Consider the following 144179-nt stretch of genomic DNA (forward strand, 5'->3'; position numbering starts at 1 on the left):
CATCTCTACTGCCATATTTAACAAGTCTGCCCTTGTGGTAACATTAAGGTCCATGGTTGGATCATTTCCAAGCCTCTGGGGAATTGCTCCCCCCTTCCTAGACCTCATCCCCTACCTGGATTAGCCCTTCTAGGTATCTTAGGTTCATGGATTGGTCCAGTTGTGGTATCCTGGTGGAATTCCTCGTTAGTCACCTCTGTGCGTCTTTGTGTAATTAAGAGCTCCATGTTGTGTAAGAATGTAGGGTGATTGATCATTAGCTCAATATCCTTCTTGGTATAGAGTTGGTCCTCTACTTCTACAGCCAAGTTAGCTATGTCACACGCTTCTTCTCTGGTTGTAAACCCTTCCTCCATTCTGGACTCCTCGTTGATGGGTTCCAAGTTTGGAATTTCTCCATCACTTCTACCTGTAACAATTTCAGGTTCTTTTCCTCGTGATTGGAGTGGTTTAACGTTTCCCGTCTCCTTTTAGCTCTTTTCCTACAAGTATCAAGCTCTTGTTTCCTTAAGCTCAATTCTCGGAGTTGTCGTTCTACCTCACTTCGTTGCAAGTCCAATTCCATTTCCTTGGTGGTGGGAAAGAATATTTGACCCGTCCTAGTAGCTGCACTTTTCATATCTCATCTGATTCAAGGGGTGCTAGTATTTGACAGCCTAGAATTCAATGCTTGGAATGGCACTTCTTGTCTTGGACTGAGTCTAGCACTAGTTGACGGACCCATGCCCATAGATTGCACTTCTTCATCATGACTAGTTTAGAGACCAAAAAATCCCCGAGCGATATCAATGATCCCACTGGACTTGGTTGGGGAGTGTGGTTTATCTTCTTCCCCAAACCCAGTGTATCTCAGTCCTTCTTCCATGGATTCTTCACTACTGGTTTTCGTAGTGGTCAGGTTTCTCAAAACACTCAAGTGTGTGCTTGCGGAATGTCATCTTGATCCCAAACTTCTTTGGTAGGAAGTTCTTGGATGATTTGATGGACTATCGTCAGGCGCAGCGTAAGATCGTCTCCGATGAGTTTTCCAAATCTTAAGTGCATATATGTATGATTTGATAAGCTATTAATGAACCCAAATTGTGAAGGGTTACACCATGTCAGAGGTGTCAAGATAAGGGTTTCTATTTTTGGAATGTAATCTCGTGATTTCTGGCGAAAATCTTGGCACTGATTTCGTGAGCGATTCGTGGCATGAAACTACAGGAAAAAGGTTCACATCGTGAACAACTTTCTTGCACTTTCACGTGCAGTTTTCTACATCGGCAATTTGTGGTTTTGGGTGCATAATACTTATCCAAATGATGAAAATAAAATTATGCTAATGCTAAGGAGTGAAATGCAAGTTCTTGGCTCAATCAATGGTCCCTTATGTTCTTTATTTTTATGAAAACAACACCAAACCTGCTTTTTCATGTTGGTGTTTTTTGTGATGCTAACTTCAAAATTAACAAGAGTAACCAATGAATCCTTTCCTAAACTACGCTCCATAACATTCACAGCTTCAAAAGCTATAAACTATAAAAAAAAATTCGACCACACACACCTTATCTCTTCATTTCCACACAATGCACTACCAGAATGCAAAGGCAATAATGAATACTATGCAATGGGAGGAGCTGAAACTCAAAGAGTATGGAAGAAACAACGGTGTTTCCCCGGCAGCGGCGCGCCAAAAATGTTATGGGCTACCTCACCTCCAAGAGGGAATTCTACACATTCACCTAATGGATGAGCAATAGAACACAACCGTCATGCGGTACTTCCCAATGCTTCGATCTTGAGTCCCTTGAGGCCTCCAAGCTCGCTTGTAAAGCTCTGCCTCCACTCTGTCACCGTGGATACGCTCACACCATCACATAGACCAATCACACTCTCTCTCACTCTCTCATACAAGCATAAACACACAAGCATGAATAAAGCACAATGCTAGAATGCTCTCACTCCTCACTCTCTCATACAAGCATAAACACACAAGCATGAATAAAGCACAATGCTAGAATGCTCTCACTCCTCACTCTCTCACAAAGCATAAGGGGAGAACTCTCAATAACACAAAGGGGATTGTGTCCTTTTCATTATAAGAAAATGCCTTATATACAATTGGCCCTTATTCACACTTGGGCGCCCATAACTTACTAACTAGGCCTTGGGTGGCCAATATCTCATAATGCACAACCTTTATAGTGCCTTTGCATGACACTTATTAATGTCCTCAATTGAGGATCATGTTGTTAATCCAAATGGGATTAACAATGAACAAGGGCGATATGGTCCTCCTCTTTAGCACAAAAACCCATGAAAAGAAACTCAAGCTTAAAGGCTTACGACCTTTTCTAGTCACTACTAAGATAACCTCGTGCAAGGCACAGTGCGCATAGAGACACTCAATGACGTCAAGATGGCGGGATATTTCAATGGTAGCAAATTGAAACATTACTATGGCCCACTAACAAAAACCACCCTCAGGGCCATTCATGACAAAAAACAACAAAAAAACAAACACAAAGAAATGAAACAAGTAGCCCAACAAGAGGCTAAAGAGCAGCAAGCCGCAAACTTCGGGGGAAAAACATTGTGGTCAACATGGTCCAAGTTGTAGACCTTGAAGAAGAGGATTGGGAGGTGAACCTGCTCAGTTATGGTTAGGAATGCCTACCCCAACAAGCTTCACCCAAAAATAGGCTCTTGTAGATACAAGGGCTAATTACAATTTAATGTCTTATGACACATGGATTTCCCTCGGCAGACCCCCATTAAAGAGACTCCTTCCACGATCACAACAGTGGCCTCTCAAGAAGTTCACTATTTAGGCACAATCACAATCTTATTCCACATTGGAAATAATCCCTTAGAAGGGAAAGTTTAAATGATGCCTGCACGAACTATGCGTGAGGAGATTCTTCTTGGATGAGGTTGGATGGGACACAAGAATGATGCAAGATTGACTGGGATGCAAGGACTGCCTGGCCTCCGATCAAGTTATAGTCCTAATAACAGACGACGAACCCGTGCCCTCTGCTCCCTCATGCCAAGATGATACTCCTCCCCTCACCACTATTATTCCACCCTCCGTTTAACATCGATCCTCCATACCACTCAAAAAGAGGCCGCTCCCCACTCTGAATACCACACTGCCTTGCGTATCCTCTCCACTACCCAACATGGCAGCAGCCCAATCCAAACTCTCCAATGCCACCCCCGCTCTGCTGACCCCCCCAAAACTAACAACACTAACCCTACTAATAACAACTCTAATCGACGAACGCAAGGCAAGCGTTCTTGACAATGGGTACCCATTAGGACATTTTGGAGGTCATTTAGAGGGCCTTTTAGAAGAGAGAGAAAATAGAAGCCCACCAATCAGCAGCAGCAAGAGGCCAATGTAACATTGGAAAATAGCTAAATAAATATAAAATTCTATTAAAAAAGTTTATAGTATATTCAAGAACCACCGTTTTCATCCTAAAAGTAGTACCTTTTTGAAGAAAATGATTGCCAATGGCATTAAAGAGGCCTGACAAAGTACAAAGGAGGGAAAAATATTATAGAGGAGGGAAAATTTTGAATGCTTCTTCACGTAATTGAATGCAATATTAGGGGAGAAGTGCAAGAAGCCTTGTGGAGGCAAGTATTCTTCTAAAACTGACCACTTCTACACTCTGTTGGTCATTGGAAGGGAGTATACCCACACAGGTATTCTTTCTTATGACCACTTCTACTCTTTGAGGTATACCCACACAAGTAGTGATGACAATTGTCTAGTACATGCCAATACCAATTTCTGTGGAGCTATTCAATGTTTTTCAGGTGGAAAGTGCAAAGTAAACATTTCTTTGCAGAAATTTAGAGGGTACTTTCTTAAACTACTTGATGATTGTTGGGACAGGAAAGTACATGCAGGAAAGTATATATGAATATATAGCAACAAAGACATTTTGATTTTGTTATATATGGTATAAATTTCATTTTGGAGCACACATCTTGCTAAAAGGCATTTCACTCTTTATCTATAATAACCTTGTTCCAAAATTAATCCCTATCTAACTATAATAACCTTTTGCAAAACAGGCACTTATTGGAACAAATTTATTATGTACTCCCTTATATTTTTGTAACAAAACAATTATATACTCTAGCTTTGATGTAGAAGAATCAATAGTGTTATGTACATATATGACGAGTTCTATACATATGGCACTGACTAAAGCTTCCAAACAAGGCTAAAGGCTTTGTTCCAAATGAACATCACCTTCATCTCACTCAAAAGACCAAGTCACCCAAATTCTCTTCCTAAAGAATTGCTCTATGTGAATTATCTTCCTAAATTCTCTTGTGACATGCTCTTTAACCTTGGCAAAATCCAAGAAATTGCTAAGGTTAGAAGATTGCAAACATTGCAAACTTCCTCAAACTTAAAACATTAAAAAATTAATACATTACAAACTTCCTCATACTTAAAATTATACAAGAAGGCAAGAAAATCACTTTATCCACCAACATATAGTATGATAGCCAATTGGCGCAAAAGCACCCCTCCAAGTGAATTGAAATACCATATGCGCACCAAATGGCTATCATCCCAAATAGCATAAAAATTCTTACTAGAAAGAGAGAGGGGGAGAGAGAGAGGGGGGGGAGAGAGAGAGAGAGGGGGGAGAGAGAGAGAGAGAGAGAGAGAGAGAGAGAGAGAGAGAGAGAGAGAGAGAGAGAGAGAGAGAGAGAGAGAGAGAGAGAGATGTTCTTAATCTCTCTTTGTAGATATAATAGAGATGTTCTTAGTCTCTCTTTGTAGATATAATAGAGATGTTAGAGATGTTCATAATCTCTCTTTGTAGATATAATAGAGATGTTCTTAATCTCTATTTATCTACAAAGATAGATTAAGAACATCTCTATTATATCTAAAAAGAGAGATTAAGAACATCTCTCTCTCTCTCTCTCTCTCTCTCTCTCTCTCTCTCTCTCTCAACATAAATGCTAGCTCTATCTCTCCCTCTCTCTATGAACATGAATGCTAACCTTAACCCTAACCCCCTAACCCTAAATATGAATGCTAACCCTAACCCTAACCCTAACCTTAACCCTAAACTCTAACTCTCTCTCTCTCTCTATGAACATGATGCCAACCCTGACCCGAAAAATACTAGCTTCTCTGCCCTAACCCTATCTCTAACCCTAAAACCTACCCCTAACCTTAACTCAAGCCCTAACAATATCAACTTCCCTTGCCCTCCCTCAATATCATGAAGATATCATCATGATGACATCAACAAATTGTACTTACAATCATCATGATGACATCAGTAAATAGTACTTACAATCATCCCCTAGTTGTATTTATCATAAATTAACACAGGTGGGAGAACAGGGAGGTTACAGAAGCCAACAAGCAGGCCCTGCAAAAAATTGTTGAGGTAAAATTTGAGTGTGACCAGAGGATAGCCCAAGCTGAAGAGTGACTAAAGAATGAGGTCAGAGATGCAAAACTGGTGTATCATAGAATATATAGAAAGGAGGGACTTGAGTATAATGGCTGCTTCAACAAAGATGCTGAAATCTCTACTCAACTTAGGAAAGTAGTAGCTTTGAAAGACTCTTTTTAAGCGATAGTCTCCCACTTTTGACATCTAGGTTTTGTGGATGCTCACTTTTGACAAGTTAGTCTTCTTTTTGAAAAGCCATTCTATAATATATCTCTCATTTAGGACCTCGGGATGCTCACTTTTGACAAGTTGAGCTCGATATCTCAACACTTACCCTCTCCACTCTCAGCTACTCCCTCCTTAAAAGCCTCTAGACTCCCTAGGGAGATACCAACCTCGCCATCACCCAATTGGCACCGTCTTCTCCATTTGGCAAATTGGGCACGAAATTAGTACAAAACCCACAATGAGGTGCTGGCTACATAGCCTGAGGGTACAAAAATTCTTTGCAGGGTAGCCCAAAAAAAAAGAACCCACCATGACCATTTCAAACTTTGCCCACGATCATCCCAAACTTTGCCATAGCCATACCATTCTACATCTCAACTACCACGGGCGTACCAAACAGAAGACACGGCCATACCAACTTCATGCCAAATCCGTACCAAAAGAAGCCATGGCCGTACCAACTAGAAGCCATGGTCATCCCAAACTTTGCCACACCCGTACCAATTCAGAAACGTATGCTCGTACCCTGGAGTTTCCATGCCTGTACCAATTCAGAAACATACCCCCGTACCCTAGAGTTGCCACAATAGTGTTCTTCCTAAAAACCTATAAATATGGGCCCACCACTCATTTTCCTCACTTTTAGCTCTCTCGCTAGCCAAACTCTTGCAAATTTTCTTCTTGAGCTTGCACTTCATGTCCCCTATCCTCCTCCACTCCATGGTAGAGCACTTAGACTCCTCCCTCGAGGTCCTTCCCCACACTCCACACAGAAGAAGAAGCGCCCAGTTGAGGAATGCTTTGAGGAGTACGGCCGGCATCCCACACAATTTTCCCACCTCAGGGAGAATTTGATGAAGTAGGTCAATGGTCACATTGTCCACAATCTGATGAAGAACAATCATATGGTGGAGCACAAGCTCCTTTATTACAGAGGGCCCTATTATCAACCTGTTATTGATCCTGCCATAGTCGCCTGCCTCGAGCAAATTGGGCTCGGCGGGCTGCCAACCTTGGAACCCTCGGGCCTAGACCTCTTCAATTACCTTTATTTCACAGACACATACGACACCAATGATGCAACTAGACATGTCTTGGATGCCACAGTACAGACCCAGACCATCCACCTAATTCTTGATGCAATGAGAGATTCCCTACACCTCCCCGAGATGGAACAGCCTTATGTGAGACTCACAAACGCCACATGTCTAACTCACGGCATCTTCCAAGGTTCCACCACCAAGGATGGGGTGTAACGGGCCAACATCACACAAGAGGAGCTTGTAATGCCGGCCAGGGCCCTATCATTTTTTCTCACAACCCAATGGGACAGAGTGCTTCAGCAAATGCAACCTCTCCACACTGGTAAGGGTCTACAAGGCACACCCATTACCTAGGCACACCCGTTAACTGGGCATAATATTTGCATAGGGAGTTGCATTCCATCTATGCCAACCCCCAAGGAAAGCTCGCATCTACATCCCTACTAACCAAGGTGATGTACCACGTGGCCGGGTGGGAACAACTCCCCCAGGCAATCCAGTTTGCAGGGGCACGATGCAGTGCCAGTATCTCTCCATCCCCCCCAATCCTCTCCCACCTCTCTACCCCCAATCCTCTCCCACCTCTCTACCCCCAAAGCGCCATCACCAAGTCCTAAAGCTGCAAGAGCAAATTCCACCCCAATCCAGCCATGGCCCAAACACAAAGGAGATTACTGAAGCCCAACATAAAGCTACTAAGGAGGAAGCACAACGGAAGGCATTTTTTTATGAGAAATTATACAAAACCCCACCATCCGCCGCCGCAGGCTCCTCTCCTTTCCCTCCTCATTAATCAAAAGCCAGCCCCTCTTCTTCATCCTCCTCTGAGAGAAATAGCTTGGAACCCCTGTGCTAGGTGTGCACTAGGAGCTTAGCGCAATAACAAATGTTACTTGCACATAAACAACAAAGCCAGGAGGCTCTCTATACTGCCACCCTCAACAATATCAACCTCGAACAGGCCCTGGAGGACAGAGAGCAGGTATTGGAAAGAACCCTATCCTTCCTTTCAAAGCTTTAAAGCTAGCTACAGGCAGCATAGGAAGCAAAGCAGCAAGCCCTCAATGAACACCCTTGCCCAGGCCACAGCATGAGACCTTCGCCAAAGGGTAGCCAAGGCCAAAGAAATCTTCAGGGGGGCAACTCTCTTTCACCCACCCCTCCATCTTTTTTGACCTCCCAGCCCATCCTCTCCAAGCAAACCTTCTAAACTGGGCCCATCTCCTTTGCTAGCTACGGCTAGCCAATTGAACACACAAAATTCATAGACTGCACCGTACCAAATGGGCTCTACCCTTACCCTTATTCCTCCCCCAAAATTGTAGAAGGCCTTCGATTCCTACACCACACAGAGTGGGAAGTTGTATATGTGGCTTACAAATCCCTCAGGCGCTATGAGCTCCTGCCATACTCTACAGAGGGCCTCCTCATCCTATACTAGCACTGCCATTTGTAGATGGAGGTTACCCAGGCCATAAGTATCATGCAGTTTGATGACTCGCATGTGGCTTTCCAAATGGAGTACACCCCGAAGAAGCGGTAGCTGCCAAAGCTTTTTTCCACTCCAAAATCCCTAATGACACAGACTCAAATGAAGACAACACATGACAGACATGTAATAGGTTCTTCCATGACATGGCTCTCTTCACTATTGCCTTGGCATAGACTTGATTGATTCACTGCTCTTACAACCTCTCAAGAGTATGTAGATTTACAAAGCTTCTCAGAGAAAACAAATTAGGATTGGTCCCAATGCCAGCACCTTCTATTTCATTTTCAAGGTGAATGGCACCTAGTGAGTGACTAAAACCTCCAAGTTCTTCACTAGAAGTTGGTCTATCGAGAAGGTTCTCCTGAAAGCTACTACCTTGTTTGATTGTTTAATGGCAACTAAATCAGCTATTTCCTAACACACTTAATTTGTTGTTAGCACTTCATGATTTGGTGTGAATTTCTTTGATTTTGCCAAGATCCATCAAGACTACTCACTAGTCATAAGATTAGTGCTAATTAATTATTGTTAATGACTTTCTTGATCAAGAACTATCCCAACTATCTTAGATCATATCAAATCATCAAATTATTGTGTATTTTTTCAAACAAGATGCACTAATCTTGCTTCTCTTACACCAATTTCAACACTATCATGGTTTCTTGAATTTGGTGCAATTTCTCTTAAAGAAACGTAACTTCTTGCAACAAGAAATGATAAAGATGAGGAAATTTTTAATCAAGGATTGCTCACTATTCAAGTTTGTATCAAGATTTGTGGATTTCTACACATAATTGTGCTGCACTTTGCACATCACATTCTGCACAACCTCTAACAGATTTGTAAACTGCACCGTAACTGTAACAACAGAACTATACTTAAAACACCTTCTTAATGAGCTCTGCACCAAGATTTGTGCAACAACTAATAGTTTTCTCCAAACTGCCAAGATTCCCCAAAAACTAGGCAAACGTGGAAGAAAACTAGGGTTTATAGAAGATTTATAAAAAAGAAACACTAATCCAAGTAAATCTTGCATTAAAGAGATTAGAGTTTTAAAATCTATTGTAAATCTATACTCAAGATTTAAGTTTTTAAATCAAGATTATTAAGTAAATGTTAGTCAAGAAAATTAACCTCAAAATCTGACTATTGTAAATTATTAATAAAGAAAATTAACATAAACTCAAAATCAAACTATTTTAAATTGCTGTCAACCCTAATCCAATAATGATTAACCTGTTCAACTCTATTAGAGATTAAAGATAAAAAACACTTAAAGAAATGACTGTTCAAAATCTATAAAAATCCTAATATGAGAACGATCAACCTAATCAACTCTAATCAAGGATCAAAGATCAAGAACACTCAAAGAAATGACTAATCAAAATTTGTAGAAACCCTAATCTAAGAATGATTAAGTGCTCTAATCACTCCCTAATCAAAATACCAAGATAAAAGCCAAGATCTCTACTACCAATGTAATGAAGGGATCTAACCAAGCTCAGATTTACGAATGAATCCAAGGTATAACCATGAAAATCCATGTGTTAATCCACATGAGGGATCATGAGCTAGCTCCCATGAAAGCCAAGGTCCACTCATTGGAGTAGTATGGAAAGACTGCCATGATTCAGCCATAAAAGCATGAGCTCCAAGAAAGTACATGTGAAATGATCAAAAAGATATCAAGAGGGTAATCAAAAGGTACCAAGTACATAGGGTTGCTGCCATTTATAGTTCCAAGGCCCACATGCCCCTAACACTACATGTGTAAATGCCCCTAAGCCCCATGTGCCTAGGCCCACTTCCCCATGTGCACGTGCATCCCATCCTAAAATCCCCTTTATTATAAGTATGACGCTCGTGCAAGGACTTGGCAACACCATTTGGCCCAAAGCCCAACTGTGAGTAGTGATCTGTCCCAAAAACCTCATTGTCCACACAAACTTGAAAGCCAAAAAGACCCAAGCAATGACCGTAGTACCCAATACCACCTTAGATTTTGACAAAGTTGTTAGAAGCACAAAGATTCTACAAAGGGAACCCCCACATTTTCCTCTAGCTTTACTGGTGCTACGCTTGATCGAGCTTTGTCTTTCCAACTAGTGAGTTGGTTTGCAGCATAGCGCGTAGAGGTGTTTTGGGTCGTGTTGATCTTCTTTAATCTTGGGGTTGCCTGATGATGCCAATAGAAGTGTGTGCATGTTTCTTTTTGGGGTTTGACACCATAGGCAGCTCTTCTTTATGGGAATAGGGAGGGGTAGGGCCATTGTACATGGGCAAGGTGATGCTTCTTTACTGCTTAGAGTCCACACGCTGAAGGTGGTGTTGGCACATGAGTTGGGGTGGAAGCCACTATTCTTCATTCTTACTTAAGCTTTGGAGTTGGTGTTAGAGGTATGGCTTTGGGTCTTCACACCCATGTGGATTTGACGTTTGAGGGTGAGATGTTTTGAGGCATGGGTTTTCTTAACTTCGGAACCCCAAGGGGTTTATATCCCATGCCTAAAAAGGGGTAGGCCTAAGGGTCCAAAGAGGCCCAATGTCAAGGCTTTCATCATGGATGGGTAAGGACTCTCTGCCTTCACTCAGTGAGGCCATAGCATAAGTCAAAACTTTACAGCCATGATACATATATAATGTAGTGCTTCCTATTAATTTTATATACCCATATACTCGAGAATAGTAAAGTACTTGAAACCCAAAATGAAACTAAAAAATGATTAAATATTTACAGCCACCCATGCACTTTCCACATGTGCACGTTGTGCACGTGCATATCACTTGCATGTGCACCCACACCCATATGCACTTAATTGAACATGCACATGCACCTCACCTTGACACATCGCATTCTCACGAACATGCACACCTTACATTCACACATGTTTATCTACCCCTTTAGATTTGCACTCACATGTGCACCCCACACACTTACATCCACATATACACATTCACTCGCATGCACACTCACCTGCACACACATGTGTGTGGATGCACTTACATTTATACATTTGCAAATGTACCCCACCTTCGCACATTCATGCATGTGCACCCTCCCCACACATTTTCACACACACACACACACACACATTCACACGTGTGCTCTCCATACACTTGCATGTGCATGTGCACACACATTTTCCCCTTGACATCTTGCATACATGTGTCCCTTGTACATTCACATCTGTAAGTGCACACACCATTGCACTATGTGTTTGCATATGCACCCATCTTCACATGTTTACATATGCATGCACATACACTTGTATGTGCACCCCATACACTTATGCCTCGCTTGTATGTGTACTCACACATGTACACACAATTTTACATTTACACACGCATGACGCATGACCACCTTGCCCATACGTAATATTTGCGTATTCACACTGGCATGTATTCTCTTTCGCGCACGCACACTTGCCGCACCCGTACATGTGCATCGCACCCAAACACACTTGTATACACATTCTCCGATGCGTGTGCACCATACTTCTATTGGTATGCCCTGGGTGTGCACACACCATCTGCCAACAATGTGAATGCACATGCACCCATACACACATGTCCTCGAATGCATAACGTCCACATTTTATATAATACAAAAAAAACAACACATGAAAAATCCCCTTTTTTCTTTATTTTTCAAAAAAATAAAAGAGAAATAATGCAGCCCAACACTCCCCTCTTACAAACCCCCAACCCCCTTTTCTTTTTTCTTTTTCCTCTTTTTTTCCTTTTCTTTTCCTTTTCTTTTTCTTATATTTTTCTCTTCTTTATTTCTTTATATATGTATATATAATTGTTATTATTATTTTTAAATAGACCATCTATTTTCTCTTTTCTTTATTCTTTTATTTATAAATATTAAAAAATAAAAAACCCCTTTTAGCCTTATTTTACCACTTTTGATAAATATAACAACCCCCCATTTGAAAAACAAAAAAAAAAAACAAACGCACAAAACAAAAACCCCTCTTTTTCTTTTTTGTTATTATTATATTTCTTCTTTTTTATTTTTATTTTTTAATTTACAAATTTAGAACTTAAAAAATTAATCTATGCCCCGTTACCCCGCAGCCCCACTCTCTCGCTGCCTGCATCTTCTCACACTACCTTGTCCCCTCTAGCTATAACACTAGAACAAGTAAGGCAGCCTTACCATGCACTTAATGTCAAATAAGGAAAGTCTATGAACTTAGTGTATATAGTTGCTTGCTTAATGTTAAATAGGAAAAGTCTATGGACTTAGTGTATATAGTTGCTTGCTTAATGTTAAATAGGAAAAGTCTATGGACTTAGTGTATATCGTTGCTTAAGACTAGTGATAAAGACTGTACTATTTTTTATTTTGGCCTAGCTAGTATGAAAACTAATCACTTGTATTGAAGTAAGAAGTAATGGACAATCATTCCCTTAAAATAGTTTACTTGTGAACTCTCCTTCTTCCCTCTTCTTGCTTGCTTCTTTTGAATCTTGCAGATGCATGGTAGATAGCTTTGGTTATAGGTTTTCTTATTACAATAGCATCTTCTTCTTCCCTCGCCTTTGTGGGAGAGAACCACCATGAAGACGGATATCTTCTTGCCTCCATCTAGGCATCGAGAGCTCTCCCTTCACCCCTTTGGCAAGGAACATTCGGATGTGACAATGAAGTCAGGATGCGACGACGGACGAGCTAACGCACCCACATGGGAAGTTGCATTTGTGGCTGGAAGGTAAGACCCGAATGACACATGCTTTGGCAAAGCTAACGCACCCACATGGGAAGTTGCATTTGTGGCTCGAAGGTAAGACCCAAATGACACATGCTTTGGCAAAGCTAAGGTAAGTTCTTGACTTCACCAAGTGTGTTAGAAAATTAGCCTAGATCAAGCTGTACAAAGTGAGCATAAGTGTTTGTTTGAGAAGCTGCCAATATCAACTTCATCTTTTGTGTGCGGCAATGCATGCATCTTTAGTGTGTCAACAATCAGGACACGAGCAAGTCAGAGTAGAGTTACCAATACCCCCCCCCCCCACTTCTTGTTGCAAGTGTAGGAACAAAACACTAGGAAGGAAGTGCGTTGGAGTGTGAGTGAAGCACAACCAATCAACATCTGAGATGTTGATGAAGAGAGTTGAGGTCGAAGTTGAGGGCAAAGTGGTCGTTTGCATAAAAAGCCAATGTTCAAGAAATACTAGAGTGGAGATGGCTACAAGTCAATGAAGGAACTATAAGAAGGGACTCCATAGTCAATTTTATCCACCACTCATGATAGGGTGCCTTCACATGTGTCACATATGGAAGCCATCGAACTCCACTATCGTCGATGCATTTGTGACCTCGTTACCATGTTCTTTAAATTCTCATTGTTGACTTGTGATCACGTAGAGCGTCCTAGCCCATGAGGTTGGGGCTTTGGTTACTTTTGCCAAAGCCTAACCAAAACCCAAATTGGGTTCATGTCTCAAAGATTTGGTGGCTAGTTTTGACTTCCATCAATAGGTAAAAAAAAAAGGGATGGTTATGCATGAGAAGCCACCAAACCTTGGTGAGATTGGGCTTTTCTTTTTTTGAGATGAAGCATGAGGTTGGGCTTATTGAAGCATGAGGTTGGGCTTATTGAACCCTACTTTGTCTTGTGTAGTCTATCATTGTTGCCCGGCACCAATGAACCGGACACTCCGGAATCTCCCCGCCCAAAACTAGCCTCAAACAAAAAAGTTTGAAGGTCCCCCCCTCGAAGCAAAGAGACGCAATCATCAAAATAGAAAAATTCACGATTCGATCAAGAGCACTGCTGTCGCTGCGCGGGCTCGGTCGAGCTCTCCTTTATCGATCCATCAGCTTTTCTCAGGAAGGAAAAAAACAGGCAAACTTAATTCTCCTTAGAGCACCCAGCAGCACAGATTATTAATCTCCCTCCCTAGGGCTCTCATTCTTGTTACTGCACAGTTGATGTAAGGCGGTGGCTGCTGTATGGTGGTGGGCAGCTTGCCATAGGCCATGAGGGCACGAGTGCCCTCTTTTTATGGCCCTTCATTCCTACAAGCAGGGGGAGTTCAACGATACCCTCTTTAAAATGCAGAGAAATGGCTTTTTGGCGTTAGACACGCGGTGGGCTGGTGTGGGCGCCCCCATGGGGGACCATGAGCTCGAAGAGGGGGAAGCTTGTGATGATCCGGACTCCGGTTGCGATCCAGACACTGCATTTGCCTATCTCGTAATTCTTCAATTTCTCTGGATTGATTTTCTTTTGTGCATGACCGACCATTCATGTAATACTAAAACCCCTCTATAAACCAGGCACGTCGTTACGACGGCACACGTGGGGTTTTGTGACTTAACCCCTACCTCCCTTCCTGCCTCTCCCTGTCTCCCTTCCTCTTAACTTTTTGTTTGATTTACAGGACAAAAAACTCATCATGGTCTTGGGTGATGTTCAAAAAGCGTTTGAAGGTGGAGTTTCCGCTGAGAAATTAGGTATGCTTGTGTGTGTGTGTGTGTGAGAGAGAGAGAGAGAGAGAGAGAGAGAGAGAGAAAGTTTACTAAAGACCCAATTGGCCTATGAGATCAAAGTGATACAATAATGTCCATGGCAAATGACACAAAAATGTCCATTGAAATTTCATCATGGAATACAAGGAACATGAAACATGAAACATGATGCTCCCATTGAAATTTCATCATGGAATACAAGGAACATGAAACATGAGAGGAGCATCAACCCCCAATAGATGGTATACCACTCTCCAATATATCAGGCATGGGACTAATGAGTATGGTTGAGAGGTCTTCCTCAGTTACGTCATGTGGAAAGGTAGATCGATCATGTCGCTTATGAGTGGATTGTGGCTGTCGTCCGAGCTCCGATGAGTATAGAAAATGACATTGACATCCTTGCCTATGAGAGTCGCTCAAACCTCCTGGATCCGACCACATGGTGCCATTGCAGTTTCATACTGCCAACCTCAGGTGTTTGGTCTCATAGACCTAGTGCCCCTATTAGGGGCGATGCTTAGCGATAATGATCCGACCATCTTTGTACACCAGCCACTTGCCTGCTTTGTGGGCCTCATGAACTGTCACCATCGCTTCCTGCCCATCTATGCCGAGCATTTGGCAGAGTGCCAAGGCCCAAAGCATCTATCTTGGGGGAAATTCCCCCTTGTAGCCCGTGTACCCACACATGAAGGGACCGTGCTTTCTCATGTTTTTCCTCCTGTAGGGTCTCATGTATAATGCTTTATGGGGTTTTGTGTCTCTTCACTACATACACCCAATCTTTTTTAGAAGTATGTAGCAGCTTCTCATTTGTAGCCTTGAGTTGCTCCATATCCATCCTCAGGCCCTCACGTGAATTCAGCTCCCCTTCTTCCGTGGCATGTTTTTATTTTTGGCCTTCAGTGCCTCCATCTCTGCCCTAAGTTTCCCTATGAGTGGGGTATGTTCCGGGGTTGCCTAGGTCTCCCTCAATGATTTCCTCTGCTGGCGACCCAACTTTGCTTCTAGCTCTGTAATTTGGTTAGTTTTGCCTTGGATTTCCTTGCATCGTGGACCTTCTAGTTGTTTTTCATTTAGAACCCTATCCAACACCTTCTTTCGCTCAGACAGAGCCTTCATAGCATTCTCCTCCATTGTTTTAATGTAAGCCTCTAGTTCTTGAAGATTCATCTTGGTAGGAGAGAGAGAGAGAGAGAGAGAGAGAGAGAGAGAGAGAGAGAGAGAGATTCTAAAAAGGCAAATCAGCCCGGAATGGTCCCAAACTGTTAGTGTTGTCCCACAACAAACTTTTGTTCTTGTCACATGTGCGGAAGTTGTGTCTTCTTTCTGTCGTAGACACCTTTCCAGGAACATGCTTGATGCATAACGCAAACAGAAGATGGAGAGAAGAGTGTCGCATACGTGGAAGCCTTGATGTATCGATCCATAGCCCTAAGCTTGATTAAGAACATGATGCTGAAATAAACATGATTAAGATAGAGGAGAGAGATTGGTGTCAAGGTTTTCGGTATTTTAATATGGTACAAAAGGTTGCATAAATGCTTGTACATGATGCTGGCCCTTGGTCAGTCCCGAGGGGGAGAGTGTCGCATATGCGGAAGCCTTGATGTATTGATCCACAGCCCTAATCCTGATTAAGAACATGATGCTGAAATAAACATGATTAAGATAGAGGAGAGAGAAGAAGAGAGAGACTGATATCAGGGTTTTCTCTATTTTAATATGGTACAAAAAGGTTGCATAAATGCTTGTACATGATGCAGGCCCTTGGTCGGTCCCGAGGGAGTGACCTCTGGCCTCTAGATAACTTCTATTGACTTATGAGATTGATGACTAAATGAATAAATGGATGATTGCTGAATCATGGATTGAATGCTTATATATAATATTGGGGATACAGATCGGCCACCTGCTAATGTTGTCGGCCTGTTGTGTGGACAACAAATCACATAAGATGTTGTAAATGGTGTGCTTTTGCCTTGTTGCCTTGCCACACCTACTTCCCATGGTATGAACACCTCGTTGCTTGCTGTATAAGGACTTGTTGCTAGCCGACAGGGTATTATTGGTTGCTAGCCGATAGGCCTCTATACCTTTCCATGATGTTGTTGTTGATGTTGATGTTAATGATGATGAAGATAATGATGCTGCTGTAGATAATGCTGATGATGCTTATGTTGTTATTGATGACTTAAATATTGACTTTATATGATGATTAGTCAAGGATTAAGAATGTCCATGTAGAGGATTAGCCATGGCACGTGCGTGCACTTGACATTCTCTTCTGCCAAACTTGATGACGGGGTGGACACTCTGACTGCTACTAACTTTGAATTGCTACGGACTTTGACTTCTACTTAATTGACTTTAACTGATCTTTTTGTCTGAACACCTTCACTCCTGATTTCCACTTCCAAGTCTTGTTAAAGAATTGAGCATCTGTTCAATTGCTGTTGCCATGCATGCTTTCCCTTACCCTTAACACAACGGTGGGTCACCTGTCGGAACTAATCATGCCTGTTGCTAGGCCTTTGGAACTGATCTAAGAGCTTAATGATGTATTGGTTCTGAGTACATACCCTCAGAGAATGCTTTCCTCTAGCTTCGCATGTTGCAGACCACTTCATTTGCTACCTTGTTGCATGCTTCTACTGGAATTATGCACCTTCCTTGGGACTATGCTTAGTGGGCTGAGCCAGAATGCTATGATACCAATGTTGCATGCGCGCAAACCTTGCTGTACTGATCCGTAGCCCTAAGCCTGATTAAGAACATGATGCTGAAATAAACATGATTAAGACAGAGGAGAGAGAAGAAGAGAGATTTGTGTCAGGGTTTTCCATATTTTAATATGGTACAAAAAGGTTGCATAAATGCTTGTACATGATGCAAGCCCTTGGTTAGTCTCGGAGGGGGTGACCTCTGGTCCCTAGATAACTTCTATTGACTTTTGAGACTGATGACTGAATGAATGAATGGATGATTTGTCAAAATACGCGGTGGGAATGATAACCAAACTTGAGACCACAAGAGCAAGTAGAGTGCAGAAAATAGACAGCACAAGAAAGACAGAGAGAGATAGGCGTGTAAACTCTTCTCTATACACAAGATCCCGGGAAAACTGAATGAATACATAGTGGGGATCATGGGGCCTATTTATATGGCCCCATGGATGCAGTCGGCCAGCGCATGAAGTGCCACCAGCCCTCCACGACTGGGCAAAGCCAGTTGGCCAGCAGAAAAACACCACGACCTCCTCTGATCAAGTCGGCGAGTCTTCAGGAACATATGAGTGCAGTCGGCCAGCATCAGAGGCTCCTGCCAGCCTGTGGCATCCACCCACACCATGGAAAAAAAGGGAAAAATTGGGGAAAATACGGGGAGTGAGGAAAAATGATAAAACACCTATACGGGGCGGGCACACCCACATTAGAGGCCCTGGTGTCTGATTAAGACAGGAGATGACTTCTAACACCCCCTCTCAGCTCCTGGCTGTGAAATCAACCCAAGGGAGCTGGAGTGCCGCCTGAGCGTAGCCTGAGGTAGAGACTTCGTGAAGAGGTCCGCCGCATTGTCCTCCGTCGAACAATAAAGGAGCAAGATGTCACTAGCCAAGATCTTCTCACGTACAAAGTGATACTGTATCTCTATGTGCTTGGTCCGGGCATGGAAGACCGGGTTCCGAGTAATAGCTATACAACTTTGGTTATCGCACTGGATGACTGTGGGCTCCTTCTGTGGAAACCCAATCTTGCCTAGCAGCCTCCGCAACCATGCAACCTCGCAAGCAGCACCACAAGCAGCCCGGTACTCTGCCTCTGTCGAAGATAGGGCAATAGTTGGCTGCCGCTTACTGCTCCAAGAAACTGCTCCTGAGCCAAGGGTAAAACTGTATCCTGAAGTAGATCTCCTCGTGTCTGGATCTCCTCCCCAATCTGAGTCACTCCAACCTTGGAGTCTGACTCCATCCCCTCCTGTGTAAAAGTGCCCTAGATCCTTCGTACTCTGCAGATACCGCAAGATCCGCAATCCTGCGTCCCAATGAGACTTCAGTGGCGTCTGCATAAAAGAGCTCAACAGCCCCACGGAGAAGCTCAAGTCCAATCTGGTGTTCAGCAACCAGATCAATGAACCAACCAACTTCCGGTACTGCGAGGCATCGACTGGCTCACAAGGATCATTAACGGTTAACTTTGTGTTTGGGTCCATCGACGAAGTAATAGGCTTGCAGTTCTCCATCCCAAAGGCCTTAAGCAACTCATGAACATACCACTGCTGAGAGACAAAAAACCCCCTCTGGGTCTGCCAGATCTCCAATCCCGAAAAGAAGTGGAGTAAGCCTAAGTCAGTCATCTCAAACTCCTTTGACAAGGCAGCCTTCGTCACACCAATGTGCTCCACATGACTGCTGGTGAGAATGAGATCATCCACATAAAGGATGATAATCGTAACCATGCCGCGTTCCCGAAAGAGAGACAGGTTAGGATCTGCAACCGATCTCTGAAATCCAGTCTGAACAAAGAAGGAATCAATCTTCTGATTTTAAGCCCTGGGAGCCTGCTTAAGACCATACAAGGCCTTACGTAACTTGTAAACCATCCCTTCTGATCCTGGAACAATAAAGCCTGGAGGCTGCTCAACATACACCTCCTCTTGCAGGTCACCATTAAGGAACGTAGATTTTACATCCATTTGATAGACGGGCCACCTCTGAGAAGAAGCAAGGGCAAGAACGGTCCGAATCGTGGACATCTGTGCTGTCGGTGCAAAGGTATCCTCGTAGTCGATGCCTGGCCGCCGTTGAGCATAACCTTTAGCCACAAGTCTGGCTTTGTGTTTGTCCACCGACCCATCTGACGCATATTTGGTCTTAAAGACCCATTTGACACCAATGACTGACCGTTTCGACGGCCTCGGTACCAACTCCCATGTGTTGTTCTTCTCGATGGCATCAAGTTCCACCTGCATGGCTTTCCTCCAAGTATCCTGTGTGAGAGGGCTTCCTTGACGGAAGTGGGCTCCTTGTCCCGCATAATACGAGACATCAGAGCATAGTTTACCCTGAAGAAGCTCCGCTGTATTGCTTTTGTCTCGGACTCTATGTGATCTTCGAGGGCTGTCCTCTGTGGTCCATTCGGAGGGTAACTCCTCCGTAACACCTGACTCCCGAAGGGTGTCCAACAACCACCTAGGTACTCGAACAGATCGTGGAGCCTCCTGCTCTGTTGCGGGGGCTCTACTCCAGCGGCGGCGGGATCAACCTCCTGTGTTGACTGAGGGTGATCAATTGGAGCAATGGTCTGGGAATCATCATCAGACTCTTCTGGATCTCCAAGAAGTGGGAGCTCCTCGATAGTGGATACTGGAACATGCTCATCAAAGACCACATCCCGGCTGACAACAATCTCATTCCTGTCTGGATCATACAATCTGTATCCCTTGGAAAGAGAATTATACCCCACAAATATAAGCTTGCGGGACTTGGAGTCAAGCTTCCCCCTCTGCTTCTTCGGAATATGTACATACGCATCACTCCCAAAAACACAGAAGTGCGAGACATTAGGTTTCCTGCCAAAGTATGCCTCAAACGGAGTCATATTAGGTACTGAAGTCGTTGGAGACCGGTTGAGGGTATGGACAGTCGTTGCCACAGCCTCTCCCCAAAGTGGACAAGGAAGATCACGATGCTCCAGCATGGTCCGCGCCATCTCCACCACAGTCCTGTTTTTGCGTTCTACAACCCCATTCTCTGAAGGCGATCCGGTATTGGCCAGTTCCCTCTTGATGCCATGGTCTGCACAAAATCTGAGAAATACAGTCGAGGAGAATTCACCTCCTTTGTCAGCCCTGAGAGTCTTTACCTGCAACCCAGACTCTTTCTCCACCATCACGTGCCAATCCTTGAACCGTGCAAAAGCTTGGTCCTTTTGTGAAAGAAAGTAGACCCACGTGAATCTGGTACAGTCATCAACAAGCAACATGAAATAGAGAGGTTCTCCCAATGATGGTATCTGCTGAGGTCCACACAAGCCAGTGTGAATCAACGGTTTCGAAGCCCGCTTGGAAGCCTGCTTCGGAAAGGATTCCCTGTGCTGCTTACCACGTATGCAAGAGCTGCAACGTCCTTGCCTACTGCCAACATCTGGCAAGCCAACCACCATCTGGTCTCGGAAAGCTCGCCGCAATGCATCCACATTTAAGTGGCCAAAACGAAAGTGCCACAAATCTTCGACCTGAGAACCTGTCAGTGCAGAGAGCTTATAGATACCATTCTCCACCGCCTTCCCAAACAACCTTGCCAGTCTCACGATCCTGTAGAGCAGCGGCACTTATCACTATAGAAGTGATGCCTTGGGTTATTATTGAGTAGTCTATTGTGCGGTGCACTTGTGATGGGTCTCTGCCTTAGCTAGAGTTGCTACTCTTGCTGTGGACATGGTAGATCAGATCACAGATAGTCTTGCCGAGGGTCCTTGTGGGCAGGCATTGGTGGTATGGGAGGCCAGTGCTGACTGGCATGTATTTGTGGAGTGGAAACTTAGCCCCTGGCTCGGGGGTGGATCGAAGTAGTGATCCTATCGTTGGGCGGTGAGCTTGCCTACACTCGTTTTATTTGGTTTCCTCTAATCTTGTTTGGATTGTGCACCAATAGGTCCAATGTGTTATCTGAGACCTCATAAAGACTTTCAGCTTCCAACCGCTGGTGTTGGAGCACTCTCGTGTATAGGTCTTTTGGATTCTGGAGTTGTCATGCAGATGATTGTGCTGGCCGACTGACTATTTGTCAGTCGTGGACATCTTGGCAGCCTGTCGACTGATTTAGGGCTGGCCGATTGGTGCTGTAGGGTGGTATAAATACCACCCTTGCCCCCACTTCCCACATTGTACCGGATCTTGTATATAGTGCAGAGTTCACACAGCCTCACTCTCTCTCTTTTGCGCTTTCTCTTCCACACACAGTTCAGTGTTTTTCTTGCTGGTGGTTCTCTTGCGTTTGCTCATCTTCATGTTGGTGTCTTGCTACGTTGTGCTCTCAGCAATTTGTCTCATATCCGCTGCGTGTTCCGACAGAACTATCTCTAGCATAGTCAGTATGCGTTGCTTGGTCTGTTTGGTGACTTGGGGTGTCATGACCCCAAAGGTTATAATGTGGTTGGAGGCTAGGCTTCTACCTAGGGCGTTCCAACATAGGATGCATAGAGAAATAAGAGAAATATGGGTGCTTATTGACAATGATTAATGTGAAAAGCTATATTTAGTTATATTTACTAACAAGTGTGCTTTCTTGCTTTATTATTAGCCCAAGCCTATATGAGTTATTGGCCCATAAGTGCACATCCCCATGTGGGAGGACTACGTGGGATCAAGACCCAAGCGAGAGGCCTTGGCCATGGCTCTAGCCATTCTTGGGCTACGGTGGTATGGGACGCTGGGGTTTGGGTGTAGAGCATGATTGCAGTGTTGGTATAGCCTCATAACTTAGGGGTGCTCAGGATGAAGCTATGGTTGGGTGGTAAGCCACCGACACTATATCTATGTTGCTTTGTGTGTGTGTGTTGTTTAACTTGTAGGAGTTGCTTGAGAGATAAGTGGATGCTTTAGTTGGTATCAGAGCTACTCGAGCGCTCCATGTATGTGATCTTTAGAAGTTGCTTTTAGGTTGCCTAAGGGCGTTGTTCAAGATCTCCTAATCAAGCCCATTTTTGCACATGGACTTCCCACTTTGATTTTTGTCCATTCTTTGCCTCCCAAATCTGACCTTTGGCTTCTTGTTTGTTTGTAGTCTGCTCATTCAAGGCATCTTTCTCCCATCATAGGTGTGTACCCTAGTTCTTGATGTAGTGAATGTTGGAAAGTTCGTGTTTATGTGACACACCTACGAGTATGTAGGGTACAACCGGACATCAGATAGCAATCGACAAGTAGAGTTGGACATACATCCACAAATTCTTGGCAACCAATACATGTTTCATCATGTATGCCCACATAGAATAGATGGTGCCATCCAACTTATCCTCAACTGTAAGCATGCCAAATACATCATTGCCTGCCATTTCTGTCATGTGCACACCGTGTATCTACCGTGTGCTACACGCACACAAGACCAGCTTCGAGGTTTGGGGAAGCTTGGAGCTAGGCAAGCTGATTGGCGAGCTGAGTTAGGGATAGACTAACGGGCGGGCACCCAAGTATGGACGGGCGGGCGGTCAAGTGTGGACGCCCGGTGACCGGCCAAGAGCCTATAAAATAGTCATTAGTATATAGAGTCTCGCGTGTCTTTGTGAGAGCTCTATGGTCAAGAGCCTGGATCTAGTGCAGACGTGCACTTTATGCAGCCGAGGCTGGCAGCAGTCTCGAGGCCCGTGAGGGTAGCTTCGTGGCGGTATGGGACGTCACAAGGTAGAGATTGGTCGGTACGTCCATCTAGTTAGCTCAACTCGTGGCTCGGTGGGGACAGCCAAGACTTGTGGGCTTGCCCACGGCTGTCAAGGTTGGGAGGTGAGTCAGGCGTGCACCCCCTTCACGTTTGTTTGGTTTGTTTGCAGGTTTCGAGTCTTGTACAAGGAGCGTTCTACGAGGAGATCCTATGGGGATTTGACAATTTCAACATGCAAAAGATACTGTGTCCCACACCAAATGCAAATATCCACTACACTGCAAGTGTCTTACTATTGATTGTACCCAATAGGCACAGATAGCTCGCTGATTTGTAGACCTGCAAATGTATAAAAATGACTTTATACATGACAAGTGTAGGGATAGATGATTTACAGGTGAGTTTACTACTGAATCCGATGCAGAAAAACCCCCAAATGTCAAATCCGGAAGGTAGAATTCACCAATGGTCCAATTCCGAGCCCAATGTCCAAGAAATCGGAGTAGATCTGAGATTTCGAGAAGAGGAAAATTTGTAAAAATGCCCAATTTCAGAGAAAGGGAAAATGTGCTCAGAGTGAAGAGGTATGGTGAAGTAGGTGGGCGCTTGGGTACAGCAGGTATAATAGGTGGACAACTGAACGATAGGCGGCGCTGTACGGACAGGTACGGACCCACGAAATCAACTGAGAGTTGTATGGACAGATGCAGCAGAGTGAGGCGATCACACGGCTGATGTCAAATCTGATTTTAGGGTTTGGTCATACAACTGTACAGACTGGTCGTATAGCTGAAAACTAGGTTTTTCTGAAAACGTCTCCAGAATCATATTCGCAATGGTCTAATGAGTCCCCTGTATGAAGGGTTTGGTTAGATTCAAAGAAAAAATCCTAAAACGGGCTGAAAAACCCTAAACTGTTGAAACCCTAAAATGAGCAAATTTAGAGGTGCAGCTGTAGGGACAGAGGTGAAATCCCTAATTGCAAAGATGCAAGTCCCAATGGAGGGGGTGACACTGCTCTGATACCAATGTTGGGTCGGGGAGGAACTTGCAGCACAACCGTAATGCACACATACTGAGGTAGAAACGCAGGGGGGAGAGAGAGAGAGTGTGAGGTGTTGGAAAGTGTGTACTTGATAATAATAATAAGATGTGCAAGTACAAGTACAATATATAACCTAGGGCTAAGTGCCTAACACACATAAGTGTGTTCACACAGGAAAAAAACCTATGTCCAATCATAGGGAAAAAAAGCCCGTGAGTAGGTCTGTTCACACTAGAACTTCTCGGAGGACCAGATGGTCAACATGGACTTTGTCACGAATCTGCCTCCTAGTCCGGGTAAGCGTAATAGTCGGTGCTTGACGATTGTTGATAGATTTACCAAATTTGTTATACTTATCCTATGCAAGGTCAATGTGACCGCTGAAGATGTTGCCCATTTGTTCATTTGGCATTGGTACCCGATTGGCGGGATCCCTAGGACCATAGTGTCAGATCGAGATGCCAAGTTTACTAGTCATTTTTGGAGGGCATTGTTTGGTATTAAATTGAATTTTTTTAGTTCATTTCACCCACAGACTGATGTCGAGACAGAAATCTACAATCAGTTGACCTTTGATGGGCTGAAGTGTTATGTCCAGGATCAGCAAGGTAAGTGGGAATCGTATTTGCCTTTAGTTCAAGTTGTTTTGAATGATTCCTTTTCTTCAGCTATTGGCAAGATTCCATATGAAGCAGCGTTTTAAAGACCATTCCAGTCGCTATTGACCAAGATCTCGTCTTTAGTACTTGAAGTGAACATAATGACAGAGTCTTATCAGGAGTTTTTGGAGTTAGTGAAAGACAGGCTGGCTAAAGTGCAAGAGGCCTACACTTGACAGGCCAACAAAGATCGAAGGGATGTGAAGTTCTCGGAAGGAGATTGGGTTTATCTTTGGATCATGAAGCAAAGACTGAAACAAGTGGGCAAGTGATACCCAAAGCTATCATTTCGGAGCTTCGGACCTTTTTCCGTCCAGAGAAAGATTAATGAGGTTTCAATGAAGTTGAAGCTACCTTTGAGCTGAACTATGCATGATGTGTTCCATGTCAGTTGGCTAAAACCATATGCAGGTCTGATCCCTTCAGAAGTGAAAGATGAAGCGGAACCAAATATAGTTGATGAAGCTGAAGTAATGGTTCCAAAAGAGATCCTTTTGCACCGCTTCAAGCATGGCCCCGGTCAAAGACAAAGACAGTTCCTCACGAAGTTTCAAGACCGAGGGACCCATGAAGCGGTATGGCTTGACAAAGAGTTCGTTGACGACTATCTGACTTTATTCACGGACTATTTGGAGGCTATGCAGGCTGCAGCTTCCGTCAAGTTAAGGAGAAGGGGATGTCACATGCATCCCGCACTTGGATGCCACGTAGACATATCTGAACAAGAAGGTGGAGGATGTGGAGTGGAAAACTGGTCCCATGTGAGCCCAGTCTAGGACGAGTCAGCTAGGGTTCCACTCTATGCATCCGAGGTCAGGTGTGCATTGTCCTACACATGTAGCAGTGCGAGTTCATTACTGTGAGTCTCCCTTTGGAATGATGTTAGGTGATCTGAGTATCTGGTAGTATCTGCGATGGGGTGTCGGACATCTGTAGATGCATGTAGAGAAGGGGCCAGCCCATAGGGCTACCCCAAAGCAAAACCTAAGGTTGTTGCCATGCTCTCTCTCTCTCTCTGTCTCTCTCTGTCTCTCTCTCTCTGTCTCTCTATTTTCTGCACATCTACTTCAGTCTTGTGGGTTATATTCGGTGTGAAGATTGTTGAATTCTGAGCATTGAATTCTGCTCTCTCTCTCTCTCTCTCTCTCTCTCTCTCTCTCTCTCTCTCTCTCTTTTCTGCACATCTACTTTAGTCTTGTGGGTTATATTCGGTGTGAAAGATTGTTGAATTCTGAGCATTGAATTCTGCTCTCTCTCTCTCTCTCGACACCGGCGGAGACTACAACAGAGGATCAGGACCATACTAGCACGGCATGGGAGACGTCCAATCAAAGTACTCACCATGGAGGACATTGAGGATATCTGCCATCGACCGATGAGAGACATCTTTGGATAGTGATGTGTATGATGCTTACCTTTGTTGCTGGAGTTTTCCTCCCAGATGTTATCCATTAGGAGCTCCTAGTACCATACTTTTCCTCATAGTTGTTTCAGTTTCAGTTAGTTGTTTAGTTGTTTTTAGCTTTTCTTACACAGACATTGTATCAGATCCACCAATTGTAGTAACCTTTTTGGTCTCATAGGTCATTTTGGCCTTCTGAAGATGTTAATATATCATTTCATTTCATTTCATTTCTCTCTCTCTCTCTCTCTCTCTCTCTCTCTATTTTCTGCACATCTACTTTAGTCTTGTGGGTTATATTCAGTGTGAAAGATTGTTGAATTTTGAGCATTGAAGTTACCAATTCGACCATGAAGCTTCCGCATGTTACATTAACATAATCCATGATGTTAGCAATATCGGCAATCTTCATGTTGGAGAGCTGATTCTCCAAGGCTACCTTTTGTGCAGAGTTCTTATGGTGATACCTCCTCTGGATGGTATCCCACAGTTCTTCCGTAGTTTCCTCATCATTGTCATCAAATTGACGAGCAATAGAGGGTTTTATGTTGAAGAAGATAAAGGCATGAGCCCTTGCATCTTTGTGAGCCCAGTCATCAATCTTAGCCTGAGAAGCTTAGCGTGAGAAGAAGTTGCATTGGGAGAGGCATCATCACCAGAAACAATAACCCATAGCTGATGATATCGAAGGAGAGTCTTCATCTGTAGTGCCCAATTGGTTCCATCTAAGATGGATTCCTTGGGAAGTTGAGGAATGGATGGAGAGATGACAGTCGGTATGGAATCCTCCTCTTGAATTTGCAGTGGAAAGGTTGCAAGTAGGTACCAAGGGGTTGCTCACTCCTCCCTGGACACTAGGTGAGGTGAAAGAAAGATGTAGAATTGTACTCCTACTGGAGATCAAGGCACATGGGTGAAGTTGGGAGCCGACCTGATGCGTGATGAGGTAAGGGAGGGAGAGGCTAATGAAGCAAGTGCATGGTGCTACCACTAGTCCGGTGTAGCAATAGAATACAAATTTAGGGGCGGAGAGGAAGGGCTGGCTGGGGAAAAAAAAAATGCAGCGAAAAAAAAAATGCAGCAACAGTGCTACCACTAGTCCGGTGTAGGGACTTAATACAAATTTAGGGGAGGAGAGGGAGGGCTAGGAAAAAAAATAATGCAACAAGGTATTGCTGTAGGAGAAACGCAGCAAAGAAGTATTGTCTTGGAGGCAAAAAACAGCGGCTGGGGAAAAAAAACACAGCAAGGTACTGCTGTATGAGAAACGCAGCAAAGAACTGTTGTCCAGGAGGCAAAAAATAGCCGCTATGGACTGAAACGCTTCTTCCTTGGGCTGATGATGATGATGCGTTTTTTGCTGCTGAATGCCTTTATGCTTCAATGGTTGAATGCTGAATCGATGATGGCTGAATGATGGAATGATGCAAAACGATGGTTATTTATATGAAGGTGGGTGGCTGGTATAATATGCTAATAAGCTGGCCGACTTAGCAATAAATGCTACCAACTAGATGATAAATATGAATAAATGGTGGAATAATATTCTAAGGCTTATGCAAGGGTTTACATGCCCATGGGATGAATGCTATGCAATGCAGAATGCTTTCTAATGCAAACCCTAAAGCTTCTATTGACTTCTACATGCATGAATGATTCTCTTCAAGTGGGTTAAGGGACATGATTGACTAACGCCTGTTGACTAACGCCTGACATATCCCGGACTGGGGATTACAACGGGGCCACGGCATACGACAATATCATATCCTAAAGGGTCCTACTACTGTACAATGATGCATTGATGATGAGCCATCTTGTCACTGTGCACTACAGTGCAAAGTGCATGTGACACGTGTGCTGCACCTCTATTCGCTCGGTGCTCCGCGCTCCGTGTTCTTTCATAAAGATGAGCATGGGAAGCATGTGGAGACGGCCTTGCGATTGATTGATAACTATAATTTGCGGCTTCACCCTTCAAAGACAGAGTTTTTCATGGTTAAAATTTCTTTTTTGGGACATGTCATCTCTGAGGATGGAATCTCGATGGATCGGAGAATATTGAGGCCATTGTTTGTAGCCCATACTAGAAAATGTTCATGAGCTTCGTAGATTTTTCAGCCTTGTAGTCTTTTATTGGCGTTTTATGGAGCATTATGCTAGGGAGACCAATCCTCTGACAGATGCCACAAAGGAGGATTGAGTATTTTGTTGGATTCCGATTGAACAGGCTTGTTTTGAGAATCTCAAAGTTATTACGTCATCTGCTCCCACTCTTTGGTTACTGGATTTGGAGGAGGCCATGGTTTTTTGTGACCCTAGTGGAGGAGGGCTTGGAGCAGTGTTACAGCAGCATGGGCTATGAGAGCCGAAAGCTCCGTGGTGCTGAGTTGTGGTATTCCATAGACGACCAGGAGCTACTTGTAGTGGTGCACGCCCTTTGCAAATAGCGCCACTATTTGATTGGTTCGGTGTTCTAGATCCATACAGATCACTAGTCTCTCAGATATTTGCCGACATAGTCTATAGCTAGACTTGTCTCCCCGTTAGCTACAGCGGTGGCATTTTCTCTCTCAGTTTACCTTTCAAATTGATTATTTGCCTGGTAAGGAGAATGTGGTAACCGACGCATCGAGTTGGAGGCCACATCCGGTGCACACCGTAGAGAGTTGCCGTAGTGATTATTTCATGTCAATGAAGGCGATGTATGCTGAGGACGGTGATTTCAAGGAACCTTGGAGCAAATGTGTGCAAGGCGTTGCTTTAGAATACGCCATTTGGGATGGGTGGTTGTACTACAAGGATCGACTTTGTGTTGTCAAGGGTAGTGATTCCGCCAAGTGCTTCTACACGAGGCACATGATGTTCCGGTTTCAAGACACCGTGGTGAGGACCCGACATTGGAGAAGCTATCCCATCTTTTCTTTTGGCCTCTTGCATGAAGCAAGATGTTCATAAGTATGTGTGGTTCTGCTAGGTCTGTCAGAAGTCCAAGCCAGACACCAAGAAAGGTGCCGGTAAGCTTCACCCATTGCCAGTTCTAGAGTTGCCATGGGAGAAGACATTTCTGTGGACTTGGTGATTGGATTGCTGAAGAGCCGGAGGTTCCAGGATGATTGTATTCTTACAATTGTTGATCGGTTGAGTAAGTAGACCCACCTTATTCCTTGCAAGTCAGATGGAGGTACTGAGGAGGTGGCTAGATTTTTCATCCGGGAGGTGTTTCGCTTACATGGACGAGCATGCCATCAATGATACAATGTAGGCATCAATCAAGAAGACTCCCTTTGAGGTGGTATATGGTCGTTTAATTACTAGCCTGATGACCCAAGCTCTCGAAACTTCCACAAGGAACTGTGGTGCAGACTAGGTGGTCAAGGTTTGGACCAGCTATTGCAACAAGTTCGGGAAGAAATACAGAAGGCGTAGACAAAACAAGTCCGCGAGGCTGACAAACATCGTTGGGATAGTACCTTCAAAGAAGGAGATTGGGTTTATTTGAAGATGATGAAGCTGAGGCTCAAACTATTCGGGGAAACTGCTTCCAAACTACCTAATGCCATTCAAGGTTATCAAGAAGCTCAATGATGTAGTCTTCAAGATGGAGTTACCGAGCGAGGATGCATCCTGTGTTTCATCGGAGCAACCTTGTAGAGTATCATGGGCTTGTGCTGAGCACTCCGCCGGGCATAGTCACATGAAAACGCGTTTTTGGAGTGAGAAACCCCGAAACCTCGAAACACAAGAAACGTTTCAGAAACTCCTAATTTTTTTGGTTTCTCAAATTAAAAAAATTGTTTCTCAAAATGTTAAAAGTTCCTATTGTTTGGAACTTTAGCAATGCAAAATTATATAGAAAAAAAACCGAAACCTTGGTGTTTCTTAGCCGAAGGCCGAAACGTTTTGCCCTGAAAAAACCCTGAAACGTCAAAAACCCCGAAATGTTTCTGGTGACTATGCCGCCGGGTGAGGTTGGTGGATGATGGAGGATTATAGGAGCAGGGTTCTTGTGTCAAAAGTAGCTCCAGCTCTAATATCCCCTCAAGTTCAAGGTCTACCCAATCCAACAAGCAGAGTGGTTTGATGAGTAGTAGTTCACGGACGAGTCTCGCCTTATGTTGAGAGCTTATCAAGAGGCCATGCAATTGAAGACAGGTTAGATACAAGTAGGCACACCTACGAGTATGCAAGGCACAATCAGACATCAGATAGCAACCGATAGGCAAAGTTAGACAATGCATGTGTGACAGGTGGCATTGCCACATGGCAATGATGACATGGCAGTCAGGTATAGGTGGCCGACATACTACTGGCCGACTAGGAGCATTGGTGCATATATACACGTGGGTAGCCAAATCGTCATATTCAGTGTTGGACCTCACAAAGCATTTCTTTGCATGCGAAGTGCTAGTGAGGAGTGTATAGTAGGTCACAGGGCTGTGATTTGACGTCTTCATTCTTAGCCACATCTTGTACTTGAATTTCAGTTGTATTACTTCTTTCTTGTACATAATACAGAGCAATAGTTTAGGACTCTTGTGTGTGAGGTATGTGTGATTCCTCCGCACTCGTCTTTAAACCCTAGCACATTGGCGCAAGTGTTATGCAGTTTACCTACCGTCAAAGATGATGCAGTATGCCATTTAACTGTGCGAAGATAATTGCTTCTGAAAGACTATCTGACAACAGCATAATTCTGGCATTCTGAAAGCTAGAATTTTTTGAATTGCAAAGGCCATATATGAGGAGGAACATGATGCAGAGGCTTGTCTAGTTTTTGTGATTGAAGATCCGTTTGATGCTCCTTATGTTTTCCTTCTTTTCATAACTTTTTTTCTGTGATTCAGGCTCAAAGTTTGGGGGCTATGGATCCTTTCTACCCACTCATGAGCGCGGCCCCTCTATGCTTCATCAAGAGAAGCCATTAAGCATGGTAGCTAGTGATGCCTATGGCCGACAAAAGAAATCACCAAATGAGGGGATTGTGGAGGTAATTTATTTTCATGCTGTATGAGGTGTAGTGTGTTTCATGGCGAGTCTTGCCTGCGGGAGGGAGAGAGGAATCATCATTTTTTTCGATTGCTATGGCAGAAGATGAAGCATACTGCTGCAGGCTCATCCATTGCAGTGAGCAACTCTAAAGCATGTTCCGGCTCTGCTCTTCTAGTGAATGAGAATGGAGGCAGAGATACTGGACCTACGAATGAGAAGACGAGTAATGCAGCTAGCTCATTTCCATCACTGAAGGTAGAAGAGAATGCTGGCCCTCTAAAAAAGGTTACTTTGAGGATCAAAATGGCGTCAGATACTAATGAAAGGAAAAAGAATGCTGCAATATACAGCGAACTTGGTTTGAGTTACTCTTCATCTGCTTCGGATGATTATGGTGATGAGGATCAAAGGTCTGATTCTGATCTGGATTCAAGCCCTGATAGAACACCTTTAACAATGATCAGAGTGAGTGTAAACCATCTTTTTAAATTAAACTTGGTTTTTTCAGATCAAATTGCTGATGTACATAATGAAGGTTCTGCTTGATGTTGTGCTGCTTTTGGGACAGATCATGACGTCCCACCATATTCCGGATGGAATGTTGCTTTCGCCGCTACCAGATCTCATTGTGGATCCTTTCGTACAAAAGGAGATGTTGTGGTCAACAAATCGAGAGGGTCTGGGTGGGAAAACAAGGTCTCCCTGTCCAATTAAGGCAGATATTGGATATGAATTGGGCCTGGCCAAAGATGATGAAGATCCTTTTGAGAAGGTGGAGAATTTAAGGGACAATACTGTAAGTTTTGACCATGTGTGGAAGAAAAGTAAAGCTGAGAAAGATAAAGGAGAATCAAAAGAAAGTGGTAAGCATGTTTTGAAGCCTCCTTTGAAAGACTTTGGAAGAGACTTGTCAAAGCTTAATGAGAATGCAGATGAAAGACAAGAAAAAGATGCAGCGAGTGAGTCTGGGACGGGAGTGAGGTTTTTTGAGTTACACAGAGAATCAAAGGGGTCTTTCTTCGACAAAGCTTCATCAGATTATCCCTTGGGTGAGGCAGAACATGTTCCGAAAGACTTTAGCTCTTCCTTCGAACCCCTAAAGGCAGTTGAGTCCAGCAGAGAACCACCATCAAGGGGCCATAAGGTCGAGAAAGCAGCAGCTTCTTCCTCCCACGATAGCATGAAGGAACAATGGGATACGGGTCATCAAGTGAGAGATATGGGCAAAGAAGTCTCCTCATTGGAGATGGGGATGCATGGGAAGAGGCAACTTGAAGTTAATATGGAGCTAGTAGATGGTAAAAAGAGGAATGCAGAAAAAGAGAGCGTTGTGCCATATGAAGGGAAAGTGAACATAAGTCAAGATGCTAAGAAGGCAGCATTGAAGAGCAGCATAGGAGGGAAATTTGTGCTGCCGACTGCCGATGTTTCTGCTTCCAGTAGAGAACTTGGAAAGGAGGCGACAGAAGCAAGGAAAAGATCCAAGGAGTCTGTAAAAGAAGCCCGTGCATCTAGGGGCTCTTCTAAAGAGAAAGGAAAAGGGGCCTTTAAGGAAGCCCGTGAAAGTTTGGGAAAGGATAAACATGCTAAAGAAACTTCATCTAGGGATGTGATGATGAATGCAACAGTGAAAGAAGAACCCTATCATTCTTTCAAAACAGTTATTAACAAGGATCTCCATCAGAGAGATCCGGCTAAAACACACAAGAAAGAAAGCACAGAGCCCCTGAGGAAGGAGAAACTGAAGGAACGAATCAAATCTGATTTACCCAGCAAAGATCCCTCCAGATTATCTGAGAAGGATAGACAAAGAGATTCGGCCTTGCGAGACGTGCCCATGAAATCAACACATTCAAGCTTGCAAGCTTCGAGTTTTCCTGAAGCAGTTGGCTCTGATAAGCCATCCGAGTTTGGACTTTTACCACCTCCGTCGGTAGGGAACACTGTACCTGGCCCTTTTACTGTCATCACCCAACACTGGGTAGCATGCGATAAGTGTGAGCAATGGCGTCTTCTGCCTCCTGGAGTAGAGGCTGAACATTTGCCAAAGAAGTGGCAATGCAAGATGCTTTATTGGCTGTAAGTTTGACAGCACCAAGTCCACTCTGTGCAGTTTTGTTTAGTGTGATCTACATAGGGACTCTTTTGCTAAACTTTTATTTTGAATTCTCATCAGAAATGGCATGAATAATTGCAACGTCCTGGAGGAAGTGACCACTCAAGCTACGGAAGCACTCTATAATAACATAGCACCTCCGCTGCCTCCTATTCAAGCAGACCTCCCTGCAGCAGAGCAGATTCAGCCTCCTGCCAATGTCGTAGCTGTCTTACACCCCACATGTACAAATGTTGGTATTTCTAGTCAAGAAATCAGGGTTTCTGATAAGAATAAAGCGGCAGTCAGCAAGAAGCGGAAGGTCCCTCCAATTGCATCGAATGAACCTGTTACCGGCAAGAGCAAGGGTTTGGCTGATGCCTCACAGATGATCCAAGAGGGTAGCCAAGCAAAGCTGGACAGCGGAGAGTCACAGATGGCCCAGGAAGGAAACCAAGCAAAGTTGGGAAGTGTGGACTCAGGCCATGTTCAGGCTGGAGAAGAAAAACGAAAGGTGAAGGAGAGAGAAAAGACAAAGTGTTACCCTCCCAATGATGGTATGTTGTGTGCCAGTCTTGCGATGGTCTTTATGCTCCTTATTTGAATCATATTGTATTCCTTTATTCGATTATTTCCAGAAGACATTCCTAATGAAGTTTGAAATCATGATAGGTGCAAGTCCCCTTGGGAAGGAACATGGCCTGTCATCGGCAACCCTTGCAATGCGGGAGGCAAGAAACTTGAAGCGTCGTGCAGATCGCATAAAGGTGAAACCATACAGACTGGATAGAGGATCTGTATATGGTTCTTTCTGTGTAATGATTTACTGGGGTTTTAATACTGGAGCATATCCCAAAAAAAACAGGCTAAAGCTGGGATGGAGCGTGAACGCACAGGCGTTTACCTACAGGCTGCTTTGAAGTTTCTTCAAGCAGCATCTATGCAGGAATCTGAAGGTGCAGAACACGGAGAAAACATACACCCTTTGAAAATTTACTCGGACACTGCAAAGCTTTGCGAGTAAGACTGGTCCTTATATGTTCCCTTTTTAGCAAGGTGTGGGGTTTAGTTGCTTTTAACTGCTATATTATGATTGTTGATTCTGGCAACCCACAATGTGTACATGCAACAGAAAAGAGTGCTAGGCTCAAAATTTTCACTTACCATATATACACACACAAGGAACAAGCCCATGTGTATATACATAGATTGACAAAACTGTGAAAGAGAAAATGTAAAACTATGTTTTTGGGCTCTTTCTGGCATTGAGGTTGCGTGTTGCTGTGTGATAGAGAGATGGAGAAAAAGTGCTGTTTTTATGTGTGTTTGGGCTTAGGGCGAGTACCCAAGGAATGGCTTGAAGGAGGCAGTGTTGACTATGATCCCACCAATGTCTTTGACATGATAAGAAGACTTTTTTGCCTGTTGGGGCAGCCCTTAATGAATTAAACAAATCCCCTTGGAGGAGCTCACGAACAGGTACTGGTATCCGATTAGTGCCGGATCACAACACATTCATTTGGTACTGTAGATATAGGATGATATTCAGCAGGTACTTGCAGGTAAAGTTAGGGTTTCAGCATGTACGTGCAAGTACAGTTAGGGTTTCATTGCAGGTACAGTAGGCAGCTACAGCAGGTACAACAGGTAGCATTGTACGACAACAAAGAGAAGCACATTGGAGCTAGTCAACTTGCAGATAGAGAGGTAGGGAGAGATGCGCCAGATGCCAATTGTGAGATAGGAGGAGAGAGAGCAATTTTGGGAGAGGTTGGAGGAAGAGATGGGAAGGGGTCCATTCACCTTGTGCCAAGCCATATGGCATAGCCCACCAAATTTTAATGGTGGGTGTGAGGGAAAAAGGACGAAAGGACCAGATGTACGAGAGATCAGAGCAAAAACAACACAGCATGAAATAAGTGAGTGAGTCTATATATAATGGTGAGTGAACATATGTACAAGAGCCCTCTGATGTGAGGCGACTTTGAGTAGAAGAAGACCAATGCAGAAGCAAAGACGGTGTTAGAGCTGAAGCACGGTTGGTGCCGAAGGCTTGCGTTGATGTGAGGCAAAGGTACTCCGAGAGTGGTCGGTGTCGAAGGCTCGCGTCGGTGGATGCAGAGGCACTCCGAGGTGGTAGTGGCAGCGGAAGATGAGGTGATGCAGGCTCTGGTGACAAGGGTGCTGCGGTACCTGAGGTGGTAGATGAAGAGCAGGGAGGGTTGCTGTCCCGAGTAGTGTAGTGGTGTGACAAGGGTGCTACAAGACCTGAAGGGGGCAGGCTTTGGTGACAAGGGTGCTGCGTACCTGCAGGGTGCAGGCTCTGGTGATAAGGGTGCTGCGTACCTGAAGGGTGTGGTGAAGAGCAGAGAGGGCTGCTGTCTCGAGTGGCGTCGATGGTGAAGATAAGCAGAGAGAGGGCTGCGTCCTGATGGTGTGATGTAGCAGAGAGTGGGCTGCTGTCCCAAAGAGTATTGATGATAAAACGATGATGTCTTGTACTGTAGCAGAGAGTGGGCTACTGTCCCAATGGTGTGAGTTGAGGAAAAACGCTGAAGTGCTCTATGTAGCAGAGAGGGCTGCTGTCCCATGAGCTGAAGATAAAACGCTGATATGCTCTACTGTAGCAGAGAGGGCTGCTGTCCCATGAACAGATATGTAATGCTGATGTACTGAATGTAGCAGAGAGGGCTGCTGTCCCACAGTGTGGCCTGTAGTAGAGAGTGGGCTGCTGTCCCAAGGTGTGGCCAGTAGTAAACGCTCAGGTGCTGTACTGTCAGGCGATGATGATGAAGCAATGTGGTGTAGGGCGTGGCAGCAGTAGCGACAGCAACAGCAACAGAGGGTACCTGATGTGCTATTATGTGGTGCAAGATGATGAATGACGAGGCTAACCTATATATAGTATGAGGGAGTGCTGGTCGGCCAGCAGCCAAGTCTAGAGAGGTTGGGGCCAAGGGTCCTGTCCCTTGAGTGCTAGTATCGACTTCTCCCATGCAGAGTACTCCGCGCTTGAGAGTCTGGCTGTGCCTCCTTCGAGTGTGTCCTCTGCTTTCTCAATCATGTTAAAGTGTCCACCCAAGCACCAAAAGTCAGCTTGAGGAAGGGCCTGCTGGACTGAGCTCCATACGATGGCTCTACGTGCTGTGGTGTTCGGGGCATAAACATTGAGGAAGCACACAAAATCATCTCCAATCATAATGGTAACCCATTGTGCACACCTAGAGACTATGACTCCTGAGCTTGTCACTGCCGGTAAAAGCTGCTCACTGACAAAAATGCACTCCTTCTTGCGTCCCTGAGGGGCCAAAGGAGGGAGACCAAAAAGTGTGACTCCGGTCTGGTAGAATCTTCCCGTAGCAGCGGGTGCGCCCCTTTGAAAGGTGCCCCTTTGAAAGTGGTGCTCCTGGAGGAAAAGAATGTTGATGGGTCCCCCAACAGTAGCTTTGTGAATCTCTCCTTTGAAGATGCCTCGTCTCTGAAAACACCGAGCCCCCCCTAACCCTTAATGATCCATGAGGCTATTTGCATATCAATCTCTGTGGGAGGCGGAACTATCAGAACTACCCTCCACTCGAAGAGTCTTGGGCGGGGGTTTAGATGGGGAATAATCACAATCCATCGTGGGATGAAGGCGCACCAAGTGGACGCATATCTTGTCCTCCATGTGACGCCACTCTGTCCGAGCGCAAGAGTATGCATACTCCGAACTCCATCGATCACAATGGAGGTATTTGTAAGAAGGGGGAAAGGTATTGCGACTGAGATATGTAGGAACAGTAAAAGCACCACCTCCAGGTTGGAGGCCACCATCTCCCCGTCCTGGTTTCTTTGGGTTGAGCCTCCAAGCTCCATCCTAGCCAAGGACCATAGGTGGGTGAGTATGTCGGTGATGCGACGGTTGTGAAGATGGTGGGAAAGCTCAACTACCTGTCCTTGGATGGCGGTAGCCACCGACTCTGAGTCCCACTCCGTCCCCAGGGCTGCACTCAAAGGAAAAGAGGTGGTCATCGCACCACTCTCTAGCGTAGAGGGTTTGGAGAGATGGAAAGCCACACATATCCGAATATGGGCTACTGTCTCCTCGACATATCCGTCCCTTCCATCGGAAGACATCGGAAGGAACTATAATACACAGGCAATCCCAAGATCTTGGGGGGCCCACCTAGGGACTTTGGCGGGAGAGCCCTCACTGGGGAAGCAACAATGGTCATCTCTACCGGCTCAAAAAAACGATGAATCAAGTGGCGAACGGAACTCGCCAGCTGTCTTCGCTCCAGGTCAGGGGTTGCTGGAGGTTGATGGGACTGCTCTGGAGTGGCGGACGGAGGTTGGGGCATAAAGACTGATGACCAGCAGATCTTTCTCTTCTTTCTTTACATACAAAGTGGCTTCTGATGGACTGTTCACAAATCCTTGAGTGAGTAGGAAAGCATCTATCTTTGCATACCAAGCTCGTGGAGCTTGTTTCAAACCATACAAGGCCTTTTTCAGCCTGCATACTTTCCCTTCATGACCATGTTCTGCAAAACCTATGGGCTGATGTACATAAACTTCCTCCTTGAGGTCCCCATGTAGGAAAGTAGTCTTAATGTCCAACTGGTGAACAACCCAACCACGATGTGCAGCCAATGCAATGACACACGTAAGTGTCGACATATGGGATGCAGGAGCAAATGTCTCCTCATAATCAATGCCCTTCTTCTGTGCATAGCCCTTTGCAACTAGACGGGCTTTGTACCTGTCAATGGATCCATCTACATGTCTTTTCAACTTATAGACCCACTTAGTACCAATTGCTTTCTTGCCTTTGGGCAGATCAACCAAATCCCATGTTTGATTCCTTTTAATAGAATCAAGCTCATCCTGCATGGCTTTGTTCCAATGCACATTGTCTCGTGCATCCACAAATGAACCAGGCTCATCATCATCCTGTAAACTGGCTGCCATAACCATATTCAAATCCATGATGTGTGCATGTTCATTGGTCCGTGTCTCCCTACGAGTACGACCAGCAAGAGGACCCTCTAGATGGCTGTCCTGTAATGTCCTCAAATAGCATCTAGGTATGTGTCTGACCTGTGGTGCCTGCTGCCCCATATTTGGTTCAGCTTCTGGCTCAATTTGCTGCTGAATTTCTGCACCACCTTCATGATTTGCTGGCTGTCCTGAGTTGGATCACCAACTGTGGAATGAAACTCCATAGGTAGTAGACCTTCAAACACATCATTTTCAGCCTGATTTGCATCATAACCAGCCATGGATATTTCTGATTTTTCATCAAAAATCACATCCCGACTAGTGAATATCTTCCTGGATAGTGGGTCATATAACCGGTAGCCCTTGCTCTCACGGCTATACCCAACAAAAATGCATTTTGTGGCTTTATCATCCAACTTCCTCCTCAACTCTTTGGGTATGTGTGCATATGCAAGACACCCAAAAGTACGAAAATGTGATACCGAAGGCTTGCGGCCATGCCAAGCCTCAAAAGGAGTAATGGAAACCAATGCCTTTGTGGGACATCGATTCAAAATATGACAAGCACACATGACAGCTTCGACCCAAAAGATATGTGGTAGCTTCTTTGCCTTTAGCATACATCTGGCCATCTCCATGAGTGACCGATTCTTCCTTTCTGCAACCCCATTCTGCTGTGGAGTATAAGGAGTAGTATACTGATGTTTGATACCTCTACTCTCAAGAAAGGAATTCAACATGTGTGACATATATTCCCCCCCTCGGTCAGAACGGAGAGTCTTAACCTTGCATCTTGACTCTGTTTCAGCAAGTGCTACAAAGGCCAAAAATGCATCATATACCTGTGATTTCTGTGTCAAAGGATAGACCCAGCATATACGAGAGAAGTCATCAATAAATGTAGCAAAATATAAGCAACCTCCTAATGACTTCGTCTGCATGGGACCACAAAGATCACTGTGTATAAGCTGCAACTTTGTAGTTGCTCGTAGAGCCTGATCACGTGGGAAGGAAAACCGATGCATTTTTCCCAAAATACATCCTTCACAAATGTGATCTGGAGGCTTCTCCATAAGAGGTAGGTCTGTGAACATGTTATGTCGCTGCATAAGCATAAGACTACCAAAATTTACATGCCCCATGCGAGCATGCCATAACTCCGCATCAACCATAGCTGGAGTAAGAGTGAATGCATTATAAGTAGACTGATCCACCGGCTGAAATGCATCCAACTGATAAAGTCCATGACATAATGTACCAGTAAGCATCAATGTCAAAGCATTAGCTTTGTCTCTGACCATGCACTTGTCATCATCAAAGTGGACTTGCATACCACAGTGTGCTAAAGAAGAAATGGACAACAAATTCTTCTTTATCCCTGGTACATATAAGGCATCTGTAAGGCGAAGAATAGAGCCATCAATGGTTGTGAGCTGAATCTCCCCAATGCCACGAACTGGATATGAAGCATTATTGGCACACTGAATAGTTTTGCCAATAGGGGCAGGGCCTACATGACAAAACAAATCCCTGCGAGATGTGATATGCTTTGAAGCACCACTATCAAAATACCAAGTACATGCATGCTCTGTCCTACTGAGTGCCTGTGAAGACCAAGAGGCATCATAGCTGCATGTATAGAAACAGTAATCCTTGTCCTCAACAAAAGAAGCAGTCTCTGGAGGAGCTTTAGAGGCATCATTTACAGACATGCCAGATTCCTTTGCCTTCTCTTTGGCAATCCTCTTTCTACACTCTGTGATGTAGTGACCTGGCTTCTTACAGTAATGGCATTTGCCCTTCTTCTTGGGCTGTCCATCACCTTTCTTGGTATCCTGAGATGAACCACCATCTCCTGAATTCTGATTTGAACTCTCTGGCTGAGATTTGCCTTTCCCCTTTTGACCTGTAGTAAATGCTTGTTCAGCACTTGTGTTCATATTCATATTCTTCCTGATTTGCTCTTCTTGTAGCAAGAGAGCAACAAGTTCCTGATACTTAAGGGGTTCAACAGCATTCCTCATGCTGAGGTTCAAAGAGGTATGAAAAGCCAAGTAAGATCTTGGCAAAGAGTTCAAGATGGTGGACACAAGCTGTGTCTCAGGAATAATCTCATCCACATTGATGAGTTGCTCTCTCAAATCCTGTAGCTTGTTTAACTGGCTAGACATATCATCTTCTTCATGCATTTTCTGATTTTCCAACTCTCTTTTCAAAAACGAGATCCGAGCCTCATTACGAGCAGCATACATCTGCTCCAAAGTCACCCATGCATTTCGTGAAGAGCCAGCTGAACGAATATGAGGTATAATAGACCTCTGTACTGACAATGCAATGAGTGACAAGGCTTGTGCATCTCTGGCATCCCATGTCTTCTGAGCATTTGTTCTTTGAACAGGCAATGGCTGTCCTGGTGCCTGTACCTGTTGTCCTCGTCCACAAGCACCCCCTTGGGGAGGAGTCTCTGGAGCCAATGGACCTGGACGTGGTTCATCACCACTAACAAAATCCCAAAGACCTTTTGCCCACGAGCACATTTCTCAGCATAAAACTCCACAAGGAGTAGTTCGTGCCGTCCAATTTGTCTTCCTTAGACAAATACGTGAATACATCACTCTGCTGTTGATTTGCCATTATGCCAATGCACAATGTTGTACCTGTGTATCAAAAAACCCAAGCAATAACCCTGAAAGCAACTGTATTCCACTGAATACAGCTAACCCAAATATGCCTGCACTCTGAATGTGCAATACAATGCACCGCTGACTGAGTAGAGCAGCACAAATGGCTTACACAGTGCCAAAATGCCCAAAAATGCCCAAAATTACTGCACCCAAAACCTTGCAAAAAACCTGTAGAGATTTCTTTGCAAGAAAATATGTCTGCCAGAAAATTTTCATAGAGAAAAAATGCCCAAATTCTAAAACTTGTAAAGCTTACCACAACTGTGATTTTTGCAGGTACAAGTTGACTGTAGGTGTGCAGGTACGGAGGACTGTACGGAGCAGATTGCAGGTACGATGACTGTACGACGGATGTACAGAGCTGCAGTCGTGGTACTGTACGGAGCAGGGCGAGCAGGTACAGTACGAAAGCAGGTACAGATTCAGTCGATGAATGTACGACTGAAGGCGGCGCTATTCAGTCGACTGGCACTGAACTGTGCAAGGCGAGTAGGTACACAGCAGGTCGCCTGTACGGAATGATGTAGGTCGCCTGTACGGACAGCTGTACGGCTGTCTGCGCAGGACAGTACTGCTGTCTGCGCTGTAGAAGCTGCAGCTGTAGGCGTGGACCAGCACGTTCAGAGCAGGCACAGTGTACGGAACAGGTACAGTAGCCTGTAGGGTGCTGTGTAGCTGTCGGCGAACTTGTACGGAAAGCTGCAGGGTATGGGTAGTTGCAGGTGAAGCTGATGGCGATGGCCTGTACGAATGGTGGTGTGGAACAGTACGGGCAGGGCAGGCCAACCTGGTAGCTCTGATACCAAAATGAAGGCTTTCAGCAGTTAGGGTTAGGGTTTGGAGGTACTGCAAAATAGAAACGTAGAGAGCAGAGAGAGAGAACATGACTCTTGTTGTATTCAATATAATAAAGTGAAGTACAATAGCCACATAATGAAGTGATCTAAAAGATGTGTTCACATGTCCGGCCATAAAGTGTGCCGGGTGGACCAAAACACTTATAAATTTTTATAAGTGAAACTAAGCTAAACTGGGGGAAAAAACCTCCACTAACTGAAGTAAAAAGTGCCCCAGTAATCTACTGATGATCACTAGCACTCCTCTGGGTGCATACACAGCATAAAACCCAACAACAATTGGACTTAAGGGTATTCAGATTGATGTGGCTAGAGATTTTTTAGCACATATGCGGGATATGCTAGTCAGTGCACGAGAGGCTTTGAGATCGTGCAGGGTTTTATGTTGATAGGAAGCGTTCACCGAGGGTGGTTACCGAGGGAATGCTAGTTTATTTGAGAGTGCCCAAGAGTTTTGAGACGTTACGTACGGGAAAGGTTGGGAAGTTATCCCTAGGTAGTGTGGACCTGTTTTATGTGCGGTAGCTTTGTGTGTCTTCTTTTAGCCCTAAGTAACTGAATAAGAACCTTGATGCAAATCACCAACAAAGACAAGGGGGTAGCTGTATTTTCGGTATATTATAGAGTACAAAAGTTATACAAATCTATGGCCTTTGGCCTTCCAAAAAGGGAAACTTAAAGACCCTATTTGTGACCTTTGACCTCCCCCAAAAGGGGGGAGATGAATGAAAGAATGCTTGGCCTACCCTTATATAGGTCCCATTGTTATGTACCTAGTACTAACCCTTGGGGTTAGGGACTAATCGAACATGGTTATGGGAGCCTTGGGATTAGGGAAAGGAGGAGGAGTCAGGTGGCTAGGGTTCCAATTTAAGAAAACCAAGGTTATTGGCTATTTATGACTGGACTGCTATTTATAGCAGTAATAAGCACTATAAAAGTGACTCTTGGGTTATAATTAATTCAGTGTGGTCTGGACTTGGACCAAGAGGCTTACTCCTGCCATGGACATGGCAGATTGCGGTGGGTAGTCTTGCCGACCGCCCTCCTGGGCAGGCTCTGGTGATATGGGACGCTAGGGCTGACTAGCATTGTAACATGCAGTGGCAGTATTTGTATTGGAGGATCCTGTCACACAAATGCTCACACCGTCTTCTGTATCTTGAGTTTCGCGAGTTTAGCAATCCATTTTAATACTTCAAACTTTAGAGAGATATGAGAGAGAGAGATGAGAACTGTACACCGTATGGGTTCCCGAATTACCCAATGAAGGGCCCCCTATCCCGTTACGGAGATAGTATTTGCTTTATTATCTTTAAAGAGACTGATGGTGTGACTGACAATAAGCCAAACGCAAGACCTTTGAAGACCAAGTGTTGGGCTGAACTGTACATTGCTATAGAAGCACCAAAGATGTCCAATCTCGAGCCTATGCACTCTTCCCAATGGAATGAGGGAGGGATGCAAAGCTAGGGCTGAGAGAGGGGCTGTTTGGGACTGTTCTAGACTGAGTATGAATGATGTAAATGAATATGAATGCTGCATTTTACCTTCACCAAGTGGCTAGAGCAAAACAATGACTGGATGAATGCTGAAAACTGTATGGATTCAGAAAACGCAAGGCTGAATGCTGAAACTGCTGTGTTTTGCTGATGCAAAGGGCTGAATACTCATGCATTGATGTGCGTAGGGCTGTAGGAGAAAAACGCTGAGATAATAGGGCTGAAACTGCAATCGCTTATGCTCCTAGTGCTGAGGATGACAAGTGCCTGAATGCTCCTTTGCTGAATATGATGGATGAGGGAATGATTATGCAAGTGATCTATTTATATGGGCACATGGAGCCAGTCGGTTGGCTACTGAGCTGGCCGACTGCTCATGTCCAATCATAAATGCATAAATGTGTATAAAATGCTGAAAATGATGGTAAAAATCCTGATAAATATTGGATGATATCTGGGGTTCCTGCAATGGTCTAGATGCTATGCATGAATGATGTGCAATATGCAGGATGCTTTCTGATGCAAACCCTAAGGTTTCTATGGACTCTATATGCATGAATGCGTCTCTTTAAGTGGGTTAAGGGACTAAGACTGACTAACTGACTTGCTATGGTTGAGAATGACCTACGTAGCTCGTGCCTGACTTATCCTGGACTGAGGATATACAATGGGGTCACGGCGTACGACAAATATCATCCTAAATGGTACTAATACTGTTACAATGTTGCACTGATGATAATGAGCCAGTTTGTCACCATGCACTAGTGCAGAGTGCATGTGACATTCGCTCCTGCTTAGCTTGGTGGTAGGTTCATGGCTTCCAAGTAGTCTGCCAACAGCTGGGGGTACTCTTGAAAAAACTCCTCGTATAGCCATACGGCTTCGTGGGTACCTCGATCTCGGAATTTTGTATAGATCTCACGTATCCGTCGACCGGAACCATGCTTCCAACGATGAAGAAGGATCTGCTCGGGCTCGATGACCTCTACTTGGTCTACCACGTCTGGCTGCTGTTCATCTGAAACATCAAACACTTCTGGTCCAACATATGGTTTTAGCCAAGAAACATGGAAAACATCATGCATCGTCCAACGGGTAGGCAACTTTAACTTCATGGTCACATCACTTAACTTCTTAACTATTCGAAAAGGTCCAAAACTACGGAATGAAAGCTTGGGACAACGTTTGTCCACTTGTTTTAATCTTTGTTTCATGATACATAGATAGACCCAATCCCCTTCCTTGAAGTGGACATCTCGTCTAGACTTATTCACCTGTCTGCTATATGCTTCCTGTGCTTTGGTCAAGCGGTCCTTGACTGACTCAATGATCTCGGAAAATGCTTCCGTAGTTTTATTAGCCTCTAGAGATGGAGACAGCAATCCTGTCAAAAGAGAAGAGAAACAGCGACCAAAGGCTGCTTCATATGGAGTCCGTCCGACACTGGATGAATGAGTGTCGTTCAAGATAGCTTGGACCAATGGAAGATAATGTTCCCATTTGGTCTGCTGGTCATGACAATATGACTTGAGAACATCAAAGGCCAACTGGTTATAAATTTCTGTTTGGCCGTCTGTCTGTAGATGGAATGCACTAGACAATTGCAACTTAGTTCCGAAGTTTTCAAATAATGCCCTCTAGAAATGCGAGGTAAACTTGGAATCTCTATCTGATGTAATGGTGCTAGGCAAACCACAAACTGGGTACCAATGCTTGAGAAACAGACGGGATACGTCCTCGGCTGTGGCCGTATGCTTGCATGAGATGAGCATGCAGAATTTACTGAAGCGATCCACAATGGTGAAACACTGAGTGTTCCGGGATCGGGTGGATGTTGGTAGAGACCCTACAAAGTCCATAGATATGTCGGTGAAAGGTCTGTCGGGGATAGGCAAAGGTTGAAGTAAACTAGCCTTCTTTGTATGTGGAACCTTTACTTTTTAACAAATCTTATAGGCTTGAATATGTGAATGGACATCATGCCTCATCTTTGGCCAATAAAAGGACAGTTCTAATTTCTCGAGGATACTGTTGATACCCCTATGTCCCCCAACTAAGGAGTCACGGGCATCATGGAGAAGAGCGGAACGCTTTTTCCGAATGACACAGAGGCAATTCTTGAAGAACAACCAACCATTTTGTACTGAATAATGGCCAGGCTTAGAATCGAGGGCCGAACTGTACTTAGTACCAAACTCAGGGGAGTCGACATATTGGTCTTTCATGCTATCTAAGTCCTTCCCCGTGATTTTGAGAATGGTATATTCTTGGATTGCCTGGATGCTGGCCTTTTGACTAAGAGCATCTGCTACTGGGTTATGCTTACCAGGGATGTATTCAATCATTCCTCCAAACTGTTGGAAGAATTGACTCCACCTGGCCTGTCGATCACTCCACTGGGCATGGTTTGAAGCCACTTAAGTGCTTGGTGGTCTGTTTTTACTGTGAAGACCAATGTTTGAGTGTTGTGATACTGAATAATTCTTTTCGGTGATATCCAACTTTCTACTGTAGTATGCCACGGGTCTATTGTCCTGCTGGAGAACTGTACCTATGGCTACATTGCTTGCATTGGTAATGACCTCGAAAGGTTCATCTCAAGATGCTAACTTTAATACAGGGGCTTCTGAGGCAGCTTTCTGGAGTGCACGGAATGCATCAAGCGCCGTGCCTGTAAAACTGAGACTTTCTGCTTGCGAGTCTTCACCCCCTTGAGCAAGTCGGTAAGAGGTGTTGCAAGGTTGGAAAACTGATGGACATGGGTACTAAAGGCCTGACAAAGACCTACGAATGAGCGGGTTTCTTGGGCGGTCTTAGGAATGTCCCAATCTAAGATTTCCTGAACCTTTGATGGATCCAGTCTAATCCCATCGGAACCTATGATATATAGCCCAAATACTGAACTTCTTTAACACCAAAGACAGACTTTTTGTCATTTATGTAGAGCTCATTATCTCGCAAGAGCTGCAAGACTTTCTCCACATCTTTCTCATGCTGCTCCGGAGTGGCTGAGAAGACTAATATGTCATCAAGGAATATGAAAACACACTTTCCAATGTGGATTGTGAAAATCTTGGACATCATCTTATTGAAGGTTGTGAGTGCATTTGTAAGCCCAAAAGGCATGACTACGAACTCGTAGTGACCACGCTCTGTCCGGAAAGCTGTTTTTGGAATGTCAGCTTAAAAAATGCAGACCTGATGGTAACCACTCTTGAGGTTGATCTTAGTGAAAAATTTAGCACCGTCTAAAGGCTCCAAAATGTGCTCTATCCTTGGCATAGGAAACTTATTCTCAATGGTGAGTTTATTTAATGCCATGTAGTCTACACAAAGGCGTGCAGACTTGTCCTTCTTTTGGACAAATAGGATGGGTGCAACAAATGGTGAGGAAGAAGGCCGAATGAATCCGCGGTTCGGAGGAGCTCAGATAACTGTTTTTCTAACTCGCCCTCTAAAGTCTTGGAAAGACGATAGGGAAACGTACTAGGAGGATCCGATCCAGGAACCAAATCAATGTGATGGTCCTCAGGACGAGAGGGTGGGAGACTGGGCGGGAGATCGTCCCTAAGCATAATGTCCTGATGTCTAGAAAGGAGGTTTGCTAACTGAGGGACTGAAGATGAGATGGATGCTACCGATGAGGTAGAGGCTGTCTCAGCACGAACATAAAGTAGTGCTCCTTCTGCTCCCTTGCGGATAGCTCGTCGGGCCTGGAGATGCGAAATCAATGGGATAACAAGAATGCTTCTATCCCCACGAATCATGATAGGCTTAGGAAAACCTTTACAGATAGTAAAAGTGTCTTGCTCCCAATCGGGAATAGGCTCATACTGACGGAACCACTAAATTCCTAAGATCATGTCACACCCCAATAGAGGCGAGACAATGAAATCTCGTTGGAATGAGGCCTTCTGAACATCAAAGGCAACCTGCTGTGCCTTCTGAGAAATGTGGGTGTGGAGACCAGGTGTAAACCTGTCCACATCCAGATGATATGGAACTAATGTGCAGCTCATTTTGTTAGCCAATTGGGGAGAGATGCGTCTTTAGAACTGCCCATATCGAAAAGGACTACAAACTGTTGGCGCTGGGCAGAGCCATAAGCTCGGATTAGGCTTTTTTTGTGCAGCATCGCTCTCACCCTCTTGCTTAGCATCAAATACCACGGATGGCATAGGATGCATAGAAGGTAAAAGTTGAACCGCATTGGTGGTCGTAGGCGGGGCTGGGGAGGCTGTGGCGATTGTGGCAGAAGGAGCTTTGGCGGCTTATTCCGCTTGCCATTTGTGGCAATCCTTCTTACCATGCCCTATGATGTGAGAGAAAAAACATCTGTTTTTTGATTGATACTTCTTTTGCTCCTCTAGAGAAAGATAACCTCCAGTAATGCCTGCTTTAACCTTTTCATTGGGGGTTTTCTTAGGCTTAGATTCTTTATCTTTCTTACCCCCTGAACTGGAGCTATTACTGCCGTCCTTCTTAGCATCTTTAGAAGATGCATTATCTTTCCCCGGCTGTGCAGTGGATTGTTGTTGCTGGGGTTTGGTACTGGACTGAGATGATTGCTTGGGCTTGCCTCCGTTCATCTTCATTTCTTCATTCTGAGCGAGAGTCAATGCCTGGTCATATGTACTAGGTTCAAAGTTACGAACTGTGAACCAAATGTTAGGATCCAATCCACGAATGAATTGCTCCATCTTGGCCTGCGCAGATAGCCCTATCTGTTGTGCTAAAGTAATAACCTTGCTGGAAAACTGAAGCACTGGGGATCCGTCTGTCTGAGTCCATAGAACTCATCTGCCAGACCGATCATGTACTGGGGCGGGAGGAATCTGGTCTTCAGGTCATGGACAAATGTATCCCAGCTAAAAGTGTGACACTTGTGGTTTGGTTTGTATAAAGATTAGACCAATGTTGCCACCAAGTGACTGCCTCACCAGTGAGATGGGGAGCCGCTACATGGACTCTATCATGAGGATCTGTGATCCTAGCTAATGGAAAATGAGCAGTAAATTGATGAATAAACTGATTAACTGCTAAATGATCACACTTACCATCATACTTACTGAAATTTGGTTGATTGCGAATGACGGTAGTTGATGCTGCGGATTGCTGGCTAGTGGCGCCTGAGGCTGGGGATACTGAAGAGAGGTGCTGGTATCTAAGATGAATGCCCCCCTTTTCCCTTTGGTGCTTGAGTAACATACGTTCTCGATCGAGCTCTCGTTGTTAGCCTGATGCTGGTCTTTGTCGATCCTATGTTGGGCTTCCTCATAGTTCCGTCTTTTTGCTTTTTCTTGTTGTTTTCTTGCTTCTTCTTCTGCTTTTTCTTCTCTCCTTCTGGCCTCGTCTTCTCTCCTTTGTTGTTCCATATGAAAGAAGAGGGAGATATAGTCGGGGGCTGCTAGAGGCGGAGGAGGACGTGCTACTGTTGCCTCCAAGAGTTGGAGACGCTCCATGAGCAGTTGGTTCTGAGCTCTAAGAAGAGCTATGGTGTCTGCTGTAGTCGGAAGAGCAAGGTCTCCTTCGGGGGGGGGGGGAGACTTCTTCCGGCTGATGGGTACTCTTCTCTGTAGACATGATGCTGAAGTCGGTGGTCGTGCGGCGTGCCGGAACGCAATCTGACCATCCAAGGATGCCCTCACGCTAGGATACGGTGTGTGTGGACAAGCTGAATCTGATACCAATGTAACATGCAGTGGAAGTATTCGTATTGGAAGATCCTGTCACACAAATGCTCACACCGTCTTCTGTATCCTGAGTTTCGCAAGTTTAGCAATCCACTTTAATACTTCAAACTTTAGAGAGATATGAGAGAGAGAGATGAGAACTGTACACCGTATGGAGCAATTATAAAATTTGTTGTGAGATCTTACACTTGGAGAAAAGGTCTTGTAACAGTAGTATCAAAGCTACATGCCAAGTACAAAATCTTTTCACATGCTAAGTACAAAATCAAAGGTGTGGGTTATGGACTAACCTATTAATATTTGAACTATAGTTCTTTTGCTATTTTGTAAAAACATATTGAAGCGGTTACGATTTTAAAATTTCCCTCCTTTTCTACTCTTTTAACTACACACTAGACGACAGTTGGTTTCTTAGGAGGAAGGAGGCACTGATCTGGTGTGTTTGATCATCCTCTGGGGTCATTGGGAACGTCCATGGCTTAGAGATAACTAGACTTGAGTATAGGTTAGTACTCATGATTGCTGTCGAGTGTTAAAAGTTGTGAGCTTTTAGAGTTTATTTTGGTGAGCCCAGGCTTCTAATATTCCCCACACTCTTAAGGCTTGGGTGGATACCTCCTTTGTGCTCTCTGAAGGGCCCTCTATCCCGTTACCGAGATAGTATTTGCTTTATTATCTTTAAAGAGACTGACGGTGTGACTGACAATAAGCCAAACGCAAGACCTCTGAAGACCAAGTGTTGGGCTGAACTGTACACTACTGTAGAAGCACCAAAGATGTCCAATCTTGAGCCTATGCACTCTTCCCAATGGAATGAGGGAGGGATGCAGAGCTAGGGCTTAGAGAGGGGTTGTTTGGGACTGTTCTAGACTGAGTATGAATGTTGTAAATGAATATGAATGCTGTGTTTTACCTTCACCAAGTGGCTGGAGCAAAACGATGAATGGATGAATTCTGAAAACTGTATGGATACAGAAAATGCAAGGCTGAATGCTGAAACTGTTGCGTTTTGCTGATGCAGAGTGTCACGTGCATCCCGCACTTGGATGCCACGTAGACATTTCTGTACAGAAGGTGCAGGACCTGGGATGGTGAACTGGTCCCATGTGAGCCCAGTCCGGGACGAGTCAGCCAGGGATCCATCTCAGTCGTCCAAGGTCAGGTGTGCATCGTCCTGCACATGAGTCCAAGGTCAGGTGTGCATTGTCCTGCACATGAAGCAGTGCCAGTCCGCGCTGTGAGTCTCCCTCTGGAATGATGTCAGATGTGCTGAGTATCTGGTTTGCAACTGGATGCCAGGCCTCTGTAGGCATGTAGTTTGCATGTAGAGATGGGGCCAGCCCATAGGGCTACCCCAGGGCAAGGATTTGCATTTGCATACTTAGTCTGGGCATGGGGGAGGTGTAGAACCACCCCCAAGGGGCCAGGAGGGCCCAAGATATTGCCCACCAGCCAAGGCAAGGGCTGGAGGGGCTGTCGGCCAGCTCCAGAGCTTCTGGACAGGCAGCCGAGAGAGATTAAAACCCTAAACAGCAGGCGGCCAGGTGTGGGGGGCAATCCCACACCCATGCGCAGCATGCCCAGCAGCCAGGGTGCTGTCCAGGAGCATGCGCAGGCTGGACAGCAGGGATTACAAGTGTGAAAACACTTTATTAAAGTGTGTGAGTATTTTATTAAAAATACTCAGTCGTGGGCTGTCCTGAAGCCAGCCGACTGCATGAAGGGAGTAGTATAAAAGCCCAGCCCATAATTCATTGTAGCCATCTCATAATTCACCAAGAGCATCAAGCATTCAAGGGCCAGGACAGCCAAGGGTTTGCTAAAGCTAAGGGGTGAAGGACTGAAGGTCAAGGGCAGGTTTTCCAGCCAAGAAAAGGTCAAGTACTTTGTATTTGTTTTCAGATTTACATCATTCTAATAAAGCAAATACACCATCCGTGGTGGGGGCCCTACAGAGGGTAATTGGGACCCAATACTGTGTCCTTCTCCATCCCCCCCTTCTCTCTCTATTTTCTGCACATCGTCTTTCAGTTTTGTGCGTTAATTCCGTCGCGAAAAGAGTGCTGTTTTCTGAGTTTTGAAGTACCGATCCTTCTCCGAAGCTTCCGCATATTACAGTGGTATCAGAGCCTACTTCAAGGACAAAGATTCAGCAAAGAAAACCAGAAATTTTTTCGCTCGTGTGGTTGGTTTTTAGACGCCGGTGGACTGCCCCTTTCGGAGTGACTCCTGTCCTGCGAAGGACGGTTGGTTTTTAGCCTCCGGAAGCCTCCGGAAATCTCCCACACAGATAGTGGATGGTCAGATTGCGTTCCGGAAAGGAATTGCATATTCCCGCTATGGCGAGCTTTGGCGACGAGAGAGAACCAGAACCATGGGACCAGAGTGCACCAGGCAGCCCAGCTAGGGCACCCGGCTTGAGTGTACAAGACATGTTCCAGCAGATGATGCGAGCAATCGCAGACCAGACAACCAAGTTGGACGAGCAGAAGGCGCGGATTTTGGCTCTGGAGGAGCGTTCTCGCTCTCCAGCGTCGCGTTTTTCATCTCCTCCTCCCTCTCCTTCCGTACCCCAGATACCAGATCCTCGTCACAGGGACCCTCTCGAGGGGTCACAGCCGCAGCCAAGCTCCTTGCTTGAGATGCAGATGCGTGCATTGGAGATTCGACAACGAGAAGACGAAGCCATGTGATGAGTGGAACACGAGCGTTACCTCCGAGCTTTGGACGCCAGATTGACACCGGCGGCGCCCTCGAATCATTTTCCCGAGAAAATGAACTTCAGTAAGTATAATGGTAAACTCGATCCCACTACTCTGTATTCATGGTTACATCAATTTGAAGCTTACTTTGCCGCAATTAGGAAATCAGATATTGACAAAGTGATCTTAGCCAGTTGGTATTTGGAAGGTGAGGCCATTCCTTGGTGGACTCAGTGGGCTCATGCCCACACCAGATTAGGTATGGCAGCTTATGGGTGGGACGAGTTCGTCCGTGACCTTAAGCAGCGGTTTTTACCGCCCCACTACCTTGAGCGACTCGAAGACGAGTTCAGGGGAGCGCGTCAGAACGCGCAACCAGTCCTTCAGTTTGCCAATAGAATTTCGACCTTGTGTCTACAATTAGGCTTATCTGATGCGGACAAGAAAGGGCAGTTTTTGTATGGCCTGGACACGCACATCCAATGGGAGGTGCGTATGTTTAGACCAGCCACCTTTGAGGACGCACTCTCGCTTGCGCAGAGTGCAGAAATGAAACACAATGGTGGCAAGCCCAAGACTTCCCAGCCGGCTTCTCCTAAGGCTAACGCCTCAGGGGGCAAAAGCCAGAACCAGACGGGGTCTTCCCCAGGACAGAGCCCGGGAGCCTCTGGCTCCAAGAACTCGAACAATGCGTCTAAGCTTACTCCAGACTAGAAAGCGGAGGCAGGCAAGACAGGTGGCAAGTTGAGTGCTGAGGAGCTTTCTCAGTACAGGAAGGAGGGTAGATGTTACTTTTGTCACACAAAAGGACATACTTCTCGGGATTGTCCGAAGAAGCCTCCAAAGGCCGCCGCCGTCTCCACAGCTTCCGTGGTGAGCACAGCTCCCACACAGACCCCAGTGGCTACCCCTAGTTCTTCAACCCCCGGTGCTTCAGTTGGAGCAATTATTAGCCGGGAGCTCGAAGATAAGCAGAAGGGCGCCCATGACCAGGAGTATGAGCGCAACGAATTGCTCAAGTCCTTTGGCTACATAGGTGGCCAGAGAGTCGTTGTCTTGTTTGACAGCGGCAGCACGGAGGATGTGATCATGGAAGAGGCCGCTAGGCGTGCCCGTTTCGAGCTGACTCCGGTGGACAAACAAGTTGAGGGATTTAGCACAGGTATGACAACGAGCGTCAAGTATGAAGCTCTAGGTGCTAAGTTAGTAATTCAGGGCATAGAGTTTGTGCGTGACTTTATGGTTGCCCCTCTTGTAGGAGCAGACATAATTTTGGGTATCCAGTGGTTTCACAAGTTTCTTCCTGATGTCAAGTGGGACAAGCACACGTTCCAGATTGATCGGAATGTGTCAAACACCCCGGTGACCATTAAGTGTGAGCCAGGTATTCCAAACTTTCCGCTCATAAGCCACTTGCAGGCTAAGCGAGCAGTCAGGAAAGGCGCACAGTGTGCGATGATTTACATCCAGACAGCCCAGACGGTGGCCAGTGCTTCCGAGAAGTACTCGGTTCTCCATGAAAAGTTCCAGAAGATTTTTCTTCGGGACAGTCTCCCTCCCCAGCTTCCCCCGTCCAGACCGGAGGATCACAAGATTGACCTCCTCCCAGGCTCGGAACCCCCGAGCAAGTTTCCGTATCGCCTTTCTAAGGCAATGGAGTCGGAGTTGGACCGCCAACTCCAAGAATTGTTGCAAGCTGGCTTCATCCGCCCCAGCGTGTCGCCATTTGCAGCACCGATCTTATTTGTCAAGAAGAAAGATGGGTCTTCTCGGTTGTGTGTCGATTATCGTGCACTCAACAAGCTGACTATCAAGAGCAGATTCCCGATGCCTCGAATTGACTATATTCTCGAGAGGCTGAATGGAGCTAAGGTGTTCTCTAAATTGGATTTAAAGAGTGGGTACTACCAGGTTCGGATTGTTGAGGGGGACATCCCCAAGACAGCTTTCCGTACAGAACGGGCCCACTATGAATTTGTGGTCATGCCATTTGGTTTGACGAACGTCCCAGCTACATTTAACCGCATGATGATGCGTATTTTCCGGGAGTTGATTGGAGTGTGTGTGTTCATATTTCTGGACGATATACTCATATTTTCAGCTACAGTTGAGCAGCATGACATTGATGTGGAGAAAGTCCTTGAGTTGCTGGAAAGCAACGAGCTCTATGTCAATGAAAAGAAGTCAGAATTTTATCTGTTCCAGGTACATTACTTGGGATATATAATCAGTGCCGAAGGCATTCGACTTGATCCGGCTAAAGTGGCCGAGATTGTTAACTGGGAAGTACCTCAGACTGCTTATGACATTAGATCATTTGTGGGTATATGCCAGGCATATTCCACCCACATTGACAAGTTTTCTGATCTCTCGGCAGACCTCACCGATCTGCTAAAGGGAGTGAAAACAAGGAGGCAAAAGATTCGAATGACTCCACGAGCGTTGGAGGCATTCCAGAACCTCAAGGTGGCTTTGTCAGAAGCACCTTGTCTAGCCCTTGCCTCGTGGGACGAACCATTTCAGGTGATCACCGATGCGAGTAACATCGCAATTGGAGGTGTATTGCAACAGAATGGTCATCCGGTAGCTTACATGTCTCGTAAGTTACTGCACGCCGAAAAGAATTACTCAGTCTATGATCGTGAACTCCTAGCAGTCATTCAGGCCTTGAAACATTGGAAACATTTCCTGTATGGCCGTGACTTCGAGGTCCGCACTGACCATCAGGCATTGCGCTGGATTCAGACGATGCCAAGTGCACAATGGAGTGATCGACAGCACCGCTGGAGTCAGATATTCCAGCAGTTTGGTGGCATGATTGAGTACCTTCCAGGAAAGGCCAATCCAGTGGCCGATGCTTTGAGCAGGAAGGGACAAGTATCTACGATTCAGACCACTAGACTTGACCTTGTTGGTACAGGACTAGAAGACATGAAGCACACGTACGCGGATTCAGAGGAATTCGGTACGCAGTGGGAACAGGCATTGGATGCCACAGGACCATGCCATTTTTTGATACGCGATGGTTGGCTTTACTACAAAGGCGGATTGTGTGTCATGAAATCATTCCGGGCAGCTCTTCTCCATGATGCCCATGACGCCATTACAGGTGGTCATAGGGGCATGAATTCGACTCTGGAGAAATTAGAACGGCAATACTATTGGCCAAAGATGAGGCGTGATGTGTTTACATATGTACAACGCTGTGACATTTGTCAAAAGGTGAAAGCTCCTCGTGGAAAGAAGATAGGGTTGTTACAGCCTTTGCCAATTCCGGAGGGTCCTTTCCAAGACATTTCGATGGACTTTGTCACAAATCTGCCTCCCAGTCCGAGTAAGCGTAATACACAGTGTTTGACGATTGTTGACAGGTTCAGCAAATTTGTGATGCTTATTCCTTGCAGGGCCAATGTGACCGCTGAGGATGTTGCCCAGCTATTCATTCGGCATTGGTACCCGATTGGTGGGATTCCTAGGACCATAGTGTCAGACCGAGATGCCAAGTTTACCAGTCATTTTTGGAGGGCATTGTTTGATAATTTTGGTACTAAGTTGAATTTTTCCAGTGCATTCCACCCACAGACAGATGGCCAGACAGAGATATACAACCAGTTGGCCTTTGATGTGCTGAAGTGTTATGTCCACGATCAGCAAGGTAAGTGGGAATCGTTTTTGCCTTTAGTTCAAGCTGTTTTGAATGACTCTTTTTCTTCAGCTATTGGCAGGACTCCATATGAGGCAGCGTTTGGAAGGCCTTTCCAGTCGTTGTTAACCAGGACTTCGTCTTCAGTACCGGAGGCGAACAGAGTGACGGAGTCTTACCAGGAGATACTAGAGTCCGTCAAAGACAGATTGGCTAAAGCGCAAGAGGCCTACACTCGACAGGCCAATAAAGACCGAAGGGACATGAAGTTTTCGGAAGGAGATTGGGTATATCTTCGGATTATGAAGCAAAGATTAAAGCAGGTGGGCAATCGATGCCCAAAGTTGTCTTTCAGGAGCTTCGGACCATTCCCCATTCGGAAAAAGATTAATGAGGTGTCTATGCAGTTAAAGCTACCTCCGAGTTGGACTATGCACGATGTATTTCATGTCAGTTGGTTAAAGCCATATGCAGGTCCACCCCCTTCAGAGGTCAAAGACGAAGCGGAACCAGACATCATTGATGAAGCAGAAGTAATGGTTCCAGAACAGATCCTTCTACACCGTTTCAAGCATGGCTCAGGCCGAAGACTACGACAGTTCCTCACGAAGTTTCAGGACCGAGGAACTCATGAAGCGGTATGGCTCGACAAAGAATTTTTCGAAGACTATCCGGCTTTATTGACGGATTATTTGGAGGCTATGCAGCTTCCGTCAAGTTAAGCAGAAGGGGATGTCACGTGCATCCCGCACTTGGATGCCACGTAGACATTTCTGTACAGAAGGTGCAGGACCTAGGATGGTGAACTGGTCCCATGTGAGCCCAGTCCGGGACGAGTCAGCCAGGGATCCATCTCAGTCGTCCGAGGTCAGGTGTGCATCGTCCTGCACATGAGTCCAAGGTCAGGTGTGCATTGTCCTGCACATGAAGCAGTGCCAGTCCGCGCTGTGAGTCTCCCTCTGGAATGATGTCAGATGTGCTGAGTATCTGGTTTGCAACTGGATGCCAGGCCTCTGTAGGCATGTAGTTTGCATGTAGAGATGGGGCCAGCCCATAGGGCTACCCCAGGGCAAGGATTTGCATTTGCATACTTAGTCTGGGCATGGGGGAGGTGTAGAACCACCCCCAAGGGGCCAGGAGGGCCCAAGATATTGCCCACCAGCCAAGGCAAGGGCTGGAGGGGCTGTCGGCCAGCTCCAGAGCTTCTGGACAGGCAATCGAGAGAGATTAAAACCCTAAACAGCAGGCGGCCAGGTGTGGGGGGCAGTCCCACACCCATGCGCAGCATGCCCAGCAGCCAGGGTGCTGTCCAGGAGCATGCGCAGGCTGGACAGCAGGGATTACAAGTGTGAAAACACTTTATTAAAGTGTGTGAGTATTTTATTAAAAATACTCAGTCGTGGGCTGTCCTGAAGCCAGCCGACTGCATGAAGGGAGTAGTATAAAAGCCCAGCCCATAATTCATGGTAGCCATCTCATAATTCACCAAGAGCATCAAGCATTCAAGGGCCAGGACAGCCAAGGGTTTGCTAAAGCTAAGGGGTGAAGGACTGAAGGTCAAGGGCAGGTTTTCCAGCCAAGAAAAGGTCAAGTACTTTGTATTTGTTTTCAGATTTACATCATTCTAATAAAGCAAATACACCATCCGTGGTGGGGGCCCTACAGAGGGTAATTGGGACCCAATACTGTGTCCTTCTCCATCCCCCCCTTCTCTCTCTATTTTCTGCACATCGTCTTTCAGTTTTGTGCGTTAATTCCATCGCGAAAAGAGTGCTGTTTTCTGAGTTTTGAAGTACCGATCCTTCTCCGAAGCTTCCGCATATTACACAGAGGGCTGAATACTCATGCGTTGATGCGCCTAGGGCTGTACGAGGAAAACGCTGAGATAATAGGGCTGAAACTGCAATCGCTTATGCTCCTAGTGCTGAGGATGACAAGCGCTTGAATGCTCCTTTGCTGAATATGATGGATGAGAGAATGATTATGCAAGTGATCTATTTATATAGGCACATGGAGCTAGTTGGTTGGCTACTGAGCTGGCCGACTGCTCATGTCCAATCATAAATGCATAAATGTGTATAAAATGCTGAAAATGATGGTAAAAATCCTGATAAATATTGGATGATATCTGGGGTTGCTGCAATGGTCTAGATGCTATGCATGAATGATGTGCAATATGCAGGATGCTTTCTGATGCAAACCCTAAGGTTTCTATTGACTCTATATGCATGAATGCGTCTCTTTAAGTGGGTTAAGGGACTTAGACTGACTGACTGACTTGCTATGGCTGAGAATGACCTACGTAGCTCGTGCTTGACTTATCCTGGACTGAGGATATACAATGGGGTCACGGCGTACGACAAATATCATTCTAAATGGTACTTATACTGTTACAATGTTGCACTGATGATGATGAGCGAGTTTGTCACCATGCACTACAGTGCAGAGTGCATGTGACAGGCATGGACTTGTGGGAGTGGAACCTTAGCCCTTGGCTTGGGGGTGGTTTCAAGTCGCGAACCTACGGTTGGGTGCTGAGCTTGCTTGCACCCCCCCTATTTGGTTTGTACTAATCTTGTTTTGGCCTGTGTATTAGGGTTGATTGATGGGAGGATCTCACACTTGGTATCATTGCCATCCTAATAGCGGAGGCAGAAAATAAGCAAGGTTTGCGTGTGATGTGTCTTTGGCATCTTAGGAAATTAAGTCGTGTAGCTTAGGTATTCTTCTTGATGTTGTTTTTATGGTTTGAGCGTTGGTGCTTTTATGATCTTCCATCACGTATGGTTCTGAGGGTAAGAGGGAAGTGTGAGGAAGAGGGTGTATGCTGAATTCTGGATATGCAAGAACAAGGCCATGGGTCGTGTGTTTAGACCCATGTGTAGATGTCTCTCTTTCTCTCTCTCTCTCTCTCTCTCTCTCTCTCTCTCAGCCCACGGCTTATGTGTATGTTTGCTTCTCCACAAGACCATATGTACTCTATGTAGGACTGTAGCACGCAGCCTACAGTCACGTAGAGTAGGCAATGATGCGTAGGTTGCGTTAAAAAAAACGTACACTCTTGTTTTACAAAGGCTGCACAGATCATTTTTTTTACGAGTGCTGTTTTTGGTAAAAAAAGCATGTGCTGTTTTTTTTAATAAACACACAAGCTCAGTTTTTTTTGGTGTTACGCTTCTGCAGACATGCTACATTGATATCAGAGCATCAGGTCAGTCTATCTGTTGTTTGCATTAGGTCATCCAAGGATGCGTTTTTTTGGATGTGCGTGCAGCAAAATAGGGTTTGTGCTTTAGCATTTGCAGCCAAATTAGAGTCACTTTGAATAAGCCACAAACTTAGTGTTAGCAAGTTTTGATGCAATGGGTTTGTCTTGTATGGCCAGGATTCTTTAGTTGCTTCTGGTTTTTACAGATGTATCTGACCTTTCTGCTCATTAAGTTTGCATCTCTGTGCCTAATATGCTACAAGGTTACCCTTTTTCACCTTGCAGTGAATGCCTTTATTGCAATGCTTCATGCTTTATAACACATATCTTATTCCTTGTGAAGGTTCTGTAGATTTCAAGCACACCCTCCTTTGAAACAACAAAGAGGACTTTCAAATATTTGGTGCTTATTTTGGTTCTCTTTTGCAGGTTTTGCGCCATTGATTATGAACGTAGGAAGGATCTTGCAGCTGCTGCTCTTGCTTACAAATGTGCTGGATTGGCACGGATGCGGGTAGTGCAGGCAAAAAGCTTATGCATTAGAGCAGACGTTCAATCTGCTCATCAGCAAGTTGCTCCAGGTAACCTCACATTGATACTACTTTTTTTATTCGCAAGGGTTTGATGGGGGAGATATAAGTATGTTAACTGACCAAAGCTTCCACATGTCTAAATCTTTCAACAATACTTATTGAAGGGAGAATGTTACTTCAACTATTTGAGACACTATACATTGCCTTTTGTAAGAGGAGACATTGTGTGACAAGAAGTAGGATCTTTCACAGCATAAAACTTTAAATTCAAATTGCATAGTTATAGAGATAGAGAACAATACTGTTTTACTAATGTGAATAGATGGCCGAGCCCCACAATCGTGTGCCCTTGTGAAGGGAGTTTTGATAGTGATATGGAGCTTGTGAGACAACAGGCTGAACACCAACAAAAGCTAGGGTGTAAATTCACAATGATGACTAAGGAACTCCATGGATGGGGTTGGTAGTGTCTTTATATAGACCTGGAGACGCAGGGTGAACCACACAGTCTGCGTCACTGTCCGGATTGTTGAACTGGCCTATAAAGAACAGAATGTGCTATGCAATTACCACACCGCCCACACTCATTTGGGCTCATCTTTGGTCTGATTTGGCCCCGCAACTTTTGGACAAGGTTTCCAAGAGCATAGTCTACAAATCCCATGTGTGGACCGTTATCACTCTAGCATTTTGTCTTTCAATAATATGCCAAATCTTCTGTAAGCCGTCTCTACACCATCTGGCCTCCTAGGCCACCATTTTTTGGGGACACGAGACATCTGGGTTCCTCAACCATGGCTACTTCTCATAATGGGGGCGGTACATACATTAGCTAGCCGGAGCCTGGACATTACAATATAAGGGTGAAGCATTGCTATGCAACGATGACGTCCCATACCGCCATGGAGCTACCCTTGCGGGCCTCGAGATTGTTGCCGGCCTCGGCTGCATGAGGCAGGTGCACGTGTGCACTAGATCCAGGCTCCTGACCGCAGAGCTCTTGCAAAGATTCGCGAGACTCTGACTAACTGACTGACCTTGGCCACTCTTTTATAGGCTCTTGGCCGGTCACCGAGCGTCCACACTTGGGCGCCCGCCCGTCAGTCCATCCCTAGTGTAGCTTGCCAATCAGCCTGCCTAGCTCCAAGCTACCCCAAGTCTCGAAGCCAGTCTTGTGTGTGTGCTGCACATGGTAGATACACTCTCTGCACATGACATACTCCTCTTCCTCTAAGAGCTCACTCCCGAGCTCAGTAAAAACCCAGGGTAATCCCTTTGAAGGGTAGTCAATGTCTCCCGTGTAGCGTCCTTCTCCACATGATCCTTCCACTTGATCTTGTATTCCATGAGTAGCGTATGCTGCAATCGTCCTTCACGAAATCCAAGAATCTTTGCCGGTTCATGTGGCACAAATGTCATATCCTTGACACCTATGATTTCTCGAGGAGTAACTGCTGTTTGACCGATAAATTAAGTAAAACTCAACTTATACACCATTGCCATTGTGTGACGTAAGTCAGCTAACATGTTGCATCTCCCTTTTTGATATCTTAGTTTGAAATCTCTCTCTCTCTCTCTCTTCTAGACAGTGACGTACTGGCACAGATTATGGGAGCTCCCACTAGATAGATACCCCTGGCCCAATCTAGAGTCCTCGAGACAGCTTGCACTAGACGGAGACACGGAGTGCTGGTATGCACAGGTGAGCACTTGGTTCGGTATACATGGCATGCAGATGGAGGCACTCCCCCGTTTCAGTACAACATAGAAGCCCCCTTCTTTGCTCTCAGCTGCACAAAGGTGAACATGGTCATCAGGAAGGACATTGTGAAAATGGATACGTAGAGGACCTGGTGTTGACTTGTTTAGCCCCTGTGGATGAAAATGGCCTTCTACAAGGATCATCTTCTTTGCTTGACAGAGGAAGGTTTCATCATACGCCCGTGTTACATGGACACACATCTGTGATTTGGGGTGCGATTGGAATCTGGATAGATCCGCACCTCATCCCATCGGTTGAGAGTGGAGACAACAAGATATGGGCCGGGGGTAGCTGCGCTAGAGGATAGGATATGCCAGCTTTGTCATATAGAGGCTGAGACAGAGACCCACTATATATGCTGATGCCCACTATATATGCCATGGTGCTTATCAGCACAAAAGTTGCATTTCCACTTTCCGGAGCCTGAGCCACCATATCTAGACTCGAAGGTGACATTGTTCCAAAGAGAATCACCTGTTCGAGGCATCCTACAAGATGAGGATAAATGCAAATTGTTGGCCCTGCAAGTGCGACACCGTCGAAGATATGCCATAAATATTGATGGAAGAGAAAAAAGTGTGCTGTTTTGTGAGTTGTGCAGAGAAAACCAACTTAGAGCAAAACAGGACTTTACCCCTTTGGAAGACCTCCACAAGGCCCAAGGACACCAAGGAGCTGGGGGTCGACAGATGCGATGGAAGGACAAGATGGATGCACGCAAATCGGCGAACTCGCATGCGGCGGCCACTGGGAAGCGTGATAATATGCGCCGTACGAATCCAGGAAAGAAACGTTTTTTGAGGTTTTTAAAAACTGCATGTTTTATGAAACGCGTTTCATGCTGTACGAAACGTTTAGAAACGTTTCGTACGTTTCATAAGTGTATGAAACGCGTTTCTATGCAACACTGGATTGGATAGATCCGCACCTCATCCCATCGGTTGAGAGTGGAGACAACAAGATATGGGCCGGGGGTAGCTGCGCTAGAGGATAGGATATGCCAGCTTTGTCATATAGAGGCTGAGACAGAGATCCACTATATATGCTGATGCCCACTATATATGCCGATGCCCGATATACTATGAGATCAGGGGGAGGTTCCACGGCCTCTTTCGGGATGGATCATGGATTTCCCATATCAGAGATGCGTGGGGCTCTTTCTTTTGGAGCTCCGTAGACACAGGGAGTCCTTAATGCGGCTCAGACCAACTGCACCCGCTCGAGGACCAGCACAGAGAGCTCTCATTGACTTCTTCCAGACTAGAGCTCCGAGAGCAAATTCACCCACTACACTCGACCTCTAGGTTGATGTAGGAGCCCGACCGAGAGGAGTGACACTAGACAGAGCCATTGAGCTATGTAGAGCCTGACGCCCCCCGCCCACGCTTGCATCACCACAGGACGATCAGAGCCATCATTTCCCACCACCACAACACTCTCTCCTGCTGGCTCAGCTCTTCTACATTAGGTACCATGATGCAATGCCCTATGCGGGATCAGGGCCTCCCTTGGAGGACTTCAGTGGATGCATGTTATAGAGGGTGAGGGTGATTGGATTCCATGCACATGAGTGGCACATTGACCCACGGTCCACCTCTGGCCAAGGTGGCCAGGGAGAGACTCTGGTGTCTATGGATCTCAGAGAGCTAGCCTATCACGTGTCTCCAGTGGGACCTGGCGGGGGAGTGGGCTTGGTGTGATCTTGCAGACAGGGAGGAGACCCTAGGTACCCCATTTTTTCAATCTGCATACTTTTCTTTCGTGACCTTTAACCTCAAATCGAATGTACTGAGCATCCTGTGATATCCCCATTAAGGAAGGCCATCTTAATATCCAATTGATTTACTTTCCAACCATGACTACATCTAATAGTACTCATTTTGGAAGTAGGTGCAAAAGTTTCATCATAGTCTATGCCCTTTTGCTATGCATATCCTTAGGCCACAAGCCTTGCCTTGTAATACCTGTCAATAGTACCATCAGCTTTTCTCTTTACTTTGTACCCACTTAGTACCAATTGCCCCTTTGCCAGGAGGCAAATCCACCAAATCCCAAGTGCCATTTTTATGTATGGCATTCATCTCATCCTGCATAACTTCCATCCAATGCTCATGTTCTTGAGCTTCTTCAAATGAGCCGAGCTCATCAAACATCACACAAGCTACTCAACCAAGCAACATCCACATGATGTGGCTCATTCCTAGAACTAGACCGTGTCCTGCTACTAAGAGGAGCTGAGAGGTTTCTCTCTTGTAAAGCTTGGACTAGCCATCTAGGGACTGATTTGTCCTCCTGTAGAGCTGCTTGTAACCTCTTCTACATCATCATGCATAACATGCTGTTCATTTTGCTGAATTTCAGCATCCGCATGATGGCTATTCGGCTGCAACACATGTTCCACTGTGGGTTGCAGTATTGTACCATCAATTGCAAGTGGAAGTAGCCCTTCAAACATGTACTGTCTACCAAATTCAGCCATAGGTTACATTGTTAGCAAACACAATATCTCTACTCTCAAAAGTCCTTGGTTGAGTGGATTATAGAGACGGTAGCCTTTGCTACCATTGTTGCACCCCACAAAAATACATTTTGTTGCCTTGCCATCAAGTTTGCTTCTCATGTGTCGAGGCACATGGGCATATGCAAGACAACCAAAAACCTTGAAGTAATCAACTTTAGGCTTTTTATCATACTAGGCCTCACATGGGGTGATGGTTTTCAATGCTTTTGTAGGGCATTTGTTCAAAACATATATAGCACATTGGATTGCCTCCATCCAAAATTTATGAGGCAAACCCTTGTGCTTGACCATACACCTAGCCATCTCCATCAAGGATCTTTTCTTCCTTTCTGGAACACCATTCTGTTTTGGTGCGTATGGCATGGTACATGGTGCTTAATGTCTTTCTTAGCCAAGTATGCTTTGAAAGTATTAGACATATATAACTAGACATATATAACCACCACCCCCCCCTTCCCTCGATTTGTACGGAGGGTTTACACTTTGCAACTTGTTTCATTTTCAGCCCTTGTGACATAATGCTGAAAACACACCACTGAGGATGGTAAATGCCTCTACTATGAGATACAGGATGAGGGCAGACTTCAGAGAGTGGAGGCGGAGTCGTCTTTGGTTGCAGAGTGCATCTTTCAGAGGATACGGGTAGTGGCCGCCGCTTCTCGGAAGTGGCATATTGATCCAGACCCTGCAGATGTGGACTCTGATTGGTGCATATGGGCATATGCCGCGCATCCCTTGGCCCGGCTCCAGTGGGACCCTGGCGAGTACGAGTGGCATGATCCTTATGCGTCCCCCGAGGCCACAGAGATCACCTTTTTCCAGTACACTGTTCGGTTGGGGAGGCATATTTTGATTGCGAGGAGGACGGTCTCTACAGCTGCATCGGAGCATTGGCGGCTACAGGGACTCTCACAGGAGTTCCTGGAGGATTTTTGGACCAGGCTCTGGGCTAGCAGATAGGCACGCAGGATCTCGGCTTTCCAGTGGCTGGTTGCCCACAGGGGCTCTGCAGCAGTTGGCACCTGGCTTGTCTACAGTGGCCTTCCGCCGGCCTGCGTCCAATGCGGCCACCTATTGGAGACACAGCGACATTGTCTATGGGATTGTCCCAAGGCGCATCAGATTTGGCTGAGGATTCTGCGCATTTTGGCCCCCCACTGTCTTAGCAGATTAGAGGAGATAATAGTGTGGTGTTTTTGGGACACAAAGCTGTGTGTAACCTCTATGCTAAGAGGTCTAGAGGATTGGCAGATTGGACATGCAGACATACAAGCCATGAATGGCCATGTTGTACTCATTTAAACTTTTCCATTGAATTTGAATAAAGAAATACCGAAAGGGGCGCCAAGCTTTGGGGCCAACAAGTGTCGTTCTCTTCTTTTCGTGTTGGAGCACTCTAGCTCCCATTTATTTGTTTTATCTGTTGGACTACAATTGGTTTGGGTGACTGCTAGTCTACGGCACTTTGGTTTCTACCAGAAGCCGGTTTCAATGCATCTATGGTCTCATAGGCCCCGCAGTGTCATGTGGGGCGTTTATCTGTGATGATGACTCGGTCATCACGATAAACGGCCCATTTTCTTGCCTTGCGGGCTTCCATAATTTGAACCATCCCGGCTTTCCTATGTTCCACGTGTAGGGGGGTGAGGTCATCTCCAAGGTATATTTTGGTGTTTCGGAGGGTTGCCCTCTTCTTCAAGAAAGCCAAACGGGACTCCGTATCTTTGAAATTGAGGAGGAGAGGCCTCTCCCTCGTCAAGTCCTTCCCGGCTCGCCAAGCATCTACAAAAGGTGTGTCAGTGAGGCGCATCTGTCTACATAAAGTCTCAGCATCCTCTTTTGGTGAGTTGTCCACATGCAAGCCTGTTAGTGGCACATGTTCTAGATTGGCGATGCTTCTCTTCGTCAAGCGTGGCCGTCATGATGGATGTGGCATGCGGGGTGTGGACTGTTTTCTGCTTTTTCACAACCTCAACCCATTTGGAGGTTTCTCCAACCTCTTCTTTGGTCGCCTCCATGTCTTTTCGGAGGCCTGCATGCTCCTCCCGGAATCCTGATTTGGCCTCTTGAATCTGTGCTGTGATTGCCTTCTCAGCCTTCTCTAGTTCCGCCTCAAGTTTGGCATTGGCGTCTTGCAACTGGGCAATATCTAGAGCAAGAGCTTCGTGTGTGGCTAGCTCTCCTTCCTCTTTGCCATACTTGTGCATCTCTTCCTTGCATAAAGAGAGAGAGAGAGAGAGAGAGAGAGAGAGAGAGAGAGAGAGAGATTTTGAATCTAATTATGCAGGTGGATCACCAAGCTCATTAATAGCATCAGATGTGGATAATCTTGCCAACTTAACAATGGATAGATTGCCATCACGAGGAGCAGCTTCTCCATCATTAAACACTCAAATGGGAGGCACTTTAATAATTTCTGCCAAAATTCGTCCAAGTTTCAATCGAATCTTGCAATACGTGAGTATTCAGCTAAAGTTTTTAATTAGTGGTTAAAATAAAGAATCTTTTTATTATTTTCTTTGTACAGAGCTTTTGTCTTTGAGAAAAGTTCAAGCAGAACAGTTACATGTGAGTAAATGTATGTAACTTACAAGAGTACTCTGTTTTGCACTCTTGGAGGCAGCAGCTTAGGCAAGCTATTAAGATTCACATGGTTATGTTACCTCTCTTTGTTGGAATAGCCACTAGATCTCACATAAGAGTGGAGGGGTAACATCTATACCTAGAATTTGAACTCTTATTTGTAGCAGCTTAAGAAGGTTTTGAAGTATTGCATGGCTATTTTGTTGCTGCTCGTGGTAATAACCACCACATCTCACGTACATGCAGTTGTATGGTGATAATGCTAATGTGTGTGTGTGTGTGTGTACATGCAAGAGAAAGGAATAGAGAGGGTGGAGGAGCTTTCGACCTGCTCAACCTTCTCGCCTGCTGGACCTTCTCATCTGATTCGACCTGCTTGCCTGATCGATCTGCTTGCCCCCCTGTGTGCATGCGCGCGCTGAGACGCTCACCTGCTTGCCCCCTTCGCCCCTTACTCGCCGGTGCGTCTGTTGTCTGTGAGGCCCACCTGTCATTTTTCATGTGTGAGCCTTGCTCATCTGCTGCTCTGCTCCATCTCTTTGCTGCTCGCTGCCTCTTCTTGTTTCATAGCTTCCGTCTTTGCTTTCTCTTCAGCCTCTTGGCTGCCTTTTGTGTGTGTGATATCGGCGAGAGTTTATAGTTCTGCTTCTGTTTTCTGTGAACTATTAGGTCAGAGATCTTCAGCTTCATCTCTTTTTGCTGCCAGCATCTTTTCCAAGCGCTCTCCATCAGCTATGGATGTGGCTGGTTTTTCTCTTGACACCATGAGACAGCAGGAACAGGTTATCCACTATGAAAGAAAACATGAAAAATCTGTTGACGTTACAGATTTGAAGAAGCCAAGACATGAGGATCCTGTTGCACAGTTTCTTTATGATGCACCCAAACCTACACTAAAGTGCACTATCCCGAAGAATGTATCTCCCCACAGTAAAAAAAGTTCTCTGAATAGGCTGTAATTCTCTTCTTTCCAAGCCAGGTGCCCTCCAAGCCGGGTGCCCTCTACTGAGGATGCTGGATAGTGGTTAAACACGGTGCTTGCAGGTTTACATGTAGGTGTTGACTATGCAGCCCAGGGTTTTATGAAGAGGTGCTCAAGCAGCCTGATTTCAGGCAGCAGTTATTTCAAAAGTCTCCTTTGTTCTATGGTCAGCAGATGGTCCATGTGCTACCTTGGACCCCTACTACTGACCATAGGTGCTTGGGCGACATCGTTGTCCGGTTTGGGTAGAATTGTTGGCTTCTGTGTGATTTTCTGTGATGCTCTTCTGTACCTAGCACAAAGTCTTGGCACGGTTATCTACCCTCCAATGTCATGGGTAATCGTAATGAGTGCTTTGTTTTGTGGGACATGGATAAACCAACCCCTGAATTGGTTAGTATGGAAGTAGATGATGTGCATATGGGTGAAAAATGAGCTTAAATGGGGTGCATTTGCAAGAGCTTGTTTTTGCTGTCATAAATTTGGACACTTTGCAGATGAATGCCCTACCCTCAAATTACACCCCCCTATTGATTCCTTGCCGTTGGCGGCGGCAGCTTTGGTCAATGATAATGTCCCTCCATCTAAGATGTGTCAAACAAGATCTATGATTGGTATACGGACCAGAGGAAAAGGCGCTATACAGTCACAATTAGCGGACCAACAAGCACAAGAAGTAGCAATGCAAAAAAAACATGCCTTCTAGGGACAAAGCTGCTATAGATGTGCACACACCTCCTTTTGATAAGGACGGCTGGTGAACCCCTAATGCTAGAAAGATTATACAACCACGTCAGCTACAACTCTGTCATTGGTCTGATCCTTCTTGTCGTGCTTCATCTTTTGGTACTACATTTGCCCCTGCAAAGATAGATGCTAGTATGCTCTAGTCTAATGTTGTGAAAGGTGGCATTCGGGCTTTGCAGGTGACATAGATATGATTGTTACTTAACCATCTCTTTTCTCTTGTTCATGATGATGAATGCACCTATTAAATGTGTATCATACAATGTACAGGGTTTGTGTTCCTTTGACAAATGAAGGCTTGTTTGGGAATATGTACATAAGATGCATCTTGATATCATGTTTTTCAAGAACATAACCAGCATGAATTTGCTGACAAGACAGGTTTCTTTGGTGGTTACTATATATACTATGCTCGCTTGTGTTCTTTTTTTGGTGTTTGTGTGCTAGTCAAGAAAATTTTACAGCTTGCAGTGGCTCATAATGATCCAGATGTAGGACTGATTATTTTGCAGTGCATGCTCAATGGGGGGCTCTATAAGGTTGGCTCTGTATATGTCCCTAAAGTTTTAGCCTATTGAACTTATTTGTGGCATTTTATGAGTCGGTATCCTTGGTTGTCCAATGCGCTTCTCTATGGGGGTTTTAATAACTCTCCTTCTCCTCAAGACAACACTCGGGGTCATTCACATATGGTTGCTTCTGAGAAAGTGGCCTTGAGAAATGTCGTGGTTGATCTTGGAGTGAGAGATTTATGGACAACCACTTCTCTTGATAAGAGAGGTTTTACTTTCCACCATTATGCGCACTCGGATTACCGTGCAAGATTGAATCATTGGTCCCTCTTGCATATAGATCATGTTGATGCTCTGCCATGTCGTATGTGGATTGATTACTCTTTGAACCTTTCTGATCATGCGCCAGTTTGGTTGGCAACGGTTATCAATGAATATGGCAAATGGTATTTGGGGGATGAAAAACAACATATACATTAGCTGAAGAATATACTGTAGTTTCTGGAGGAGGCCAGCCATACTCGCATGCTATCTCGGCAAAAGGAGGATCATATTGTCAATTACCTTGATGCCAGTTATCTATAAATTGATCACTAAGATATCACTAATTGACTCAAAAAGATTTTGAAAAGGGGTATCCATCCAGCACAATATGGTTTTGTGCCTTGTAGACAAATAACAAATAACATTGCTAATGTCTATGTTGGCATAGAGTACGCAAAATATACCAAGCAAGATGTGCTTTTATTGCAGGTTGATCTTGCTAAGGCCTTTGACATGGTTCAATGGGATTTCAAAAGGCTTATCCTCTCGATGGGTTTTAGGTAGATCCATTTGACAAGGCTGCCCTCTCAGTGTCTTGCTCTGTGCTATTGCTACTAATCCCTTCTTGACATATATGGATAAGCTCATGGAGGCTAATAGATTACATGGGCTTCGTCTCCTTGATGGTCGGCATTTGGTTGCTCAGGCATATGCTGATGACTCTTTCTTTTTTCCTCAGAATATGCAATCGGATCTGCAATTTCTCCTGAACGCTTTGCATATGTTTAGATTGGCAACATGTCTTTTTTTCAATTTAAAAAAATCAAAATTGTTGCCTTTTAATGAAGTTCAATGGCACAGCATTCTATGGCCTAGGCGAATCATATCACTTGAACAAAATGTCAGACATTTGGGATATCCTGTGGGATGGAATCTTTCACTTCGTGATGCTACAAATTGGGTGCTGCGAAACTTATGATAAAATTGGGGTATTGGAAACTCTCTAGTTCGTCTCTTTATGTCAGAACTTGCCATCTCCCAGCCACTTGTTTGGCCAAGCCTCGCCATCTGTACTGAACTCCTGTGCACCATCTGTTGTCAGCCACCAGGCCACCACCTTAACCACCAGTTGCAGCTTGATCTTCACGAGCGGAACCTAGCCGAACAAGCTGATTTACGCTATATCTTACTGCTGCTGACTGGTCCATGCTTTGTTGCTTCGTGGACTTGTCCTAGTACAACCTCTTGTGAGTTGTTTCTTCTCTAGTTTTGGGCGACAAGACAACAGTTGGTTATCATAAGCTTCATCATTTACACACATTGCTTGCGTACTTCAACAACAAGCTTGGGGTGTCAAAAGCCCAAGGGTCTACTCGTAGAGAAATCTTGAAATAAGACCCGAAACCTGCAAAACAAAGTCATAAACTGTGAGAAGGGTGCACGCTTGACTCACCACCCAACCATGACAGCTGTGGGCAAAACCCACAAGACCTGGCTGTCCCCACCGAGCCATGAGCTAAGCTAATTAGCTAGACGTATTGACCAGTCTCTACTCCATGACATCCCATACCGCCACGGAGCTACCCTCGCGGGCCTCGAGGCTGCTACCGGCCTCGGCTACATGAAGTAGGTGCACGTCTACACTAGATCTAGGCTCCTGACGTAGATCTCTTTCATAACCTCCTGAGACTCTAACCAATTGACTGACCCGGGCCACCCTTTTATAGGCTCTTGGCTGGTCACTTGGCGTCCACACATGGGCTCCCGCCCGTCAGTCCATCCCTAGCCCAGCTCACCAATCTGCCTGCCTAGCTCCAAGCTACCCCAAGCCTCGAAGCTAGTCTTGTGTGCGTGCTGCACACGGTAGATGCACTCTGTGCACATGACAGTCCCCTTCTTCTAAGAGCTCACTCCTGAGCTCAGTAAAAACTCAAGGTAATCTCTCTGAAGGGTAGTCAATGTCTCCCATGTAGCGACACGATTCTTCCACTTGATCTTGTATTCCTTGAGTACCATATGCTGCAAGCGTCTTTCACGAAATCCAAGAATCTTTTTCAGTTCGTCTGGCACAAATGTCATATCGTCCACATCTATGATTTCTTGAGGAGTAACTAACTGGTCTACTCCACCCAGTATTTCCTTAAGTATATTCACATGAAATATGGGATGAACTTTCACATGAGAAGGTAAGTCCAATTCATATGCAACGGAACCAATCCGGCGATTCACCCGAAATGGTCCGCAGTACTAGGAGATAATTTCGGAGATCAACCCGTCTATAAAGTCTCGAAATCTTTCGGAACTCGCAAATACACCATCGTTTCTTTAGAGAACTCTCTCGGTGAACGATGTCTATTAGAATAACATCTGCCTTTGTCTTGAGCGCTTCTAATAGATTCCTTCGCAACTTGTAACATTTCTTGCATGTCTTGCAAAAAAGTACGCATTGTATCATGCTGAAGTCTTGAAAATCCCATGGTAATAGGTGATCTAGGTTGAAATCCGTACATAAGCATAAAAGAACTAAAATCTGTACTCCTATGCTTAGTACTGTTGCATGCAAATTCCAACATAGGAAGATAATCCTCCTATGAACCCTGTCTTTTGGAGACATATGCACGAAGCATATCCTCCAAAGTCTCATTCACCCTTTCAGTCTGGCCATCAGATTGAAGATGATGTGAGGAACTCAGATTCAAAGTTGTTTCCAACTTGTCAAAAACAAGTCTCCAAAAGTCACTTGTGAACTTAAAGTCCCTATCACTGACTATGTCTTGCGGTAAACCGTATAGTCTAAACAATTGCTTGATAAATTGTCTTGCTAATTGTGTAGTTGTAACAGTCTTTTGCGTAGGTAAAAATCCAGCCATCTTTGTCAAGCGGTCTACCACAACCCAAATAGAATCGTGGCCTTGACGTGTTCTTGGCAATTCGGCAATAAAATCCATGGAAATACTTTCCCACTTATTACTTGGGATTTGCAAAGGATACAACATCCCAGCCTGCCTAAAGCGTTTAGCTTTATTCGCTTGACATCTGACACTTGAGGACATAATCTTCTACATACCCTTTCATCTTTGGCCAATAGAAAGTGTGTCTTACTAAAGCTAATGTCTTGTGTAACTCGGGGTGTCCAACAGAAGGGGCGTCGTGACACTTCTTAAGAATCTTGGACCTAATGTCCGGGACCTGTGGGACACAAATTTTGTCATTATGGAACAGTAAACCATTCTGAATCATCCACTGGCCTCCCGCAGCTTGAATCATAGGCTACTTAATCACCGAGTCTTGGTTAATCAATGAGCTCCCGTCCTGGATTCTCTGCCAATATGGACCAAAATAACTATTAGTCCTGCAAAGTCCTCTCAATGACTGAAATAAGTCAGTGGAAATCTCGGTGAACGACAAAGTAGTCACCTCTCTTATCCGACTAAGCGTATCTGCTACACTATTCATGGACCTTTTGCGATAGCGTATTTCAAAATCAAAATCTTGCATTAACTCTACCCATCTAGCTTTTTGTCCTCTCAAATCATCTGCATCACACACATACTTGATTGACTGATGATCAGTCAATACCACAAACTTGGAGCCATATAAATAATGCCTCTAAACCTCGAGAGCGTAAATAACAGCGTAAAGCTCCTTCTCAAGGGTTGGCCAACGAGATTTAGTGTCGTCTAGCTTTCGACTCTTGAAAGCAACATGTCTACCATCTTGGAATAGAGCAGTCTCGATCGCATAGTCACTCGCGTCGGTCTCAAGAATATAAGGTCTACTAGGATCGGGTAGTGCTAAGGTAGGTGCTTCCTTGACTTTATCTTTCAAAAGTTTGAAAAGGCTATATTCAAATCGTTAGTCTAAGGGATAGTCTGATTCGACTTAGGTCCACGACCTTTCAACAAGTTGGTCATTGTTGTTGTGAGCTGAGAGTACTTCCGCATAGATTTAGAAGAAAAACAACAAAACCGATAAAAGAATGAAGTCGTCGCACCTTTTGCGGTATCGGCCAAGCCAAAACCTTATGCACTCGATCATAGTCAATGCTCAACCCGTCTCGTGTGATCTTGTGTCCCAAGTAAATGATTTCTGTCATAAAAAACTCACATTTACTAAATTTAGCATATAGTCGATTCTGTCTTAAAATGATCAAGACAATCATGAGGTGTCTTAACATGATCCTCAAGAGTACGATTATAGACTAAAATATCATCCAGGAACATCACCACGAACTTCCCCAAATGTTCACGAAAAAAATCGTTCATTTGTTGGAAAGTGGCTGGAGCATTGGTCAACCCAAAAGGTAATACGAGAAACTCTTAATGGCCATACCTAGTCTAAAAGGTGGTTCTTTCGACGTGCCTTTCATGAATACGTATCTGGTGGTAGCCAGTACGTAAATCTATCTTTGTGACATACTTCACTCCCACTAAACGGTCAATCAGGTCATCTGATCTAGGGAGAGGATAGCGGTTTTTGATTGTCACTTTGTTCAGTTTCTTGTAATCTACACACATTCGCCAGGTGTTATCCTTCTTTCTCCTAAGTAACACAGGGGCACCCCAAGGTGATTTACTTGGAGGGATCTGGCCCATCCTCAAATAGTCGGCGACTTGCATAGTTGTTTCTCGTATGCGTACGAACAGGTTCGTACGGTACGGTTCATATGGTACAATACCGTATGAATTCGTACGATATCGTACGGTATGAGTTTTTTTTAAAAAAATCTCTAAATTTTTTTCCTTGGAAAAAAAAATTCCAAATGCTAAAAAAAATATAGAAACCCTGCTTTACGAAGATCCCAAATGCTCGCAATACTTCGCAACTTTCGTGTCCACTCAGTATTCCATATGGGGTTATTGAGAGACCTAAAAAATCTGGCGAGGTAGACTGGTAGTGTACACTTGATTGGTAGGATGAGAGAATCTTGCTACATCACTTGGGGATCCCTGGTATAGGTAGGCTAGACAATTAGATTCTCAAGTTATGCACGAGGGAGAAGATTTGGACATGGCCATTTTGATCTAGAGAGGAGTCCCTAAACTTATCACCCTAGATGCACTCCTCGTATTTGTGCAAGGACGGTCCCTTAGTCATAAACGCTACACTGGGAGACCTTTGGTATTGCATTACCCATCCAGGTTCTTTTTTGGAGACAATCGGGAGATCCAACCGGGAGAGACACATATCCATGTTCTGGTTCCTCAAGTTTTTGGGGATACTTACCACTTGCAAAACACATGTAGACCACTTGTCAGTCCCAATCAGGTGTGCACATACATGTCCATAGGGTGCCCAGGCGTCCCCGGTCCATGGACAAACACAAGCAGAAAATCTAGGCATTGTCGAGGCAAACAAAACAAGTCATCCAAAGATAAAATCAAAGTCATGCATATAGATGAGTGTAGCTAGACTGGAAGAAATACCCATCTGCGCAGTTGTATTAGATAAAATGTTTAGGGCTCATGATCCTTCTGGAAGCTTCCCAGAACATAAGTATAGAAAATCTCCAGGATAGCTAGTCCCAGGGAGTCACATCATGTCAGGCTCCGTGAGCCATACATGTACACCATGTCAGGCCTCCAAGCCACATGTACTATCATGTTAGGCTACACTAGCCATGCATGTATGTCATGTCAGGCTTCACGTGCTACACATGAACAATTGAAAAACAAAAGCTATAAGGAATTTTGTGACATTCCCTCCGCAACTGAAAAGCTTCCAAGTAGGCCTTCAGAAGCTACGGATAATCTGCAAAATAATCCTCGTCCATCCATTTTGCATCCATAGCTGAATAGTTTTTAAACTTCTCAAGATACCTGCGTATTAGCTTGCCACCTGCATGCTTACGCTCTTTATGAAAAACTATCTTCTCAGGTTGCAATACCTCCTCAAGTTCATCCACTTCTGGTGGATCTTCGAAAGCTGGTTCCATAGGAGGTGGTCCCACATAGGGTCTCAACAAGCTGACATGAAACGCATTATGTATTTTCCAGTGATCGGGCAATACCAAGCCACTTCGTTTATCTTCTGTAAGATCTGGAATGGCCTATAATACTTGTTTGAAAGCTTAGGAAACTTGCCTTCCTTCCTGGCCGCTTCTGAAGACGTGCTTTCTCAAACTTAAGTAACACCCAGTCACCTTCCTTGAAAATAAGCTCTCGCCTATGCTTGTCACAGCTACCCTTTTCTGCTTAGCTTGAGATCTTTCTATGGCTGTCCGAACCCGTGCAAATGCAGTATCCAAATTCCGGACATACTCATCTGCTGCAAAGATTTCATCTTTTGTTCGTAAGATAGGTGGAAACACCACCTTGCCATAGACTATCTCAAACGGAGCCTTATTAGTTGAAGAATGCACTGTGTTATTGCATGCAAACTCAACCAATGGCAAATACTTTTTCCAATCTGACTTCTGCTCAGATACATAACACTTGAGCAACTCAAGTATAGTTGAATTTGCAATTTCACTTTGACCATCCGTTTGAGGATGATAAGCTGATGAGAAACTCAGCTTTGTGCCCATGTTATCAAACAATGCCCGCCAAAATAAACTGGTAGTCCGAGGATCTCTATCTCCCACAATAGACTTGGGCATGCCATGATGTTTGAAAATTTGAGCCAAGCACAACTTTGCTGTGCTCTGGCTTGATTATTTTCCTCGAAGGAATAAAATGTGCGTGTTTGCTAAAACAATCTATAATAGTCCATATAGCATCATTTCCATGTGCCGATCTCGGCAAATCCATAATGAAATCCATAGCAATGCTTTCCCATGGTTCTTGTGGAATGGGTAAGGGCTGATGCAAACCAAGTGTCTTGTGTCTGTCAAACTTGACTTTCTGACACACACTATGCACTCTCGCACATAAGCTTCAATATCCCTACGTAGAGTTGGCCAAAAGAAATATCTTTCCAGAGCCTGTGTAGTAGCCAGAATACCACGATGACCAGCATATGGCGGAGCATGACACTCTTCCATAACCTTTTGGCGCAATTCACGCACTACACAAATACGATTGCATCATTAGAAACCCGTCTCTAATCGAATAAGACGGGACAGCAATACCATCATTCAAATCAGTCCAAATAAGTTGGAAATCTGTGTCCAAAGCATACATATCTCGCATCCTTGACAAGTCTTGATGATAGGTGGTAGTTATGGCATGCACTTGAGGCTTACGTGACAAAGCATCTGCCACCAAATTCTTCTTGCCCGAGATATGCAAAGTCTGAAAATGAAACATGGACAAGAAGTAGGCCCACCTTAGATGCTTTTCTGAGAGTTTAGGTTGTGTAAGAAAGTGTCGTAAACTCTGGTGATCTGTTTTTACCATAAATTCAGCTCCCAAAAGATGGCACAACCAAATACTCATATAGCCCAAATGATGTTCGAAAAGCCGTTTTGTGCACATGTTAAGGTACTACTCGAATCTGATGATAACCACTCTTAAGATCAATGCAACTGAAACAAGAAGCTCCCTCAAGTTGTGAGGGGACAACGCTCTTGCTCTCATCTCGCCGCTTCGATACAAATCCCTCTAACACCCCCCCCCCCCCCTCCCCACACACAGTTTGGCTCATTCCCGATACCAATTAGTGGACAGAAATGTGGCCTTGGATGATGTTGGCAATGAGATGAAGTCTCGAATCCGCGAGTTATGCCATATAGATTTTTCCCACAACTGCATGACTACATGGCGCAAACTTGATAGTGAAAAGAAGGAACGAGTAGTGAATCAAATCAAGAGTGAGTTTATGTGTGCACCAGGTAGTGAAGAGGATTACAACGGGTATGGTAGTCCTAGTAGTATCCACATTAATACAAACTTCTCTATCCCTATGAGTAAACATCACTTTCTTTTCTTTGTGCAAAATCTTGGGATCCAAACGATAGTGCCAAGGTATCCCAAGTATCACATCACATCCCGTAAGTGGTGCCACGAGGAAGTCTTCATGATCCAAATATCCTTGTATCTGTGTGCGAAGCTTCCCTATGGTGGGAGTGACCTTAACCTCCTTGCCCTCAAAGGGAGGATCCGCATGAAAGCCCATGCCCAATTCCTTGGGCTTTAGTCCAAGAGTAGCAGCCATCTGTATGGATATAAAGTTATTTGTTGAGGCATTATCAAGAAGGAATAAAGCTGTTTGGTTCTTTAACTTGCCCCAAGCTTTGCATAAGATCTTGCTCTTTGGTTCATGTGCAGTATTACCCTGAACATTGGGTATAAAATTCACACTCGGTTTTGCATCCTATACATTATTCTTTTTGAGATTCTGGGGGCATTGAGATTTCATGTGATCCTTGCTTCCACAGGTGAAACACTTCCCCTCTCTCATGCAATAAAAAATATGATGTCTGGATAGCTTAGGATCATCCTTTTTACCCCTCGGTGTCTTTTCTGGGCCCTGTTTTGCATCCTTGGACTCATTAGGCATAAACTTAGGTGGCTGTCCACCCTTTTTCTGCTCATTTTCAGCTTTGAATTTTCCCTTGTATGAGCTGAGTTCTTGTCTTTTTGAAGCTCCCTTACCATGCAACTCAGAAATAGTGGCTGAGTATATGAGCTCCTGTAAGGTGTCGTGGAGATACACTGCAAGGCTCTTCTGAATGATTCTTTGCAGCCCTGACTCAAACCTTCTTTTCTTCTTGTCCTCACTAATCGTCATGGAAGGTGTGACCTTGAGAAGAATCCGCCAAAACTTTGAGACATAAGAGGAAACGGATTTGCCTTTATCCTGTGTTAGCCAATCCCATTCCTTACGTACATCCTTTTCGAAGTTAGGAGAAGCTGATCATAGAATTGCTCTTTGAAAGCACTCCATGTACGAGTAGTTGTCCTGTCCAAAAGCTTTGCCATCCACCAATCACTTGCAGTCTCTTTAAGATGCATACCCACATGCCTGAGCATAGATTTCTCCGTAAATTCCTTAGTGCAAAAGGCTATTTCAAATTGCCTTATGAAAGCAAGTGCCTTGCTAGTACCCAACTTTCCATTATAGCTCTCGAATTTGATGTCCTTGTCCCCTAACTTGAACTCTTTGGCCTTCTTGCTATGACGAGCTTCCCGACGCTCTAATACATCATCCTCCTTGTCATGTCTGCGATGGCCACGGTGCCCAGGTCTAGGGTTGATTTCCCATGCAACATCTCCCACTTTGGATGAAACTCTGGGAGTAGGTACATACCTAGAAGGTGGAGATACCACCATGAATGCATGAAGATTGTCTGCATCTCTCAATTGGGCTGAAAACCCCTCATCGTCTCCTCGAGCTGCAGATCGGTGTACAACATTTCCTCGGGCTGCATGCCGCCTTATATCTGTTGCATGGGCTGCGAGTCCCCTCAAAATGCTTGCTCGGGCTGCATGCCCACTCACATCACTTGTTTGGGCTGCATGCCCTCTCACATCACTGGTGCGGGCTGCAGGCCCTCTCACAACATCATCAGAATTCCCTTCACGGGATAGCCTGCGAGGTTGCCGTGTGAAGACCCACTTGCCCCAATCATCGGAAACATCGCCACGGCTTTTTAAATAAGCAACAACCAACTCTCGAGGTTTGTCAATTTCCATTTGTTGAACAATTGCATCAAAGGTGACCACATCAGCCTTGGCATGAGACTTTGATTCAATGTCTCTTTGAACATCTGGGTCTCTTCGCAAAGCATGGAGCTCTTCAAGCTCATTCATCAAGGCATCCATATCCTGCTGATCTTCAACCCTAGCAGACAACGGTGGATCGTTATCTGCCAAAGCCCATGATCGATGTCTCTATCCTCTTCCCGCATGCGGCGAGTACGGGTGATAGAGTCCTCCACATAATGATCTGACTGGCTGGCCATAATGTTTCTTCCAGATTTTCAAAAAGAAAAGAATTTCCGTGCCCCGGAATCGCTTGCTACCAACGCCCCAAGTATGATACTAAATAGACTGCAAGGGTGCAACAGTGCCCCTACACAGACAGGAGGGCCACGAAGTCTTTCCACAGGCTCACTGCTGCTTTCGAGGCGCAACAATAAGACGAGGGCTACCTCAGAATCCCAACCTTCTCTCACGGATAATGACTCCTTACAGCCATATCCAGCATCATATTAGGCACAACTGTGTAGAAAGCCAAGCTTTGATACAAATGTAAACGGAAGGGCAGCTATAACACGGAAATCTTATCAATCATGAAAACTGAATAAACACATAAGCATGCCAAATAGAAAGAAGATAACAACTCTGCACAGTACACACTAGGGGCCAAAAGATGGGCTGACCCCTCCCTTTTATGGTTAGATTACCAATAAGGAGTCTGCTTCCAAATACAACTTCACGGGTGCCTAGGGATTCTCCACCTATCTCTTCCAATACAAGTATGAAAACAAGAAAACACAACATGGAGTGAAATGCTATAACTGTCAAGGATTTGGACATCCCAGTATGGATTGCGCAACTCCTTTTGAAACAAGGTTTTCAGGGCAGGAAAATTAGGGATCAAGATTCTAGACTCCAGCTCCTTATTTCCAGAGTAATCAGGTTTCTTTCTACCAAAATCAGAGAAATCCCAGAGGTAGACCCTCTAACCAACCCACAGTTTTAATCCAAAGTAATGCAAGACCTCCGCCTCAGAACAGTGGAAGTCAAAGAGCGATGTTCCCAAATCGGTCGTCCACTTCCAAGGTAGTAACACTGGAAGTGATTAAGAAGAAGAATAAGATGAAAGAGATCATACTCCACCTACGAGATGAGGACATCTCGCGTTTTTTAAGAGGGGTAGGATGTAAGATTCCTCCCTCCAGCTTTTGAGGTGTGCACGTGTAAGAACTTCCCCTTCTGATCTTGTAATTATTCCCCTCTTTCAAATAAAAGAAAGATTCTGTTTTACCCTGTAGGCTTTTGTCACCATAGATGGCTGCAGCGGGCTGTAAAACAGAGAGAAAACCAATCGACCAGCTCCATGCACACCAGAAAAGCATGCGCCCAGCCCTAACTGGGGTTCTCTTTCAGTAATAGAGTCCCACCGCCAGAAATAGCTATGATGGGTGCTTTTAAGGTCTAGAAGGGGGTACTTGAAAAAGGCCTAAATATTGCCCAGTGTCCAGCTTTTGGCCGCCACGTGTATTAAATAAGTCCTGCCCAATGTGTACTCACTTATAAGTTGTCCGGTCACTTATAAGTGGGTGTGAACTTGCACCAATAATTATTAGCATGTGAACTCATAAAGCTGTAAATTAAGTTTTTGGGGATACTTACCACCTGCAAAACACATGTCGACGACTTGTCAGTCCCAAATATGTGTGCACATACATGTCCACAGGGTGCCCAGGCATCCCTGGCCCATGGACAAACACAGGCAGAAAATCCAGGCATTGTCGAGGCAAACAAAACAAGTCATCCAAAGATAAAATCAAAGTCATGCATACACATGAGTGTAGCTAGACTGGAAGAAATACCATGTGCTCAGTTGTATGAGATGAAATGTCCAGGGCTCATGATTCTTCCGCAACCTTCCTAGAACATAAGTATAGAAAATCTCTAGGATAGCTAGTCCCAGGGAGTCACATCATGTCAGTCTCCATGAGCCAAATACCAGTCAGTCCATCCCTAGCCCAGCTCACCAATCTGCCTGCCTAGCTCCAAGCTACCCCAAGCCTCGAAGCTAGTCTTGTGTGCATGCTCACACGATAGATACAGTCTGTGCACATGACATGGGGTTTCTTGGATTTTGGATTTAGACTTGGACTTGGACTTGGATTTGGATCTAGTACTAGCCCGGTGAGAGATTCTTGTGGGTCATCCGTGTGGTGTGCTCGGCATCAGAGATCTTGTGCCTCAACATCAACTCCGACCCGGATTTCTAAATCGGCATATTTGTTTGCTTTTGTTTTCATTGATGTACAGATCCTGGCCAGCGTGGCCGTGGGTTGTTTTTGAATAAATTCATGAAAGGGGGCGGGGCCTGTTCCCCGCTTAGTGTGGTGTACTGTGCAATTTCCCTAATCCCTTCTCTCTTTTCTCCCTCTCTCTCTATATCTTTATCTCTTGGATACGTGGTTGAGTCTGTTCCGGCACGCCCCGTTGGGCTTACATCCACCTCTTGGCCTGTCTCTACATAAAACACAGAGCTGTCCTGTAGAAATCCTCAATGCATGTGATAAGTGAATCCTATGTAGAGAACACTTCATCAAAGTCATTCAACTTTCAAGAAGCAGATATTGCACGGGAAGGCATTACAGTATGGAAATCATGTATGTGCAGTGTGCATGAAAGTCAAGTTTCATATAGACTTTTCAAAGGGATTGCATCGTGAGGGTGTGAATGGGTGGCATGGTTTAATGGATGCACGTCTGGTCGTAGCTGAACAGATGGCCTGTGGCCATTAGCTAACTTGAATCTGTGGGCTTTAGTACTTGCATTTATGCAACTTTGAAAGCATTCCTAAGCCTTTTGTTTTCTTTGGGATGATTAAGATGGTACAAGTGCTCAAAGCCAGGTAGATAGCTTTAAAAAGGGACAAAATGTTGTTTTTGTTTGTGTCTTGCGCCTGATGATCTGATTGGATGCGGCCAACTGAAGCTTTAACTTGAATTTCTTCAGGTGGAGGAAACAAAAGCAGCCATGGAAGTTTTATCAAAGTCATACAATACATACACTGCTGCTGAGTCAGCTTCTGTGTACTCCTCAGAAGGCATGGCTGCGCTAAAGAGGGTTTTGGACTTCAGTTTTCATGATGTGGAGAGTTTAGTTCGGCTTGCTCGTGTAGCTATGGAGGCAATGGGGCATTAGATTGTGATTGTAACATGTGCTGAGCCTATTCGAGTGATCAAGTTCTTGCCATTTGCCCTGCTGCTGCATGCATATGCTGGGATGTTGCGGCAGTTTGGAGGGAATTTGAATTGTACCATATGTACACTGAACACAATTTGTAAAAAAATAGGAAAGAAAATTTGAAGTCTGCCTTTTCGCTTCAATAGCTAATTTTTAATCATTTTTCGATTGTGTATATTTTGTATCTACTTCACACTGGGAAAGATTTCACCTGCGAGATTTTGGAGGTTTAAGCTGAGCACATGTACAACTCCAGGATGATATAGTGAATCAAGTAAGATTTTGTCTAGTATGGTGAAAAATCTTTATGCATGAACCTGCACTTAAAACTCTTGGGGGATGTCATAGCACATAGTCTGTACTGTGCATGATGGAGTTAATTATTTAAGGCTTTGTGGGTCTTTCTCATGGAAGATTGAACACTTGGTTTTTGTCCAAGTATGGAAAATAACCTGAACTTTACATTGGTATACCTTCCTGCTGGTTTAGCCGGACATGCAGATTTCTTTTGGAGTCTTTGTCCAAGTTGCAGCCAGCTGGTTTATACTAATTCTTTGTATCCAAAGCGGTGCAATTTCCCAACCAGTTACCATGTGTATATGCGTGCGTGCGCATGTGCATGTGCTTGCGGTCTAGTCTTTATGTAAAATGTGTCAATAGATAATCAACTAAAAATTATATTTGTTAGTTGATTATTCTATTGTTCATGATAGATTAACCCCATAATTGAGGGATGAAGACCTTTGGAAACCTAGTGGGGTAAGAAATTGCCACTTGGAAAACGCTTTTAACTCTTGTCATACATCTCCTCCCATGTCATAACCAATTGCCGCATGCCAACCCCCCCCATATGTCATTGTGTCTTTTTGCTATGTATGATCTCTCCACGTGCCACATGGCACAACCCTAGATTAAGACACTTGTCAGGCCCTTTTGCAGTGTATGGTACCATGCCACATGCCACATGCCACAACCCTAGATCAAAGACACTTGGCATGCCTTACATTATGCCATATTTTGGAACCCCTTGCCATTTGGACCAACCTCTTGACACCAATGTCTCACAAGCATGATCTTTGGAATGACAAAACTATGGATTGAGGGATCAATAGAAGACGTAAAAAGTACAAGTGGAGGCCTCGATCTAAGCATAAACTTTGGAATGATAAAACTTTGGAATGATAAAACTATGGATCAATACAAGACATAAAAAGTACAAGTGCAGGCCTCGATCTAAGCATGAACTTTGGAATGATAAAACTATGGATCAATACAAGACATAAAAAGTACAAGTGGAGGCCTCAATCTAGAGAGAGAGAGAGAGAGAGAGAGAGAGAGAGAGAGAGAAGAAGAAGAAGAAGAAGAAGAAGAAGAAAATTTAGAGAGATGGGAAGGGAGAGGGGGGAAGAAGAAGAGAGAGGGGTCTCTCTCTTTCTTCTTCTTAAGAAGAAGAAGAAGAAGAAAATTTAGAGAGATGGGAAGGGAGAGGGGAAAAGAGGAAGAGAGAGGGGTCTTTCTCTTTCTTCTTCTTCTTCTTCTCTTCTCTCTCTCTCTCGGAGAGAGAGAGAGAGGGGGCAAAGAGAGAGATAGGGGAGGAGAGAGACCCCTCTCTCTTCCCTCCCTCTCCCTTCTCGGGGAAGAGAGAGAGAGGGGGGGGAGACAGAGAAAGAAAGAAAGAAAGAAAGATATATTAAGCGCCTACTAAAGACCCAATGGGCCTATGAGACCAAAGTGGTACAATAATGTCCATGGTATATCTCATCATGGAATGGAAAATAAAACAAAATGAAAACGTAAATACGAGAGAGGGAGAGAAGGATCAACATATTTTTTATTGGAAAAAAAAATCTTCAAAAGAAAAAAATGTGAGAGGGAGGGAAGAGAGAAGAATCAACATGTTTTTTACTGGGAAAAAAATCTTTAGAAGAAAAAAAAATGAGAGAAGAGAGGGCAAGAGAGATACATATCGGAGAGAGAGTGAAGGATGTGTTGGAGAGCGAGATGCATGAGGGCAAGAGAGATACATATCGGAGAGATAGTGAGGGACATGTTGGAGCGCGAGATGCATGGTAGAGAGATACACATGTTATAAAATATGGAGAGAGATGTTAGAGAGAGAGAGACACATGTTATAAAATACGGGGAGAGTGTTAGAGAGAGAATTGTTCACTATTTTTTGAAAACTACTTGTCAAAAATTGCTCGTCAATTTTCGGCTATAGTCTCCAAAAATACAAAATTGTGCTTTTTATGCAGCACGATGTTCTCTTTTTACCTAAAATAGAGAGCTCCTAAATATTAGATTACTTGGGGCTAGGGGAAAGCTTTTAAGCCTTACAAAATAAATATTTACAAGTCTATGCTTGAAGTCTAAGCTTGTAGAAATAAATAAATGGATGTGCACAAGCTAGCACACAAATACAAAGCTTATTCAAGATGATGAATGCCTTCCAAAAATAATAATTTATGCTCTTCTGCTTAATCTTTCGAGTCCTCTTCACCTATAAAATACCCAACAAAAAATTGGTAAAGAATTACTCCATAGGCATACAACCTATCACCACACACATGTTCATAGGCATAAGCCTGTCTCCAGAAATCACCTTGCCATACAAACCAATTATAACAAACATAGAAAGAATACGTCAATGTGTACCAAATTTACTAATATTTAAAATAATTTGGCATGACAGAAAGACAATCAAGGCGCTCCCCAAATTATCTAAGAGGGTAGAATAATATTTTTTCATGGACTTAAAATACATTCTCATAACAAAGAGTCTCTTGGGCTCACATATATATAGCCCATTTCTTATTCTCTTTTTTATGATATTCTTGGAAACAAGCGTTGTGATGGAATTCTTCATTAGCCATTATTAAGGATAATTGGGCATTATTTAGCATGGCTCAATGTAAGGGTTTCTAGGGAAGGGTAGCAATAAGAGTACCCATGGGGATTGGGGATTCTTTAGCATGGCTCAATGTAAGAATTTCTAGGGAAGGGTAGCAATAAGAGTACAAAGTGACCCCACGTGTAAATCTAGGAATCAACATTCATGTAATAAAACAATTGTGTTCTTGACTCTTATCCTTCTAAAAAAGGAAGAGATGGTGACAAAGGAATTACAAGAGTGAATATAAAGAGCTAATAAAATTTAAAAAGCCTCCAGCCTTACTAAGGAAAAATGGTTCAAATCGAAAACCAAAGTTTTATGAGGACTTGAACAAGGGAAAATTTGATCAAGAGCATGGAGCCAAGTGCTTCACATAGATTGACTTATAGTGGGGACCATTGCCAATCTAGAAAAGGGACACATACAAGAAGGATAGCCACAATGGGTAGATCATCTTGCACCAAAACAAAATGATAAAGCTAAATTAACATCAAGGTTTTTAACCACAATTGTCAATATTATTAAAAGCGTGGTTATGCATCATGTAATTAATTTTTATGCAAAACCACGCTAAGCGCTTCATATAAAAGATATGGGATGGCCAAAATTATGACATGTGTAACGTCGAAGATGAGCAACAAGCCTAGATGTACACAGAGCTAGAGAACCAATTTTGGGCCCCAATTGTTAAATGTGTGGCCGGCCATTGTAAAAGGAGAGCTCATGTATATAAGTGACCTATGAAATATGAAAAGGATATGTAGTCCCGTTTTCACCTGAGTCTTCTGCTTTTTGCCTCTTGCTCTGTTGTGGCTATGGTGTGGTGAGATTGTGTGTTGATGCATGGTTGCTTGCTTGATTGTATGTGTGTGCTTGTTGTAGGTGATGCTCCCTCCCTTGCCTCTTCTTCTTCTTCTTCTTCCTCTCTCTCTCTCTCTCTCGCTCTCTCTCTCTCTCTCATTGTTGCACACACCAAGGCATTGAGATAGGAGTTGAGCTCTTCATAGCTCCTTCTCTAATTTCTCCCTACCTAGCTCAAGAAAATCTCCACTTGGGTGACACAAGTGGTGGTGGAATGAGTCCCTAGGCGGGTTCACATCGAGGAGTTAACCCTCATTAGGGTTGGCTAAGTGCATGTTCCAGAACTGACCCTTGCATTGTCTCCCTTATCTTCTCTTCTTCCTCTCTCTTACAAGGAGAATGCTTATTTTGGTGAACATCTTTGGTGCCGCTCTGCTAAGGATATCACTTAGCTTAGGGTCCTCCATAATATATTCCTAAGCTGGAGTCTTATTTTTCCTGGATGGAATGAAAATACATCGGTAGGAGTTAGTGATGAGATGTTTGTTTGATTTGTGTCATTTTGTTTTTCCTTATACAATGGAGTGCAATGGAGCATTGGGAGCATGAGGATCTTTGGAGGCTACACCACAAGTGGAAGCTACCAGTAAGTGCCCTAATTTTACTCTTGAATCCATTAATTTTGGTTTTTTCTTCAAGTAGTTAAAAAATTTCATATTAGCTTAATCTTACCATTAATACTAGGATATTAGAATTAGAATTAATTAGGTATTCCATGCATCATTAGGTAGCTTGGGACTAGCCTAAGCCATCCATAAAAAGAAAACCCTAAAAATCATGATTGAGAGAGAAATCAAGAAAAGACGAGGAAAAAACTGGGCGTAGTTCAGTCTCGGGTTGCATCTCTGAGAGAAGTGAATGAACGTTCAATTCATAGAGGTACGGCCATACCTTCTTTAGCCACATCCGTTCACTTCCTGTGGGAGAGTCTTTCTAAATCTATCTCATAAATGAGAGTAATGTGCATAAAAAGGGCATAAAGGTGCATTAAAAGCACATAAATATGGTATAACTGAACTATCAAGGAGAATATTTGTACGTGGCTTTGTCAAAAGATATGTCGTTCCGATGTAGTTAAGATACTTGCCTATCAGTTTGTGAGCGCACATCTGTATCTTCATAGATGTACGTCTGTTCCTTCACGAGTGAATGACTATACCTTCATGAGTGAATGCCCGTGTCCCCCCAAGAGCAAGAGTCCTTTTCGCTGACAAAGAACATGGCCGTACATTTTGTAATTGAACGAAGGTTAATTTGTCCATCCACGACCATACCTTTATGACGTGCGAATGCCCATTCCTCCATAATGGAACAGCCATTCCTATTTACACCACGAACGGTCATATCTTTGATTTAGCCACGCCCGCCCATTCCTTTATGAACAAACGACCATTCCTAAGCTTCCAAAGGGAAAAAACTTTCCCTGTTCCAGAGTGTGACTCTGCATTATTACTCGACACATTCATGGACCTACGCTAAGGAAAATTGGTGCGAAACAACCCCTTATTTGACGATGTTGAACCATCCTACACACAATCACTTGCTAGATTTTACCCTTCACTTAACACACAGCGTGGAGTCAAATGGTGTTGATCCTTAATAGCACTAGTGAAAGAAAATAACATCCAAGCATAGGATGAACCTCCCTTGACTTAGAGATAGGAGGATTGGTTGCCTAGTGGATAGACCATTGACTCAAGAGCAAGCCTAGGATCCCTTACACATTCACAAATGAGTCTTGCCTCGAGACTGAAAAACTTTATCTTGCGAAACATACAATCAAAAGCACCTCATTTTGGAGACATGAGGATGGATTGTCAACCTAAAAGAGCTGTCATACCTCAGCTAGATCCAAGACTAGAGGTGGAGAAGGGCCCGGATAACCTAATTCAAATTGATCTAATATTCTGGGGAGCCATGCCAACTGTCGTGTGTTGATAGATCCATTCCAGGATTGTAGGCCATCACCAAGCTTGGTTTAAGAACCACTTCACTAAGGTCCAAAGACCTCTTACCAAAGAGAAAGAGCCCACCCAAAACTCTCCAGGTAGCACACATGACACACATATACAATCACTACCCACCTTGCAGAGTGTATCTTAGATACCATATGGATCCTTACAAAGCACACACCAGACCACCATTGAGGCATGGTCCACAAATGGGATACTATCTTCCAGGCCTAGAACCCCCACCTATCGTACCACCCCAACCTGCAATAGCCCCGGATATGGCAGGATTGAGACCTGAAATGTTGAGGATAGCCATGGAAATACAGAGGGGGTTAGCTTCAGGAATTGTACCACCAAAACCTAAGCAATCAGGGTAAGGGACAAGATCGAAAAGGAATAGATTGGCCCACATCTCCAAACTTATCACTAAGTTTGATGGGTCCAAAGACCCTATACCTCATCTGGAGATTTTTAACTAGATCTATGAGGCATTTGGCCACATGGAAGATCTTGTTAAGGTGAGAGCCTTCGGCCTCACCCTCAAGGGAAAAGCAAGACAACGGTTTCAATCACTAAAAATAGAAGACAAGGCTACCTTTGATGCCCTGAAAGAGGATACATTTGACATCCTGAAAAAGGCTTTTAAAGTAGGATATTCAAGATAAGGAACTCGATGGAGTCCAATTGAACAGTTGCATAATGTAAAATAGAAAGAGGGAGAATTCATCCAGGATTATATCAACCAGGTGAGATATCTTCACTCTCGCTCTATAAAGATAAGGACAAGTTCTCCGACAAAAGACTAATTGGTTAATTCCTAGAGGTACTTGAAGATGTAGCCTTGCATAACTCTCTATACGCTTTGGGGCATACCTTCTTTGAGAAATGCTACAGAAGTGCAATGGATTTTGAAGACAATTTCAAGGGAACTTGTTCCCGAGAATTTCATGAGGGCACTTCTGGAGCTTCCTTTCAAACCACAAGCACAAAATCGGAAGGAAAGGGAAAAGAATCCTCTTTAGGGACGAGTTGGAGCAGCTTGGCAGCTACATTAGTGTAGCAAATGACCAAACAATGGAGAGTAGGCCAAAGCCGTATCCAAGTTGGGGCAACCTCATCTTTAGCCCAAGAGAGAACTAGTATGGTGCCCAATTTGTCGAGCAAACCACACTAGTATGGAATGTCCACATCTGAGACTCAAACCCACTTTCTAATGCACTTACTAGGAAAATCATGAAACCTCAAACTGCTACCACCAAAGAGCTACTCAAGCAAGGTCTCTACCACATGCCTTGCCACCTAACCCGAGAGGCAACCACTGGCCTTGCTAGCTCCCAGCACAACATAATGAGGCTGACCTTTAGCATTTGGTATTTTTTCCCAAATGTAAATGTGATCCATGTCTGAGTCATGGATCATCCTAGTTTCTCTCATAAAGGGTCATCCTAAGATGTAATAGTAGGAAACAGGCTACTGGCAAAAATTCAGCACCACAAAGGTGTGTCGAAATTGGTTCCAAGAATCTTAATCTACAAATCCCACAGAAGGCCTATGTCATCCATAACTAGCTTAAGGCTTCTCCTCCATTTCAGCTTGACAGTCCTTAACTAGCTGCCTTTGGGTTTGGATATTTAGCTAACTTCTTGGGCAGACAGCTAGAGGGTCTATTTGCCCTCTTGTTTGAGGGGAAGATGGTTGTATCTTTTCTTGTCAAACGAGGAAGATAAAACATTGGTAGTGGTCCCCTCATAAGACCCACTTTTTATGACAACACGGCTATCTCCCTTGCCGATCTTTGTGGCCTTTTTCTTTGGAGAGAACCTAGTTGCTTGTGCTTGTTCAAGAACTTCCTTAGAAGATAAGATCCTTGTGTGTCCTGAAGTTTCTTGCTTCTGCAAAGTAGATGCATCAACAAAACATGCAACATGGGTTGCGGCTCTCCTCCTATTTTTCATTCGAGTGACTGCATTCAGAGCCTTGTGTGGATGAAGTTGTCCCATATACTTAGCAAGTTAATTCTGATACTCGATTTAGCTTCATTTCCCTTCCCCATTGCACCCATTCTTAATGGTCAATCCTTGTACATATGGTATATCCCACAAATTGTGTATAAGGCAGTTAAGGTGGGAGTACTCACATGAGTACTAGCCATCCCTTTCTTGACTAGACACTCAGCTATTTGATGAGGTCTTGTGCATTGATACCATTGCATACAAGGCCATTTAGACATATTGTTTAAGTCTCATCCCTCGAGGAATTGTGGATGCTAGGTATTCAAGGTGCATGTGTTCACCCTCCATAACATAGTGACTCAAGATCTAAAAGGATGGGTTGCTTAGCGCAGGGGTTCGAAGATGGTGTTATTCATAGCTTCTCCCTCCTCACCTTCTTCAAATATTTTCGTTAGGGTCAACTGGTGTGAACATGGGAAGATCCATCCAATGAGCTGCGAGATCTATGTCTGGCAATACATTTATGCCAAATGTGCCATAAAACATTGGATGATGAAAGGGATAGGATGGAGTTCACTCCTCTTCTAGAGCCGGAAGGCTCTGAGAACTGGACGCACATCCTTGCTACCATGGACATACTTCCAAAACTCATAGGTATGAGATTTGCCATGACAGACGGGAAAGAGATCACATTCCTCTACATGCTGAGTCCTTGTGTTAGGCACGTGAGTGTCCTTATGTTAGGCAAAGAGCCATAGCTCCCAATATCACCTCCTCAAGTTGAAAAACCCTCTTCACCAACCACAACTCCCGTGCTTACTAACATGGATGGATCCATGCCACCCAAAAAGAGGCCTCTCCTTACCCATCCAACAAAGCATCATCAGTGAACGACAAGCTCCGTAACACATGAAACCTCGCAACGATGTTGGTCAATCCAGCTAACATTGCTAACACCACTAATTGCGAGTAGGTACCATCTCACCCTTGTTTCACCCAACCCACCAATACATCACTGTTGGGTGCCCAAGAAGATCCTCATCACACAAGATTACTACGAGGGTGCTACCACCTTGTGGATCCCCTAAATATCCCACCTTTCCCCTTAAACCTCGACAATCCCAAAGGTTATGACACATCGACATCCTTGTCAACCTCCGCCAAGGCAACCGCAACCCCGAAAGGTTAGGAAGAACATCCGGCGAAGGCCCCCACCAAAGAAAAACCATCAAAATAACCCACCTTGTCCTTACACTACAATTACTTATAGGTGGATACCTAAAAATCTCCTCAAAGTCCAATAGTTATATGAAGGCAATAGGCACTGTAACTTTTATCTTCAATACTATTACTTGACAGTTGTTGTATGTAGATAGGGACCCCGAGCACACTGGCTGTGCACTGGTTGCACCAAAGGGCTGGGTTCAAATCCTAATAAGGTTGTAATTTTGCAACAACTGTCAAGGTTTAGCTTTCTACAAGTGTGTGCCTCTGTTTAGTGTTTCTTGACAGGTTTTGTATACCAGAATGATCACCGATCACATTGATTAGCATAGATCATTGCTGTAAACTCTTTCTTGGTCAAGAAATTAGCATGATCACTTTAAAGCACCAAGTGTGCAATAATCTTGCATTTCTTCCAACAAGATTTAATAATCTTATTTACTTGCATCAAATTATGCAAGAACACTAGAGTTGTGTTTATCTTGCATCAAACTTTATAATATTTCTTGATTTCTTGCACTTTCAACAATTTTCTCTTAAAGAAACATAATTCTTATAAGAATTGATCAAGATTAGAAAAGTCTCAATCAAGAATCACTTACTGTTGTTGCTTCAAGATTTGATTTCTGCACTCAGTCTGTCTTTACATTTCTTTATAAATCTACACCAAGAAACTTGTAAACAATACTTTGCATAGCAACTTTGCATGTTCTACTACACAACTGTGAACTGCACCACTTTGCACTACATATTCTGCAAAAGCAGAACTGCACTCTACACTATAATATGCTCAAATATATATCAGAACTGTAAACTACACTAAAATCTATAGAATCTTCAATTTGCACCAATTCTTGATAAGAACTACACCAAAATCTGCACAACCACCTTCAATATCCTCCAAAACTACCAAGATTTCCCAAAAACTAGGCAAATATAGAAGAAAACTAAGGGTTATCAATACGTTTGATTAAAAGAAGCACTAATCCAAGAGATTTAGCAAGAGAGGATGTGTTGTGTGTGAGTTGGATCATGTGGGCATGATCTCGAGGGCAGAGACGGAAGTGAGCACATCGAGCATTGATACTTCTACTCCAATCTTCCTTCCTATGGATCATGTGGATACATTAGTTAATCGTGGGAGAATTCTAGAGGATAGTGTGCATTCGATTAGTGATACATCTAGTATAGCACATGAGTTTAGTGATACTTCACATGTGGGTTCTCAGGATACTTATGGTCATAGGCTTGAGTTCCTTATGCTAGATACAACTGGTTATTGTTCTAGGGCTTTCCCATGTGGAGATGATCACGAGATAACACTATTCTTAGCCTTCAGAATGTTCATTTGGCTATAGTCTATGTGTTTGAGTAGTTAGGTATAGTGCATGAGGGTAGTGTTGATGTTATTGAGGTGAGATCTCATAAGAGACACATGATTACTCATATGGATCTAGAGAGTTCCACATTTGACTTAGATATTTTCTTAGATCCATTATTGAATGAACATAGACCCTACCTATGAGGATTACTTCAGTGACCTTGGAGAGTTTCACATTTGACTTAGATATTTTCTTAGATCCATTAATGGTGGAGATAGACCCTACCTATGAGGATTACTTCAGTGATCTTAGAGATTCCAAGGTTAGGGATTTTATGGATGGTTATTCCATTTATCTCTTATGTGTGTGCATGTTGTAGTCTTTAGTGATGATGATCTTATTGTTCATATTCTTACACACATAGAGGGATTTGCACATGAGGATGAGATGCATAGCTAGGATCATGTTTATACACACATAGATGCAATGGATCATGCTGTCGATTGTTCGAGTTGTTGCACTACATGGGATAGGAGTATTGGTTCACATTTGATCTTGCACGATGCCAACCTTGAGTTGTGTTCATTTGGTCTCCATGAGTGTCGACATGATCCTATATAGACATTTCTCTTTGGGTGCATTCCATGTCACTTGAGATGTATGGTGGATAATTATGTGGTTTGGCATTCAAATGCACGTGTGACATATCCTATTTAAATGCACCTACGACATATCCTAGTCTTGGGCTGCACGATGGTTCTTTTGTGCCAGGATATTTTGACATTCTGGCCACAAGTTTCGAGTTTATCATGTGGATTTCTTCAGTGCCAGGCTCACATTATGGCTGAGGATGGTGGGCTAGTTGTTGGTCTTCCCTTCGATTCAGGAGGATTTGGGACTAGCCTCATCATCGACATTGGTCTTCCATATTTTCCCTTTAATCTAGGTGGATGGAGAGCTGTTATCTTGGATTTCAAATGGCTTGGACTTCTATTTGATCGAGACAATTGCATCATTAGCTTCATCATCGACAGGAGTACCTTATCCTTTCCATTTTACTCCGATAATCATACAATTCATGTGTTGATCTTCCACGACATTGACATTTAGTTCTGGATGTGATTTTTGGCTTTTGTATATAGCCTCTGTATGTGTCTTTGGTGCACGACCACCCTTCGATTTTGAGGACAAAATCATTATAGGAAGGGATGGTTTGTGACAAAGGGATTCCGTGCTTACACATGAACATGGGGGATGGGATGGGGCTTAGGGACATTTACACATGTGGCGTTATGGCAAGAGGGCTTTGGGACAATTTACTAATTATGTTTAGCTACTCTAAGTCTTTGAAGTAAATTTCCAATAGAGATCTCAAAAATCTACTCATAAAAAATGAAATTTGACCATATGGTCACATTGTCCTCATCATAATTATCTATCCTTGGGTCATTCAATCAAGTAAAAATACATATTTTTTGTTATAAAGATGTGCTGTACAAAAAAATTACTCTTTTTGTATACCTTCAAAATATATCATAATTAATTTAAAATAGAAATTACATAAAAAATAACTCAGTAAATCAAGTTAAGATCTCCATTATATACCTATCTTGCATGGAAACTAGGGATGGAGTGGGAGTTAAAAGGATAAAATTTAGCTAGAGGGCAGTCATTAAACCAATGTCAATCCTTTATTTGAAGAAGATGCGGAGACTCAAGTGGCTTGAGCAAGACTTGTGGAAGAGTAGGTTTAAAGTTGGTCACATTAGAAAGTCAAGGCTTTTTTTTTGGAGGGTGATTATGAGTGCCATCCCTCTAGGCTATAAAATGATGGAGAGAGCTATTGCTAAGGTTTTAAATATCTCTTGTATTCTTTTTGGGGTTTCCCTACTTAAAGTAGCATGTGGTTTCATTGTTAAATAGTCCATAAGTGTGTTTAGACACATAGTATCTTGTTCCCATTATCTACTTTGCTATGTCTACCCATTTTAGGCCGTTGGCAATCACATTGGTATAGCTTGTAGACACCCCAAAATATTTGAAATTTGCATAGTATACAAACTGGTGCTTGGGTATACTGTGAAAAAAGTGCATGCACGACTCTTCCCAAAGTGTTCAAAATTGTCTGAAACCCACCATTGACACATTTTCCCAACACCAAATGTAAGATTTCTCCCTCCAGCTTTTGAGGTGTAAAGGTGTAAGGACCTCCCCTTCTATTCTTGTGATTATCCCCCTCTCTGAAATAGAAGAAAGATCTTGTTTTACCCTGTTTTAGCCTAGAGAGAGAAAATGTCTAGAGAGAGAATCCAAAATTGAGATATCTTTGGATATAAAAATCCTCCTAGTGTCTAAAATGGATTCCCTTGAAACAAAAGTTCAAAATAAACTTTCCAATGTGCATTAGGAATTAATTTAAAATGGTATAAGGGACCTTAGCCGCCTAAGGGTCTACATTTTCAGAAATTTTTGGATTATGGTCTAACTTTAAGGTTCCAATGGGCCATCTGGATTAATCCAAGTATTGGGATGAGATAAATCCAAGAGAATAAAAGAAAATACCCAAAAATGAATAAATGCTAACATAAGATGAAGAGTTGACTGAGTACAAGGTTTATTAGTTAAAAATTATGAGATATTACTAAAAAATGAGATATTTTAGAGTAATGATGCATTTTTGACACCTCGGTAGGGAAGGGGGACTCTTGAGGTAGGTGCCTATTTCACATGTGTGGAAGGGTTTTTAATTTAAACAAATTGTGATATTTTTATCTCTCCTCTCTCTTGGATCAAACCAAATAAAAAAGGAAGCCAAACTAGTCCAAATCTTGTCCAAATCTCAAACTGAACCTGAAAAATTCTAGAATCGAGTTGGACTTGGTCAGTGGCCTCCCTCACCTATAAATAGACCCTCCATCATTTGTAATAATATATTGGAGCTATACTATGCCAGTATTATATTAAAATAATTATATTTTCTATTATCCCTTAAATTTTTCTCTCTCTTGGGAGCTTGGAGCTCTCTCTATCTCTACAACAACTCTTGGAGTTTCTCTTCTCTTCTTGGTGAACCAATTGATTTGTTGGGGGCTTCACTTCAATTAGAGAATCAAGCCAAACTTAGACGTAAAATCAAATTTTATGGTTTTTTCCAATTTTCTCAATAACTTTCTTCTTCTCAATAACTTTCTTCTTCTCAACCCCTCTCAAGCTTGATAAGCTTTCTAAATGATTGTTTTAATTCAAATCAAGCATTCCCTTAAAGTCTTAATGTTTAAGTAAGAGAAAGTTAATCTTTATGCTTATTTGTAATGCTTTCTTTAAGTAAATCTCTCTCTCTAAAAGAATAGCCATCTTTATGGCTAAATCCTTTGAAAAAGGATGCTTCTCAATGATAGTATCTTAATTCAAAGCTAAACTCTAGGCTTGATAAGCTAGAGATTAAGAAAATGATATTTTAACGATTTTGTGCTATTAAAATAATGGTGAATTCTTTTAGATTATTTATGATGAGTAGTTAAAAACTACTCTAATTCATTCTAATGAGAAATGGATTATCCTAACAAATTGGGAAAAGAAGAATGTTGAAATTAGCTCAATCTAGTGGGATAATCATTGTTATGTTTAATTTTTATGGTTAAAATTATGATTTAAATTCATAGTTTGATTTTAAGCATAAAAGAGGAACCACTATCATATTTTCATTACAAGCTTTAATTCTTTTAGAAAAAAATTAAGAATTATTAGTAATAGCAGCGAAGCTATGACAAAATTTTTAGAAAATAACACATATCTTATTTTTATGCATAATGCTAAAAGAGAACTTCCTACCATATTCTAGGATTGGACATCCTATGCAAAAAGAATGATTATCATCATATTCATGAGAATTAATTATTTTGTAATTATGCATAATTAATTGATTATGAGAAAAGAGTAATTTTTGGTAAATTTATTTTTATGCAAAAAGAGGAATTCCCATGATATTTGAGATCCAAGTAATTAAATGGTAAAAGAGGAATTTTTGGCATAATTCAAATTATGAGTATTTATCAAAAGTGAAACTTTGAGCATTATTAATTTTATTGGGAAATATGGGTAGAATTGATTTTTGTAAATCCCATGAATCTTTTACTCAAAAAGAATAATATTGAATATATTTTACTTGAGAAATTTGAGAAAGAATATGAAAATATCCATCGAGAAAACTTGGATAATTCTTATTTAGAAAACAGAATCTGGAATCCCTGGGAGGATCAAGGATCCAATGAGTAAATGAAAGTTTAGAATTAATTCTCATTAATGAAGCTTAAGGAATGAAAATACAATACTTAAATGCTCTTTCTAAATTTTTACTATTTTGATAAGGTTTATTTTCCTTTTTAAACCTTCAACAACACTCTGATATGTAGATTCAATGGGTTCGACAAAAAGTACCTTTAACTAGGCCAAGCAATTGGTAGAAACTTAGAAAAGTCCTATCAAGTATCGAAAGTAGAAAACGATACAAAAAGTGGATGTGATAAGATGTGATGTGGATCTAAATGAATGTGATGGGATGTAAATGGATGCGATGTGATGATAAGAGGAGATGTGAATGTGATGTGATAAGATGTGATGAGATGTGGATCCATGAGATGTGATGTGATGTAAATAGATGTGGATGTGAGGAGATGTGGATGAGATGTGGATGAGATGTGATGTGATGTAAATAGATGTGGATGTGAATGTGAGGAGATGTGGATGAGATGTGATGTGATGTAAATGGGTGTGGGTGTGAATGTGAGGAGATGTGGATGAGATGTAAATGGATGTGGATGTGAATGTGATGAGATGTGATGATATGTGAAAGGATGTGATGTGATGAAAATGGATGACAATGAGATATAATGTGATAAATGTGCATGTGAATGAATGAATGGATGTGGATTAATGTGATGAGCTGTGAATGGATGTGGTGTGATATGGATAGATGTGGATGTGATGTAATGTGGATGGAATGGATGTGATGTGATGTGGATGGATGTGAATAAGATGTGATAAGATGAGGATGGATGCGATGAGATGTGAATGAATGTGGGATGTGAATGGGTGTGATGGATGTGAATGGATGCGATGAGATGTGAGTGGATGTGGAGAGATGTGAATGTGATGTAATGAGATGTGAATGGATGTGATGTGATGTGGATCTGGTTAGATATGAATGGATGTGATGTGATGTGGATCTGGTTAGATATGAATGGATGAGATATGATGTGGATAGATGAGATGTGATGTGATGTGGACTTGGGTAGATGTGAATGGATGTGAAGTGATGTAAATAGATGTGAACGTGATGTGATGATATGTGGATGTGATATGAATCTGAATGAATGTAGATGGATGTGATGTGGTATGAATGGATGTGATGTGATGTGGATATGTTGTGATGTGATGTGATGAGGATAGATGTGGATAGATGTGATGAGATGTAATATGATGTGATTGGATGAAGGACGATGGGAATACATATGACTGGATAGATGTGATGAGATGTAATATGATGTGATTGGATGAGAATGGATGAAGGACGATGGGAATACATATGACTGGATGTGGAATAAGCAATGTGAATTGATGTAGAAGAATGTGGAATAACGAGAAATGATGTGGAACAATGAGGAAAGATGAGAGTTCGTTAGAAACTGTGTTTATGACCTCTTTTTAAATGAATGTTTTATGTCAAGAATGTTGGGGAAGCATTTTGACCATCTTGTGAATGAGGTCGTGGAGACCTAAGTGATAAAGTTGCAACAGCTGGCTGACGGAGAGTCAACAGAAGACGTCTCATGTAGTAGCAAGGTCGGCCTCGGTCTTGTTGACTAGCCTCGGTTGGATTTAAATGGTGACTAGCCTCGGTTGGATTTAAATGGTGACTAGTCTCGGTTGGATTTAAATGGTGAGATTCTAGTACGGTGGATGAGGGACCAAGGAAACGGCCTATGAGTGAAGCGCTAGGTGAACTGCGAAGGAGCCTAGAGGGTACTCACCATACGGTGCTCGGGCTCTGGGTCACCAAAGATACCCACGCGTGTGTCGAGGAAGAAAATGGAACAAGGTGTTAGAGTTGTTTTCTGAACTCAGGCATGGATGTGGTTGATTGGCCTTGCTAGTTCTCAATGGAACAAGGTGTTAGAGTTATTTTCTGAACTCAGGCATGGATGTGGTTGATTAGCCTTGCTATCCAACGGATGAGTCCATGGCTCTTTTATATGGATCTGTTGGTTGATCTTGCTGATCTTCAATGGCGGTTGATCTTTAACGGAGAGTCCATCTGGATTTTCTTAAGTGAATATATTTTTGGGTACTATGAGCTAGGAACTATTGAAAAGGCCCTTGAGTGAATAGGTGGTGAGCATTCTGGTGCCTCGGTATGGTTGAAAAATGGTGCGCTTCTGGTACGATGGGTGAGGGCCGACGAAGCGGTCCCTGAGTGAAGTGCCATGACACCTAAGGAGGATCCTGGAGGGTTCTGACTAGGCGATGCACGGGCTCGCGTTGCCTAGGATGCCCATGCATATGTCATGGAAGATATGTATGATGGACGAAATGATTATTGTAATCTGTTTACTGGATCTCGTTGTTGCTGACCAGTTGGTCTCAACAGAGAGTCCAGAGAGTGATACTGTTTTTTGAGAAACAAGGGACTGGATGGAATTTTTGAGTTATGACATCTGTAACCAATAACTGTTGTTAATGCATTCTTTTATATGTTAAAGTTTTAAAGAGGAGTGTGTGCGTATCTATATTCGAAAGCAAAAGTTAAGAAAGGCATTCAATTATGGGTGGGTGAGTAATTGTTTGGTTTTACCGATTTCAGTGGTGGTTGGGTGGTGGCTAACCCATGGGCCAGATGGGGACTGGAATCAGTGGAGTTTTAATAATTAAATTGAAATAATAGGAATACGCTTAGAATTCGAGTAGTTAAATAAAAACCTAAAGAATTTCTCAAATGAGTAGATCAATGGCTGTGCTGCCTGACTTCGGTTAAGAAAAAAGTGGTGATTTCCTCAAATGATTAGATCAACGGCTGTGCCTGATTTCGGTTAGGAAAAGAGCGTTGATTTCTTCAAACTAAATCAGTGATAGTTTTCCTTCTATCTGGTTTAATCAAGTGAAGGATAGTTTAGTCTCTTGACCCCGGTAGAAAATTCGTTAAGAAAATAAAAAAAGTGGAATCGTCCCCGTTTTCGGGGCAAGGGAAATTTTCTCGGTTTCGGTTTCGGAATGACCACCAGATTAGTCTCGTGTTCTATGCAAGTGGTAGTGGTCTCATGGTCAATAATAGCTTCAGGTTGAAGCTCTTCCTGATTAGTATGGAAAACTTGATCAACACATAATGCATATATGCAATGAACCAATCAAATAATGAACATATATGAAACGAGTTTAAGTGTCCCATACCACGAAGGCACATTCCACATACAGTCATAAGATGGTAAAAGATAGAAGATATAAATATGTCTGGTGTAAGTACATGAAATCAATCTGATGTCCCATACCACGAAGGCACATTCCACATACAGTCATAAGATGGTAAAAGATAGAAGATATAAATATGTCTGGTGTAAGTACATGAAATCAATCTGATGTCCCATACCACCAGATTAATTCCATATATTAATCTTTCAGAATATAAGTTTGAGATGGAGTGGCCAGCTTCCTCTAAAACTTAAATTCCAACACAAATTTTCTTTATGTTAATTTTTTTTCTTTAGTTTTGGAATTTGAACTAATCTTAATGTTGAATCTATGGTTTACTAATTAGGTCTTTAGGTTGTAAAAATATTGTAGAAATAATAATACAAATGCAGAAACAAATGTGAACAGTTTGCGAAAAGAATGAATACATACCTCCATCATTTGATAGTGTATTGATGATGATACCCTCTTGCTTGAGATTTTTGTCATCGGTTGTTGTGAGAGTAGATAAGAACTTGTTCTTTTTTTTTGTGTGTGGTCGGATTGTCTTTAGCATAATGTCCTTTTTGATGAGATCTGTAACAAGAAAAGACATATTTCTTAGACTTTTTATACTTTTTATTATTATTGGAGCTATAAGTGTCTATTTTCTTGATTTCATTAACTTTTCTTATTTCTTTCTTAATTCTACTGCAGCTTGTCGTTTAACAAGTTTCTTCCAAAATTTCTCTTGAAGTTCCCGTTCTTTATATAAGGACTCGTGAAGAAAGTCAATATGTTCTTATATTGTGGGGCGTTGTGGTAAATTTGCCACCACAGCTAAAACTTGAGGAATGATAAATATTTTTGATGAGAAGAATGGTATAGAATACATATCTCATTGTTGTAGTGTGGTTGAAATTATTTGGTAAAAATAATTTAACACTCCAAGAACATGTGAATCTATATGCTTTCTATGCTTATAAAGTATAAACTTTTTATAATCAAATATTGAATAAAAAGATAGAGTTAACTACTAAGGTAAGAATTTAGAGTTGCTATTACAATAGTACTAGTAACAACAATTCAAGTGAAACATGACATCATAAAGTAAAATATAAATTGATTATTGATATCAAGATAGGAGAAACTTACTTTGAGTTGATAAAAGAATGTTGTTTGCTATTAAAGAAAAATGAAATTAGAAATGAATAAAAATGTTAAATATAACAGGTTCAATAATAAGTTTTATAATCCTCTAATAATACAGATGTGATTAGGTACAATTACTTTCTCAGGTGGTAACTTAGATTTAAGGCAATGAAGACGAGTAAGAAATTCCTCATTAGATACTACTAGGTTGTTCTCTATGCTATATCCTTGAATGATATTTATGTGTTCCATGATATGACAAAAACGGATGTTCGAAGCAAAAACTTTAGTGTTGCCAATGGGTATCATGACGAAACATTCTTTGTGGTCATGTGTCCAAATCTCTGATCATTCTTCGTCTTATTGATTATTGAAAATTTGTAGTAATTTCTGAAATAGAGCGCTATTCTGTTCGGATAAATAGGCTAGTCGACTACACTCTAAGATGACTCGTAGAAGTTCCAAAGTTGGATAAGGATCATCTACTGGAGATTTCCAAGTCATAATGCTACAGACAAAAGAATTTTGGTGGCAGTGGTCAAAACTTCCCAATTTTTTAGGATAGAGAATCCATTAGGGTCTTCACTCTTGTTGGTGTAGTCTCTTACAACTTTTTTGGCCTCAATTGGGAGCTCTTTGATTTGATGTTAGATTATATTTTGTAAATAAACAATAGACTGATACATTTGAAATTTAAGCATATTATAAACATGAATATAATGAATGCCTAGCATTAATCCAACAATCTTGATTGATAAAATGAAAACATGAGTTTAATTATTTCACATTAACTCTCTCTTTAAGAATCAAACTTAAAAATCAAGAGATAGGTGAGTTAATGTCAAATGACATTACTGGGGAAAGGTCATATGTGATTATTTGAGGCCATAAAGAAGGACTCTAAACTAGGTAGGACTTTGGGTTTATATAACCTTTCAAAGAAGGAGTTATGATCATGTACTTGGTGTTAGCAGAGTTCCATGGGAACTCACATGTAAGCAAAAAGGGCATAATAATAATTTCTAACACATATTTTATTATCTTTAATATAAACTAGGTCAAAGGGAGATAAAATTGTGCATGTCATGAACTTTGGAACATCACTAATTCATTCTTGAATAATCATCACTAAGATTGTCCCCCTATGATTTAATTTGCCTTAAATCATAGGGGGACAATCTTTCCATCTTTCTAGCAATAGACAAAATCTATAGCATAATTTTATTAAGTCTTGTAAGAGTACCTTCATAGGATATATAGGGTGTGTCCCTCAAACTTGAAGAAGACAACCTTATGGGCCTAATTTTTTAATTAACATACAAGTCTAAAGGAAAGTCTCTAATAGGTATACTCTTAGTATTACATGATGGAAAATTATCCCAACTGCACCCTTGCATAAAGATTATGCTTGAAGATTTGGCCAATTTAATTCTGAATCCACAAGCTTTAAATTTGAGCATGATTAAAAAGCTTCTAAAGCACCTAAATATCATGCTTTTCAAATCTTAAACTTTAGAAGCTAAGCTTTTTGGCTTAGAATAGCTATATTATTAGATGCATGTAGGTTAGCTAATTTTTAGTTTGCTATTATACAAGAATAACCAAGAGATGGTAACACAAAATGGAGAGACAAGAAAAGGAAAACCATGAAGCTAGATGGCGGCCAACTCTGAAACGAAAAGACAAAGGTTGCTTTTTTAATTTAAACTTTGAAATTTTAAAGCTTTTTTTAAATAAAAAGCTTTGACTAAAGCTTAAATCTTAAACTTTTGGAAGCTTTTAACCAACACTCCTCTGACTGTGCATAACAGAGAGCCTGAAGCTCTTTTAATATATATATATATATATATATATATATATATATATATATATATATATATAAACTTTATAAATTAAAGCTTTTTGGCTTGCTATGGGCAAGGCCATAGTGATCGGTTTGTTTTTTGTGGCTAAGGAAAAAAAATCATAAGAAGTAGTGGGCCATTTCACTTTTTTTAATCATGGGTTTTTGTGGGCCATTTATTGGGTTTTCTTTTATAGGGTGAAAGGATCGTGAAGATCACTCTCTTTTTTCGAGTAGCAAAAAATGTTGAGGCTTTATTTATTAGATTAGGGCTGGGTTGTTGGAGGCTTTACATAGCACCATGGCTCCTCATGTGCTTGTGCCTCTCTCTGTGATGTTATGCTAGCATCCCCTTGTGTCTCTCTCTGTGATTTTATTCATCCAACCAGACTTGGCCTTTGTCTATGATGCGAATCAACAAAGTTGATGGTGGGCACGCCTCTCTATTAGGGGTGGGATGAGGTATTCATGCTAATGACATGTCTGTTTTAGGGGAAGCTAATTTACTTCACTGCTCCTACTCATTTCGGAGAGAGAGAGAGAGAGAGAGAGAGAGAGAGAGAGAGAGAGAGTCCACACAGACATGTTTGGCTCCTACTGATTTCAGAGAAACTGAGAGAGAGAAAGAGAATCCGCAGACTTGGCATGTTTGTGTTGGTACTCAGTTCGTGCAAAGAGAGAGAGAGAGAGAGAGAGAGAGAGAGAGAGAGAGAGAGAGAGAGAGAGAGAGAGAGAGAAGAGAGAGAGAGAGAGAGAGAGAGAGAGAGAGAGAGAGAGAGAGAGAGAAGAGAGAGAGAGAGTGAGCATAGAGTTTATTAGATGCATATTCAGATTTATTTTTTTTATTTTGAATATTTTTAGTTATGCTTAGCCATTAATATAATATTTTATTGTTAATAAATTAATTTATAAATTACGGAGAGATTTTATAGTTTTTCTTTCTAGAAAGTAGGATATAAATTAGAAAATAGCTGCGTCTATCTTGTTGAGGCCTTGGTGCCTATGACGCTTTTAATTTGGTGGCTATGATGCTGTCAATTTTCGCAGAAAGCGAGAGAGAGAGAGAGAGAGAGAGAGAGAGAGAGAGAGAGAGAGAGAAGAGAGAGAGAGAGAGAGAGAGAGAGAGAGAGAGAGAGAGAGAGAGAGAGAGAATTTATTAGATATATTTTCAGATTGATTTTTTTAATTTTTAAAGATTTAGCCATTAATACAAGCTTTCATTGTTTATAAATTATTTATAAATTACGAAACAATTAGCTAGTTTCTCTTTCTAGAAAGTAGGATATATATTAGAAAATACGATATATATTCAATGTGAAATTGAAAAACACAAATTTATGAAAAATAGCAGTCTAGCTTTAAGTTTTTTATTATTTGAATAAAGACAGTGCCTCAGCTCTTTTTCTCTTGTAATGTAGGGCACACGAGTGCTCTCTTATCTTGTACCCTCCATCACATGGGCACCCTTGCAAACTAGAAATTTTCGAATGTCTTCCTAGATATTTCATGTAGATTTCTTGGATCATTGTCCATCACCTTCACTCTCAACAACCGGTTTTGATTATTTTTGATCTAATATTTTTTTTTAAAATTCCAGTGTAATTTTGTTTTTTTTTTTGGAGTAATGTTTTTTCTATGGCAAATAAGTTTTGAATGAGACCATGTGTGTGAGTAAATGTAGAGAGAGTGGGTGCAGATTTTGTGGTCGACTGATTTAATTAGTAAATGTGCGATTTTATCTGTGATTGCTAACAGTTTGTAAATCTGATGGTGAGAATCATTAATATTAATATTATCTCTTTTGTTTTGTAAATAAATTAAAGGACATGTGCCCAACTACTATATAAAGAAGGGTCTCCTGCTTGTGGGTATTTTGCATGTTCAAACAAGCATGGAGCTCTTAAAAATAGATTATGACAATGGTAAATTTACTTAGTTTTTGAAACATATTTTAATATTAGACTATTATGTGGAAAAGCTTAGCTTTTTTTTTTCTTTGTATAAATTAGTTCTGCCACTTCTTCCTCCAAAGCTATTGAGAAAGATGAACAGAGTGTGCATTCTCCCTTGACATTATTAGCTTGTGATGGTGTCTGAAGTTTGATTGTGTGTGGAATATCCCCATCTTTCTTGTCCACAAATCAACGGAATTGTTTGAAAAAGCTCTCATGAAGAGAGAGGTCAACAGTCTAAGCATAAAGTAAATAGGGAACTGTTTTGCTGATAAAGGAAAGAAAGGTAAAGTCTCTTTGTCCTCATTCTCACAGAATCCTTGTGAAACCAAATGATGATTTATACTTTGTGTTGCAGTGCGCAAAGCTAATGAGGAGCTAAGCAAATCAAAGTTGATCTCAATTGTTCCTCACATCTCTGCCCAATCTTCTCTATCTCTTCCATTGCTTAGTATCTCACAAATTACCAATAGCATCCTTCGTTTTACTTTTGAGGGTAGGGTGCTGAATGTTTTATGGTACATTTAAGGCAACGAAAGATTATAGCTGATCTTGTTTGATAGGGAGGTCTTTTGCACTAAAACCTTAGTGATCAGCAAAAGATTTATTTAGAAATTTGTGGACAAAATAGAAGAAAATGCTTGTATACGCATAGAAGGTGCAACTGTTGTTCCTAAAAATGCTAATGATGGGGGGAGTGCTGCTTTTTCTTTGTGTGTTAACGCTACTTTTATAATCAAGGTTGAGTCCTTTGAAGTATCTTTAGTATTTGTGCCTGAAATACAAATTCGTAACTCTTTTCTCAAAGCATGAAGTGATCCTACCTTGAGAGCTACCATTGGCTTTGTTGCCATTCAAATTGATAAAGCTCAAAAGAGTAGAGGTGTTGGTAACTTCGAGCAATTGACCATTGCATATGGTTCAACCTCAATGGATTTGGCAACTGTAAGTCTCTTCAATGGATTTGGCAACTATAAGTCTCTTCAATGCTTAATTTCTATGTAGTTTGTTTATAAGTGCCTCACAAGAAGCTTGCATTGCAGCTTACCTTCATGAACAAAAGCAGAAATGTTTACCATCAAATGGTTGACCAATTTCAAAGAGGTGAAATTTTCATGTTTGTCATTCGAAACATTGGTATTTGGAAGGAGTTGCCTAACACTCTTTCTATCTTGGACATCACATAAACACAAATGCGAGCGCATGAGGTTGCCTTTCATGTTCAAATATCCGAGATGGGATATGGCAAAGAGGTAAAAGTGATTGCTTAAATACATGGAATGAAAATTCTATGTGTATATATCTTATTTGGTGTTTTCATCACGTTTGTGGAACTTTGGAGATAACAAACTTCAATGGAGTTTTCATTTTAAATAAGTGTGCAATCTACAAGCAAACAAAGGTAAACAAGCTCTCGGATGGTGGGTACTGCGTCGAATGTGGCAAAGCTATGGATATTTCTAAAGTGGCGTCTCTTCAAGCTAGAATTTTTGCACCTAGTGGACTAGCTACTGATGTGACCTTGATTGGTGAGAGTGTTGATAAAGTGCTTATTCTTGAAGATTCTCTTGTGAATCTTTACTAGAAAAATGCTATTCGAACTAGGGTGTTACTATTTGAAATTACTCAAGTGGTTCATTTTTGGTTACAATCAAGGTTGTGTAATTGGTTTTAGCCCAACTCCTTCTACATGCTAGGTAGCTTGAAATACAATCTTTTTGTTCGTTAGCTATCTATCACCGTTGTACTATCGCAATGGCATAATTAGCTCTTTACTTTTTGTACTTCCCAAATGGATGATTGTGAAATAGACTTGAATTTTTTGCAAAATAGACTTGAATTTTTTGCAACTTATATCTATTGATTTTTAGTGTTACTCAAAGTTTCCATTGAATACATGTCTTTTCAATGCACTTCACTTTATGGTGCAATAAAGATTTTGTCTTAAAGAGTTCAAAAGCCTTGTGGTCCAATGGTTATCTCAAGGTTATGTGGAGAAAGATTTAACTGTTTTTTCAATCCTCTCTTCTTTGTTGCATTTTGAAACAATGGAAATTTGTCCATTTTTAGTGTCTCGAATTCATTCACTTGTGCACACAATGACAAATTATTTGGCTCTAGTAATGAGTGTCTTGGAAGTCTTTGCATGTAACCTTAAACTAAGCTTGCACATAGCCTTATACTTTTCTATGCGTAGTGAGACAAAATAAATCAACCTGGGAAAATAAAAATGAAGGTAGTGGAAATGCACCACTTGATACTTCTTCAATCGCATGATAAAATTTATAGCTTTGTTGGAGTGAAAGAAAATAAAGATAAACGAAAACAAATTCTATGGTCAAAGGAGAAGAAAGAAGACTTGCTTGCGTGTTTGATCATCACCAACATTGAAAAGATTACAAACACGGTATCTAACATTTTCTTGGGAATGTATCCCTCTTCATTGCACAGCTTAAGCTCTATTGCAAATAAAGTTTACAAGCTAAAGGTGAAGCTACCTCAACCTGTTTGCATGGAAATGAAGCATTCCCTTAAAACCTGTGCGCATGGAAATGAAGCATTCCCTTAAAACCTATTTACAAGCTATACAAGATACACCCTCACATAAATGTGCTTCTTGTCTGCGTCTTGTATTTGCTAAACAACTTTTCTATGCACCCTTTAGTTCTATGTCGGTGGAAAGCAGAACAAACGGTCACTCTAGCAAAGACTCATTGAGAATTTCCAAATTCTTTGCAAAGAGCTTGAAGAAGAATACGATCTCTTCTTTCGATTCACTTGCGACTCAAGGCTTTAATACATCTATTGAGAGTGTCAAAAACTTGAATCAAATCAAGGCATGTTTGATACCTTTTGCACATATTTGTGAGCTGACACACAATGGACAATGTTTGATACCATTTGATATCTATTAGAATACCTTTTGTGTAGATTTGTGAGCTGACACACAACAGACAACCTGGCTTGTGTGGCACAATAGTCAATGTAATGGCTGATCTAGAGAGAGCTCAATGTGTCCTTCCACTTTTTCTTGAGTTTGAAGCATCCATTTTGGTTGGAATAAAGAGAAAGTTGTCCTACAATCATTCATACATGAGTGGCTTTGTTTGCCCTCTTAGAACAATGTCAGCCTTAAATGCATTGTTCCCTACACCTCTTTATCATGCGATCAATGTTTCCCTCAACAATAATTGGCTGGCACACATAACTGTCCTTAAACAAACTCTTGAGAATAACGAACTTCACAACAATGATGAGTGCGTCGATAGACATGATGACGAGCCCTTTTCTGATTACCTTGTCCACGAACTCTACTCTTCACATCAAGTGGTAGACATGAACGACTCAATGATTCACGTTGTGCCATGTGAAGGTTTTCCACCTTTGAGTCTATTCAAGGATACACATTGTGAAGAACTATGCTTCCCAACATTGTTCTTTGGGTAAGAAAGAAAATACCATTAGTACGCAATGAAACACTACCAATTGACAACAAAATGGGAATTGATGCATAGTGATAGACGGTTTGCTTTAAACATTAAAAATTTATTCTTCAAAATTGTGAAAATCATGTGGTCAGTAAGTGCTGTCATCAATTTGGGTTCGGCTACGCAAAGGCAAATTGAAAGGTTTTAGCCTCACAGCAAGAGATTTCATTCGTGACACAATATAGAGCAAATTTTAACCTCTAAGATAGGCTATGGAGACTTTGAGACATTGCGTACTTCCCTTGACTTCAAAGAGAAGCTCAAGAAAAATCTTTTTGCGATGATTCAATAGCTAGGTCCTCCCACTTTCTTCATCACTTCTCTATAGCCAAGAGACTATGTATAGATTTGATTGATTGTCTACAAGTTTTTGAAAGATCCTTGCTCCCTCCGTGCAACGAATTCGGGGGTGCTAGCAGCGGAAGTAGCACTTCTTGCGTAGGGCAGAGCCTCTCAGTCGGGGCCTCGCCCACCACGGATATCTGGACAAGAGACTAATCCCTTGGTCCTTCCAAAACCGAACCCGAAAAAACTTCCCTCGCCCAGAAAGCATGCGTGATTCCTCCAGGATTGTTTTTATTCTAACATAGTCAAGAGCCTTAACTAACCAAACTAATCCGATCGAACCCATAAGTCACATGGTTAGATCAAGGAAAAGACTTGCACTTGGATCATAGAGACCAACGTTTTTTTTCCTCATTGAGAGGCACATTCGTTGATTCTTTTCCATAGAACAAGGACTATTCGGGATTTACTTCATCTATTGTACCATAACAGAATTGAGTCTCATTTTAGGGATCCATCAGTCCAGCCTACTAACCCCATCCAATCCTGTGGGTTAGTAACCGCCCAACCACTGTAGTGATAGGATCCATTTAAGAATTTGGTTATGTTTTGTCCCGGGTACTAGGGAAAAGAGTTCCTAGGCCCCCTAGCCACCAGCGCTTCAAGCAAACTTCAAGATAGTCACACCACTTACACACCTAATATGAAATTACCTTTTTCATAGATTCAAGATAGTCACACCACTTACACACCTAATATGAAATTACCTTTTTCATAGATTCATCTATCTTTAAAACAATCTTTTAATGAAACCATAGTATCACTGATCATAATCCTCCAAAATATCCGGTTGAATTCTAATTTCCAAATCAATCATTCCTTCATCGGTGTACCTATGGCATCATTGGCAACTAGAACGCTCACCACCTGTCCACTCAGGGGCCTTTTCAATAGTTCCTAGCTCATAGTACCCGAAAATATATTCACTTATAAAAATCCAGATGGACTCTCCATTGAAGATCAGCAAGATCAACCAACAGATCCATATAAAGAGCCATGGACTCATCCGTTTTGAGGACCAACAAGGTCAATCAACCAGATCCATGCCCGAGTTCAGAAAACAACTCTAACACCTTATTCCATTTTCTTCCTCGACACACGCATGGGTATCTTCGACGACCGAGAGCCCGAGCACTATATGGTCAGCACCCTCTAGGATCCTTCTTCGCAGGTCACCTAGCGCTTCACTCATAGGCCGCTTCCTTGGTCCCTCATCCACCGTATCGGAAGCTCACTATTTAAATCGATCCGAGGCTGGTTAAGATCTCAGCCGACCTTGCTATGCGAGACGTCCTCCATTGACTCTCCGTCAACTGTTGCAACTTTATCACTTAGGTCTCTAAGACCTCATTCACAAGACGGTCAAAATGCTTCCCTAGCATTCTTGACATAAAACAGTCATTTATGTGATGAGCTATGGTGGATTAAATGCAAGAATCAACATCATTATCAAAGAGATTAGATGATGATTAATATATACTTAGTGAGCAATTAAGATATAATTAGTGAGCAATTAAGATATAATTAGTGAGCAATTAACTGATAGCTTAATGTAGGCATGGATAATCAAAAATCAATAAATTCTCATTAGGCCAATGCCTCAATTTATAGAGTTTACATCCAAGCATCCAATCCCACTGATCTCTCCTTGATTCACTCCACCTCTTTTGCTTGATTCTCTCACCTCTTCCCAGAATATCTCCACACATCCTAAATCTTCTCATGCTACCCTTTATTCTCTCCCAGTATATACCTCTCACCTTTTCACAGCCTCTCTCTCATTTATAGATTCTTTTTTACAGTCTCTTGCTGAGGGCTTGTTCCCGCACACACCCTATTCACTTGTATATTTCAACACCTTCCCTCAAGTGAATAATCCTAGCACACCTGGACCCTATACCAAGTTTCCCTCTTACTTGGTAGTCCGCGACCAGTGCCTCAAGTCCCTAAACTCATAGTCCTTGACACACACTCTCTCTCTATGTGTCCAAGGCTACTACAAGTGCCCGTGACCTTGACTAAAGTGCTCACACATACATCTACCACATGGCCTACATCATCAGTGGCTCAAAGGTGGTTTTACTCTGTTGGGGCAGGTTACATTGGGTTGTGGAGTTTCTCTCTCTCTCTCTCTCTCTCTGTCTCTCTCTCTCTCTCTCTCTGAAAAGATGATCTTACTCCATTTCCTTAGGAGCCTCCATGAAGTTTGCCGATGTCGTTCCTTCTCCACTGGGTCTGCTATAGAGCAGTCTCTTGCCATGTGTCTTGGCTTCCCACAGTTGTGGTGGCAAGTGAAGGTCCTTCCTCCTACTCTGCCTCTTCCTCGTCCTCATCCTTGTGAGAATCCTCCTCGGGTGAAAAATGCTTTTTCCTCTTCAGTTATTGAGTCCAGCCATTTCTTCTCTTTGACCTTGGTCTCTTGCTCTAGTAGAGCTCCTTTTATCTTGTGCAGCTTCAATTCAGGTACATTCTTTAAGGTTGCTACAATGTTTTCATATTCACCTTTGTCCATGCTCTTCAGAAGCATTGCTAGTGCCTCATCATCTTCTACCTGTTAGAATTCGTGGTATGTGGAGGAGAGGGACTCACAAAATACAAGAAAAATATCTTGCTTATTAAGTTGTTTATGAATACAACTAGGCCTTGCTCAATACAAATTGCCTTCTAGCTCCACCTTTAAATAGGTGAGCTAGTGGCCTTAAGTCCCTTCACACACACACCCTTCTCCTACCCTTCTACATGACCTTAGTCTTTTAATACCCTCCCTCAATACCAACTATGAAAGAATTGGAATAGGTGGTATTGGATATAGGCTGCCTTTATAACATTAGGCGTACAAGGTTTAGGAATATAGGTGTTACATTGAAATTTAAAACAGGTGCTCAGAGGAGTTAGAGGTTGATACAAAGTTAGCCTCTATCTCTTTGTAAGGACATTTAGAAGTGATATGTCCCGTTTGTTTACACTTGTTACATTTCATTTTGTTGGGATATTTGATCCAACAATGACCCACCTTTTTGCAATGGGCACATCTTACTTTGACCACTTGATGTGACAAAGCTTATTCGATATTCGATGAAGTGGTTGTATTTGAAGATTCAGCTCCTCCCTTTGGCCTCTTTTCTTCATCAAGACAAGATTGAATGACTCCTTTGAGGGTGGGATTAGGTATGTTCTTGAGGGTGGTGACTAAGGTGGGGTACACCTTCTTGATTGCTTTTAGCAAAACAGCCACTACATCATCTTCATCCATTCTTGCATTCATTCACTGATGCAAGTTGAGCCATAAGGCCCTTCAAGTGAGAGATGAAGGCTCCAATGCCATCTCCCTCTTTGAGTTCCAAGCTGAAAAATTCAATTTTAAGTGAGATCTTGGAATTCTTACCACGAGCTCCATAGAGCTTATCAAGCTCATAGCTGGTCCACATGGTGAATGAGAGCCTCATCAAGATGAAGCATGATGATGGCTTGTGCCCTCTCATCATCTTCAATATCTTCAGCCTTAGTTCAATCAATAACCTTAGTGTTGGAGATGAATGGCCAAAAACCTTTGGACATCATCTTGTACTTGACAAGGACTTGCCAAGTGTGGAAGCCCTCTCCCGAGAACTTCTTGATTTGGGTGTTTTCCTTTGACATTGGGTATTGAAGGAGGTTATAAGAGAGTAATGGGCTGATTTATGAAGAAGAAAAAATAAAAAATTTATAATATTTAGGCTTAATTAGAAAGAGAGAGGCTTATGAGAGTGCAACAACCCTAATCAAGTCAAGGATGTTGCATAAATAGGAGATTAAGATGGTAAATTTTATGGTTTAGCACTAAGGGTTTGTGCCCAACTAGTAATTTTGATGGAGATTAACTTCATTAGTGTTAAAGAACACTTTGTTTGATGATTAAGATCACCATTAGTGTTTAAAAAAACATAATTAGTGCTTAAGAGCACATTTCTAGCGTCTAATGACACTTGTATTGGTGATTAGATTCACCATTAGTGTTTAATAACACTCTTAGTGTTTAAAAACACTTTGGAATAACTCCCCTTTGCTGGATTAGAAGCCTTATTAGTGTTAATCAACACTATTAGTGCTCATAAGCACACTTTGAAAAGCTTTGATGAAAACTTGAAGATGATGAGGAAGCTTGATGACGTTTTGATGAATGAGACTTATGAATGCCTCATGTGGTTGGCCACCGCTTCAAAATCAAGAGTAGGATCAGCAACAAGCCCTCACAAGATTACTTAGGTGATTAGAGAAAAGTGGAGAGGATTAGAGCAAGAAAAAACATAATTATGAAGCTTTTATGCAAGCTTCCATGGAAACCTCACAGGGGGACCTGGTTTTTTTGTTGTAGCATGCGCGTTGATGCACCATTGAAGCTGAGATTATAGCTATAGATGCTTGAGACATTGGGCTTCAAAAGCCCTCAACACATGTAGCTTATAATGGCCTATAGGCGGCGAATCGCTGTGTACGGCCTCCAGCATAGCAAAAAATGGCACCGGCTCCCTCAGGCGACAATGCCGCAGCAGCGAAGCATGCTTTCCGTCAATTGGCCATACGAGTATGAACACCCTAGATACCATGTTAGAATTCATGGTGCTCATGCTAGATCAAGTATGTGGAGGAGAGGGACTCACAAAATACAAGAAAAATATCTTGCTTATTAAGTTGTTTATGAATACAACTAGGCCTTGCTCAATACAAATTGCCTTCTAGCTCCACCTTTAAATAGGTGAGCTAGTGGACCTTAAGTCCCTTCACACACACACCCTTCTCCTACCCTTTTATACGACCTTAGTCTTTTAATACTACCTTCTTGCTAATGGCTGCCAGTTGTTACTTAATGCTTTTATATTTGTTCAAGTGTGTGATTAAAGGTTCACTTTCCTTCATATCAAGTTTGTAGAATTGCATTAACAGATTTATCTTTAAATTTTTTGCTTGAGTGCCAAATAATTTATTGAGTTCATCCCATGCATCTTTTGCCCATTGTATCCCTATGACGTGATAAATGATATTATCATTTAAACTTAGTGCAATGAGTCCTAATGCTTTCTCATTCCTGCTCTTCCACTCATTTTCCCCACTCACCTTTGGTGGGCACCTGGGCAAGACTGTGGAGAAATGGGTGGAAGCTATGGAAGAGTATTTTGATGTCATAGGCTACAATGAGGGGAGAAAAATGCTTTTGCACCAGGGTGAAAATTGTGGAAACAGCCAGGGTAGCATGGAGGAACCATTGTGACACCAACCATCTGGACAAGAATACCCAGTCCTGGAACGAACTTTAAGCCTATTTGAGGAAGAAATTTTGTCCCCCCGGGTTTTTATAAACCAAAATGAATGAATTCTTAGAGCTAAACTAGGGGAGAAAAATCATCGAAGAATATCACCAGGCATTTGCTCTTCTACTTAAGTATTCACCACCCCTAGACGAAGAGTAACTTATGGCCAAGTTCATTCGGGGAATGAACGAACCCTTAGACACACTGGTTAAAAATGCCAAGCCAGTATCCATGGCAGAAGCTGTCAGAATGGCGAAGGACTTCGCCAAAGCTTTCATTGTAAAAGTCCCGCCAACGTTAGCTCCCTCATCCTTCAAAAGATTCCAGACATCGGGAAGTTCTTCCAACCTTCCACCTCCAAAGAGACACCAAGGTCCCAACCAGAATCTGGAGATGGGAAGCTTCAGGAATGAAGGAAGACCTTTCCCTCGAAGGAATGAAGGAAGACCTTTCCCTCGAAGTACTTTCTCAGGAACTTTGGCTCTCTCAAGAATGCAAAGGGAAGAGCTTCGAAGCGCGAACAAGTGCATCGGATGTCATGGGTTTGGGCACTAGCTCAAACCTTTGATTAATCATTAATCCTTTCTCTATTGAAAAAAGATTTGAGGTGGACCAATAGGAGAGATGTGGTGTGCACATTCCCTACACTCTTCCACTTACCCCCCCTTACTCCAATAGTTTACCCCCCATTTAGAACCCTCCACACCCCCTCCTATTCGGGACCCTCTAGCCCTCCCCCCACAAAACAGAGTAGAGGAACCCACATTCTACCTCATGCAAAAGGTGACCCCCAAAATTCAAAAAATTTCCCCCCAGCTAAAAATGTCCCCCTTCATCTCCAAAGTCCAATGGTCAAAAAAGTACTTCTAAGCCGTTTGCTTAGTCCTTTTGCCATCGCTTGTTAGTAGTGAGATATGTGAATAATGAGAGTAGTGATTCCTTTAAGTAGGAAAGTAGGTCCTTTCAGATGGGTTATGGTAGCGACCAAAGATAGTGAGCTCAAAAATAATTAAACCTCATTTATCTTACAATACATGTACAATTAATATCAACACTTTCTTTCATATTAATATTTTTTTACATAAATCGAGATGACTTCAAAGAACTACAAAAATTTAAAAACACATCCAAATAAGGTTCAGAGATGCTAAAAATAGTAAAAACAAGTCTATCTAAAAAATAAAGATTCTTAAGCCATGGTGACATGATTGACTAGTGATTACAAATCCATTTGGATCCTTGATGTTATATTTAAAGAGTGCCACATTGTATGGCTCGCAGGTCCCAAACTGTTTCTCCACTTTGCTTGGTTTCTTATCTTTGATTCCTTTCTACTAGCTTTGGTGATTCTTAAGATTTGAGCCCTTTACATTCTAATATATCTTCCCATTCTACACCAAAAGAACTAATTAAACATCTCTATAAGATAACTTCTTCTTACTCTCCTGCCTCCATGTCGAGTATTTTTGAAAAACACTCCTTGAGCTTGATATTTAGATTTCTCCATGACTTGTGTGCTTTAAGTAGGAAAGTAGGTCCTTTCAGAATTGGGTTATGTTACCAATCAAAGATAGTGAGCTCAAAAATAATTAAACCTCATTTATCTTACAATACATGTACGATTAATATCAACACTTTCTTTCATATTAATATTTTTTACATAAATCGAGATGACTTCAAAGAAATACAAAAATTTAAAAACACCTCCAAATAAGGTCAGAGATGCTAAAAATAGTAAAAACAAGTCTATCTAAAAAACAAAGATTCTTGAGCCATGGTGACATGATTGACTAGTGATTACAAATCCATTTGGATCCTTGATGTTATATTTAAAGAGTGCCACATTGTATGGCTGGCAGGTCCCAAACTGTTTCTCCACTTTGCTTGGTTTCTTATCTTTGATTCCTTTCGATGGAAAAGAATAAAGAGTATAAGAAAATGTGAAAAAAACAATAAAATAGTTGAATAACAGTCCTAAAATAACAATAAAATAACCATGTAATGAGTAATATTGGTTTCTCCCCATGCATTGCACATAAACTTTGGGAAACTTTGACCAATATGTGAATTTTTTTGATATATCAGTGTTGTGGTATCATTTAGCATCAATACCACCAATTTATCAAAAGTAAACCAAACTTCTGCTCATGAGCACCGAATCATGATTCTTGTCTTGATCGATGGTGCTTTGACACAAGTTTTTATGTAACTCCCATCTTGCATTAATTTTTTTTTTCGGTCATGTTGCTTAAAAATTTTCTTTCCTTCACTCCACTCATCATTGATATCTTTTGTGCAACATCAATCTCAGATAGACGCATCTCTTCTTGTCAGAGGCTACATGGTGTAAGCAAATCCAATTTTTAGCTTCAAAATCTTATCAAAAATATGCATAAGATAATGGAGTGTACAAAAGTGAATATTATCTAGGGAAATTGAAATATTGCTTTGCAAATTTTTCCTGTTAGATCTGTTAGGAGTTGCCTTACATTGGCATGAAAGGGTCCCACCTCCTGACCATTGTATATTATCACTATTCTTTATAACTCTTGAACCAACTTACACGTAAAATGGAAGAGCTTTTGAACTCATTTGGTGTGCATGGTGGGAAAAAGTCAAGATAAATAAGGATAATCAAACTTTTGGGGTGACACATGAGTCGAAGCATGCATCGCGCACTGTCAAGATGTGGTTTACGCAAAACTGGCTCTCTAAGCCAATAGTGTAACTCAAATCTGGCCTGCTGAGATCGTGACATAGATCAAACTCCCCACAATCTTCCTTTACATAGTGGGATCCTCCAACACAACTTGCATCTGCACTAAGCTTGCCATTTTGATCTCATGGCACCGAGATTGGCTTACAATCAATCATTCCATACTTGGACAACATGTCCAATACATACTATCTCTCTGATAGCCAAGTACCCTCAGGTGTGCGAATGACCTCAATTCCCAAAAAGTAGCGTCGCACATCTCCCAAGCAATGTTTTTTCTTGTGTATCACAATTAAACATACACTTAGTAGTTTTCAAATTACCACCCATGTGCTAATTGACCTTAAAATTCACAACTCCCTCTACATGGAGAGTCTCACCAACAACTTGTCTAGCAATGATGTCTTGATAGGGTATTCTTTCAAAAACCCATTGTAATACATTGTGGGTTTCTTTAGGGACTTCAAAAGCTACCAAAACCACCATATTTCTATTTCTAATTGTACACTAAAAGGTTGATTCGTGGACTTGTCCTTTGCATAATCCATTGTTTGCAAGTTTTTCAATGTCAAATTAACTCTTTCTATCTTGTAACCTTTCACAATCTGACATTCATCTAGCTTCAATAAAACTAAAGATGATTTTTCAATACCTATAAATGTAAAGATAAAGGCACAATTTAAAAGAATTTTAATGGCAAGCACATGAAATGAAGCCAATAATATATGACACGCATTTTACCTTTACTAAAAATGGCACTTTATAAAAGTAAGCCATGGAAGATTGTAACTTGATCAGATCAACAAAAAATATTATCGAACCTATCATAATTGTAAGTAATTTCATTCTCCGCTTTTGATCTTATAACCTCCATATGGTCTTCAATAAAAAATAATTCTCCAATAAAACTTGAAATTGATGAATTCCATCTCCTCCTTGCAACCCTCAATCTATGTGGACATGGAAGAACTTTACACGTTATATTGTTTCAAAGAAGTGCATCTTTTATCACCCAAAAAAATACTTTATAGCCTTGATGGTTTACCGGCATCGTCACATGCCACATGCACTTCACTAACTTCTAAACATGACAAGACATTACCTATAACTTCATTTAGTGTTTCTTGATGACGTTTCTTATGATTATGATATCTCTTAAAATATGCATTTAGCAACTCTACATTTGCATCTCCACCTTCTCCACTAGTATCATTGAAAGAAATTCCTATAACAAACCACATCAAAACAATATTAACAAAGACATGAAGAATATAACATTGTAAACATATATAACAGTTGGGAAAACCAAATAATATTCATAAACAAATGTTCTCACGTTAAGGAGTTAGGAAAGCCAAATAATATTCGTAAACAAATGTTCTCACCTTAAGGCTTACACATGTCTCTTCTATGCTAAAATTACAATGGGAAGCAATTGTTGCTTTCTTTAATCGTATCCCATTAGAGTGCATTTTACTTGACACAACTTAGATTTCACCTTTTTTGTTCTTTTCTTGAAGTTTTTTCCCTCTTCCTTTGATAGTTTGATAGTCTTGTTGTAAACTAGAAAATTGCTCTTGCTCTTTTGTAAGAGCTATATGGAATGGGGCATCTTCTTCCAATCATTGAGATAGATTCCTCACTTCCTCCTACAACTCGCAACACTTAATCTGTTGTTCATGTGTAGAGCTTGATTACATGCATTAAGATGAGATACATTCAAATAATATTTTGGATTGTATAGCATAGCATGATACTGATGATGTAAAGAGTTATTTTCATGTAATCTTTTGCAATAGATTGGTAATCCATGCTCACCATTACCAAAACAAAGGTGACTAGTGATGGTAGAGTCCAAAATGGTGGACTCACATAATGCAATGCATCATGTGGATATAAACTGTCATCTACCCATAAATCAATGTTGACACGCTCTATATGTGTGTGCATTTGCTCCAATTTTATGTGTTTGTTAAAAGAGTGTGTGTGTGTGTGTGTGTGTGTGAGAGAGAGAGAGAGAGAGAGAGAGAGAGAGAGAGAGAGAGAGAGAGAGAGAGAGAGAGAGAGAGAGAGAGAGAGAGAAGAGATTGGTATTTTTCCACATCTAAAATGACCTGTGAGACCAAATACATAAATGAGAACAATGGAGGTTATATGCAAAATATGCAATCTAAAAAAAGAAGAAGCATCAAACAAAATGTAACGTGAACAATAAAGTCTAAGTACTTTTATACTATGCCACTAAGAGATGAAAAATTTACAAAAGTTAAAGAGTATTAGATATTGGAAAGGCTACAGTGACATAAAGCAACAAGCTTTTGGGTTGTAAAAATTGGATGAGGTCTTTTTAATAATTAAAAAGGTCTCTTAAGTAAGGACTTTGGTGGCCTATGCTTATTTGTGATATAACTAAATGTGTGAAGGGATAATGATGAATTTATCTCTATCCTAGAACATCCACACTCAAGTACTTATGGTCGAGATAATCAAAATACACTTCCACGCATATATTTAATTTTAAATAACAAAAAAAGTCACATGGGTGGATTGAGGAGTACCAACAAGCTTATTGGACCCTTAAAAAGACCTTACAAAGCCCATAAGTATTCAAGCCACCCCTGTGAGATTATATTTTCACATGCACATTCTTACCTCAGTATACAGGATGTTGTGCCCTAGCACAACAAAAATAACATTACATGTACTTCTTATGAGCTTTTCTATTCGATGAACCACCCCGATGAGATTAGAGTTTTCACATGCACATTCATGCCTCAACATTGCTATAGGATATGTCCATTGCTATAGGATATGTCCTAGAACAATGGAAAGAACACCACATGTACTTCCTTACCAGCTTTGCTACACAATTAGTTAATGAACCAAAGCATGTACATGTTATGAGACTTTGTGCATCATGATTGTAATGTTAAGAGTGTAGAAGGATCATGATGCACAAAGTCTCATAACATGTACATGCCAAAAATTTATCACAGATTATAAATAGGTAACCTCTATTAGATGTTAATGATGACCTCCATGAGAGTTTGATGATTACCTTCCTGATGCTCCCTTATTCCAAGTGAGAAAATTTTGTGAGAGGAGTGAATAATTGCTCATTATCTCACTTATGGATTACAAGCCTATAACAAGGATAAATCTATAAGGATGCTTTATCTAAAAAGGCATCCACCCCCTATTGATATAGCTAAGAAATTATACAAAATGAGACAAGATAAAATTATGAGACAATATGTAAGAGAAGATGAGTTTGTCTTTGTCCTAGAACATCCACACTAATGGTGGTCATTTTATTGTTAATACCAGAGCTTGTAAGTCTCTCAAGTAAGGACTTTGGCAGCCTATATTTATTGGTGATATAACAATGTGTGAGGAGATATGAAGAATACTAATAGAAAGATAGAATGACCTTGACAATTTAGTATTGATGGTGGTCATTTTATTATTTGTTGAGAAACACAGTACAACAAGCTATGGTGTGATTAAGAAAACCTAAGGTGGGTGGTGCCTAAGCATACTCATAATGACAAACTGCTAAATTAACTAAATGGGAGACTTAAGTACAATTAGGGTACAAGAGTGAGACTTTTACTCATACAGAGGCTTGAGAGCTTGCTTGATCTCATTGCTCGAAAATGACCCCTTTTATATGGGTATGGTACATCATTGATTTGCTAGCTCATGTGGGATAAAGTGGCCTAGATGATATGGCTAACTCCTCATTATTTCTTCCTCTACTCATACCTTGCCTCTATCTTGTGCTCAACGAACCATAAATCTCAAACCCTCCCCTTTTTGCCTTGATGTGTAAGAAGGTGGTTGGATGCGAGTTACAAAAGATCCATCACTCCCCCCCCTTGTGCAACATGCTACTTAAGGTGGTCAAATGTGGTATTACAATATGTCATCACCCTCACAGCACGAACATAAGTTCCTACTCTCAAGTGGTCAGGTGTGATAAAAAGCAAAAGACTAGGTCTCTCATTTGGTGACCTTTTATAACCATGGGCTAAGGTGGTGAGGCTTGTCAGTGTAGCTTTGGTTTTAGAAGAGATGTTTGTCAAGGGTCTTCTTTTTGCTTGATGTGAAGACTCCACATAGTTGGTTTCTTGGTTCTTCAGTCTGCATTCCTCTTCTTTGTATCTAAGTTTGTAGTCTGCATTCCTCTTCTTTGTACCTAAGTTTGCAGTGTCTACATTTTGTCTTGTGTTTTAATCTACACTCGCCGCTTTTGAAGTGCCCTTTCCTTCCAGAGTGGTAGCATTCTTTTATGCCCTTATTGGTGTAGAATGCCTATTCCTTTATGGTTCCTTGTGTTCCATTCCATTCTTTAGATGCTTCTCTTCTTCAAGAAGGGATGAAATACAACCCTCAAATGTTGTCTCCTTGTGTTCCATTCTTTAGTTGCTTCTCTTCGTCAAGTAGGGATGAAACACAACCCTCAAATGTTGTTCCTTTATGGTTCCTTATGTTCCATTGTTTAGTTGCTTCTCTTCTTCAAGTAGGGATGAAATAAAATTGTCAAATGTTAGAGTGGTTACTAGTGCACTATATTCCTCCAGCATGCTTTTTAGGAGTATGGCAAGGGCATCCTTTTCACCTATCTTTGCATCAATGCCATCTAGCTGGATCATGATGCTTTAATTTTGCATATGAATTATGCTAGTGACTCATGAAATTTCATCCCTAAGCCATAAAATTCTATTTTCAAATGGATTTCTTTATTCTCAGACTTGGAACCAAATATTGAATTTAACTCATCCCATGCTTGTTTTTTCATAGTTTTGGAATCAATGTGATGAATAAGGTTGGTGCCCAAGTGCAATCCAATTAATGGCAGTGCTTGTTCATCTCTTTAATTCCGATCATCAATTGGATTAATTTCCATAGATTCTTGTGCATGAGAAAGATACTTGATTTGTTTAGCCCAGGTGTGGAACCCTTCCCTAGAGAATGACTCAACTCTTGTGGTAGTGCCTGTGACGCCATTGCAAAAGGTCTTACTGGAGTTTTACTCTCTCAGGAGTGTCTAATTGCTTACAAATTGATGATAGTTAAAATGTGCTCAAATTGTTTCCATCAATATCAAATGATGTGATTTGATGCTCAAACAAGATAAATTTGACCAAGGGATGCAATTTCAACCTTCAATTAGACCAATTTCTACTAATGATCCCTTAATAATAGTGTTTAGGGTTGAAAATAGTGATTAACAATAGTAGAACTTTGAGGATCAAATTGAGAATGTGTGTGCAAAGCATTGAAAGGTATTTTTACACAATCTTGTTGTCTTGATGAGTACAAGTATTGTATGTAGAAGAAATCAACTCAAACTCTAAAACGAGGTGAATTCGCACCTTCTATAGGGTAGTAGGCGATGACTGATTTTTTGCTTGGTGTATCATAATGCATGTGAGGTTTTTCATGAGCTTCGAGCTGTGGAGCCCTTGTGAGATGAATAACAAGTATAACAAATGGATTAGGATAATTTCAAGCACATGAGATGAATGGAATGATTTAACAATCGGGCTACATAGGTTGTCTTTTGCCAATTCTATCAGGTGATAGGAATGCCTAGGGATAGGGATAGCAAAAACGCACTACATATCTTGTTTTTTTACCAGTCCATCGGATGATAAGAAAAACTAAGGATAGGGAATAAACTCCTAGAAGGTCAAGACAAATGATGGCTTGAGTGAGCAAGCCTCGACAAATTCAGGCCACAAGAGGAAGAGAAGGATAAGATTGGGATTAATGAGTTAATGAAGGTGATTAATAGTAATGGAACTGAGATTTTGCTACTAAAGACTAAGGGGGAATGATGTGGTCCAAAACTAAGATATTGAGAGAGCTAAGCTATGGAGGGATTTGGAGAAGCTCAAAGGGAGAAAGAGGGGGCTCTGATACCATGTTGAGAAACACATCACATCAAGTTATCATGTGATTAAGTTAACCTAAGTTGGGTGGTGCCTAAGCATACTCATAATGAAAAACTACTAAATTAACTAAGAAAGATACTTAAGAATATTTAGGCTACAAGATTGAAACTTTTACTTATATAGAGGCTTAAGAGCTTGCTTGATCTCATTGTTGCTTGGAAACGACCCCTTTTACATGGGTATGGTACATCATTGCTTTACTAGCTCATGTGGGATAAAGTGGCTTGGATGATGTGGCTCACTCCTCATGGTTTCTTCCTCTATTCATACCTTTTGCTCAAGGTGCTATAAATCTTAACATTATTAACACCATAGCTTGCAAGTCTCTCCAAGTAAGGACTTTACTAGCCTATGTTTTTTTGGTGATATAACTAAATGTGTGAAGATATATGATGAGTCTATCTATGTCCTAGAACATCCACATTTAAGTACTAACAGTGGGGTCATTTTGTTGTTAACACCATATCTTGCAAGTCCCTCAAGTAAATAATTTGGTGGCCTATGTTTGTTGGTGATATAACTAAATGCATGAAGAGATATGATGAATACTAATAGAAAGATACAATTCCCTTAACTCTAGTCATTTCTCAACACTCTTATGGGGCATAGACTAATAAGAGGACCCATTAGTAGTTCAACAACTAAAGATATGCAAACATGCTACATTACCATAGCTACTAAACTAATTTAAAATGGGAAAAATCAAGATTAATGGATAAAGTAGATGCTATATACATCCTATACAGCTAGTGAGTGTCTGTGGAACTTATTTTATGAATTATATTGCAGAGTTTTTAATTGGATATTTTTATGTGGCTCACAAAAATATACACCATAAGGAAACAACTAGGAAAAATGCACGAACAAGTTCATAAATCTTGACAAAAATTTTAAAAGCAAGACATAACGATTGGGAGAAGAAGATACTAGCTCCATTATGGGCCTAGCATCTACTGTATGAAGTTGCCATAAGCATAACTCCCTTTAATTTTACATTCAATATTGATACTAGGTCCATTGTGGTTCAACCATATAGCATATAAAGTTACTATAAACACAACTCCCTGCAATCTTGCTGATGGAATAGCTTGTGCCAAGTCACTTGAATTGTAGTGAGAAGAGAAGTTTGATCAAAAATATTCTAATCATGTGGCATCTTATAGATCTTACAAAATATTTGAAAAATAAAATTATGGGATGATTATTGAAAAACATGATAGAGGTGGTGGTGTGACAACAATCTAAAGCAAACATGGTCCTCATGTATAGTATTAAGAGAAAAAGGCAAAAGCCTAAGTAAATGGAACTAGAGTGTTTGAAAATCATGCCCAAGAAGGCAATATAATGGTGACCCTAGATGCATGGATAGATGAATGGAAGACTTTGTGAATGGTAGGTGAACTTTGACACTACTATGGGTCCTAACAAAAAACATGCTCTAAATGTATGGAAGACTTTGTGAATGATGGTGAACTTTGACAATAATACTGGGCTCTACATTGATATTAATTATTAAAATTAGTTTTATGCATAGAAAGATGCATAAAGGATTTGTTTTTATTTCAAAAGTGTTATTCTCATTAAAATTGATTTTATGCATAGAAAGATGCATAAAGGATTTGTTTTTATTTCAAAAGTTTTATTCTCATTCAAATTGATTTTATGCATAGAAAGATGCATAAAGGATTTGTTTTTATTTCAAAAGTGTCATTCCCTCGGAAGTTGATTTTTATGCATAAATAGATGCATAAAGAATCTTTATATTAAATTAGAGTTCTCTTAAATTCTATGTTTAAATTCTATGAATAGATGTAATGAGATGTGATGAGAATCAGATAGGTGTGAATGGATGGATGGATGTGATGTGAATAGATGTGATGAGAATAGATGTGATGAGAATCAAATAGGTGTGGATGGATGGATGGATGTGATGTGAATAGAGGTGATGAGATGTGAGGTGAATAGATGTGATGAGATGTGATGTGAATCAGATAGATGTGAATGAATGAATGGATGGATGTGATGTGAATAGAGGCGATGAGATGTGAGGTGAATAGATGTGATGTGAATCAAATGGATGTGAATGAATGGATGGATGGATGTGATGTGAATAGAGGTGATGAGATGTGAGGTGAATAGATGTGATGTGAATGAATGGATAGATGGATGTGAATCAGGTAGATGTGAATGAATGGATAGATAGATGTGAGGTGAATAAAGGTGATGAGATGTTAGGTGAATAGATGTGATGTGAATCAGGTAGATGTGAATGAATGGATGGATGGATGTGATGTGAATAGAGGTGATGAGATGTGAGGTGAATAGATGTGATGTGAATCAGATGGATGTGAATGAATGGATGGATGGATGTGATGTGAATAGAGGTGATGAGATGTGAGGTGAATAGATGTGATGACATGTGATGTGAATCAGATGGATGTGAATGAATGGATGGATGGATGTGATGTGAATAGAGGTGATGAAATGTGAGGTGAATAGATGTGATGTAAATCAGATGGATGTGAATGAATGGATGGATGGATGTGATGTGAATAGAGGTGATGAGATGTGAGGTGAATAGATGTGATGTGAATATGATACATGTGAATGAATGGATGAGATGTGATGTCATGTGAATCAGGATGTAAATGAATGATATGGGATGTGAGTGGATGTATGTAAAAGAATGGATGTGAATGTATATATATAAAGAATGGATGTGAATGAGTATGTGAAAGAATGGATGTGAATGTATGTGATGAAAATGGATGTGAATGTGTATGTGAAGAATGGATGTGAATGAGTATGTGAAAGAATGGATGTGGATATATGTGAAAGAATGGATATAGATGTGTATGTGAAAGAATGTGATGTGATGTGACATGAATATATGTGGATGTGAAATGATAGATATGAATGTATGGATAGATGTGAGAAGTCATACATGTGAATGATTGGATGGATGTAGATGAATGAGATGAGATGTGTATGAATGAGATATGATGTGGATAGAAGTGTTGTGATATAATGTAGATAGAATGTATGCGATGTGATGGTTATGATAATGTATGTGGTGGATATGAATGAATGAATGTGATGGATATGAATGATTGTGATGTGATGTAAATGGAGATAGATGTGATATGTGTGATGTGAACGAGTATGATGTGATGAGATGTGGATATGGGTAGATGCGAGTGGATAAGATCTGATGAGGATAAATTGAGGAAAGATGTGATGAGATGAAAATGATGTGATTGGATGAGAATAGGAATACATATGAAATGGATGTGGAATTAAATAATGTGGATTGATGTGGAACAATGTGGAAAGACGAGAGTTTGTTATAGAAACTGTATTTTTTTGTGAATGAGGTCATGGAGACCTAACTGATAGTTGCAACAGCTGACGGAGAGTCAATGGAGGATGTCTCGCATAGCAAAGTCGGCCGAGGTCTTGACTAGCCTCGATTTAAATGGTGAGCTTCCGGTACGATGGATGAGGGACCAAGGAAGCGGCCTATGAGTGAAGCGCTAGGTGACTTGCGAAGGATCCTAGAGGGTGCTGACCATACGGTGCTCAGCCCTAGGGTCGTCAAAGATACCCACATGTGCATCGTGGAGGAAGATATTGGAACAAGGAGTATGAGGTGTTTTCTGAATTCGGGCATGGATCTGGTTGATTGACCATGCTGGTCCTCAATGGATGAGTCCATGACTCTTTTATATAGATTCGCTGGTTGATCTTGCTGATCTTCAATGGAGATTCCATTTTGATATGTGAATATATTACCGAGTACTATGAGCTAGGAACCATCGAAAAGGCCCGTGAGTGAACAAGTGGTGAGCGTTCTGGTTGCCAATGATGCCATAAGTACACCAATGAAGGAATGATTGGAAATTAGGATTCAATTGGAGATTTTGAGGATTATGATCAGTGATACTATGATTTCATTAAATGATTGTTTTAAAGACAAACTGATTCTGTGAAAAAGGCAATTTCATATTAGGTGTGTAAGTGGTGTGACTAGTTTTAAGTTTGCATGAATATCTAGCTAGGGGGCCTGGGAACTCTTTTCCCTGGTACCTGGGAACTCTTTTCCCTGGTACCTGGGACAAAACCTAACCAAATTCCTAATTGGATCCCATCACTACAGTAGTTAACCCACAGGACTGGATGGGGTTAGGCTGGACTGATGGATCCCTAAATTGAGACTCAATTCTGTTATGGTACGATAGATGAAGTAAATCCCGGATAAAAATTGTTCTATGGAAAAGAATCAATGGCTGTGCCTCTCAATGAGGAAAAAAGCGTTGGTCTCTATGATCCAAGTGCAATCTTTTCCTTGATCTGACTGTGGGACTTACGGGTTTGGTCAGATCAGTTCAGTTAGTTAAGGCTTTTGACTACATTAGAGTAAAATTATCCTGGAGGAATCGCTCGTGCTTTCCGGGCAAGGGGAGTTTTTCCAGGTTCAGTTTTGGAAGAACCGATGGATTAGTCTCTTGTCTGGATATCCGTGGGCGAGGCCCCGAGTGAGGGACCCTGCCCCGCGCAAGAAGTGCTACTTCTGCTGCTAGCACCCCTGAATTCATTGCGCGGTGGGGATAGGGATCTTTCAAAAAGGATAAGCATTACTCACTTTCCTAGGTTAACATGGTTTTACCCACCTAATCTACCATAAGGCCATAAGGCACTTTGCCATCTTACCTGGTCAAACGAGTATTTCTCCTTTATAAAATGGGACTTAATATATAAAGCAGCCTTAAAACGAGCTTAATTTCAAATAGGGAAAGTCTAAGTATTTCGTGTACATACTTGCTTAAGACTAAGTAATGGTGGTCTCACAGTGCATTCTTAGTTTTAGCTAGCCTAGTGTCAAAACTAGTCACTTATATATAAGTCAAAATCAGGTGGTAGATGTGCCACAATCCTAAACCTTTATATCTCTTTGAAGACTACAAAGCTTAGATTCCCAAAACTCTAATGCCATAGTTTGATTGTCTCAACATTGGCTTGGGCTATAAAAGCCAATAACTTATACAAGTTACGCCGGATTCCTCTCCCGACAACATTTTTGCTAGCATCTATGATGTTTACACCAATGGAAGAGAACCTTTAAGTCACAGCCAGCTACTATGGCTGTAAAACTAACAATATATTGCTCTTGCTTTTGTTTGGCACATACATAAGCATCTTGGTATCACCATTGCTAGAAACAAAAGAAATGGTACCTAAACTCATGGCTGAGCATTTGGCATTGTTCTTGACTACTACCAAGATGGAATCCCCCAAAGGCTCGAGGGAGGTATACCATCCCTTTTGACTGGTCATATGCCAAGATATTCTCCACTACTATATCAGATGTTCAAGAATGTTCTATCTTTACATAGATTTCTTCTATTGCCACCACAAACATCTTCAATTCCACTTCAACAATATTCATGGACTCACTATTATAGGTGAGCCTATTGCGATGCCTTTTCACCCCAAAAGCATGAAAACTCATGTCAAAAATAGTGTTGGTATCGTATCATTGAAATATCCACCAAATAAGCACTGAAATATTCATTGAAAGAAGTGTTGCAGTAAGTGCCAAAATAATAATTATTTTACGACATTATTTTTGACACTTTTATCGACAAGGATACCTATGCTATTTTGACTATTACTTCAATGGATGCAGATTTTGACTATTACTTCAATGGATGCAGATTTTTAAATTTTACTCAAATTTCACAGAACATGGATTTTTATTACTTAGAAGAAGTTACATAGCATCTTTTATTTATGTTTACAATATATGCTCAAACACATGGAGCTAACAAAAAGTACTAAAAGGCATTGCTCCTATACATAGTGCCTTGCAAGCAAGGCCAAACCAAATCATCACTGGACTCAGGGTTTGGCATTGGTCTCTGCAAAAAAAAATTCATAATGCGAAAGCTCAAAAATGGCTTACCATATTGACCACATCTGTCCAATTCACATTGATGCCCTCCTTGCAGAAGTTTCTTGAGGGCATATGTGCCATGCTTTAAGGCATACCTTTCCTCTGCATCATTCGTTGCACAAACAACCACTCTTTGCTAAGCATGAAGCATGAATACTTAACAAAAATAAAATGCACATTATGCCAATAAAAGTGAGTGAGCGTACTATTAATACTTACAAAGTACGTGTGGAAAGCATCCCAGCCACTGCTCCGAGCTCCCTATTCTCTCCATCTACTTGGTTGTAGCCTCCTCTTACTTCTTATACCTGCAGGGAGTTGGGTTGTGCTTCCTACACTCCTCATCCCAAATCTCTTGTATACAACACCAGGGATTTTTGCCCCCTATCTTTACCCTGCATATAGCATCACTACACCAGCGCTTCAATACATTCACCTTGTGATCTTTAATCCATCTAAGATAGACCTCTTCACATTGCATAGTTCTAGCCTAAACTCACTCTTGATTTGATTAACGATGTGGTCCTTCTTTCCTTGAACGAGTGGGCAAAGACAATATGGCATAACTCACAGATTCCAATGACCCTATCTTCTACGACTTAAATTAGTTGAGTGAGCCATGAGCGAGGTTTGTGTGACTTGCCGTGGAGTGTCCGCCCCGTCGGCATGGCTTGTGTGGTGGTGGGGTGTGATGGTTGTGCAAAAATGCCAGCCCTTCCCCCAAATTAGGCTTGAGCCATAGCCCTTTTCGCGGGGCTCATTTGGGAGATGAAATTGTAAAAGTGACTAGGGGACATTGCCTGTGGAGTAGGCACAGTGGAGATGTTGGGGATGTATGTAGGTGTGTTGGTTGGTGTGCGATCCATGGTCTACACACAATTAAAGCTGGTTATGCACATGATTATGCAAGGGCACTAGTGTTTAGGGTTTAGGGTTTACATGGCATAAGAATGGGGCATCATCATGCCCATGTTTACACTATGACTCTAATAAGGAGAGGAGCATGGTCTTGAAGGATCTATCTACCCAAAGCTCACATGTAGGGGCAACATCAAAAGCATGTTCTTGCATTAAATAAAAACCGAAGACAATGAGATTAGGGCACTTACTAGAGAGATTGTAAGATAATTAGAGTCTCGATGGAGGGCTTGAGTGGGAGAGACTAAGAGAGAGCTTTATCTTAAGAGAAAATGAGTGAAAAATCTATTAAAAAAAAAACACAAACAAGACATATTAGCAAAGCAGTGAAATCACACACACACACACACACACACACACACACACACACACACACACACACACAATCAAAAGCAGTGAAATCACACACACCCCACACACCACACACACACACAATCAAAAGCAAGGGAAAAGGAATCAAAAGCAAGGGAAAAGGAATCAAAAGCAAGAGAAAGGTACAAGGGCTACCTACTAGCCAAGTCTCAAGGGAGGGCTTGCCTTGTGAGAGACCAAGGAGAATTGTGAGTGTGTAAAACAAACAAAACACAAGTTAGCAATTTTGAAAGGCCACACACACACACACACACACACACACACACACACACACACACACACACACACACACTACAGACACACACAAAATCAGAAGCAAGAGTGGAGGGAAGGGTTTAGGTTCATTCCTAAGGGATGGGGGGAGGTGAAGAGAGGAGAGAATACCAAAGAAATAAACCACTCTTTTAAAACCTGCAAAAATGTGAAAACGCGATGAGTGACCTAGTGCAGTTCTACTAAAAATCCCCAAAGTCGAAATAAGCCTCGAAATATCCATCGATAAAACCACTAAAAAAGTGTCGAATTCTCATTCAAAATTTAAACTTTTTGGCAGCCCGACATCTTTCCATTTAAAATTAGAATATACCAACTAGGCTATGCATGAAATATAAAAGAGGGTCCACCTTCCCCTCAGTTAAACCCACATTCGCATGCGTATTCAACATACATGGAGCCTGCGAGTGCTATGAACATTTCAAATTTGTCAATTTAGATCATAGGTGGTTGTTTGTAATCCAAATTGATCCACATAGTAAATCAATTCCCAAATGGACATTATCCTAGACGTGCATTTTGACGTTTTTTTAAAACTAAAACATAGATGGTTATTTTGACAGTGATTTCGATGCTTATTTTGATGATATGTGAGTACTGTCAAAACTGACTGTCAAAGGCTAAAGATCTTCAAAGGCTTCAAATTGATGTTCTTCTCATTTGCTTTCTCTAGTCTACATGATTTGACCATTCGTTTTACCATAACAACAAGCCTTAATTTGTTGAGTGACTACTATTAGTAGAGAGAAGAAAATACACATGTTACCATATGTTTTAAGCTTGATTCTACATTCTTTCTTCCTCCTCTTTGCAGAAAGGAAATGCACCAAACCTAGAATATCAAGACCATTAATTTGAGCATGAATGAAGTTCAATCTTGAGCTGCATTTTTGCACTAGTTTAATCAACACCACTTGAGTAGAGAGTGACGCTCCTCACGTAGATTTGTTGATGTTTATCTCTCTATTTTATTTTCATAATGCAAGAAAGCTTACTGTCCTGTCTCTCAGTTAAAGTTATCTCCCTCACTTAGAAATTGAATACAAAAATTGGCTCCCTTGCTCTCTCTCTCTCTCTCTCTCTCTCTCATGTTCCACATAGATGAAAATAAGAAAAAGCCTCACATAAATGATCACTTCTCTCTCTTTCTCTCCCCCCCAATGTGTGCTAAACATAAAACTAATAATAATGCACTTATAAAAAAGGGATTTTGGGGGCTTGTTTGACCATTTAATATGCACTCCATTCTGCCACTAAATGAGATAATATAGAGAAGAGTGCACACCCCACAATGGATTTACAAGAAAACTCCCAAAACACCTATGTACATTGATGCTCTATCTTCACACAAAGATGGAGAACTCCTAAAAGGGAGCTCTGATACTAAGTTGACATAAGGTTTTTCCCAATGCAAGACCTACACAAAGGGATTAACATAAAGTAGACGTGATTAGAATTAGGCTGATCTCACATATAATGATGACCTTCTAGTAAATGAAACACTATGCAACACTCATCTACTCACTTGAGAACACTTGAGAACAAACATAATGGAGCTTGACACAAGATATTCACAAAGTAATTGCACAGCTCTACAAAGGTGGGAGAGTGAGCACTTAAATAGGCCTTTAGAAGAAGTATACACCACAAAGATGCAAATACAAAGGTGGGAGAGTGATCACTAAAATAGGCCTTCAAAAGTACATGCCACAAAGATACAAACTAGATACTAGAAAGGTGGGAGAGTGAGCACTCAAATAGGACTTCAAATATAGTACATGCCTTCACCTCCCTCCATTATTACACCTCCCTATATCAAGGGATGTGTGTGGATTTATTCTAGGAATGCCACCTCCACACTTTCACCATGATGCCTTTAACTATTACACACAAGTTTTTAGCCTTTAGAATCCCCTAGAGTAAGATATATATAGATTAATGTGTCTCAAACATGGATACACACTCACCCATGGATGCTAGATCACATATAGATCTTTCAACACTGATCCCCTACTTGGGTCCAGAAGGAAGCTATACCTAGGTCTAGAAGGAAGCTCTGTTTGGGTCTAGAAGGAATCTCTTACATGATATTGATGCTAGAGAAAATATAGATTTTTCAACACTAATCTCGTGCTTGGGTTAAAAAGGAAGCTCTATCAGGGTCTAGAAGGAAGCTCTTGCATGATATTGATGCTAGATCACATATGGATCTTTTAACACTGATCCCCTATCTGGGTATAGAAGGAAGCTCTATCTAGGTCTAGAAAGAAGCTCTTTCATGGCCCTTATTTCTACATCCATTCACATCATTCTTACATCTACTCACATCCATTCTCATTCATTCACATCATTCTTACATCCACTCACATCCATTCTTATATCCATTCACATTCATTCATATCATTCCTATATCCATTCACATCCATTCTCATCATTCCTACATTCATTCACATCCATTCTCACCATTCCTATATTCATTCACATCCATTCTCATCATTCCTACATTCATTCACATCCATTCTCATCATTCCTATATTCATTCCTATATCCATTCTCATCATTCCTATATTCATTCACATCCATTAAATGATTCTATAAAATTTGTGCATAACCTTCTTTATTTTTCTGACTATTGAATGATGCTCAAAACTCCTCATATGCATAAAAATATATATGCCTAAAATATGATAGGAATTCCTCTTTTTGCTTTATTAAAATCATGCATAAAAATAAAATTTATATTTCTTTTCTGGAAAACTTTACCATAGCTTCACTGCAATTACTGAGAATATTCAAATTTCTATTTTAAAATGAATACTTGTAATGAAAATATGATAGGAACTCTTCTTTTAGACTAAAATTAAATTATGCATACATGACATAATTATAATCATAATTATAAGCATAATTATGATTAATTCTCTTGATTAATCTAAAATGACTATTCCTCATTTCTCAAAAGGTTAGCATAACCCTCTTCCAATTTAGAATGAGTTAATATGATTTTTCTATATCATAAACAAGTTTAAAAAGAATTAATCGTCCTTTTTTTCTAGATTAAAAATCATAAAAAAATAACTAATCTCTTTCTCTAGCTTGCCAAGCTAAGAGTTTGGATGAAGATAAAGAGATTATCATCAAGAATCATCCTTCTACCAAGGACCTAACCATAAAGATGGTTAATCTTCCCAAAAGAGAGATTTATTAACAAAAATACTATAATTAAAATTAGCATTAATATATTTAAACATTATGAATCATTGGAGAGCTTGATTTTCAAGAGAAAACCATTCCATCGAAAGCTTCTCAAGCTTTAGAGGGGTTGAGAAGAAGAAAATCATTGAGAGAATTGAAAAAAAAACCATTAAATTAGGTTTACCTTTGAATTTGGCTTGATTCTTTGGCTAGAAGTGAAACCCACAAGCAAGTCCTTGGCCACCAAGAGGGGGAGGGTAATCTCCAAGAGAGGATGGAGAATAGAGAAGCTCCAAAGCTCTCAAGAGAAGAGGCAAATAGAGGGATAATAGAAATTACACTAAAATGAAGATAATAATGGCATGTAAATTCACAAAGATGAAAATACAAAGGAATGAGGGTATATTTATAGGTGAGGGAGGCCACTAACCAAGTCCAACTAGGTTCTAGAGGTTTCCAGCTTTAGTTTGACCCAATTTGGACAAGATTTGGATCAGTTTGGCTCCCTTTTTGATCTAGTTTGCATCAGGAGTCTTTCGAGCCGACGCCCATTGTGGGTAGGGAAATTCCTCTCCGGAAACCCGCCGGGTTTGCAGAGTTTTTAGTGGGTGAGCCTAATGGCAAGTCCCACAGCACTTGGGCTCCTTTGGGAGTTCTTGGTCGCTGTCATGTCTAGTTAATGGGTCTTCCGAGGTCATGTCTTAAGGAAGTAGCAAAACCGTTCGCCGACTGAGATGACGAAGATAATGGCAAAAGTGTTTCTCTGCTCGAGTCTGAGAGACGAGCGTGCTCATCTCCCCTGGCTCGAAAAACAAAAAAAATTACATCAGGAGAGAGGAGAGATGAAATATCTTGATTTTTTTAAATTAAAAATATCAAGAAATGATGATAAAAAAGGCACCTACCTCAAGTGGCTTTCCCTCCTTATTGAGGTGTCAAAAATGCATCATTTTACCAAAATATCTCATTTTTTACTAATATACCTTAATTTTTAACTAATAAACCCTGTACTCAGTCAACTCTTCATCTTATGTGAGCATTTACTTATTTTTAGGGTATTTTCTTTTATTCTTTGCATTTTTGTCATCCCAACACTTGGATTAATCCTATTGGCCCTTTGGAACCTTATTTGGACCTTAATCCAATTTTTTTTGAAAATGTGGACCCTTAGGCTAAGGTCTCTTATACACATATTCAATTAATTCCTAATGTGGACCCTTAGGCTAAGGTCTCTTATACACATATTCAATTAATTCCTAATGCACATTGGAAAGTTCATTTTGAACTTGTGTTTCAGGGGAATTCATTTTAGATATCAGAAGAATTTTTTGTATCCAAAAATATCTCAATTTTGAATTACCTCTCTCTAGACATTTTCTCTCTTAAGGCCAAAACAGGGTAAAACAAGATCTTTTTCCATTTATGAGGGGGGGATGATTACAAGAGACTGAAGGGAAGGTTCTTACACTTGTACATCTCAAAAGCTGGGGGAGAGGAATCTTACATGCAATGTCTCTTTGGAACGGAGGCTGTCCTTTGAGGAAGGTCGGGTCTGCTTTGTCTTAAGCTTTTTGAAGTATATGGGATGGGAACAGGGATTTATACATTGGTTTCCCTATGATGTTCATTTCCCAAGTTTATAAGATATTCAGCCACCCTGTTTCCCTGTTGGGGGGTAGCTTTTGCTTCTATTAACTCTTTTCGGGAGTGGTTAGTCTGGAAGCTTGCAAAGGATATACCTGAGCATCAGGCACGTAGGTCTTTGGTTTGAGACAGATGGCCATGGTTCAAGGTAGGTAGTAGGAGGATCAGCTTCCAATTGAGCTTGGCACTCATTAACTAACTCTTGGGCTGCCAGGGGTCTCTTGGGCTGCCAGGGGTCTCTCCTTTTCCTCAATAGGATTTGGATATTCCATAAGCTTTTTAGGTAGTTGACGGGTGTCAATGGGTTCTTTGGCTTGGGTGACAACACGTAGCATATCTTCTTCTTCAGATGAAGAAGTCAAAGGATGAGTTGTTGTGCCAGAGTCTAAACCTCTTTTGATAATCACTCAGCTCTCTCCCTTTCCAACCTTGTTGGCTTTCTTTCACGAGAGCACCGAGTTGCTCGTGCTTGTTCAGGGGCTCTTGCTTGACCCTAAATTTGTGAGGTTGGTGCCTTTGTTGCAGCATGTGTCGTGACCCTTTTCTTGCTTTGTAGATGGGTCACTGTGTTGAGAGGGACTGCTCGAATGAAACCATCTCTCACACTTAGCAAGTTAAGGCTCGTGCTGGGATTAGATTCATGAGTCTTTCCAAAGGATCTTGGTCTTAGCAGAAAATCCTTATAAAGGTGATAGATACCACACCCCACACACAATGGAGCTACGGCAGGAGAACCTATAGGGGCACTCGTATGAACTAGTCTTTTGGGAGCGTATATGGTGTAACTCTCTTCCTCCTTCTCTCTTCTCTCTCTCTCTCTCTCTCTCTCTCTCTCTCTCTCTCTCTCTCTGAGTCACTCTGTCCCTATCTCTTCGTGTTCATGTATTTTCAGCTTTTAAGTAAGATAATCAAGGAGATGGAGAGCACACCTAAGGATTTGGATAAACACTTGAAATAGCCTTATGGTCTTGCAGAACTTCATTTAAAGCAGCGATGCAATTTACACCTTTTCATCTAGTGTATGGCCAAGAGGCCTTATTGCCTCTAGAAGTGGATATTCCAAGCCTTACAGTGTTGGTAAGGATCTAAGTTGAGCCACAAGAGAAGTTTAAGGAGTGCCTACTAGACCTACAATGGCTTGAGTTTTATAGAGATCATGCAATTGACTTTTACGTGGAGCAAGCCACCAAAAAGAGAGAAAATTTGAATGAGGCCCTTAAGGAAAAAGGGTTCAAGAAAGGTATGCTTGTCTTGAGATATGACAGTAGATTGGATAATAGGTTTGACATCAAATTTTTTCAAAGATGGGAAGGCCCTTTCATTATCAAGAAAAAGTTTTCAAATGGCAGTTATAAGATAGAATTATTCTATCAAATAAAAAGAAAGATTCATATATTTATATGGTTTTGATCTTCATTTGGACATAGTGGTTATCTTTCCCTTCAAAAAATAGTCATTATCTTTCCTTTCAAAAATATGAGACACATGCTTTTGTGAATTGGTATACCCTAGCATGCTTGGACCTAGCCTTCAAGTAGTAAGAACAAAGTCCTTCTTGGACCTAGCCTTCAAGTAGCAAAAACATTACAAAATAAACCATTAAAAATCTATTTAAAAACTCAAAAACCATAAAATCACAATAAGAACTTTTGCAAACTATTATGGCATTGAATCAAGTGCTTATGCATCAATCATAAGATGAATCATTGCCCAATCCTATTCAAATCCAATCTTTGAATACAAGACTTTGTCTCATGTAACATTGATGTTAGGGAGTGGAACTAGACCTTGAGTAGATTTGACCCCCCTTATAGTGTTGGTCACTAGTTTAAAAGCAAAACAAGAGTCCTTTCATAATAGAAGAGACTAGAATGCACATTCAAAGATGCAGAGAATCTATTTGGTTCAAAATATTATTAACCATGTGGAAGAACCAAATCCCCCCATATTGAAGAATATTTTTTAATTAAACTCCTTCACCTAAACACAAAAGGGTTCTTTAAAGAAAAGCACCAAAGAGGGTAGGGTAGTTACTCTGGCAAATTCTTTTGCTTCCTCTGGCTAGTAAGATGTTTCAGTTCGTCACACTCGGTTATCTCTTATCTGCCTAGGAATTTAATAAGCAGTTCAGAAGGTTAACCTATTTGGGAATCTCCACATTTACCTCTATTTTTATCTCCTTGAGGCATTTTATCGTTTACCATGCCCTTCTTCATCGCGCAATTCCTAGGTGGATATATAGTACCTAAGGTTGGCCTAGACATAGGTCGCCCACATCAGCCAACCCACTATGACTTGGTCTAAAATGACCAAGTCAACTAATCACCTCGGGGGGTTCACATATAAGTCTACTACATGCAATCAATAGGAGGGGTTTTCTCAACCAAGATTTGTAACATGTAATTGTTATACTCTTGGTTAGCTCCCATACATTTGAATGTATAACATTCAATGGCCTTGCAATAGGAGGGGTTTTCTCAACCAAGATTTGTAACATGTAATTGTTATACTCTTGGTTAGCTCCCATACATTTGAATGTATAACATTCAATGGCCTTGCACTCACATGCTTTTCATGCACGAAAGCATGTTTGGCTTGCTTACCAAGCTAGCATGTTTCACATACTTTATGCATACCATCGACCTTAAACTTCCACAAACTTGTAAAATTTTAGACCTACATAGACTTCATTCCACTCCTACTGTATATTCATATGACCAATGTGCTTGTGTCATATGTTAATATGCAATGACACCTCTCCCATGCATAAACATGCATGCTTTCACCTCAAGCATATTATTAACATCCAAATTAAACCTCCTATCATTTTTATTTCCCTTTACAACCAAGCAACACTAATTTTTGAAGCCTTCCACAATACACCCTTGAGGATTGAACCTCACTTGGAGACCTTGCTCAACCATTTGTCCAACAAAAACTAGGTTCTTTGTAATATTTGAAACATAAATTACATCTACCAAGTACTTCATTTTTCCATCCTACATAAAGAATGAAACTTTACAAACATGCGCAATGGGATGCACTTTCCATTTTCTACATATCTCTAAACCACTCTCACCATGACTAGTCATGTGGTTAGAGGTGCCAGATCCACATACCAAACATCTCCTAATCCTGAAACATCTTCTTTCAAAGAGCTCTACATGCTGCATATCACAAATAGCTGCTCACTTCTATTATCACCACCTTGTTTACTTGATGATGCATAGTTGCCTTGCTTACAACTTTTCACTTTTAACATCATTCTATTTTTCATAGTAGTCCTTTACCATGTGCCTTTGTTTGCCATAGTAATATCACTCTATGCTATTTGTACTTTGATTTCTTTGCCAACCACCTTGGCCTCTCTAGCTCCCGTGCCTCTAAAGTGGCCTCTTCCACCTATTAATATATTTGATTCCTATTTTTATCCATGATTTTTGTTTCCGAAATGGCTTCCACCTCGGCCTCTAGATGATGATCTCCCTCTATCTCTGCCTATATCTGAGTAGAAGGCTTGGTTATTTAAATTTCTAAAATATTCTTCTCCTCATATATGAGAAGAGTAATCAGTTCCTAAAAAATTAGGAAAGTTCTCTCAAACTCCAATGGAGGTCTGAAACTCGACATATTCCTTTCCAAGTCCATTCAAAGTTCACTAAAACCATATTATTATCATTTACTAGTGATCCAATAGAAGTAAAGGCATCTGTAGGTCCTTTAACCTTCATTGAGTAATCATTTATACTTGCTTTCCTCTGGTGATCCAATAGAAGTAAGGGCATTTGCAAGTCCTTTAACCTTCACTGAGTAATCATTTATACTTTCTTTCCTCTAGTCACATTATGTAGTCTTGCTTTACTTGAATCTTCTAAGTTTTGGTGCTTGTGTTGTATATATTTACCAAGGTGTCCCAAGCCTCATTAGGCATTTGTGCATCCTATATTTGCACAATCATAGAATCTAACACACTGACAAATAATGAGTATAACAACTTTCTAGCTCTTTCATGCCATACTTTTATCCTTGCACTTACTAAGAGGTCAAATTTTCTTCAGTGCTCAATCTCTGGCTCCTTTTTATCACTAGTGATAAACTCCCAATATCACCAGTGAGTGATGAACTCTCAATATCCTTTTCCCATTAAAGAATTAATCACCCTGAACTTCCATTCTTGGTACTCATTATTATCTAGCTTCTCTCCCATAATTTAGGATAGGATGTCAGAAATGATTACTTGTAGGCAACTCACTAAACAGTCTTTGCAAAAAACTTTTGCACTTACAACAACAAACCTCCAATCTCCAACACTGTAGTACTATAATGCCACTATATGTGAGCTAGCCAAATACACATACATTCATTAATACTTGCAACACTTAGATTCTTTGCATAGACTAGCTTGCAACCAAATTTATTTTGTAACTTTTGCACCAAATGAGAAATTGGGCATATATGGCTTAAATTGACACTTGCGCAGTGCCTGCAAAAACTTGTAAGAGCCAAAATGGGGCTCAAAATGCACCCAAAACGTATTGAAATGCATAAAAACTTAGTTAACTATGTTAACTTCACATAGTTAACTATGTTAACTACACACAATATGGTCTTCTTCCTTCATCCAGGAGGATGTGTCAATCTGAGACAATGACTTTCCTATTTGCCTATATCTCTCATAGTACTACCAAAGGTATTACTTTAAAATCAAAGAGAAAAAGAGATCGAAATATCCTTACCCGTGTAGCACTTCCATACTTGCCTTGTTCCTACCTCTTGCTTGCCTCCTTAGCTCTCACATAAACTGGACCTTTGATACAATAATTAGAACATAGGGGAGAGGAAGAGATTAAGTTTCTTGAAAGCAAACACACACACACATACAAGAGAGAGCAAGACATAATAGAGAGATGGATGGCTAAATTTTCTTGTATCTTCTTCTCTTCTCTAAAAACATAAAGAGATAAGAGTACAGACTATATGTTGGTGGGCACATTCTATCTTGATAACCTTGCTTCCCCTTGCAATGATGCTTGAGCATGTGTTCACCTAAATGAGCATTCTCCTTGAATGAGAGAGGAAGAAGAGAAGAGAAGAGAGACAATGCAAGGGTCAGTTCACAAACATGCACTTAGCCAACCCTAATGAGGGTTAACTCCTTGATGTGAAGCTACTAGGGGCTCACTCCACCAGGATTTTTGAAGGTAGAGGGGGTGGTGCAAAACGAGGCATTGAGGAGAGGATGTGGGCACACCGATGTAGAAGGGAGGTCCTTGGGGAGGAGCAATAGTGGGCCCAATCCAAGATGGATGGAGAAAGGGGGTGACGGTGGTGTTGGTGAGAAGGGGGTGGCGAGGTGACATAAGGAGGGGTTGTATGAGGTGAGTAAAAGAGGGGAAGGGTGGTGGGGGAAGAGGTTGGAGAGGGGAAGCCGGTGCTCCCTAAGAAGAGTTTGGCATGGAGGGTGGGTGGTTCGAGGGAGTGTTGGTGGACACCAGAGTGGGGGGTGGGTTGGGTGGCGGGTGAGAGCTGGAGCGCCTGGGTGGGAGTGGGAGTGTGGGTGAGGTGGAGGTTGATGTAGGTGAGGTTGGGAGGAAAAATAGAGGCCTTATGGGGGCTGTAAGTTTGATGGAGGCATTGATGTTAGTGGCTTGTCTGCACTCTAGGAGGGTGGCCTAGTTGAGGAGGTTAGTAGTTAGAGGGTGAAGAGGATGGTGGGGCTATCGAAGGAAAGTTGGGTTTGGAAGAAGAGGGTGACCAAGAGGTTGAGGGGGGAGGCATTTTGGTGATGAGGTAGGAGAGGGCGGGGATGGTTGAGAGGGTCGTCTCTCGAGGAAAACATTGTGTTGGAGGCAGTCTAGCTAGAGAGCACAAAAGTGGAGCTCTAGGAACTGGGCCTGGTTTTGGGGCATGATAGAGAGGCTGTGGTGGGCATTTCGGTGGGGCAGCATCCATACCAAAGCATCTACTTTGTGTTTGTTGGTGCTGGACGTCTGCCCCAAAGTTGCGTGCTACACCTGAATTACGTGTTCCTCGGCTGCCCATAGCTGCCCATCTTTTTGCCGGTGACGTCCTTAAGAGTCACGGGAGACACATATCTAGTTGCGACGGCCATCCTAGGTCGTTTGGGCTATGTAAGATTCCTCCCTACATCTTTTGAGGTGTGCAGGTGTAAGAACCTACCCTTCTGATCTTATAATTATTCCCCTCTTTGAAATAAAAGAAAGATCCTGTTTTACCCTGTTTTAGCTTGGAGAGAGAAAATGTCTAGAGGGAGGTAATTCAAAATTGAGATATTTTTGGATATAAAAATCCTCCTAGTATCTAAAATGGTTTCCCCTGAAACAGAAATTCAAAAAGAACTTTCCAATGTGCAATTCGAATTAATTAAAAATAGGTATAAAGGACCTTAGCCTAAGGGTCCAGATTTTCAGAATTTTTTAGATTATAGTCCAATTAAGATTCCTATGGACCAATAAGATTAATCCAAATGTAGGGAGGAGATAAATTGAAGAATAAAAGAAAAACCCCCCCAAAAATGAGTAAATGCTCACATAAGATGAAGAGTGGACCAAGGATCAAAGAAAACAATTAAAAAACTGAATTTTGACACCTCAGAGTGGGGATCTCCCCTCATGAAGTAGGCACCTTTTTCTCATCATTACCCCCAATTCTTAATCAATAAAATGAGATATTTTCATCTCTCCTCTCTCCTATTTCAAAACTAGATCCAAAAAGTAAGCTGAACTGACCCAAAAATGGTCAAAAATTGACCAAACTGATCTGGAAAATTCTAGAATCAGTTTGCTTGGTTAGAGGCTCACTTTTTCCTATAAATAGAAGCCTCCCCCTTTGTAAAAGCTTAATGGTTGTTTATGCACTGTTACTCTGCTCCTATGTCCTGAGCCATCTATATTGAATTTTTAATAATTCAATTATTTTTGGCCTAATCCTCTCCAAAGTAAATTGGTGGCCACTCTTGCTTCAAACAAGAGTAGAACCCTCAATCCCTCAAGCCAAAGGAGAGCTTACAAGCTCTATGTAAGCTAATTTTCTTACTTGTTTAATGAAAAATCTATGGTTTTCTTAATTTTTATGTTTTGCAAATGTTGAATTAAATTCAAATGCTATGCCTTTGATAAAAAGGCCACCCCCTTCTCTTTACATTCCAACCTTTCTCAATCCTAGAAAGATTAACTAAAGGATTAATTAAACTCTTCTTATTGTAGAAAATTATGTAGATTAGAGTTCTATAAATCTAATTTGGGTTAACTTAAGTTAAATAAAGAATGATAAAAATGCGAAATGGTCAGCCATACAAAGGAGGTTATGGCAAAATTTTCCAGAATTTTATGGAAAAGAAAGTTTATTTTTATGTTATTCCAAAAGAGTAATTCCCACCATTTTTGCATCTAAAAGAAATATTCTAATTACTCCATGTACATATTCACCTATGAATATGCATGGATATCACTGATATTAATTATTAAAATTGATTTCTATGCATAGAAAGATGCATAAAGGGATTTTTTTATTACAAAAGTGTTATTCTCATTAAATTTGCATTTTATGCGTAGAAAGATGCATAAAGGAATTTTTTTATTACAAAAGTGTTATTCTCATTAAATTTGATTTTTATACATAGAAAGATGTATAAAGGAAATTTTTTTATTACAAAAGTGTTATTCTCATTAAATTTGATTTTTATACATAGAAAGATGCATAAAGGATTTTTTTTCATTACAAAAGTGTTATTCTCATTAAATTTGATTTTTATGCGTAGAAAGATGAATAAAGAAAATATTTTTTATTATAAAAGTGTTATTCTCATTATATTTAATTTTTATGCATAGAAAGAGGCATAAAGGAATTTTTTATTAAAAAAGTGTTCTTCTCATTAAATTTGATTTTTATGCATAGAAAGATGCATAAAGAAATTATTTCTTTTAACAAAAGTGTTATTATCATTAAATTTGATTTTTATGCATAGAAAGATGCATAAAGGAATTTTTTTATTACAAAAGTGTTATTCTCATTAAATTTGATTTTTATGCATATAAAGACGCATAAAGGAATTTTTTTATTACAAAAGTGTTATTCTTATTAAATTTGATTTTTATGCATAGAAAGATGCATAAAGGAATTTTTTTATTATAAAAGCGTTATTCTTATAAAAATTGATTTTTATGCATAAATGATACATAAAGAAATTCTTTTTATTTTAAAAGTGTTATTCCTATTAAAACTGATTTTATGCATAAATAGATGCATAAAAGGATTTTTTTATAAGAGTTATTCCCATTGAAGTTGATTTTTATGCATAAATAGATGCATAAAGAATTTTTATATCAAAAGTAGAATTCTCTTAAATTCTATGAGTATTTGATAAATGAATAATTAAATACTCTAAGAGAGAAATTTCTATTGTTTTATATTCACACGGATTGTAAAAAGAGAATTCAAGAAATCTATCGAGATCGAAATATTCGGATAAATGATTAATCTATTCCTCATTGAAATTCATAACTAATTTAGAAATCAGTTAAGTGTCAAAGAAAGAAATTCAGTAAAATAGTAACTGAATTATCAAACCTTTTCGAGAAAGATAGATCAGGAAAAATCTTATCCGACTCGAACCTTGAATCAGACTATGACCAAGACCAAACTCTTTCGTCAGTTTTAAGGAAAGAAGGTGTGACCAAGAAAAATACACTCAAAACTCCTGCCAAATCTGAAACTAAGTTTGAGACCCTTTGAATTGATATGTGGATCAAGGTTATAGAATTTGAGGAATTCTGGTATGAAATTCAGAATTCCGATCAAGAAGTTTTGGGGATACTGATTCAAGAAATACTCCTTGTATTCAAAAGAAAATCAAACTGAAAACTTGCATAGAAATGAGATGTGATGTGAATAGACGTGATGAGATGCAATGTGAATCAGATAGATGTGAATGAATGGATGGATGTAATGTGATGTGAATAGATGTGATGAGATGCAATGTGAATCAGATAGATGTGAATGAATGGATGGATGTAATGTGATGTGAATAGATGTGATGAGATGCAATGTGAATCAGATAGATGTGAATGAATGGATGGATGTAATGTGATGTGAATAGATGTGATGAGATGTGATGTGAATCAAATAGATGTGAATGAATGGATGGATGTGAAGAATGAATGTGAATGTGTATGTGAAGGATGGATGTGGATGTGTATGTGATGAAAATGGATGTAAATGTGTATGTGAAGAATGGATGTGGATATGTATGTGAAGAATGGATGTGGATATGTATGTGAAGAATGGATATGGATGTGTATGTGAAGAATGAATGTGGATGTATTTGAAAGAATGGATGTGGATGTGGATGTGTATGTGAAAGAATGTGATGTGATGTAAAGAGATGTGATGTGACATGAATATATGTGGATGTGAAGTGATAGATATGAATGTATGGATAAATGTGAGTAGTCATACATGTGAACGATTGGATGGATGTGGATGAATGAGATGAGATGTGTATGAATGAGATATGATGTGGATAGAATGTATGTGATGGGATGGTTATGAGAATGAATGTGGTGGATATGAATGAATGAATGTGATGGATATGAATGAATGTGATGTGATAGATGTAAATGGATGTGATATAAATGAATGTGATGGACGTGAATAGATGTGATGTGATGTGAATCGGGATGTGAATGAATGAGATGTGATGTCATGTGAATCGGGATGTGAGTGAATGAGATGTGATATAAATTGGGATAGATGTGATATGTGATGTGAATGAATATGATGTGATGAGATGTGGATATGGGTAGATGCAAGTGGATGAGATCTGATGCAAAAAAATGAGGAAAGATGTGATGAGATGGAAAATGATGTGATGAGAATGGGGATACATATGAAATAAATGAGGATTGATGTGGAACAATGTGGAAAGACGAGAGTTCGTTATAGAAACTGTATTTATGACCTATTTTTAAATGATTGTTTTATGTCAAAAATGCTAGGGAAGCATATTGACCGTCTTGTGAATGAGGTCGTGGAGACCTAACTGATAAAGTTGCAACAGCTCACGGAGAGTCAACGGAGGACATCGCGTGTAGCAAGGTCGGTCGAGGTCTTGACCAGCCTCGGTTCGATTTAAATGGTGAGCTTCTGGTATGGTGGATGAGGGACCAAGAAGCGGCCTA

General features: G+C 41.7%; 1 protein-coding gene across 2 annotated transcripts; it reads left to right on the forward strand.

Moving 5' to 3' along the window:
* The first annotated feature begins 13925 nt into the window (after positions 1-13925).
* On the forward strand, positions 13926-81380 carry LOC147638784 (cysteine-tryptophan domain-containing zinc finger protein 7-like). Of its 2 annotated transcripts, none has more exons than XM_086784362.1 (11): positions 13926-14401; positions 14589-14661; positions 31010-31152; positions 31254-31619; positions 31723-33233; positions 33331-33806; positions 33922-34016; positions 34115-34269; positions 58948-59099; positions 65622-65791; positions 81007-81380. In XM_086784362.1, exons 1-11 carry the CDS (start codon positions 14210-14212, stop codon positions 81193-81195), a joined length of 3522 nt encoding a protein of 1173 aa, XP_086640488.1. In that variant the 5' UTR covers positions 13926-14209; the 3' UTR covers positions 81196-81380. The 2 variants fall into 2 exon arrangements, with proteins under 2 accessions (XP_086640488.1, XP_086640499.1); XM_086784373.1 differs by having other exon boundaries at positions 13928-14401; positions 14485-14661.
* The last annotated feature ends 62799 nt before the right edge of the window (positions 81381-144179 follow it).

The sequence above is a fragment of the Cibotium barometz genome, chromosome 4 (assembly GCF_041138505.1).
Source record: "Cibotium barometz isolate CiBa-2024 chromosome 4, ASM4113850v1, whole genome shotgun sequence".
Lineage (NCBI taxonomy): Eukaryota > Viridiplantae > Streptophyta > Polypodiopsida > Cyatheales > Cibotiaceae > Cibotium > Cibotium barometz.

What these genes read in the sequence shown, in the direction of transcription:
- LOC147638784 (XM_086784362.1), top strand. Translation starts at nt 14,210, where the DNA reads ATGGCCCTTCATTCCTACAAGCAGGGGGAGTTCAACGATACCCTCTTT. An exon ending in CACCTTTAACAATGATCAGA is followed by an intron (nt 31,620 to 31,722) that starts GTGAGTGTAAAC and finishes CTTTTGGGACAG; the next exon opens with ATCATGACGTCCCACCATAT. An exon ending in GACACTGCAAAGCTTTGCGA is followed by an intron (nt 34,270 to 58,947) that starts GTAAGACTGGTC and finishes TCTCTTTTGCAG; the next exon opens with GTTTTGCGCCATTGATTATG.